Here is a 115,931-nt window from a genome sequence, read left to right as displayed (position 1 = left end):
CAAAAATTAAACTTTTTAGCTACGTTTTTACATTAGTTTCCGTTTCACTTTGTTGGTCGTTAATGGATATATTCGAGAATAACAATTATAAATTTAAGATACGAAGACCGGACCTCTGCACAAAACTCTAGATGCGGTTGAACATATATCTGATATAGATTTTTTCCAGAGGTAAGGACTCCGGCACCGAAATGATTTTTTTAGGACAACCAAGCATTCAATTGCCAGCTGTCTGCTGTTTCTACCTGCGCTTTGACTTTGAGGACTCGGATTTTAATATTTCTAAGAACGCGTTTAAAGCGCGTTGACTGTGTATTGTGACTTTGAGGACTCGAATTTTAATATTTCTAAGAACGCGTTTAATGCGTGGTGATTGTGTGTGCAGATTGGTGTAGATGTGTAATGATTTGTTATTGCGACGACCAACTTGCATTACTTTGCACTTCTCAACGAGTACATATGCCAGTTGTACAACCACAGCCTCCTCGATGTCTGTTTGAAGTTTTCATAACCAGAGGGAAAAAAACTGATATTAACAACTCTAATTGTCTTGTTTTCATCGGCGTACAATTTGGGATTGTTTTAATGCAGTGTTTAGTCATTGACAAAGAGCACAAATAGCACTCTTCCAAGAGGGACCTTGTGCGACGCTATTTGTTATCCTTTTCCATTTGACCTTTGTTCTTCAATGACTACTTGTTATTGTCCATTTGCTAGCCAAGCAGTGATCCGGTTTATCAGATGGTCCTGAATGCCATAAGTATGGCTATTAAGATGAAGCAAATTTATTATAAATCCATGTTGAGACTTTGAAATTAGATTGTATATTGCCCAGTTTTGTGCAATGTTTTCTTTGATTGTTCTCTCCATGACTTTGCGTGGTACAGAAGTGAGAGACACTGACCAATAATTATAAGATCTAAGTTTGTTTCCGTTTTTTAGCATAAACTTTGATTTGCACCAGAAATCTTGGGGACACCCCAAGTTTCGATAAAACGTCTAAAAATGAATGCAAGCGGTGATTCAAAAACTTTTACGCTGTTTTTCTATATACTTGAAACTAATCCGCCCAGTCTCATAGATTAAGTTTTATCGATGTAGAATAAGTCATTTTTGACCGTAGCAGTTGGAAATGGAATTTCAGCGACTCAACAAATCGATGTCATTCTTTCCTCAAATATTGGTACAGGTTCATCGACAAAAAATTAATGAAACTATTGTTAATCGTGGTGGTTTTAACTTTGCAGTCTATAGTGATGTTGCCATAGTTTCATGCAGGGTCGGACTGGGCAAGGAGGTTGAGAGGATTCCCCCTCCCCCCGGGCCCCTGTCATGCCTGAAGGTCGTAGGCCTCAATATAAATAAAAATGCACAAGCAAACACATAAAATACAAATTAATAATAACTATTTAATGTTTATATGCATCAATTTTGCAAAGACAATGCAATAAACACGGTTGTTATTTCTATAAATAAAATATGAAATGTTTAATAAAATATACAAAGACGTCGTAAAACAGCCTCATATTGTTATTTATTAGTGGTAGAGTAAATTATCTTGAGTAAGAGACTAAATTAGTTTATTACAAAAAAACATTAAAGAGGTATACCACCCATGGTGTTTACTTTTGCCCCTATTTTCACCACTCGTGTGTGCAACTTCTGTTAATGATTTACTGTTTAGAAGCACCTTATAAATAATAAAAACCAAAAAAATCTTGCACACACGAGGGGTAAAAGTAGATATTTCAATTTTGCTAAGTGTTATTTAAAATGGCTTCTTAGCTGTTTTTTTTAATGTTTCTAACTTGGAATTGATAAAAGGCTAATCTATGAAATAAAGGGCTAGTCTATGAAATAAAAAATACATTTTCAACTATATTTCAAAATAAAGACTTACAAATCGCTTGTTAAATTTTCTTTGCTCAGTTAAGCATTCATTTTATTTATTAAATATTATATTATCTAGTATTTTTAAGTATGTTTACATTCTGCACAGTTATTTTTAAATTAAAAAGTTCACAAAAAACTATTTAGCTTAATTCGGAACACACTATGTAGATAGATTCGATTCATGTTACTTTAATCTCTCGTTCACACTTAATAATAAACGCAAGTAGAAATATTTTTTTATTTTTTTTTTAGGTGCCCGAAGAAGTTCTTACGGTCTTGTCACAGAACACCGCGGAAGTGCATTTAACCAGGAAGTTCACGCCTCCTTCCTTACCGTGACGCGAAAATTTGTCCAGAGCTCGTTTCGAACCCGGATCTCCTGCTTATAAAGCAAGCGCTCTAACCACTGCGCCACGGCCGCACTAAAATATGATGATTAGGGATATCCAAATCATGTGTCTGTGGGCATAAATCATCCACTAAATAAAGTTTTGATTTTATATTTAAAATACTTCGAAAATGCTGTTTTTTGCAATAGGTAGTGCATATAAACTTGTACATTTTACCTTCGCCGAAAGATATTTCATTCGGTAGTTGATGGACATTTAACTTATCTCGAATATCCGACTCAATGAAAAGATAAGAAGGAACACCATTAAAATTATTTGAAATCGAAAGTTAATGTGCGCAATAAGAACACTTTTTTTTAAGAAAAAAGTTCAAGACTACGTCTTCACCTACTTTTTAGAAGTAGAGATCATTAATAGTTCTTCTTGAACTTCGCATGCACAATTGATTATTGCAAACTAATTGTGACTCAAAAGACTGAATTGGCTTAATGAAATTAATGAAATGCTCCATTTCAGTTCCGAATGTACAGATCGAGTGATTTCCATTTTCGTCTTGAGAAACACAAAGCTTGCAAACGTCTAAGAGCCAAATAATTTTTGCTTTATTCCAATCATTGGAATCAATAAACCCTATTATAGAAGCAATTTTTCTTTGATATCAGAGTTTTTCAAATTAATCAATATGTTTTTAGACAGCTTGCTTGAAGTCCAAAGCGCGAGAAAAAATAATCAATTGTACATGTGTTCAATAATTTAACTGGCTTTTTAAAATTTGATTTAATAAGCTTTTCTCCCCATTTAGGAATATTACTAAAAAACCACGAGTTTTCACTTTGTTTTTTGTTAACTTTCAATTTCTTTGGACAGACTACATCCTGCTTATTAAACAGCGAACGCTTTTTATTCTTGATCGATTTATCTTCATCTATGCTTGAATGATCATCAAATGACTCAGAAGAAGAAACTAAATAAATTTTAGGCTCCTTTTTCAAAAACTTTTTTAATTTTTTTGACTCATAAACTTCATCTTCCGATATTTCAATTTATGTCAACATTTAAGTTTCTGGTTTAGCGTTATTAGTAAAAAAGAATGTTAGTAATCCAGCAGGACTCGGAAGCATCTCTAAGTACTTTCCACATGCTAAATAATAAATTACGCTAGCGATATGCGCACAGCAGCCTACAGTTCTCATGCCGGTCTAACAAGTACAGTACTATCTTTCAATTCCAGTATTAGGTAAATATTGCACGTACACTTTATACTTTGAAGACCCAGAATGACGAGATCTGGTAATAAGAGAAAGAACTTTTGATTTCCCTATCGATTGAACAGTTTCACATATTGCCAATTCATATTTTCCTTTATTAAAATGTTCAGAAATGTAGCTTAAGCATTTGCAAGTTGATATGAGCCCAAAGTGATGTTGTTTTTTATTATTTCTTCAGGCAATTTAGGAAAACCAAGTACAAGTGTTGCTGCAATGTTTACAAACAAACTTTTTTTGTTTAGTTTTTCAGTTTTGACCATCTTTTCCAAACTGTTTTCTAAATGAAAATAGTTTGGAAAAGATTCTTTACTTTCATGTTATTAATAATTTTTTGTTTGTCATCCTGGTCTGAGTAAAGACGCTTGAAAAATCTATTAATAAAGCAAACATTTATTGGGCACTTTATCTAAGGCTCTGAAAGATGTTTTTAGAAATGAATTTGTGACTTCGATAACCCAACGACACTTGGTAATCATTCTAGATTGATTAGCTTGTAATGCTGTCAATTGTTTTTGACCTTTTTCTACACATGCAGGCATTTTTGGCTCTAAATTATAAGTATTTTTTAAGTTATCAAAACAGTCTCGAAAACCTCTGTCAAGTAATATAATGTCACCAGGATGAAGCAATTTTTTAAGGTTTGGTCGCCTTGAATTAAATCATTTATGATTGAAGCATCGTTTTTTGTTGCCTCGTCAAGTCCAAATACATCAACAATTTTTCCTTTTGATATAGAAAATAAAAAAGGTTTAACCAAATGAGTTTTTTTTTTGTACACTGAATGTTTTTCGTTGAAAATAGTTATTGCTTTTTTTGACAATAACAGTAAGTTCCGTCGACAACTAATAGCTGTTATTTGCTAACCATTCACTCCTTGTTAAGTGACCTACACCTATGTTATTAGGGATGAAATCTTTGACAAATCTCTTACTTGTTGCAAATATTGAGATACTTCAAAATTAGAGTCAATATCAAAAATAATCAGCGACAGTGTATTGATCAAGGCCAGTTTTTAACCAAAACAGAAAGATGGCTAGAACTTGAGATTTAGATCTACTACTGGTGTTTCTGAGTGAAATCAAATCTCCACTTAGTTCTCCAAATTGTTGTCCATTGAATCCGGCAATTCGCTGGCAAATAGAATCAGGCAGTTTTAAAGTATCAGAAAACTTTGAAAATAAACTGCTATACTGAGCGTAATATCGAAACATTTCTAGTAATGGTTTAACTTCTGATGCATTTAGTTTCACATTCTTTTTAACAACAATCAGCTGATTTAAAGCTTCATTGTTTAATAATCCAACTTCGTTCAAATACTCTCCGCAGCATTTTGATCCAGTAGGTATAAGAATTTTTTTTGGACATAAGCGACAATAATGCCTTGCCTTGAAAAGAATTTGAAATTTTTTAAAGAGTTATTAATGTAACATACGAAACAATAGCGATAGGAAGCAGTTGTTTGAGGCATATCCACCAAAATTGATGTATTTTTTTCGTTCATTCATTCGCCTTTTTTTTAGCTCAACTAATTCTTTTTTAAACTCAACTAGAAAACTTTTTGAAGACTTTAGAGTTATTTGTTCATTTTGTTCAATAATCGGTGGGCAAGCTGATATCTGATTTGTTTCAAGCGTTTCAGACAACTCAAGATTTGTTGTTTGAAAATCAAACGGCTGAATCTCTATAAATCTAATTAACGGTGAACTTATTTCCTCATTCTCCTTTCTCCGTGCTCTTTCATTACAGGCAGCACAGCAATGTGTTCCAAGCTCAATGGCATTTTTGTTTTTGTTGATTGTTTCTCGTATTTCATTTAGGAACCTCAACTTCGTTTCTAAAAAAACTCTAGATATTCCACGCTTATTTTTTACTTTATCCAATCTTTTGAAACAACATCCGCATCTATTTTCTCTTAAAGTTATTTCACTCATTTTTAGTTTTATTTTGAAAAAAATTAAAACTTATTTCAAACTGTTAATCTTTTCATTTTGGTACTTTTTAATTTTAAGCAAACAACTTATATATGCCCGTTGGGAATTCTCTTCCGTTGGGAATACAATTTAATAGCATTAAGAGGTTATTATAGTCAATTAAGTATTAGAAAATTGCGAGACTTTTTTTTAATTTTTTCTATTAAATAAGCGGTTAATTAATCGTAATAATTAATTAACTTCTATATATAACTAATTATAATTAATCGTAGGCATTATAGTTGAAATAATAGCGTTTTAGTGATTTAAGAAATTAATTTAAACATAAAGCAAAAGGGGCGAAAACTTGATAGTTAGACGCCTAACCTCTTTCGAGTTTTTAACTAGTCAAACGTATACATTTTATAAAAGCCCAGGGCTTGGAGAGGATAAAAATGCACTGGTACAAAATTATGTTTTGGACCCTTTTTACAAAGATTATTTTATAAAGACATTTAGAACGTAATAACAAGCAGCCGTAGCGCAGTGGTAGCGCACTTGCCTCAGAAACAAAGAATCCGTCGGTCAAACCCCACTTCTGGGCTAGTCTTGCAACATCGGTTAGGAAGGAGGCGTGAACTTCCTATTAAATGCTCATCCGCGGTCCTCTGTGATAAGACCGTAAGGACTTCTTGGGGCACCAAAATAAAATAAAAAACTAAAAAAAAAATAATTATTATAATAATAACATTAAGCACTGCCTTTTAAAAAGCTTCCCAACCTAAGAAGCCAGTGCTTCCCAACCAGAGAGGCTCAGAAGTATTTAATGAGGTTGGAGATTTTATAATTTAAAATATTACTATTTCTTAGTAAACATTATATTTCAGGTTTTTGTAATTATAAAAAATATATAGTAAAATACAATTGGTGTTCAGCTTAGGTTAAAATGAGTTTATCTAAAAAATTTCTCATTTTTCAAGCAAAAAAATTTTTTTTAAACTTTTTATATATAATTTAAAAAAAATTTATATTATAATAATATAAAAAATATTATATTATATAATAAAAGTAAATTTAAAATCTCTGATTTTTAATTTTGTGTTAATGGCTATGTTCTTTGAGCAATAAAACACAAATCTTATTACCTTACTGTAACTTAGCATCGAATTTGTATATGATATGATATCATCATTTTTTGTTTGTTTGTTTATTTTGCTGTTTAAAAACATCTAAAATTTAAAAGTCTATAAATAAAAACACTGGCGGGGCAAGTAGAAGACAATATTTTGTCTTGTCTCCGAGGCCCAATCGTACGTATTTACAATAACTGTACCATGTATGTATACTTTAAAAATTATTTTTAGAAAAATATAAATGTAAAATAAATAACAATTAGTTTTAAAAATATTTCAAGAACAACATTCATGTTAAGAGTAACAATCAAGTAAACAAGAAAAGTTGAAAAAATAAATAAATATTAATAATAAATAAATAAATAAATTAAACAGCACGTATTTACAAGAGCCGTAACATAAACGTATACTTTAAAACTCAATTAATGAAAAATATAAAAGTAAAATATATAACAGTTAGTGTTTGGTTAAGAAAACGTTTTAAAAACAATATTCATGTAAAATGTAAAATTGAAGTAAAGAACGAAAAATTAAAATTAAAAGAATACTTTTTTTACAAAAACCGTAATATATATGTATATCGTAATATATATGTATACCTTAATATATATGTATACCGTAATATATATGTATACCGTAATATATATGTATACCGCAATATATATGTATACCGTAATATATATGTATATCGTAATATATATGTATATCGTAGAACCAAATTGTATAAAAGTAAAATAAATAAAAATTATTGATAGTTAAAAAAAAATTATAAGAATTCAGATTAAATTTTAACATATTTTATTCAGATTTCAACAATAACATTCAAGATTAGATTTCAACAATAACATTCAAGATACACGATATTGAATTAAATATATACTTTGTTTTCAGTTATATATGGGGAAAAATGTAGTTATTATCTGAAAATTTCATCAAGTATTCATGAACTACTTTGTCAAAAGAGTACTGAAATATTTTAGGAGATAGTCCCATCTTTTTTTTATGCACGAACATTAAAACTTGGTGTAAGTTGGTTTTATAGACACTCAATGCATCAAGTATACGTAAATGAGGCTCGCATGGTTCTCATGAAAGCTAAATCATTTGCAAAATTGGCTAACAATATCATATCTAAAGCTAACAAAGATATCTTAAAACTTTTGAAATTGAGCTCCCATTAAAAACAGCTCCACAAAGAATGCAGATACCTGGTGATGATACGAGTGATGAAAGTAGGCAAGAATTTCAGGACCCAGTAGGTCGGTTTAATGTTAATGTATAATATGTTGTTGTGGATACTACAACAACAACAATAAAAGACCGTTTTGAAAGAAATGATGTTGATATCTTACGGAATATTGCTTGTCTGGACCCTTAAAACTATCCATCTTTGCATCTTGACCATATTGACAACTATATTTTTCATGATTTAGCCAATCTTGCTCGTATACAGAGGGAAACATTGTGCACAGAGATGAAATCATTTACAACTAAATTTCTATTTGTTAGTAAGGCTGATGAAACTGAATCAGAGAAATGCAACTTTGAAAAAAACAGCAATAGATGTTTGAGTTGCATTCTTCATTTTTCTCCATTGCTACAATTTACATTGTTCTGCACACTCTAATATGTATGCTGCATATAAAATGACATTATGCCTACTTGCACACAAGTCAAGTGTAAGCAAGCTATTACGAAGTTAAAGATTTTAAAAAATTGTCTTCGTATTCTGTTGGGTGAAGAATCATTTATTTTAATAAATGTTGAGAATGACACAAAAACTGATTACAATAAGTATAATCATTAAAAGTTTGGCAGAATCATTAAAACCTCCTACGAGTACTTGCTGTAGTATAATACTGTCGTAAATAGCAAACACATATCTTTTTTTAAATTTTGATTATTAATTTCTATATAAATATTTGAAAAACCTAACAACAAACTTGTATTTTTCCTAATATTGATAAATTTGTTGGAAAAATCCATTTTAGCATCGCAATAATGTGCAGAAAGTAAAGTGATGCAACGCTGCAATTTAGAAACACTATGTTTTTAAAACTTTGCATATAAACTTATTTTTTTAAATGTGCCAAATAAATTGATGGTTGAAGTGCATGGTCAAAGATATGAAAATCTGCATGCATATTGTTATAAATTTCCGATACACTTATTACAAAAACTTATGTGGTTATGGGTTTAATTTATATTTGCTACCATAAGGGCTCCATCAAGTTCTCCCCCCCCCCCCATGGGGTTCTCAATGTTAGTCCGACCCTTGTTCTATACATTCTAATAAAATTATTATTTTTTTGAGCTTGCTTTTCACGTGTGAGTAGAAATTTTTTGGAAAATCCTTGAAACTGCTAACAGGTTGTTGTTCAAAATAAAGGACGACTGCGTTTATCTCTTTAGTCACATGCTTGCATTGTCACACGTCACGTCTATAGTAACCTGCTGCTTAATGTTCATTGCGTATTTTTGAGGAAGGGTCTCTTTAGTAGCAGTCTATTTAGCCCATTTAGAACATTAATTTTATCCAAAACTTCTGATATGACCCAAAAACTTTGCTGAGATTGGGGTTGTTATTTATGGAATGTACAACTTTATAGTTTCGGTGTATATGTCAAATAACCAATTGTAGAAGTTTCTTACAGCGAGATTGGTTGGTGTTACTTTATGTTTGCTGAAATTACTATAAAAATTACCTTACTCCAGACAAACCAATGACAACTTTGATTTCTTTGTGGGTTCTTGTTAAAGTCTGTAGCAAAAAGACCAACTAAAAGACGGTAAACTTATCCCATTGTGTGTGGCTAAGAAAGCTTTTTTTTTTTATTGAAATTAAGCGATCATAGTTGTTGATGATAATGAGAGCAAGCATGCTGCTTGGCGTAGCAAAAATTTGTCAACATAATTTGAAATGTTACGTTAGGTAGCAGTCTTCACGACACTAGGAATTTTATGTCACTGGGAAGTGGGTCACTTACTTAGTAATTGTTGGTACACAACCTCCAACGTCACACAATTCATAACCGGTGTGGCTAAAAATAAATTTACCATTCATAAGCTTTGTTGAACATTTTAATTTTGGAATATTTGGTGTGCTTCTTTGAGAGAGACTAAATCAAAAGGTGAGACCATATCAGAATATGATATGGTCTCTATCAAATGATATGGTCTCTATGACAGACCATATCAGAATATGACTCTATTTTTGATAGAGTCATATTCTGTAATAGTTTGAATTGTTTTGGTAGATCTTTCATTGATGCTTTTCACAATTGATGCTTTGATTGATGCTTTGATTGATGCTTTTCACAATTCAGTAGAATTATTATCTGCTGCTGTTGAAAATAGTACCACAATTCTTGAGATAATAGCACATTGTTCACACTGGTTGTAGCTATTAGGTTGTACTGCATTTGGTGTCTTGAAAACCTATTACAATACTTGTTGTTGTGATTTAATTAATAATTGCTCTGTCAATGAGTTAAACTTTTCTATACTGCACACGCCTAATTCACAGAATTAACTTTACTCTATCCATCAAATATAAGAATCATGTTTTTATTCGTGCAAAAATGATACCATTAGTTCTCAATCTGAAATATCACTGAAAAAAACTGTTAAAAAACAAGCGGATTTTAATTCAAACTCAACTTTTATTTATTATGTTAATAAAACTGAAACTGCACGCATCGAAGTTACGAATGTAGATTTATGTCGACTAGAGAGTCTCACAGCAATAATGTAGATTTATGTCGACTAGAGAGACCCGCAGCAATAATGTAGATTTATGTCGACTAGATAGTTACACAGCAATAATGTATTTTTCATGTCGTATTGAAAACTTGTTGAACTTTTGTTCATGTTTTCAAAATGAACTTATACTTCTTACAATTTGAATTTTGTTTATAAATAGTTTCAAATAAAATAAAATGCAATCAAAAGTATTTCTTGAATTTATTTTTGCAATTTCTTAATTTAATGAAACTGTCATTCTCTATAGCAAATAAAAGTGTCGTTGATTCAAGTCAATTATGTGATAAAACAAGACCACTGAAAAGAAAATTTGACAATTATCACATTGTTCTCTTATACCCTAGGGTATGAGAAGTGAGAATGTTAAAACAAGTTGAAACAAAATAATTTAGTTTAGCACGCCCATTATTTTATGAATGAGAAATTTAATGCTAAACTAAAGTTTTTGGTTTTAACTTCATTAAGCTATGCAAGACAAGTTGCATGATCTGAGCAGGGGTGAACCCAGAAGTTTTTTTGTACCACAGGACCAGTATGGGCGCCAAAAAAAATTCCTGAAAATATTTTTTTCTTGTTTTTCTTTTTCTTTTTATATTAAAAATAGAAAAAAAAGTTCATTCAAATGTTTTTTGTATATTTTAGCTACTTTATTTAGCTAGCGATGTTTACAAATATGGTTTGCGGCAGGATTAGGGTTAGGGTTTTATAACTCGCCACATCAAAAGGGTATCTCAAAAATAAACTCTTGGTTCATCACTGCTAAGAAAGTATAAGGAAAAAGCAGAGGCTAAAAATAATTGATTTTTTAACTATTCAAATAATTATAATAATTAATTCAGACCCCAACCCCCTCCCCCAACCTTTATATGTGACATTTTAAACAATTCCTCCCCACCCTCTTCGTGACGTGACATTTTTAAACAATTATATCTTTGACTTTGTACTTTTTGCTAAAAGTTTACTACTCCGCTGTGATTAGAATTTAAATTTTAAAAATTTTGTCGTGTCACACTGTGGCTAACCAACTCCTCTCCCATATTATATTTGGTGAATCTTTTAACCCCCCCCCCCTCCCATCTATTGTTTTAAAGAAAATGATATCTTAAGAGTTGATAATGCCAAGACCAAGTCCTTATATAGCAAGTCATTATATAAATATAATTCTAACTTTGAACTATATTTATTTTTATTAATATAATATTAAAAAAATAAAAAACAATGTAATTTTGATCAAGGCTTGAAACATATTTTGTCTCTGGGGAAATAAAAACCAATTTAAAAATGTTAATTTTTTTTTTTAATTTTAAATAGGTGGTAAAAAATATGAACAATCATTTAAGTATATTTTGTATTGTAGGTGGTCTAACCAAAAGAGGTGTTTGGTTCTTTTGATAGTGGCGATAATTTAAGTTTACACTATCAAACACTTTCAAAAGATACCGTTCGAGACCGAACTTTTGCAAGTGTTGATATTTATAAAGCTTACTTTCAGTTTCAATATCATAACTTCGGTAGTGACTGGTTATTAATACCGACCAGAATATAATACCAAATTTTCTCACTACCGCAATCCCTTATTTAAAATATATTTTTAACACTAAATTTAATAAATTTAAATCATTTTTAGGCCTCCGAAAGTTACGGTTTTCCTCATTGTCGCATGATGAAAAAGGTATCATTGTAATATGTTAATTTAGCCATGAATTTATTTGCATAATCGGAATTAATTTGCGTGAAAATGGAGCTAACATGTTCAAATTGTTGTTAGTCAAATTTAATACTTTATAAAATATATAAATTCTAAGAAAATAACAAAAGAACTATTGCAATTTTCATGTAACGTAAGTTAGTAGTTTTTTTTAATTGAGTTAAAAAACTTTTTTTTAAATAATATATGCGAAAGAATATTAAATGTTATGTTATGGCATTTAAAGTTTTGAATAACGATGCTTAGTTAATTTAAAAATGTGCTTTAACTGTTAAGGCACATTTTTATTTTAAATTTGTGTAATGAAAGTTAAAACTACGCGCATTTACTAAAGTTCTTGCGCTTTTTTGTTAAACTTTTGTTTGCAAAATGAATTGCGTCATTAAGTAATTCGCTTTGGTATTACAAGATTCTAACTGAAATTTTTTTATATAAGGAGAACTAAAAAAAAAAAAAATTTCTTCAATGTTAATTAAAATTATTTATATTATTGCTTTAAATTGCATTTAAACGACTCAACTAAGTATTAATAAAGTTGTAATACTAAAATAATTTTTAAAATTTGCTCTTGGTCTTGCGTAATAACTGTTTATCCATTAAATAACTAGGCCTGTAAATCGAGCCGAACGAGCCAAGCTTGCCGTGGCTCGGCTTGGCTCGTTTACATATTAAGAGTGTTCAGACTCGGCTCGAGCTCGTTTCGAACATGAGATTCTTTGTTCGAGCTCGGCTCGTTAAGGATTAGTATTGTTTGGGCTCGGCTCGTTTTACATGTTGCTCGAGCTCGACTGGAAATAATTATTGTAACCTGTTAGTTTAAAGCTCGTTTAGTAAAAAAAAAAAAAAAAAAAAAAAAAAATATATATATATATATATATATATATATATAAAAATATATATATATATATATATATATATATATATACATATATATATATATATATATATATATATATATATATATATATATATATATATATATATATATATATATATATATATATATATATATATATATGCAAGAGCGGATCCAGGCTGAAATTTCTACTAGGAAATTACTACTATTATTCTCTGTGCAAGGTGCATGTTACAAAAATGTTATTGTATCAGGAAGTTGCTGTTTTTGGAAAACCAATTATATAAATTCTCTTTCGAAAATGATTATAATATAGATATAAATCAATGTAATAAACATCTTTTCATGTTATTGACACATTTCCGATAAAGATGGAAAGACTAGTATATAAAGAATCTGCACGAATATCATAAATCTTCCAAAGTTAAAAGCTCAGCTCTAATTAAAAATTACGATACCGTTTTATTCGACGATTCCCATAGGAATTGTCTGATAAAACTGTATCAAAGGAACTTTCTACTACTTTTTTTTTAATTTCTACTGGGAACTATTGTTCCCTTTGACAAGGTGTATGTTACAAAAAATTTATTGTATCAGGAAGTTGCTGTTTTGGGAAAACCGTTAATATAAATTCTATTTCGAAAAGTATTTTAGATGTTATGATAGCTTGTAATACAAGTTATATGTTTGATGGTCCTAAATTTCTTTTGAAAATGTTGTGAAAACCTGTAAACATATAAGTTCCTAATTTTCATGTGATTAAGTTCGTTTAACTTTAAAATCAGTAAGAAAGTCAAATAGCAAAGCAAAGGCAATTAAATGTGATAAAAATCTAACTTTAACATTTAATGAAAAACCTTGGTTTACTACAGATAGAACTCTTTTGCAGTTTGACTGTTGTCCACGTCATCAAAAACATACAAAATAATGGGCTCAAAAAGCAAAACCTTTTTTTTCTGATAATACTTACAATGTTCTTCTTAATCAACGTAAAACTTCTACTATCTCAAGCGTTAACAAGACTGGTGATTTTATTAAACTTGCTTTCACATAATGGAAAACTTTTAATCTAAAAAGTGTGGGCATTTATTTTAGGTTCAATAATGATCAAAAAGCTTCCTCAGAGATGTAAATAACAAACAAAGAAAGTTTGTTTCGGATTTTGACAATACAGCATTATGCATAAAAAAAATCAGAAAATAGGCGTAAAATATCAACACATGTCACAAGGCATTTTGCAAATTATTCACGTGAAGAAATAATCTAGCTGATTAAAACGCTATTAAGAGAAACACTTTTGTTACAAATATGCTACGTTAGGAAAATTTGTTACAGAACTACTTGAAACAGAATTTAGAAATTTAAGAAAAGTATCGTCAGACATATTTTTTAAGTGTTCTTCAAAACCAAAGAAGTCTCTTGTTTACATTAACATGTATTTTGAAATTATGATTTGCTTAACGAATATGAAATTTTGCCAGTATAATGTTTTATTTTTTTAAACTTTGATCAATATCTAAAATCATTTGAAATAGGTAGATTAAAATGTCCTTTTGACAATACTGTTCAATGGCTTTTCTTCAATTTGATTAAAGATAAAGTTTATTTGACTTCCATATACTTTTATGCTTTAATGCATTACTTAATTGAAATTGAGTGTTATCCTTTATTACATTATAAATAAGCATTTCGTTAAATTAAAATAAAAATATCAAAAGTATATTGTTACATCTTCAATTGTAAAAATGAGTTCTTTAAGCTTTCGTTGAAAAGAAAAGTAGTTACTTTGATGAATAAAATCCTTAGTAAAATTTTTATTCCGTAACTATTTTATTCCGTAAGAATGGTCCGCGATAATCAATACAAAATTTAAAAAGATTTGTTTGAAAAATGGGCTGCTTAATAAAATTATCATTCCGCAAAATGTATTTATTTTTATCTTTCGATGAATACAAATTATGGAAAGAAATAGGGGATGAATTGGTTTTACATTTAAACATAAAACAAAGAATATTAAAAATGTTAAGCTCATATATATTAAAAACTTTCATTTCAAATAATAGAGGCTTGGCATGAGTATAACGGTCTTTAAAATATATGAGACGTGCTACATGCTTCTGCTGACAATAAAGAGGTTTAAGTTTAATTTTCTTTGCACTACCCCAAGCAATGTTTGCATAGTTTATGTGACAATGAATAAATGAGTGATATAATTGTACTTAAGTACGTTTATTTAAAACATTTCTTGCTTTGTACAATATTCCTATACTTTTTGAAATTTTACTTGATAAGTTTTTAATGTGACTTTTCCATGTAAGATTTTCATCTATACAAACACCTAGAAAGTTGGTTACTGTTACTTGTTTAATTTGTATATTGTCAATAACAAGATGAGGCATGTTAATTGGCAGTTTATGTTTTTTGATAAGAGGATGGAAAAGAACCCATTTAGTTTTATCAATGTTAGAGATAATTTGTTAGTTTTAAACCAGTCAGATATTTTGATTAACTCGATGTTCAAGCAACTAAATAAAGTAGGAATGCTTTTGTGTGACATAAATAAATTGGTGTCATCAGCAAACATAATTGTTATTAAATCCGAGGCTTTGTATAAATCATTAATATAAATAAGGAAAAGAAGAGGTCCTAATATGGATCCTTGAGGAACTCCACATGTAATATTTAACAAATTTGATGATAATGTTTCATCGGCGTAAACAAATTGTTTGCGATTAGTTAAATACCTTTTTAACAATTTTAAAACATTGCCTGTTATACCACAACATTTTAATTTTTTAGCAAGAATTTTATGATTAATGGTATCAAACGCTTTCGCTAAATCAATAAATACTCCCAATGTGAATGTTGAATTATTAAATGAGTCTGATATACTTCTTGTAAGCTGAATAATTGCACGCTCTGTTGAATTATTTTTTTTAAATCCATATTGCATGTTATATAATAATTTGTTTGATAAAAGGTGATTGTATATTCTGTTATAGCCATAAGGTCAAAGTATATTGTGTATCCTCACAATATACTTTCCTATATTCATTTATAAAAAACTGAAAACTTTCTACACCCAAATCAAACAAAGAACTATGTTGTTTTAAACAAAGAACGACCATATTAAGTTTGGCTTGTTAAGTTGACATTTATTCATTGATTTTTTTGTTTTTATTATTTGCTGACATTTGTTGCTTGTATCGTTGTTAATTGTAATATGCCTGGAGTTTGCTATTTTGGGATTTTAAAAGCATTCCTTATTTATTTAAAACAATATATTTTTATTGAAACGTTTATTTACTATTTTTTATTTGGTTTGAAACCTGTTTCTTTTTTTCATTATTTGACAAGAAGTTTATTGAAATGAAGTAATGAAGTATATTATTAAAAATATGAAAATATTTATAAATTGTTTTTATAAATTTATATAAATCGTTGAAGTGTCTATTTTAATTTTCAGATATTTTGTAAGGTAAGCCATTAAATAAAGTATGTGTTTTAAAACAAATTTTAATTAAATTTGTCGTTTTCATTTTCAAATTTCAACCTCCAATTTTTTTGCAGACCAAAACATTTTAACAACCACAAATATTTTGTTAATTTAAATATATAGATAAATTTATGTTGTTTTATTTGGCATAAATACATTGACTGGCAATAGGAATACCAAGAACTAAATTTAAATACATCGACTGAGGATAAGGGTTCGTTTAGGGTTTTAGTCATGATTAAAAGTCATTTAACACAAGTAAACTACCATTTCGTTAAAAGTTATTCAGTTTAACTAAACAGTTTTAACGTCGCGTAAATCAGGTAACGTTCTTCCGCTCTAAACGGACGAAAGAAGAAAGCAGTGGTAGGGGACCTCATGTATCACTACAAGCCACTGCACATCCAAGGCTGACGCAAATGGTGTGTGACTCCCTCCCCCCACCCCCTATCAATGAATTTTAATTCATTATGTCTGCAAATTTAGCTCTTTTAAATCGGCATATGTAGATCACATAGTACAATCGGCAAACTTGGACTTTTCGTACTGTCGGCAAATGTGAAAAGCGAGGACCCTTTTTTTTTTTTTTAGACAAAAAATATTTATGGCATTTTTGCTACAGTCAATAAAAATCCTGGATCCGCCCCTGATATGTATGTATATAAAAATATAAAAATGTTAATATATAGTATATAATATTTAAAATAAACTTTTAAACTTTTTTTTTTGGGATAATGATATAAAATTAAACTTTTGATTATTTTTATTATAAAAATACTATTCTTATACATAATTTATATATAAATAATAACCTTTTATAAATAAATAATATATGAAAATTTTTATATACAAAAGGAATATCACCTAGAATAAAAAACCAATTGAACTTTAAAACCTGTAAAAAAAAAAATGTATTTGTGTTTTTATTGCCTTTTTTTACGATAAAGGTTTCATTATTTTTCTTCCCGAAACTGCGCATAAGCAAATTATAAGAAATTGAACTATGACAATTGACCCAAGAGTGACAGCAATTATTAATGCTGTTTCAGCGTTTTTAAATCTATGACTTTTAATACAAGCTTTCTTATCTGAATTTTGTTCGTTAAATTTAAATTGGTAAAACCTCTCTGCTTCTGTGTCATTAAGATGCGCTAAAATAAAAAATAACCAATTTTAAACTATATAAAATATTAGTTGTTTTAAATAAAATAATAAAATTAAATAAATAACAAACATGATAAACCATAAAAAGAAAAAAAATTTAAAGCGTAAAACGTATGAAAAGATAAAGTAATTCGGGTTATTAAATAGTTTTATTAAAGTTTAGCCTAAAAAACTAAAATTGCGTTTTGAAAATAAAACTGCTAAATATACTAATTAGTAGGGGTGCACGTATGCCTAATTTTGACCGATGCCGATTGGTACAGGTGGATACAGATGTACCAATCGGCATCGATGATACAGATGTACCAATCGGTATCGACAGTCGATACGCTGGTCGATGCATCGGTATCCGCCTGGCCTTTTGACTTCGGCCAAAAAACACACACGCACACAGATATATATATATATATATATATATATATATATATATATATATATATATATATATATATATATATATATATATATATATATATATAAATTTTTAATTATAATCTAGGAATTAAACTAAGAAATAAAATTAAATAAGAAATAAATCAACAATGAGCAAAGCAACGAAAAGTTTAATTTAAAAAAAACTATTTTGATGTAGATAAAAATGAAGGTATAAAGAAATTTGCAAATTTTACAAAATAAAAATAATAAAAAGAAGAACATTTAGTAGAAATTTTTTTTAACATTATACATTTACATTTTTTGATTTTAAACTTTAGATTGATAAGTTTAAAACCAAGACCTGTATAGTTTAGATTCATAAGTTATATAATTGCTTTTCTAAATTATAAAAAGACATTAAAAATGTAGATTTTTTTTTTTTAAATTTCAATTCACTTTCCCAAGGTCATGAAAAAAGTTGTAAAACCAGCCACGTCTAAAAAATAGCCTCCTCGACTGTAGTCGAGGAGGCTACTTTTTAGACGTGGTTACAATCCTTTGTAACCACATCTAAAAACGTCTTAAATGACTGAGAAAACGTCTTAAATGAAAGAGGATTGTAACCACGTCTTAAATGACTGTAGTCTTTTAAGACGTGGTTACAATCCTCTCTCAACTCTATAACTCCAAAACATGAACCTAGAAGAACAAGGCCGCTGCGCGGAGAAACAAGTTGAGCATGGCACTACCAGGGAAGTGGTGGGGATCGAACTCGAAACTTCATGCTTACGAGGCGAGCGCTCTATCTCTACACCATTACCGCTTATAAGCTTTAACAATAACTTAGGCTCATACATGTATTTTTTCTTATGGAATAGTTATATTTTTACCTACAATATAGAAACAAAAAAATAAAAAACTGATTTTTTTAAAACAATCGGCATCGGCGGATGGTTACCCAACCAAAAAGTTGGCAACCCGGTGGCAATGCCATGGTGCACCCATACTAATTAGAAACTAAATTATGCAACGATAAATAATTATCTGGTATTTATGCTAATCTGTTTATGTAGGAAAAAATATTTGATAATAAAAAATTTATTGATAGCTTTAATATTTAATATAAAAAAGCATCAATTTACTTCAGACGTAAACGTAATGACAAGTTAATGTATTTTAAAACGCATTCTGAACTTGCCATCTTTTCTAAGTTTAAAAATAATATAATTATTTTTTACCATGAATGTATTCAATATCTCTAGAAGGGTCATCATAAAAGTGGTTACATAATGGAAATCCTTTTGGACGCTGAATTGGTATTTCAGGCGCTTCATTTATAACCAAGCCCATTCCATCCAGGGCGTGAACTTCAATATGACAATGAAGAAACCATTTTCCTGGATTTGTACTTCGAAATCGTATAACCTATTTAAAATCTTAGAATCTTAGAAAAACCTAAGAATTGTATCAAACTCGTAAAACTCATAAATTATAATATATAATACATATATATACAAATAATACAATATATATATAATAATACAAAATACATATAATACAAATATATAATAAATACAAATTTCAGTTTGCCATGGCAAACTGAAATTCGACAAACAAAAAGTTGTATAAAGGCTTTAACTATTATGGCGTTCTTTTATTTGATTGATTAAAATGAAATAAATAATGTATTATTTTTGAGGTTTATGGTTATTAACGGGTGATGCGGAAGTTATCGGACAAATCCTAATTTCATTATTTGAGCATAATAATTAGTTTTTGTGATTTTATGCGTAGGCATAAACGTTCTATAAAATATAAACTTTATTATTTGAAACACAATTATTTAAAATGAGGTTAAATGCAGCTGAACGAGAATCTTATCGAAAGTGACTAAAAATGTTTTTTGTAAATAAACCTAATATAAAAAAAAAAAAATCGTAAATCATTTTGAAAAGGAAGGATTTGCTCGAAGTACAATATATGATAACCTAAAAAGAGTTGAAACTGTTCAATCCTTTTCAGATGGAAAGCACCCTGGTCATCCGACATCCTGGACTAGAGAAAAGAAAGCCGATTTAACGAGACTTGTCAACAATCGAAAAGGGGTCAGTCAGAGAAATATAGGTATTAAATTCGGTGTAAATCAATCCACAATTAATCGTCAGTTAAAAAAAATGAATATTAAATATAGAAAACGTGAAAAGACTCCCAAATACACTATAGAACAACAAATAAAGGCAAAGAAAAGAAGCAGGAAACTAGTTAACCAACTCTATAACACAAAATCGCTTCTAGTCATTGATGACAAAAAATACTTTTGTTTTGCAGGGGACAACATGCTTGGAAATTCTGGATACTACACAAACAACAAAAAGACATGCCCAGAAAGTGTTTGTTTTATAGGAAAAGAGAAATTTCTAAAAAAATTATTAATGTGGATAGCCATATCTGACCATGGTATGTCCGAGCCATTGTTTTGCACTTCCAAGGCTGTAGCGATCAATTCATTAATCTATATTAATGAATGTTTAGAAAAACGACTTCTTCCATTTATTCACAAGTATCAAGGAGACTTTAACTATTTATTTTGGCCAGATTTAGCAAGTTCTCATTATTCTAAAGATTCTCTAAATTGGATGGACCAATATGTCTATTACGTTGATAAAGAATCCAATCCCCCAACTGTGCCTCAAGCACGACCAATTGAAAATTTTTAGGGACATTTGGCACAGAAGGTTTACGAGGGAGATTGGCAAGCTTCAACAGAGCAAGTTTTGATTGATCGCATTAAACTAAAACTACAAGAAATTGATTTAAACTTTTTACAGTCGCATATAAAAGGCGTCAGAGCAAAATTGAGATCAATTGCAGATGGTGGTGTTTTTTCATATAAAAAATAATATATTTTTATTAAAAGATAAATGCTTTATTTAAAAAAAATATAATAGTAGTTTGTTTTTCTATTTATAAATAAGTTATTGACGTTTTTATATTTGATAACTTCCGCATCACTCGTTACTAAGTATTTTTAAATTATTTATTCAACCCTTTGATTTTATCACTGAAGTAGTAAGGGAAACTTTAAAGTTCTAATTTTTTTATTATTATTTAAAATTTATACTTACACAGGATTAACATTTCAGTAAAAACTGTTATTAACATGTGTCCTGATATCAAAAATTGTATAAAAATAAAAGTGTATGTGTATATAACATAAATATTAAAATGAAAGTTTAAAAACTAACTTAGAGAGAAAAAACATTTAAATTCTTTTTCAAATAGTTTATAGCTTTCTTTTTTCTTAATTTTTTTGGGTAGTTTATTATAAGTTTTTAATATATATATGTATATATATATATATATATATATATATATATATATATATATATATATATATATATATATATATATATATATATATATATATTTTTTTTTTTTTTACCAGTATAGATACCCAGTGCAATCAATGTAGTGTGAACACACAAAATACCAGTATAGTTACCCAGCGCAATCAATGTAGTGTGAACACATAAAAAATCAATAGTAAGATCACCGAAGAAAAATGACACAAAAAAGCTTTAAATCAAAGGTGCACAAAATCTGTCAAAACAAATGAAATAAGTCGTTTTACGAAAAAAATACAAACTATAGCCATAATTCATTTTTTTCTCCCAAAATAAATGCAAGTGTCCGATTAAAGCGCTTTTCCAATTAAGGCTATTCTCCCCTATGTAAAATGTGTTGTGCCGTTTGGGGGATGAAATAAAACAAGTATATAAAAGGCAATTAAAATTACAATTTTTTTGATGTTATAAAAACTTTATAAATTCTAAAGAAAAAATTGCTTATTACTTATTAGTTTATCGTCAGGGTCTTCTAATCATCGGCGGATGGCTTTTTATCATATTTTTTTTAATCATTATTTTATTAGTAAATGTATATCAACAATTATTCACATCAAATCTTCTTAATGTGATCTTAAATTTACAAAGAAACATAAAATAAAAATAAAAAAATGAATTAACGTACTGCATATCCACCTGTTGGAATTATAACTGTGTCTTTTAACGGTGGATTCTTTAAATTAAGTCCAGGAACATTTCCATTTTCCCAAGAAGCATCTTGCCACTGAGCGCTAAAAATAACATATGCAATTTAAATATTTTTTGACAGAAAAAAAAACCCTTATATTGTAACATAAAGTTTTACTAAATTAAAACTAAATTTTTTTTTCTGGATTCTAAGTTGCTTCAAAATAACATAACTATCTTGTCACAAAGCACCGCAATTAACAGAAAGTTTACAGCTTTAAATATTAAATAACTCAAAAAAAAAAAAAAAAAAAACTAATTTTTTTAAACACAAAATAATGAAAGAACTAAATAAAAAAAATTCAGTAAATTACCCTTAAACTTTATTTTTTTCCACAACTTCTTTTGCCATACAAAATTGTAGTAAATAAAAATTTCTTAGCATAACTTTATGCAACAATAAATTAGATATATTTAATTTTAACTTGTAAAAGAGACAAAAAGTTTGGGGTTTATTGTTAACTTTCTGCCAAAGTCAAGTTTAAAACATCAATTTGTAATATTCTATTTAATTTTTTAATAATTCATTTATGAGTTACAAACTGATAATTTCAAAACTTTTTTTATTTTTTATATATATATAATATATTTATATAATATACTTAAAAGTAAAACCTATTGCAAAAGTTTAGTCCACCATTACAATCAATATGAGGCGAAGGAGACAACAGCTTTCCGGTGACATTATCTGATATTGAATACTCCATTTTCATCACATGGAAACTATGACCATGTAAATGTATTGGATGAGCCCATCCAGCACCAATGCCCATGTTGAGCCATACCATTTGTATTGTCTTGTTGAAGGGCAACGTAATTTGAAAATGACAGTAGCAAATCTTGTCGTCTCCGCAGTCATGATTGGCACAATCATAATCTTTTATTTGACCTACCTGTAAACAATACACCTGTTAATAAGCAATAAACCTGTGTTTTAAAAATTTTTTTAAATATTGTACTTAAAAAAGTGAGTTTCTTTTTAATCTTTTCATGATTAAATGAAAACAAATTTTAAAAATTCTAATCTTAACCGTGTGTTAACTTTAAATTTACTTTTGTTGTAAATATTACAAAAAAAAGTGAAACATGTTAAACACCAATTCAAACTATCCCAACTAAAACTGTTACATATTTGATACGCAAATTAATTTTGATTTACTAATGAATTACTTTTGTTTTAAGTTTTTTATATATCTTATCTATATTAATTATTTATGAGCTAAATTTCAACTCAATTCTCCGCGCAGCGGCCTTGCTCGTCAAGGTTCGTGTTACGGAGTTATAGAGTTGAGAGAGGGTTATAACCACATGTAGCCTCCTCATCTGTAGTGGCCTTTTCAGCCTTGGGGAGGTGAATTTAAAATATATATATATATATATATATATATATATATATATATATATATATATATATATATATATATATATATATATATATTTATCTTTAGCTTAATATTAACAACCAAGTTATTATGTATTATTAAATCAAGAGTTTTTATTTTATTGAATAAATCAAGTTTCTTTATGCAGATAAACCAAAAAAAAAGGAAAAGAAACTTTTATATAGCATACCTTATTTCAGGGTTCCAATTGCAGTGAATTATAAAAAAAAAAAAAACTCTCACTTTATATGTGTGCAAAGATTTAAAGTTTTTCTATCAGACATTAAGTTCGAAATCCGATGTTGCTTTTATGGTTTCAGTTTTTCAGTTTGCAACCGTGAAATAAAGTAAATAGAGATTTTTTTTGGATTTTCTAGTACTACTGACTGACAGTTTTGTGATTTGATTTACTAAGTATCGCCACCTATTGACCACGCATGTGGAGTGAATTGAGACACTAACAGTTTTAGATGTATGTATCTATTCAGCTTTTGATAGAGTTTTAATAGAGACACTGATAAAGATTTAAAGTGCACTGGTAACAATTAACACTAACCAGGATGCACATTAAGACAATCGGACAAAACCTTCATTTACTATAAAATAACAAAATATTACTAAAGTTTTCATTACTTTTTTTATTAAAAGGTGCAGTTCTGAACTTCAAAATTACAGATTTTCTGTATAGTACAACTAAGTAAAACATAAATGAGGCACAGAGGCATATAATAAATGAGACACATAATTAACATAAATTAACAAGAAAAAATGTAAAAGTAAAAAAATAAGCATCATGTTACTTTTTAAAATGAAACAAAAATAAAAAATGCAGTATATTCTTAATACTAAAAAAATTTGGCACAGGTATCACTGCCTATCGAAATTGTTATCATTCCCTAGAGTCTAGTTAAGAAAAAACAAAATGAGGTTCAATAACATATTTTGCAGAATGCAGAAATGCTACAAAACATTCTTCATAGTACAAAAGTTAATCAATTTGACCAAGATACAATTTCCGCTTCTTTTCTAGGTTCTGGGCAAAATTGACAACAAACTACACTGTTCAAATTCGCCCCGATATTAAATACTTTTTCCTTCAAACTTGAAACCAAATAAATGATATCAGTTAAGGTTAGGTGTATGTTCTGTGATTTATCACAGTCTTATCAAATCGCAACAATTATGCAACAATTTAGTAAAGCTTCATATTTACAGTGTCTATGCAAAAAAAAATTTTGTTCATACTTATTTTTTCATGGATTTTTTTCTAACACAATTTATTGCAATAGGTAATGTCACCACAAAATCAAAATATTACTATGTGGGCTTGAGTCATACTTGATAGGAAAAAAGTTTCACTAGTTCATTAGCAACTTTTCTGGTTTCTGTCCCTACTTACCTCACTGTTCCTACTTACACCATTTTACAGTACATAAAAGTTACTGCAGAAAAAGACACAAAAATTTTTTCAGATCGCTTAAAACATATTAGTTAATTTTACTTTTAAAAGACTTGGCACTAAGCTACTCTAAGATAAGTTTTTTTCTGGCGTCTGCTAACTGTATATTATATTACTAGCATCTTACCAAATGTATGCACGACAAACAAAAATTCTAAAACTTATATACACAAAAAGTTATAATGGGGTTTCTAAATTAATAAACACTGTAAACCATTTTGAGTAAAGTTGTTAAAAATAAACTGTTAATAAGTTAAATAACTTATTAAAATAACTTATTTTATTATTATATATTATATTATTATTTTATATATATTATATTATTATTTTAGTATTTGTAAAGAGCAATTATTAATAAAGTTTCAAACTGTACAAAAATGATCCAGTTTGTTCTTAATGTTCTAGAAAAACATAATATGCTTTTTGTTTAAAGTACAGTTCATCATGAGACATTTTAAGGGTTAATTGAATTTGACAGAATTAAAAAGTACTTTATTTTTATTAATATTTTAACTTTTAAGAGAATAGTAGAAAGTGTGAGGTCAGCAGCTATTTAGAAAAATAAATAAATAGAATTAGGTTGCAAAACAATCAGTGTACCAAAGTTCTCTAGAAGAAAGATGCAGACAAAGTTTAGATCCTGCCAGTGACAAAGCAAAGGTTTATGCCGCCAGGAGTAGAATCTAATTTTTGATGCCCTCCATAAAAAGAACGGCAATTGCATTTATCAAAAAAGTTTTTTAGATATAAAATTATTTATAACTCTATAATTTGTAACTATAATTTTAAATTGCAAAAAATCAACTTTGTTGCAACATTTAAAAAAATTAATTTCTTGCTTTTCTGTTAACTAAGTCATTAATGAGGCTTTTAAAGTCGATACCATTACTCAGTTTCTGTGGTTGATAATAAGGGTTTCTTGAACACAGTTTACTCATTGTAAATAACTATTTATTAAATTTAGCTTTTTTTTTAAACTTTTCTCAGGACTAGCCACTTTAACAGAAATTGTAAGAAAATACTCGTAGCTGTATAACTATATTAGGAACTGAGTTTTCAAGAAATAAAATGAAAGAGCGAAAGTTTAAGATGACCACCATCCATGTTTTTGTTTTCTTTTGTGATGCAACAACAAAAATAAAACTTTTAAGTATTTTTCTTTCAAGGAAGAACTCTTCTTTATTAATGTCATCATAGTTATGATCCAGAAAATAAAATTCATATTTATCATTCCAAAGATTTGATGGAGTAATAATGGCATATTTTTCACCAAGAACATGAAGCTATTTAAATCTTGAAACAATTGCTTGGATTACTCTGCCAATTAACAAAAACATTTATCTTCTCAGCTCATTTTCATATGACAATCCAGCATTATGTGATTTCCTGCTACCAGTTTCCTTTCTTTTACGTTGACAATAAATGATTTTGCCCAGATTATCATATATTTTATTTGCTCAAACAAGTACTTTATTAACTAATTGATTCTTATTCTCTGTTAAGAATAATTTTAAAGCTTCTAGTTTGATATTGCATTGTTTTATGTTAAATCCATTTGTTTGGAGATCCGTTTATTGTTTATTTTCCAAGGGACAACTCCCACATTCTGAGAAAGTTCGAAAACAATGATCAAGGTTCATTTGATCGCAATGCTACCAAATGAACCCCATTACTCCAAAGCTTTTCTGCCTTTGCAATTAATCGTGTTTCCATTATGCGCTTGACACTTAGACCAAAGTGAGTTCAGGAAGCAAACAAATGTTTTTTTATTTTTTAAAGAGCTTAATATAATTTTTATTTATATACTCGTGTCTTATTTCCAGTGATGGATTAAGGAGGGTTGGGGTTAAGGGGGGCTATAGCCTTGAGCCCCACAATGTTAGGGGCCCCAAATAGTCAAAAAGACTTTTTTTTTAATCATTTTTATGCTGTGGCACATAAAAAGGCCTCCAAAATAAAAATAGCCCCCAGCCCCAAAAAGTCTAACAAGATTCTAATAAAACTAACGCTAGCTTTAGTTTTATTTAAGTTAAATTATTTTATAAATAAAAAATAAATTTTTTTAATAACTATTTTATGTTTCACGTAGTTTGAAAATTTTAACATATTTGAAACAATTCATGTTGAAATTTGAAAATTGAAACAATGATTAAGTTACTGTAGAAATTAAATTAACTAGATAGAAATCAACTAAAAAGGTTAAAAATACTTTATGAAGAGGAAGCAGAACTGCTTCACAATACTGCTGATGATGTTTAGTGAGTGGGCTTTTCAATTTTAATTAGTATTTAAAACAGAAAAAAGTAACTTTAAGTATAACAAATATATGCCAGAATGGCAACTTGAAGCGAAAATATTTAGAGTAATCCAATATCTAAGAACTTAAAAACTTTTCTTTATATCTAATAACTTTCTAAATATATATATGTATATGTTATATATATATATATATATATATATATATATATATATATATATATATATATATATATATATATATATATATATACACACACATATAAATATCTTTGTGTTCTGAAGGTCATCGCGGATGGCGGTTGTATTTTTTTAACCATTAAAAAGAATAAAAATAAAAAAGAATGAAAATCAAAAACTGATTTAATTATCAATTATTTCAAATAAAGAATTCAAAAATATCAAAAAAAAAAGAAGAGTAAAAAAAACATAATATAAAAAAAGAAACTTTTAGCAAATAAACACTCAAAATTAACATTTAAAAAAAACAAAGAAAAGAAAATTTGAACATTGATTTTAACTTAACAAAAAAAGAAAAAAGAAAAAAAATGGATAAAAAAAAAGAAGATAAGCTGACAAATTAATAAGGAGATAAGAAGAGAAGATCAGTTTATTAAAAGAGAAGACAATTTTTATAGTTTTTATTTTTCTTATTGTTGTATTTATTATTTTTTATCATATTTTAAAGACTACACTTTTTTTTTTTTTTAATATTACTACAATTTATTATTAGATTACTTATTTTGATATATAATATCAAATATTTATTTTTATTATTGTTATAAATTTTTGATTTACATTTCTCTTGATTTTGATTCGTTTTTTTACTTATTTAGTTTGATTTTATAACTTTCTTCAATATTTTTGTTTTTGTTATAGTTTGCTGTTTGGCTGTTGCATTATTGTTTAACTACCATTATTATTTATTATAACAGTTAGTTTTATCGATGTTGTATTTGGGAGTTCCTAATAATCTATTCATACGCATTATTTTATTTTAACAATTATTAATAACATAGCTATTTAATTCCTACTTATTTTTCCTTACATTCTCTCTAATATTGCGGTTCCACTATGGCTTTAAACTGTCATTTTTGTAAAAAATTAATTAGCCAAAGTTGCCACACATAAATAGATGATTTAATGATTTACACACCTAATTGTTTAGAATCCACATTTGTTGAAGTTATTTTTTTTAAAAAGTCTAATATTTATGTTGGTTACATTTATACCCTTGCATGGATATTAATATTTTTAATAATATCATGTGTGTCTTACTTCAAAAAGTATCTGCTGAAAATAAATCTATTTTCTTCCTTGGTGATTATAATATTGATCTGATGCAAGCAAATAATGAAATTGCGACATCTGATTTTATAAACTTATTTTCTTTTTATAATATTTAATTACTTTGCTGATTAGAATTACCTCTCTGCTACAATAATTGATAATATTTTTTCTAGTTTAATAGCTAATGAAATTGTTTCAGGAAATTTGACAACTTCTGTTTCTGACCACTTACCTTAATTTTGTATTTGTCCCAATTTCCAAAAATTTTTATACCACGCAGACCCAATTTATATAGCAGGAGTTTTAAAAACTTTAATAAAGAAAATTTTAAATCTGATTTATCAAAAATTGACTGGGATGATGTTATAAAGCCCAATGATACTAACACATGTTTCCAAGCGTTTATTACTGAAGCAACATTGATTTTAGATCGCTACGCCCCGCTTAAAAAAACAAGTATCAAAAACTTAAAACGTCAATTCAAACCATGGATTACAAAAGGAATTATAAATCTATTCAAGTGCACAATTTTTTCCAACAAAAAATGATAAGATCTAAAGATCTTATTATTAAAAAAAAGTTTGAAAGTATTTTTAAAAGATATAATAATAATAAGATATAATAATATATGATAATTACAATAATTAAATTTTTTCTCAGAAAATGTAAAAAATCTTTGCGAACTTTGAAAAGGCATTAACATTCTAATTAATGTAATAAATTTTAATAAATCATCTCCCAACTGTTTGCAAAAAAATGAAATATATATAACTGATCCAACTCTAATCTCTGAATCTTTTAACACTTTTTTACAAATGTTGCTCATAAACTCAAATCCAATATTCAATTGTCTTAGATTAACTATCAAAAGTATCTTAAACATCCAAATTTACGTTTATTATTATCTCCAACAAATATTCCAGAAATTTCATCTCTTATATCTAAATTGAATCCAAAAAATCATTAGGTCCAAACAGCACTCCCACAAATATTCTTATAGATTTTAACTTTGAATTTTAAAATATTCTTTCTAAACTATTTAATCCCTCGTTTATAAATAGAACATTTCCTGATATTTTGAAATTATCTCACATTATTCCAATATTTAAAAATGGCTCTAAACTTTCATACACTAACTACAGACCTATCTCTCTTTTATCTAACATTAGTAAGCTTCTTGAGAAACTTACGTATTCTAGAGTGTACTCTTTTTAAACTCATTTAATTGTTTAAATGATTTTCAATTTTGTTTTCGATCAAAATATTCTACTTTCCATGCATTAATAAGTATAACGAAAAAAAATTAGGAAAACTCTTGATACTGGTCATTTCATTTGTGGTGTTTTTATCAATTTACAAAAAGCTTTCGATACCGTTGACCAATTTGCAATTCTCGGAATTAGGAAAATTGAGGTTGGTAATATTTTGCCGACCTCAATCTTTTAGAGGTCGGCATCAGGTCGGCAAAAATTATTTGATACAAAGGTCTTACCATAAAACATAGAAACGAGGTCAGTAATTTTTTGCCAACCTCAAACATTTTCAGGTCGGCAGTCAGGTCGGCATTGCTGAATGCCTACCCTAATTCCGAGGGTTGAATTTGTAAGTATTAATGGTTTCAATTCTAGTAATAAATCAGTTTTGTGTGGTGTTCCTCAAGGTTCTGTTCTAGATCCTCTTTTATTTTTAATCTACGTTAATGACCTAATCAACTCCGTTCACTTCTCCTCAGTTCATCTGTTTACTGATGATACAAATCTCTTGCACATCAACAAACCGTATCATTCTTTATGTAAAAATGTTAATTCTAAAAGGTATAGTTCGCTGGTTATATGCTAACCTAATATGTCTCAACACCAAAAAAACTGAATTAAATTTTTTTCATCCTCAAGAAAAAACTATTTCTTTATAAAGATTGAAATCAAAATCAAAATTAATAATAAACGGCTATATCCTTCAGAGTTAATAAATATCTTGGTGTATTAACTGATTGCAATTTTTCATGGAATTTTCATATTAATGAACTAAGCAAGAAACTTGAGCTAACGATATGCTTTCGATAATTTGTCATTATGTCGATAAAGTTACACTAAAGAATACTTACTATGCATTATTCTTATCTCATCTTAGATATTGTTGTCAAGTTGGAAACTTGACAACAATATCTAAGATGAGATAAAAAATGGAAACGGAAATCTTCTTTTTGTTTTTGACTCCTTAAATAAAAACTTACTATTCTATCATAAACTTGTTCACAGAAAGTAGACTATTACATTCCTACTCTACTAGAAATATACACAATTGAAAACTAAATGTACCATCTTTTAAAACCCAGAATTATGGTAAAAATTCTGAATGAATCCAAAAAACTATATGCTAAAATACCTTTACTCCATCTTAAACAATATCAATTTAAAAAAATTCTGAAAAACTTTTTATTCTAACTTTTAGACATATCCTTACGATTAAAATGTTCTTTTAATTTTCTTTTCGTCATTATTACAATTATCATCAGCACATTTTGTTTATTTTTTCTTTTTTATTATTATTAAAACCTGCAAATTATGATTTCTACATGTTTGTTTTAATGTATGTTCTATAAGCTTAATCTATGTGTTTAAGGTCCATATGTTTCAATGCATGTCTTTGCTTATTATTACTTATATTACGTTTAAAAATTGATGTCACTCCTTTGATCAGATTTCTGTATGAGTGACACCATCCTAAATAAATCATTAACTTATTATTATAAATAATTTTATGCTCATAACTACCATTATAGTAATAGTTATTTTTTTTTTTTTCATTGTAATTATTGTGAACATACTTATTACTACTATTAGTATAAATTGTATTATTTTTTTTTTTATCTTATTTTATTATAATATAATTTATATTATTATTGCTATTATTATTATTATTATTATCAAAACTATTGTAAAAATGATTTATGGAAAACAAATAGCTTGTTGCTGTTGTTATTGTTGTTCTGTCGCGACCTCAGGTGAAAGGCTTGTTCATCTGCGAGTTAATTTGTATGCATGTTTGTGTTTAGTAATCAGAAACTTCTTGGATGTTTATTTCATAATTAGTTTTATTAATTTTGATGATTATAATTAATTTCATTGAAAACGCAATTATTGTTAAAAGTCTTTTTGTTTACAAAATAAATCGTAAAAATTGATTTAAAAGATTAAATTAGAATAAAAAACAGATACACAAAATTACATTTACATTAAAAATACATACTTTTTAGATAAAAAATAAGAATATACTAATAAAATCAATAATATATAATAAACTTTCAAAATTTTGACAATTTAAAAAGTATATATTTAAAACATTTATTTTTGTAAACAAATAATAATAGTTTGTGGATGTGGCTCCGAGATCCGAGCTCCGATTATTAAAGTAATAGTTAGTTTGATAGTGTATTCACAAGAATAGAATTAACAAAATTACTAGAAGTAAATAATATCTTATAGTGTATTTATTATTAAATTATCAGGAGTAGTATTTTCATCGCTGAACAATTGTAGATTATTTACGAGTTTATATTTGTTACGTATTTAGTCCAATAGTAAATAGCATTTTAGATAAAATCTTTTATAAACTTGAAAAAATGCAAAAATATGCATTAAAGGACTAGACTGAGTTGTCAATTCAAGCAATAGGAACAAAAATAATAATAATAAAATAAAACTAAAAAAATAAATAATAATCTGAATGTATCCCAGACTGATAGTTTTTGATATAATTTGTTGATTTTTAAGTTATAATATTAATTAGAAATAATATCTTATAGTGTATTATATACAAGAAATCTCAAAACTTAACATATTTCGAATAATACAATTTTTAAAACAATTCAACAGAAAACTCTAGAACTTTATTTCGCTTAGTCAAAATATTTTTTTAACCAATCGAATTAGTTTGTTTGTAGATTTGGCAAGTTTTTAGTGTTTACGAATATTCTTTTTATTCTTCCACACCAAGATGTTTTGAGAACATTCAAGTTTATGTATGTTTCCATGTATGTCCGCAAAGCGAAATTTTTTCGTTTTATGAACATACTAAACTTAAATGTTCTCAAAACTACTACAAAACCTGGCCAATTTTTTGCAACTAAATATTATTTTCGTGGTCAGTAAATACTTTATTGCCATGGTTTGTGACCAAGCCTGTTACAGCGCTCTAGTTTACAGTGCACCACAAGCAACTCAAATTTGCCTTTTATTCTTTTAATATTTAAAAAAAAAAAATCTACTGGAAATATAAATTTAGTGGAAACTAAATAAAAAAATAATAAAATAAATTTCATATATTTATACCTGATTATCTTGAAACAAGGAATTGATACCAGGAAACTCAAACTTTCTTCCGTTAACTGAACCCGGTGTGACCTTTTCTCCTGGAAATGCAAAATTCAAAAAGTATTCTTCGGAGTCGTCTTCCCAAGGAGGTGGTGGTTCCTTGAAATTCGTACTGATCATTTCAGAAATTCGATGACATATTATGTTTTCACTGGCAGGAAAGTAAAGAAATGGGCAATTTAAAACTTCGCACATGTCTGTTTTTGTACAAAGTTTTCTTTTTGTTACCGGTTCATCATCGCGTGACCCTTTGTAGTGTAGAATTGCTTCAAAAGCGTGGTCTTTAACTCCAATCTTAAAAGTGTGAATGTTGATAATAAAGAATTTTTTCAACCTTATTTTTGAATCAAATAAGCATTAAAATATTTTATAAGATATGAAACCATGTTATACATGAATCCACTGTCATGGATAGGATAACACTTGACTCAGTGTGTTGTTTACATATTGTGGATATATTATTTAGTTAATGCAACAAAATCATTTTTGAATTTTAAATTTTTTTGAAAATAAAAAACCAAAGTTTGGCATTTTTCACAGAGGAGTCATGTGTATACACTTAAAATCAAATTAGTTTAATTAATAAGTATTGCATATTAAGCGTACTATGTAATGTTATGGATTGTGCATCTGTTATGTATTAAATAACATTAACAGTTTGTATCATGATTTTAATTAGACGCTTTTATATATATATATATATTTATATATATATATATATATATATATATATATATATATATATATATATATATTATATATATATATATATATATATATATATATTTATATATATATATATATATATATATATATTATATATATATATATATATATATATATATATATATATATATATATATATATATATATATATATATATATATGGGCAATTCTGCGAGAAAGAGGAAAAAAAAAAAAAAGAAAAGTAAAAAATTTAAGAAATCAAATACGAAACTCTATAACTCTTTTTTTTAACCATCTAAAATTACCTTTAAGAAAAAAGTTAATTTAATGGCCACACTCTTCCTACCAGTTAAACAGATTAAGCTATTGTTAAACATTAAAATCACTATGGCTTCTAATACTAATTCTCAATTGAACGATTCTACAGTTTGTGCTCCAGACAAGATTTCCATCATAGTCATAAAAAAGTGTTTTCCAGAATACTCTTCAATTTTTGCTAAACTTTTAAAAAGTGCTAAATAAGTGGTTCCAATTTTTCAAAACTCTAGAAAACACTTTGACCTCTCCTATTCTACTATTAGTCTTCACTCTGTTATTAGTTTCTTTATATAAAGTTTTTGAGATTATTTAATTATTTCTTTCTAACTGCGGAATTAAAGCTATTCTTGAAGACCTACACTCCACTTTATTTCAAGTAACTTTAAGGGCACAAAGTTCTATCTTTGTAATGTTTCTCCTGTAATGTTTCTTATCTACAATAACAATCTTCATGAAAATTTTACATCTAAAGTACTTCTATTAGCTAAAGACTCAACTTTATACTCTTGTTTTGACAAAAAAACTTCACTTTTTGATTTCTAAGAACAAGCGCGGTTTTTAATCTGATCTATTCTGTAACAGTCTAAGGCTTGCAATGGTTTGTGGATTTAAAATTTTTAAGGCAACAAAACTCATTTATTTACTGCAAAAAAATATTGCAATATTGTTGGCATTTCTATATTGACGAATAACAACCCTTTACTCTCAGACAAAGTCTAAAAGCAAATTGTAAATGTAGTTAGACCTACTTTATCTGCCAAGCTTGAATCACTCTCCTATTGTTGCAAGGCTGCATTTCTTTCTTTTTTCTACCAATACTATCATGGTCAATGTTCAAACAAGCTATCATCACTATTACGATAAACCAAAACTCGTTCTTGCTTGGCTTCTTATTCAACAAGTTGCAACCTTTTACTGTATCTGTCCCTTCATGCTATAAAAACTTTTATTAATTCAGTTTTTGTCCTTGCACATCAAAAAAACCTTTCAACTCTTCCTCATCTTCGTGTTTGTATTTTTAATACATCCGGACTTTTAAAGTCTTCAGTTAACCATTTTCTAGTATTTTAACCTGTCCTCTATTTTAAAGTAACTCATAACTTAATAGTGGTTGCTTGCGATCTTGTTGAAAGTAAATTAGAGTTTAAAAATATATAAATATATGCCAGTATGTAATAAATAGTAAATGTAAATATAAAATTATAATACAAAAAGTGTTATAAATTTTTTTCTAGCCCCGGTTATCAAACCCTGCTAAATCTAATAATTTTGCCAGGGCCAGCTTCGCAAATGGTCTCATTTTTAGTTTTCAACTACATTTTCAACATTTGTATTTGACGCAAACCAGCAACATTAAAAAACCATCTTATATTTCATTCTAAAAAAATGAATTCAAATAGAAAAACATCAAGAATCCAAGAATCATTCAGTGCGAAAAATACTACAGAAGTTTACTGGATCCAACTTATGAAAAAATAAAATTTGCTCTCAAGGAAAAGTTGGTTCAATCAGAAGCTGAAAGTGTGTCACAGTCTGTCTTGATGCATGGCTATCATTTCATCATGGCTACCTGGGAAAGACGGTTCATTTTATTTCCAAAGATTGAAAATGTGTCAAATTCTGCATCTCTTGTTCCCAATTTTTTGTAAGGGATACAGCAAAAAACATTTTCAACAAGATCGAAACAACAACAGAGGAGTAGGAAATTTCTTCAAAAATTGAAGTTTGCTTAAGAGACAATGCAGCAAATGTAAAGGCAGCCTTTAATGAACCAAGCTGTAATTATGTGTCAACTGGATGTCTTAACCACTCCCTTCAATTTGTTATCAAAAAAGAATTATTTTCACATCCAATAGACAGACTAATTGCAATACAATAATTGCGGACTAATTGCGATGCAATAGACGGACTAACTGCAAAAAGTCGAAAACTCTGTTCTTACGCATCTCATTCTACTGCTTTCTACACTGAACTTTACAGACAGCAAGATATCCAAATTGATACAAAAGTCAGACTTGGCTTAAAAAGCGATGTTGCTACAAGATGGAACTCTACCTATTATATGCTTGAGCAAACTTTATAACTGAAGCCGGCCATTGCTGCTACCTTAATCAAAATTACTTCAGTGGAAATAGAATTTTCTGTCCAAGATTGGAGCCTCTGTGAAAAAGTGGTGAACATTTAAAGTGTTTTTGTGGAGGCAACGAAAATATTGTCAGGTATTGACTCAGTTCCTGAGTCAACACCTGACAAGTTGAGCATCAGTTCCTGTATTCCAATTGTGACAACAATAATTAAAGCTTTGGAAACAACCTCTAACGTTATCAGTATTCAGAAGTTGAAAATTGTTATGAAAAATGCAATGGAAAAATGATTTCCAGCAAATAAAAAAACAGAACATTATTCAGTTGGTACTCTACTCGATCCAAGTTACAAATGGCATTTTTTCAGATCTCAAGGTGCTTTGCAAAATGCTCAACACGTTGTCATGTCCCAAATGGACAATTTTGAACCCCTAGATGAATTGTTTCCTGCAACTCAAATTCTATCTGGCAACAATGAAAAACATCATTTGTTCATATAATGTCAAAAACTAATGCACAATCTCAAACTCAAATAGGACCAAATGCACGTTCATCTTCCAAAATGATAAAAAAGCGTTGAATGATTTTTTGGATATTCCAATGGCTTCTCAATGTCTTGAGTTTTGGAAAAGCTATAAAAAAAAATGCAAATTCCAAAATCAAGTTAGCGTTGACTAAGGTGGCTCAAACAAAAGAAACAGAATCCATCCAGAAAATTTGGAAAAACTTCTTTTTTGTCGAGGAAATCTTCCAGTTGTTAGATTCTGTTATTAGTTATTTTTATTAATTTAATATTTTGTTTAAATTGCAACTAACTTTAAAAAACAATATATATTATTGATTTTTGGTTTCTGGTTTTAATTCCTGTTCCAGTTTAGGTTTATTTTCTGTTCCCGTTTAGGTTATGAATAATAAAAAGAGATTTTTGGTTTGGTTCTGGTTCCGGCAAAATAGTTTTGGTTTAAACAAAATAGTTCTGGTCGATTATTAGTGATGAGTGAGAAAGCTTAAAAAACAAATATATTACAAAAATATATACCTAAACTTGTTTGTATGGAAAACGTTTTGAATACCTGGAAAAACTTAAAGTTAAGAAAAAATTCGGAATTCTAAAAACATCCAGAAAAAGATAATCCCTGTAATAACCATTTACACTTTTTTTCTTACGTCATTGAATGCATTGTTTTATTTGTTGTTTTTAAGGATCAGATTTTTCATTATAACTGTTATGACAGTTTCGTTATGACAGTAATGACTTAAATAACATAAAAAAACATAAAAATGCTTTAAATAAAAACTATGAAACTTATAACAACATCAATATGTGTTAAATACACACACCAAATAACTATTTTTTACCATGCCATTCACTGCAATAAATCTGACGAAGATGTTTTGTTCAGAAGTGGTAAAAAGTAAGTGTTACAACCCTCATGCTACAAAGATTTAATTTTTGAAAAAAGTTGAAAACTTTAATGCTGTAACTTTTACATACTAAATTATATGATAGTATTTCACATTTCCAAAAAATTTTAAGTCATTCCCATTTTCAGTTTATTTTTAATAGCTTAACTCCTTAACCGTTAATGAGTATATATACGCAAGATAAAACTTTCAAAAAACGGCGTTGACGTATACATACGCAAATATTTGTTTAAAGAAGTGTGACACTTATAATACTGAAAGATAAGCAGTGACACCAGTCATTTATTCTAGAAAAATCTTCTATAGAAATTTTAGGCTCATAATGGTAATTTTTCTAAAAGTGTAACTGATTTAATTTGAATTTTAGTAAACACTGTCTTAAAATTCAAAGTTGTAAAAAAAAAACTAGTGTTGTGAAATTAAACTCAACAGAAGATATTGATAATTTTATGCTTGAAAGTGTTGATAAAGTTTCAGATTTTAGTGATAGTGACTTCTATGATTTAATAGAGAGGGCAGATATCTCCACAGAAGAGGACAGCAATGATGTTATGAACAAATCAATTGCTGAAATCGATCAAAGTGTTGTTATACATCCTGTTTCTTTTGTTGTTTTGACTTGTTAAAGACAACAAATTACTAAAAAAACACAGAAGGTATGGATAATTTATGTTGGACAAAAAGTAAACCTGTACCAGGTATGTGTAAGCAAATCTTTCATGGTGAGCCAGGTGTCCATGTGTCTGTATCATCCCTTGGATATTTTTGAACTATTATTCACCAATGAACTTTTAGATATGATAGTAAAAATGACAAATAAATATGCAGATCAAAACAATACAGGTAAAGAGCACTCTAAAACACCCGTCTTTCTAAATGGGAAGATACAACATCTAGTGACATTTGAATGTACTTAGCTGTACTAATAATTGTGTAATAAATCGTGGCTTATTACACAAACCTAGACATGACTGGTATTATTTTAAAAATTTACAGATTGCAACACCTGGATTTAGACGTTTAATGTCTCAAAATAAACTCCTATTCATTCAAAAGTCTCCACTTTGCTTATAATCAGGATTTAGGAGAGGATTAAAAATAACTCTGCACAAATTCAACCAGTACTAGTTAGTCTCATTAAACGCTTCAAGCTGCTTTTAAACCTTAGCCGATTTTTTGATTAATGAATTTCTGCTCTTGTGGAAAGGTCGCCTAAGCTGGAAACAGTTTATCCGCACAAAAAAAGCATGCTTTGGACAAAAATCATTTGTTTTGTGTGATGCAGCAACTGGATATATATGGAATGTAATTATTTATACAGGAGCAGACATATTAGGAATAGACAGTCGCAATAAAGATTATCATGCATCTAAAATCATACTTTTTCTTCTTGATGGTTTGTTAGAATGCCATTGTATTTATATAGATAATTGGTACACCTCAATAGAAATCTGCAAAATTCTCAAATAGTGTTCTACTAACCTAATTGGTAATGTTCCGAAAGATTGTAAAGGTTTACCACCATCCGTAACGAAAGTTAAATTAACGGGTTGGAAAGAGTAGTAGAGTATGAAAACACATTAGGAATTGCTTTTTTACATTGAAAAAACAAAAGAGATGTATTTATGATGAGCATATGTATACCAGACACTGAAAAAATTGTAATTAGATGTGGGATTCCAGCATAAATATCAACTGTTATAAATGAATATAAACAGCTCATGGGTGGTGTAGCTCTGATCAAATGATGACATTGTACCTGACAGAGAGGAAGCGCATTAAAAAAGACTTTTAGTCATTTAGTAAACATGGCTTGTTTCAATGCACATATCATTAACAGCAAATAAAATGGTAAACTTTCAAAATGGTAGACATGATCCTCTTTAGTCTGCTTTTAAGCGACGTGGTGGACGTCCAACACTTGAAAGAAATCCTTTTCGACTTACAGAGTCTAATCATTACCCAAGTGTGATACCGGCTTTAGCTCACAAAGCTAATGCTACAAGAAGATGTGTAGTTTGTTATAACAAACCAAACAAAATACGAAAAGAATTACGTTTCTTTTGTGCAAAATGTGATGTTGGACTATGTGTTGCACCTTGCTTTGAAAAATATCATACTGTATTGAAATATTAACTTTATTTTGTAGTAAGGTCCATTTAGTTTATTATGTACTTTTTTAGTAAAGTCCATTTAGTTTATTTATACTTTTTATGTAATTTACGAATATTTCTGACTATTTTTGTTCACTTCATCTAATACTTGAAATTTTTAAAAATCAACCTGATCTGATATATATATATATATATATATTTATATATATATATATATATATATATATATATATATATATATATATATATATATATATATATATATATATATATATATATATATATATATATATATATATATATATATATATGAAGACCACACTGGAAAAATGATCAAGCTACATTTTTATTGTTTTGAGTAAATTAGATTTTAAACTTCAAAACACCATAGCTTACTTATTTGTTGAGCTTTTTTAATTTTCTCTTTTTTATTATTTACTTGAGCAAGGTCTTTAATAAAAATAAAAGTTTTACTGTCAACATTACTTAGCATGTTATTGTTTTACCGTTTTGGTGCTTGATCGTTTTTCCATTTTATACTTTTTTTTTTTCAAAAAATGTTTGTATAAAAGTAAATTACAATTTTAACTGGTGCAGAGTAGAGAGTATGTATTGTTTTGTCTAGAAGAATATAATAATTAATATGATAAATTAAGGAAAACTTAAACTTTATTAACTAGAAATAAGATGTGTTTTAGTAATGGTGATTGGGATTAGTTAAAAAATAAAAGGTGATTATTTTTAATCATCAGTGTCTGAGCTACTTCCTTCAGAACTGTCTGTGATATTTGTAGCTGAGGTTAAAAGGTTGTCAAAGAATGCATGGTTTTCAGGTCGATAAAAGCGCTTGAGAACCTGGAGATTTTTATACTTTTTTTTTGCTGATCGCCAGATCAGTAGGGTAGAGCTGCATCAGCTTTGGAAGATTTCTAAGAATTGATCCCTTCTTCTGGGGTTTTGCTAATACAGCAGTTTCCATTGATCCATTCCAATTATTTCAATATGACACCAATTTGGGATGCTGAGCCTCAAATCGGATTTCCTGCACTGGCCTTGTGAGAAAGGGACATGTTGTTTTAAAGTTTAGTTTCATGTGGTCAGTGAAGCTCAAAACCTGGTTGCGAGAAAATTGAATAACATTGTATGGTGTTGGTTTAGCTCTAGCTTCTTCTAGGACTCTACACCAGTCTTCTGGCAACTCCACATCAGCCTTTTGGTTTACCAGGCCCATGTCTCTGTCACACTCCGTGTAAGAGTGTCCTCTGATGGGGAAAGTCAGCTTGATAGTCTTGAAGCGGTTGTAGGTGTGGATCATTGTGTGGAAGAAACGAATGATGGTAAAATTTTTGTTCTGTCCAACATATCCATCACAAAAAGCCTCCAGGTCAGTGACATTACTCAAAAGATGATTCATAAAAAAATGATAAAACATTGACGCAACATCATCTGCACCCTTCTTTTTTTTGGTTTCATCATAGGTATATATGTATACATCATTTGTGACAGCACATGAATGTTGAAAGATACAAAAGTAAGTTGGCGATGGTAGTAGACGTCATTACACGTTTTGTTTGGTATAGCTAGATTTTTTTGATAATCAAATGATATTGTCTCAACCGCTTCAGTTGCTTGAGCACATCTGTGTGTCTCCGACTTTCTTGTGTAAAATGTATCAGCTTTGCGTTTGTGAAGTTCACGTTGTTTGGTCAATTTTTCTTTTTCCACACATAGGACATCTATGTCTCCTTCATTCTTTAAGATGCATCTTTCCACATATTTTTAAAACTTGTCACAAGTCACACAAGTGTCTTTCCTTGGTTATCCAAACCCTATATTGAAGTCCCTAATGAGCACTCTGGGATAAGTTTCACAAGTTATCTCTATGTCAGGATGTGTTTCTCGGAAAAGGGCGTGCATTTTGCTGACATTAAGCTCTGCTGAAAGATACAGCTTTCTAGTTTTGCCAAGCGCATAATGAGAATGTCTTCCATGAAAGCTTGATATGTGTGCACGGATAGCTGCTGTCACATGGTCAGGAAGCCTGTGTGGCCTATTCTTATGTCGTCCTCTAATATCTTTAGGAGGACACCCGATTGTAAAAAAAATCATTAATAAGTGTGAGTAATAAAGGCGGATTAGTTGATTGGGGGGGAGGGTATGGGGTGTGGGTGGTAGGTGTTGCACACTTTTGTTTAACTGTTGTCCTATTGTTACTAAATAAACAAATTTCTCGCGCATACAAGTTTTTTTTATCACAAATCAAAATTTGAATTTTTTCTTTTGTTAACAAAAGAATCTCTTCTATTGTCCTTCCTGTTTAATTAAGAATAGCCCACACTTACTCAAAAAAAGTAATAACATTACTAATCCTCCTAGTGGTAGTGCTAGTATAAGCTATAAATTAGTGAATATCTTTCCATAAACAGTCAACCGTTACAACTACAGTTAGTCTAAGTTAGTAATGCTAAATTAAAATTATTAGTGAAATTGAACTGTTATTAGTTTGGTTATTAGTTTATTAATTTAACTGTTATAAGTCAGCATTGCACTATCTGAATAATATAGGTTGCAAGACAGTGTGAAAAAAGGTGCGATATACAAACATCAACTCAAAAAAGAGGTTCCACTGGATGTTTAGCAATGGTACAAAAAAAATACAGTCAACTGGTACTACTACAGTGTACAGCTAATCTAAGTAATAACAATTTATGATATTTCTGTATTACAAAATTATAAGTGACTACATCTAGTAACATGAACTGATTGTGATTGCTCAATAATATTTTAATCTAGCAGTACCAAATCTAGTCATGATTAACTTTGTAATACAGAAATAGCTATATGTAAAGATGCCTTTTCAATAATTTATAATCATGATAATATAAATTATTATAATAGTATAAGAGCCTGTACCAAATGAACTAAATTTTTAGGACATGTTTTTTCAACAAGTTATTCACAGAATCCATAAATCATTTCTCTTTCATATAACTGTAATCTTATGGACAGATTTCTTATAACAGTTTCTGTAAATTTCCCTTTAAGTGTTAAGTTAGAAAAAAAACTAAGTTCATTATATGAAAAAAGGCGGAGGGAAAAAATGTTTATCATATGGGTAAAACCACAGATGTCCACTTTTTGAAAATTTCAAGTTTTATATATTTTTATGATATTTTAGTACTAAGCTATTTTAATTTAAAAATTCATTACAAAAAAACTATGTTTTAACGTTCTAGGGTCATTTAAAAAAAACAACAACTTTGAAACAACCGCTGTTGTCCAATGTTCTCTGCTGCATGATATTAAATTATTAATTATATCAAATATAAAGGATATCAAGTTGATTTACAATTTATGTGCTAGGCAAAATATAAAATGAAAAGCTTAGATTGATTTTATTATCTAGTATTATAAAACTGAAAAACCTGACAGCATTACTGTTTCATTACCATTTAGAACTTTGTCACATTCTGTATAGGTATGACACCTCTATAGAATGTGACAGAAACACGGCCATTTCAAACCAGATGTGCAGAAAAACTAGACTATCTCACAAAAACCATAACAATTCAATATTATATATAAACATGATAGAATAAAAATTTCTGAAACTTGCAGAGTTTCAAAGCCAAACTTCTTGGTTGCTTGTTCATTTAAAATATGTTTATCTGGAGAAATTAAAATATTAAAGGCTAGTTAAAATAATCATATGGAAAACCAGAAATATTGAATTTTGTGTGTGTTACATCCCATATGTTTAGATCAAAGATCGAAGTGCTTGATACTGAAACAAGCATACATAGCTACGTTGCCTTTTTTTTGTTAAAAATTTAAAGACTTATCGAAGCTAAACAATTTCTGAGTGGACAAAAATAAGACATTATTTGATATTATTTTGTCTTATTTTCGAAAAATTTATTTTATTTTTCTTTGAAATTAAAAAAAAACAACACTTTTATTAATGGCTTGTTCACAAGTGGTTTTTGTATGGTTTATACAAACTTGATATAAAGTGATAGAACACAGACAACATGGAATCACCTATGGTAAATAGATGAGGTTGGGGAATGTAATTCTATTTTGTATAAAGTTAAAAATAAGTGCTCTAAAAACTTACAGGCCAACATGGTTTATGAGTTGATGAATTTACAAAGGAAAAATCACAGATGTCCAAAATGAGTGTCTTGTTTTCAAAAGAACACTGTGAATAAATATTTCTTGTATTTAGGAAAATTTTTATAAGGAAAAAAGAAAAAGGTTCTCTATTGATAAATTTTAAAACGTATTTTTTGTTGTGACTTCTTTCAACAAAAACGTCACAAGAGAAAACCTAGTAAATATATTTCAAACTAACTTTCAAAAAGTGTTGGAACTGGTGTGTTGAAACTAGAGTGTTGACAAACTGAAGTGTTTAATAGGGCACAGTTTATCTAAATAAAACTTTAATCAAATCATCTTGACTGCCTATTTATAACTCAATAAATTATGAAAATATTGACAAGCAAACAAGCAGCGAACAAGTGACAAACAAGCAACAAACAAGTGACAAACAAGCAAACAGTCGATAAGCAAACAAACAACAACCAAGCCTAAGGAAGTAAGTATTTCCATTTTGACTTTGATCACCACCAGAAACTTATTTTATGATTATCAAGATTCTCTTTTCAAAATTGAATTTGCTAGCTCCAGAAAAAAGTTATGAGCGAAAAACCGAGATAAATTTCAAGGGATGAGTAAACATGCTACTTGCTAACATTTATGCATTAAGATAAGCGGCAAAATTATTTAATAATGATTGAATGTTTTTTTGGGGAAGAGTAAACATGGCTAAGTGCTTACAGTTATGCATTAAGATGACACCCTTTAAAATTGGTTGGCAACAACAATAATTAGATTACACAGTTGATAATTGTGTTAACATTATTGGTACCATTCTGCTATCATTTGTAATTTTACAAATCAATATCACATCTGTACAAAGACTGGTGTGTAGGGAGACTACCAAACACTGTATTTAAAACATTCAAGTTGGATTGGATAGAAGAGAAACAATTTATTCATTGGTTCACTAAAATATTCAACCCAGCAATTAAACTAATTCTAGGTAAATAGTTTTTAGGTTTTTAGACTTCAAAACTTTAGGCTTCAAATCTTTAATACTTTCAGACTTTAATACCTTAGGCTTTAAAATTTTAGACATTTAGACTACAGAGTTTAAGACTTTAAGACTTAAAAACTTTAGGCTTTAAGACTTTTTTTAATTTTAGACTTCAAGACTTCAAGTCTTTAGACATGAATAATATATATCAAAAGATTTTTGAAAATAGTAAATAGCTTTCAAAATTAAAAATTTTACTTTTATTTATATTTATAATGAGCATAGAACCTTGTGGGTTGTTCAATCCAGAGTTAGCAATGTCACCAATAACCTCTACGACGGCTATAATTTATTAAAGATCAAATGCTTTTTTGTGTAAACTAAATGATTACATTCTTGTTTGCTTGCCAATTTTTTTATTGGTCAGAAGAGTTTTGTAATTTGAATTAACACTCTTGAGACTTTATAGAAAAATGTTTTCGTTTCCTTTAATAAAAAAAAATCTTTTATACTTGTTAAACAAGAATACTTTTTTTTTTATTTATCTCTTTTTTTTTTCTCTTTAATTATTTCTTTAAACTTTTTACTTTGTAACTATATTTATTTTTACTTTTAATATAAATATTTAATTTACATTTATTTACTATTTATATTTTTAGTATTTAATTTATTTATTTACAATTTATATTTAGCCAGCATTTGTTTCATCAGCTCTGAATATTTTCAATAAACCAAAATTTTCTTTGAAGACTTCAAACAAATGATTCTAATTATATGAGGAAATGATGCTCCAGAAGATATCCATTAAAACAAGTAGAATCATTTAACTGTACAAAATAAAATCAGACAAAACAACTATATTCTTTTTAACATCTTACAGCAGATTTTGATGAAAAACTTTCTTTTTAAATTTTATGAGAGGCTAATGTAAGAAATTATCCTCAGATAAAATTGTTATTTTTCTTTGAGTTTTTAATTTAGCTAATATGGTTAACCTAATATGGTTATCTACAAAATTATATTAAATTGATATTATGAAAAAAGTCAGAAGTGTTTTGACTTTTGTGACAGTTTCAATCCAAAATTTCATTTTATTTTTGCACATTTTGCGACTTTTGGTTTTTGAGAAACTCTTTTAAAAGCAATATAAAGCATAAAAGTTTTTCACACTTTTAAAACGAAATATAGTTTTCACTTCAAATTTACTTACCAACAATGCCAGGGCTAGGGGATTGGAGGTCCACACCCCCAAATAAAATAAAAATCTGACAATAGGATCTCAAAATCTTAAAACATGATTTTTAAATGAATCTTAAAACGATAAGGTATTACTTAAAAAAAAGCTTCTTAAATTTGCAGCAAGACCCCCTAAATTCACTGCTACAACCTTTCTTTAAATTGGGGCATGTGGGGAGTCTAGCCACGCCACTGATTACCAAATTAAGTAAGCTGTTAACAAAAAATAAGTATCAAGTAGGTTTAATTTTAACTTAAACCTGTTCACTGCCAACTATGAATATACTCATAGTAAGTTGGCGTCATTTATTTGCCAACTACAAGTATATTTGTAGTTAGCAGAATTTTGATATTTGCCGGCTACGAGATACTCGTAGTAAGCCGGCGTCATGAATTTGCCAACTAAAAGTAAACTCGTAGTTATACTAACTTATTTCAACTAATATTTGTGCATGACTGGCTTTGTCTATTTATATATTTTTTTTCTTAGCTTCACATTTGATTTCAGAAAAGATTACATTTAAGTTTTCATTTTAAAAATCCCGGGAACCTAATTTAAATACGGATAAAGACAGAAATAGCTTAAAACAGATAAAGTAAAATATTGATATTTTTTTAATTTTACTTCATGAAAATTAAAGTGTAAACCTATTCTTTTGAATGATACATTCTGAAACATTTGCCAATACATAATGGAGATCTATTTTCACAAACAGCACATTCATACAATGATTTTTTATGTTTTATTTTAGAGCATACTCGACATAGCTTTATGAGGAAATTTTTTTTTTATTTGATGGTATTGAAGACAAGAGGTGGAAGCTATTGTTGGTGATTCAAGGCACAATTTCAACATTTCAATGGCACAGCTAATTCTATAAACTTAAGCAAGGAAATTGTTTTATCTACTCCATATTTTTTGCTAAGACAGTAAGCATTAAATTAAAAAATATCAAAGAGATGAAGTGCTACTTTTTTATACCATTTAATTGTCTTTCTTAGGCAATCATAATATGATACCATTTGATCTGCCCTATCTACTCTGGACATGCATTGGTTGTAACCTTTAATAATGTTGGATTTCATTTTTTTCTCTCCTCTCCTGTTTGTTACTTCAATCATTTGCAACGAATGCAAGTTTCTAATCATTAGAAACTTGCAGTCTCTTTTGCCTTTCCATTTAGCAACCACTACACCCTCTCTGCTACTGCTTATAATGTCTCCCTGTTTCAGTTTTGCTTCTATACATTCTTTTGGATTTGACTTTTGGTCAGTGCTTAAAGTACCACAAATGTATGTTTTTTGATTTATTATGTGCTTTGTTAATTCAAAGGAATCGTAAAAGTTATCCGTGTACAGGTAATAACCTTTCCTCAAAAATTTTTTCATTAAATTTAAAACAATAGCTCCCATTTGACCCAACAAATGTTTATCGAGAGATTCTCGCCTCGCCAGAGTAAAATTTTACTTTAAGTACGGTACCATATGATTCGCAAAGTTCATAGAACTTGATACTATATTTATGTCTTTTATTTTTCACATACTGCCTGAATACAAGATGTCGCTTCCAAAGCATCATTGATTCATTGATTGATATATTTTTATTAGGACAGTAGATGCTATCCATTGTATTATTTAAGTGATCAAGAAGTCTAATAATTTTACACAAGCTGTTCTTAGACCAGTAGTGTTCTAAAGATGGCATTTTGACATACCCCATATGAAGAAGAGCTCCAAGGAACTGCCGCATATCTTTTGAATTTATTGGTTTCCAATCTTTAAGACCTGAGCTTCTTCTGAGAAGACACTGCTTATTTATTTCTTGAATTGCGTAGCAATTTGTTTCAACTACCATAGTATTTATAAGCTCTTCTGTAACAAATAGTCTAAAGAAATCTAATGGTTTCTTGCTCTCCATGTTTATCTTCAAACCAGGATCGGCAGTAAATTGAATTTATTTTACAATATTCGGCTCATCTTTTCATTGGTTTGAATTTCTAGATGGATTTGTTTCAGAAATTGTTTTGTCAGGCAAAATATTACTTATAAGATCTACTTGTTAAGCTTTGATTTGATTTTATCTATAAGTAAGACCACCCGTTGTTCTAGCACTTTTCTGTTTTCTATTTTGTCTGTAAGCAAGATCAGTTGTTGTTCTAGCTCTTTTTTGCGGCATTGCAAAATCTTCAGCAAAATGGCTGCTAGATGTTAACTGTGAATGTTAACATCTAGCAGCCACAGCAGATATTAACATTCACAGTTAAAAATAACACAGACAGAAATGTCTGTTAACTGATCGTCATCACTTTCTTCAGTGTTATTATCTTCAGAACCTGATTCTGATACAGTCAAGCTTGAAGACGTAGTAGTATAAGCGGAAAATGAATCCGAATCTTCAATATCATCATCTTCACTATCCTCACAATCTTCCATAATCATATGTGCTGATTCAATTGTGGAATATCTGTGTTGAGCTAATGAGATAGATAATTTTATAAATTACCTATTTATGAAAAAGAAATTACTTATCTATAATACACATTAATTAGTATACTGTGTAAAAATCAAAGTGTACACTGAAATGCTTTTTATTATATTAAAAAACATTTTATTGTGTACTTTAAATTTTTTTTTGACATTATTAATAACATGCAGTAGAGCATAGTTATCAAATATACTTTAGCTTCTAGTCTAAAAAACACAACAATTTAGAATTAAGAAAACAAAATATAAATTACTTTTTTACTCATGACAACTGCCAATGTGCATGTGCAAAAAAATTGAATCACTATTTATAATAATAATGCATCAAATAAGCTACATTACTAGTCACCGCAATGAGTTATACTTATTACGGTGTTACAATTAAACTCATACTTCGGTAACGGGTGATGCGGAAGTTATCTGACAAATCCTAATTTCATTATTTGAACATAATAATTAGTTTTTGTGGTTTTATGCGTAGGCATAAACGTTCTATAAAATATAAACTTTATTATTTGAAACACAATTATTTAAAATGAGGTTAAATGCAGCTGAACGAGAATCTTTTCGAAAGGAACTAAAAATGTTTTTTGTAAATAAACCTAATGTGAAAAAAAAAAATTCATTTTGAAAAGGAAGGATTTGCTCAAAGTACAATATATGATAACCTAAAAAGAGTTGAGACTGTTCAATCATTTTCTGATAGAAAGCACCCTGGTCATCCGACATCCTGGACTAGAGAAAAGAAAGCCGAATTAACGAGACTTGTCAACAATCGAAAAGGGGTTAGTCAGAGAAAAATAGGTATTAAATTCGGCGTAAATCAATCGACAATTGGTCGTCAGTTAAAAAAAATGAATATTAAACATAGAAAACGTGAAAAGACTCCAAAATACACTATAGAACAACAAATAAAGGCAAAGAAAAGAAGCAGGAAACTAGTTAACCAACTCTATAACACAAAATCGCTTCCAGTCATCGATGACGAAAAATACTTTTGTTTTGCAGGGGACAACATGCTTGGAAATTCTGGATACTACACTGACAACAAAAAGACATGCCCAGAAAGTGTTCCTTTTATAGGAAAAGAGAAATTTCCAAAAAAATTATTAATGTGGATAGCCATATCTAACCGTGGTATGTCCGAGCCATTGTTTCGCACTTCCAAGGCTGTAGCGATCAATTCATCAATCTATATTAATGAATGTTTAGAAAAACGACTTCTTCCATTTATTCACAAGAATCAAGGAGATTTTAACTATTTATTTTGGCCAGATTTAGCAAGTTCTCATTATTCTAAAGATTCTCTAAATTGGATGGACCAATATGTCTATTACGTTGATAAAGAATCCAATCCCCCAACTGTGCCTCAAGCACGATCAATTGAAAATTTTTAGGGACATTTGGCACAGAAGGTTTACGAGGGAGATTGGCAAGCTTCAACAGATCAAGTTTTGATTGACCGCATTAAACTAAGACTACAAGAAATTGATTTAAACTTTTTACAGTCGCATATCTTCTAGGATTAACTCTTACTTCCAATCTTTCTTGGAAACCATATATCAAATCGGTTGCAAAATTAGCATCTGCTAAGGTTGCATCTCTTTATCGAGCTCGCCACTTTCTTACTCTGGATTCTATTCTCTACCTCTATAAATCTCAAATCCAGCCTTGTATGGAATACTGTTGCCATATCTGGGGCGGATCTTCTAATGATGCCCTTTCTCTTTTAGACAAGGTGCAAAAACGCATTGTAAACATAGTTGGACCTGCTCTTGCAGCCAACCTTCAACCATTATCACATCGTCGTAATGTTGCTTCTCTTTCTCTTTTCTACAAATACTATAATGGGCACTGCTCGAAAGAGCTAGCGTCTCTTGTGCCATCTACTAAAATTCATTCTCGTGTTACTCGTCATTCAATTAAGTGTCATCCTTTTTCTGTGACTGTTCCTAAGTGATCCAAAAACGCTTATTCGTCTAGTTTTTTTCCTCGAACATCAGCTCTTTGGAATTCGCTTCCTTCATCTTGCTTTCCTGATTCATACAATTTGCAATCTTTTAAATCGTCCGTCAATCGTTATCTTGCTCTACAATCTTCATCTTTTCTCTTACAGTAACTTCCAACTTTAATTAGTGGCTGCTTGCAGCCTTGTTGGAAGCGAAGATGTTTAAAAAAAAATATATATATGAAAGGCGTCAGAGCAAAATTGAGATCAATTGCAGATGGTGGTGTTTTTTCATATAAAAAATAATATATTTTCATTAAAAGATAAATGCTTTATTTAAAAAAAATATAATAGTAGTTTGTTTTTTTATTTATAAATAAGTTATTGACGTTTTTATTTTGTCCGATAACTTCCGCATCACCCGTTACTGGAGAAAAAAAATACTTCTCCATTGCCAAAGAAATAAAGCATAGTTTAAAATAGCTCAGCAGCGAACATGTTAAGTCTGGTTAGCAGTACCGTGGCTACTAGGTCAAGGCCCCCTCAACCCCCCACCAAAATAAAACATTTTCATAAGGGCCCCAAAATCTTAAAATTTTTCCATTAAGTATTACCAAAAGAAACAACCTCCTTGCATTTGCAAAAGACCACCTATATTTGCATATGAGCCCCCTAAATATGGGTGTGGGGGAGCCTAGCCATGACTCTGCCAGTTAGATTTGCCATTGGCGTATGTTGCAGAATTTTCATACAACTGTTTTATGCAGTTCTAAATATCAACAAAAAGCTTATCAGCAACTACTTTTTGTTTTGTGTTCAAATTTTGAAGGGTTAAAAGGTTTTTCTTATAATTTTGCTCTCAACGTTTTAAAATTGTTAAAACGTTGAGAGAAAAGATGGTAGAAAGGTTGATAGAAAAAATGGTAAAAAAGTAGATAGCAAAATTGAGAGAATTATCAGTTGAAAATTTAGTGCAAATATTTTTTAACTTTTGCCACAATAATTTATGTCATAGCTAAATAGTTACAACAAAAATGTAAACTATAATATATTATTGCGGTCACTATGTATGCATGTTTCTATATATATGTGTGTGTATATGTATATATACATATATATATATATATATATATATATATATATATATATATATATATATATATATATATATATATATATATATATAGATATATATATATATATATATATGTATATGTGTGTGGGTATATGTATATATATGTGTGTGTATATGTATATGTATATATATATATATATATATATATATATATATATATATATATAACGAGTAGATTAAAAAAAGTCATATGAAGTAAATAAACTACCTCTAAACTCACTGCCCGTATCCAATAGTTACCAACTGGTCGATTTGCTTCCAAAATAAAGTCGTATCGTTCTCCTGGGTTAATAATAAAAGATTCAACTGTAAAAGTTTGAAAATCGTACCCGTCAGAAGCAACCATTTCTAGTGAGTGATCATCAACTGAAATTCGTAGTGGATAAAGTGATCCAACTCCAATAACACGGAAACGATATTTTTTGTTTTTTGTTACGTTAAACCAACTTAATGGGGCCATAACTTTAGATCCTGAAAACGTATTGATTTTTTTTATTTATATATTTTAGTTTATATTTTTAAATGTTAATTTTTTTAAATAGGTAACTTTTTTTTAACTTATCCGAAGAAATTAAATATATTAATTGTTATGGTATAATTTTTCTGAACTTTTTTTAGAAATAATGTCAGAAAACTTTTGAGAATGAATTATATAGTTCTAAACTTTGAGGATATTAAGATATTATTATTATTAATATACTCTAAGATTTTTATATTTCTTTTCAATTCTCTTTTATCACTCCTGAATGTCTTTTTTAGACTTTCTAGATTTGTCTAAAAGTATTCTGTATTCTTTGAATGTTTTTTAAACTTTGATTGAATTTTCCTGTTAACCACTTAATGTTTTATTTGACTTTTGAGTTATTTTTTACTTATAAAAGTAAATTTTTATTAACACACTTTATTAACACATGATAATACCTGTTTTTGGATCAATATATCTTCCTTTTCCATTTATTAAACCTGAGACCCATGGAACGCCACTAAAATGACCACCATCTTGTGTTCCAGTAGCTTCATATTTATTTCGGCCAATAAAATTACCATAAACCATTTTCACATAAACCTTAAAGAATAAATTTAAATGATGAGATAAAATATTAAACTAATAAATACAACAAATAGATGAGACTTCGAACAAATAACTTTAAACTAACTTTAAATAACTTATTCAAATAAATATTTAAATAACAATTAATTGATTAATTGTTTTAATTAATTAATTAATTGTGACAATTAATTAATAGTCAAAATTGTAACAATAGTAATAATTTATAACACTTTAAAAGTTTAATAGCATCATTTCAAGATTTCATCTTGAAATCTGAAAATTGACAACTATTCAATATAGTATTGAAATAAAAAGCTCAACAAAACAAAATAAATTATGGCACAAAAAAACAAGACTTGGTTCTGAAACTTTTTAAACTTGTTAAAGACCTTTAGCAGTGTTCTAGTCACCTGCAACATTGATTTCTTAATTTTTTATTTTAATTTAGAATTTAATACATCATTTACTACAAATGCCTCAGATCAAAATAATTCATTCATACTGCAGAGCAACTTAATAGGAAAAAAAATATATATATGTATATATGTATATCTATATATATATATATCTATACATATATATATATATATATATATATATATATATATATATATATATATATATATATATATATATATATATATATATATATATATATATATATATATATATATATTTATATTTATATATACAAATACATATATATATACAGTATTGGACAAAATATTTGCAACCAACATCGAACAATGCTAAAATGTGTTCCTAATTTTACATGTCTTAAAAACGAAACGAACTATACTACCACAGCAAACAGTTCAGGAGTCTGGAGTCTTAGCATGCCATGACATGAGCAATCAGCTGACAGGTGACAGCACACAGGCAGAATTTCGTTGATAAGTGCTATTTTGCAGCGGACAAAACAAGTGCAACTTTTTTGGTTTGTTTCATTTTCTTAAGTCTGGTCCATGTCAACGTTACGGAAGTTTTTTAATATTTAAAGGAAGTATCCAGAAGTTTCCAGAAGCATGCTGAAGCTTCCAGAAGTTTCCAGAAGAAGCATCTGGAAGCATCCAGTAGCATCCAGAAATATCCAGAAACATTCAGAAGCATCCAGACGCATCAAGAAGCTTCCAGAAGCATCGAAAAGAAGCATCTAGAATCTTCCACAACAGGTTCACACAAGTTCATTTTACTATATAAGAGACATGTAAATCGACATGTAATTCAGTCAGTTTATGGAAGTCAATCAGTCAGTATTATCAAGACAGTTTATCGAAGTGAGTTTTATCAAAGTGTTTTATCGAAGAACATCAATACAAGAAGTGAAATACAACAAGTGTTTCATTACATCAATACAGTCCACATCCAACCAAGACGTTGTATTCCACAGAGCATTATTGTATCATCACAAGGTAAATGTAACACGGTAAGCCTTAAGAAGCGTGATTATTTATTTTTATTATTTTTATGACTTCAAGTGCAAAAATGGCTCCCGACAGTCTTGGATTGGAACTAAGAAAGAAAATTATTGGCAATTACATAAGTGGAATGTCACAAAAAAGTATTTGTGATAAATATCGCATGAAAAATGGACCGAATCAAGACTATGATCCAAATATCGTTCTACGGGGAAGTTGGCAGCAGATAACAAAAGTGGAAGACCGCGTTCCACCACTTCTAGAGAGGATTCTATGATCGTCAGATCCATCAAGAAGGATATCATCAGTCAAGATACAAAAGCAATTAGAGCTGCCTGTATCAGACCGAACAATCAGACGACGTGCTGTTGAAGCCGGGTTGTTTTCTCGACGCCCTGCAAAGAAACCACTGATTTCACTAAAAAACCAGAAGAAAAGACTTCTGTTTGCTACATCTCATATTGACTGGAATGTGCAAAAATGGCAAACTGTCCTGTTCAGTGATGAATCGAAGTTCAACATTTTTCAGCAAGACAATGATCCGAAACACACTGCAAAAGTAGTCAAGCAGTGGTTTCAAGACAACCACCTATCGGTGATGGATTGGCCGCCTCAATCTCCGGATCTCAACCCTATCGAGAACCTGTGGGAGATCGTCAATCGCAGAATTAATTGTGAAGGTGTTCGTAATAAGGATCAACTGTTTGAACAAATCCAAAAGGCCTGGGCAGCGATTCCACAAAGTTTCATTGATCACCTGATCGAATCTATGCCTCGGAGATGCAAGGCTGTGATCGAAAACAAAGGATTTGCCACGAAATATTGATAACGAAATACAGCTTGGTCAACATTTTGTTGAGTTGCACTTGTTTTGTCCAGAAGGAAATCAACTTTTTTTAATACTTTTGATTAATTTATTAATTTTCGTGTACAAATAATGAACTTTGTGATGAATAAAACTTGAAGAACTTTGTCTCTAAACAGTTACATAGTTATTTCTTTAAATTGAAAAAATGCAGCATTTTTATATAAAGAAACTAAATTAGCATTATTTGGTTGCATTCGTTTTGTCCGATACTGTATATATATATATATATATATATATATATATATATATATATATATATATATATATATATATATATATATATATATATAAATATATATATATATATATATATATATATATATTTATATAAACTAGTATAAAATTAGCATTTAGCATATAAATTAGTATTCCTTATGAACCTACTGGTGGTGAAACAAGTTGTTGAAGAAAAAAATTATATATACATATGTGTGTGTGTGTGTGTGTGTGTGTGAGTAAAACAAGGTTCTCAATGACACGACAATCTTTTTATACAGCCCAATATTTCGCCTTTAACAAGTGCAAAATAGCATTAAATTGTTATAAAACATCTTTAAAACGCTGTTAAAATATAAAGAAATAAAAGCCTAAATAAACATTAAACTAAGAAAAACAAAATAAAAACAAAATAGAAGCAATAAAATATGAGTAATTTTTTAAAATCATAATATTGACAAAGAATAAGCACAAAATTAAAACAAAATTTATTAAATTAGACATACCATTAAAAAATCATTACATTGACAATTAGATAAAAAGAATAAAAAACAGTTAATCGAACAAATTCTATTAAGCCGGTATATGGAAAAAACTTATTAAGAATGAAAGTTTTACTTCCAATAAGAATTATTAATAAAAATTATGAAATTAAGTATATTAATTTCATAATTTTTAATGGTAATTCTAAATAGATTTACATTTTATTTTTCATTATTTTATACAATTTATTTGTCATTATTTGTCAGACTTTTGAAGTTGTCTAGGTTGTTAAGATTTTTTTTTTTAACTTTAACAAAGATTTATTTAAAAAAAACTTGACTAACAAATCCACATTGTGTGGTCTTAAAAAAAGAAATTTAAAAAATCTTATAGCAAATGAATTCTACATGTATAAAGAACATTTCCTGAAAATTTTAACTTTGTTTTTTTAAACTAGAGATTTCATGTTTCAAACTTTTTAAAAACCAAAATCTTAAAATGGAAAAAATCAAATCAAAAATTAAAAATATCAATCAATATAAACTCCTAAAAAGCAACCAGAACTATAGGAATCTGTTTTTTTAGAATTTAAGAATGCCTTATGAGGAGATTTAAGTTTCTTTCTTTGTTTTTTTACAAATTAATGATGATTTACAATCATTGTTTAAAACTTGCTTTTGGTGTAACATAACCAATTTTAGAATAGTGAGTGATCCTGATTATTTAAAGTGATTTAAAACATTTTTCCATTTCCATCATCATTATAATGAATTATTTGAATTATTTCATTCAAGTTTTTGTCTTCTTCAAGTTTTTGTTCAATTTTCCAATGGGCTCCTAGAATTGCTAACTCCCCTCCCTCCTGGGAGGAGCCAAGCCACAACTCTAATTGTAGTAAGATCAAAATATAAAGTTTATTAGGACAACTACCATAAGAAAATGTGCATTTAAAATAACAGAAATACAGATAACAGAAAACACCTCAAATTTTCATTATATATGTAGGTAGTTCAACAAACGTCCGTTTGCTGCGGAAAACAAAGTCACAAAAATTGCTTCGATTTTCGTTCTACAAACTGAGGCAGAATTTTTTAGTATCTGTCGGTAGATGCTTTTTTCTAGTTATTTTCAAAGGAAACTGCCAATAAAAATGATGCCATTTTTAAAGTAGGATTCCTGCTGATTACAGTGATCTTTTCGTTTTAATTTTAACACAATCTTTTCTAAAGTTACATCTCTTCAATGAAATAAGGTGAGTTTAATCTTTAGAGAATTTTTTTTGTAGATTGGTAAACTCAAATATTATTGTACCTACTTCTAGCTTATTATATTACCTTTCTGAAAATGTATAATATTATAAAATATTTCATTGCCGGCCAATTTTAGAGTACACCTCTGTGAAGCTACTATATTCTGAAAAGTTTTATTTATTTTTCGCCAAAACCGGGGGCGTGATAAAACATTGTTTTTATAATAAAAACAATGTTTCGTCAAACCAAGTGATTTTAAACAATAAAATTCATTGTTTAAAATCACTTGGTTTCTAATCTTTCTCCATCTAGTATTAAAATTTAATAAATATGTATCCTCATCAACTATTAAACTAAATAAATATGTAATATACTGCCCATTTCATAATAAATTGTAAGTCACCTGACACTTGTCCATATCATAAATTATAATCATATGCCAGTCAACATATTTTCAATTACTTTTAACTTTGCAATCATGTCAGTCACTACAAAAAAAACTGCTTCTGATTTCAATGCTTATGTTGACTCCTTTAAAGTGGATAGTAATGCCAGAACAGTTTTCAGAAATGGTTTTGCAATCTACATCTACTTGTTAGAGAAAAAAAAGATAACTAAAGCTAGTGGGTACATGGGTATGAATGTAATATTGGAGCTGTTACAATAGCTTTACAGAGAATTTTTTTAGAAATTAAATATTTCAAAAAGAGGCTCAATGAACTATGGTGCAAATTATCAGACCTATTGGAATCACCATTTAAAGTCCCCAAAATGAAAGCCCAAATAGTTATGTCAATGGAAGTAGAGGAAGTATTGCAAACTGGAAATGTGGTGACAGTTAACATAGAGAATGCAAAGAAATTGAAAACAGACTGTTCGAAATGTCTTAATTTAAGAAAATCCCTAGTACTGCAAAAAGAAACAATGGGAAAACAGATCAAATACTTGAAGGCAAAAAGTTTGCTAAGTTCAGATAATGTACGCATAAAACGTTTAACCCAAGACCTTAAAAAGAAAAAAATATGTATCGACAAGCTCAGACAAGAGAAGAGAAAGTTGAAGCTAGAAAATTCTTTATTAAATGCACGTCTTGAAAGGTTGACATTAAAAAATTTTAAGAGGACTATTTTGAATGTAAAGAGAAAAAGTAAAAGAGCCGATAAACACATAGTCAAGCTAACACAAAAGCTGAAAGAAAAAAAAGAAGAACTCAAAGACATTGTCAATCGGGGCTTGGAATTGGATGATCTCAAAAGTCAATTGGACTACCCACAGAACAACTCACCAACACAAATTTTTACTACAAAGTCATATAACAAAAGACAACATAAAAAGCAAGTCAGATATACAACACATATCCGTAAGTGCATCTATATGTGCCTTCTAAACCAAGTACCGATAAAAAATGCTGGGCAAGTTATTCGTTTTGTTGTCGAAAGAGCTCACGTGTTTTGTATGTTCCCCGACCAACACAGACTGCACAGATGGCATATGAATTAGGTGTTATCTCAGATATACAAGTGGCAGAACACCTCTATTACTCTACATCTGCTATAGCAACACTCTCTTGGGATGCGACAACTAAAGCTGGGTTTCATGTCAACAAATGTCACATAGCTACTTCTGGACGACAGCTAACAATACAAATTGCTGAATTAGCAGGTGGCAAATCAGGGGACTATATGGTGCAGCTAGTAAATTCTTTTCAGGACATTGCATCAACTTATTCAAAATTTACACGTATACAACAGCATATTATACTTAACAAATTTTGCAACACCTTTGAGTCTACTCTTACTGCAATGTTCATCCTTTAGATGGTCTGGCAACCGAAGCTCATAAAATTCTACGCAAACTTGACACAAGCTACAATGTTACAAGCCAGGTGTATGGGAATGAGTGTCATGCTGCGAATATGCTTAATGCTGTGCCTAAGTTAAAGTAACTTTTTTTATATCCATATATTTTTAGTTTTAGGAATTAGTAATAAACATGATTATATGATAATTATGGATATATATATATATAAATAAAAGGTATTCTTTTTGAAATTTAGATACAAAATGAAATCTGGTGACCCAGCTGGTTTTAAGACATACTTAATCAGCAATGGTCTGAAACCTGGAGTTATTTTTCGGTATGTAGGGAATCGGCTGCATATTCTATTCCATATGGCAAGCACTGTTTACCAGCTGAAAGACAGTCTCATCACATATCTCAAAAAATACTGTAGCGCAGCTGCATTGAGACTTGCTCTCCTGGGTGATTTTAACAATCCGAAAATTATGACTCAATTGAGAGTTTTAGGTAGGTTGCATGTCTTTTTATCTAATAACTATCCATTATATAAGTTTAATCATTCTTAATTATTATATAAGCATTGTCAACAAGATATCTTTTTTTTAACAAATACATTTTTATCTTTTTTTCACAGGACTGTATGGCAAATGTTTGACACATGGATGACACAGTTTTATGAAAACAAAGAGAACAGAAGTCATTTAGAAATGGTACATATAACATAATTTACATTTAACACAGGTTAATAATACAGATTTAATTTTGGTTGATATCCACAGTAAAAAAACATATTTCAATTAATTTTACTTGATGCAAAAATTTTAAATGCATGTAATGAATAAAAAAAAAATCTAATAAGTTAACTTGTGTTGATTTAACAGGTTCCATTATTTAAATCATGTCTTTGTTGGCTTACAGAAATAAAGAATGACCCATTACTCCTGCTTTCATTGCCTGTGGATTGTTTCAGTTGTGAGCTGGTACAAACAGATGCTGTACTTGTTTTACTTAGAACTGCAGAGTCTGATAATTATTTTAAAGAAATTGCCAAGTCTCTTGCCGAAGGATTTATTATAGTTTTAAAGAGGCAACTAGCGCCATATCTCTCTGGTACCCTATCCAACCCCAGTAGAAATGTAATTAACAGTACACTAGAAGCACCAGTGCATAATATGCACAGCGAAAGAGCTCTGGGTATGTTTGATGCACTGAGTAAGAGAGCTCATAATGCTACCACTGGATTTCTAGATGGTAAAGTAAAATGCAAAATCAATAAGACCTTTAATTGGTTGATGCAGTTGAATCTGTCTAAACAAAAAGATATCATTACTTTTGCCATTAAACAAGCAGTAGCAAACAGAAAGCTGTTGCTTGTTAGGAAGTCTGAAATTGATGCTGCTGCCAAGTTACGTCAAGTAGAAACTGCTCAAAAACGGGACAAAACAGAGAGGAGAAAAATAGAAAGAGCAATAAAATTAGATTTAGACAAAAATGTGTAACCAAAAATATTTGCCAGTTTTTCTGATGAAACAAGAGACATTATCAGGCAGATATTGAACAGAGATCCTGGTTTGCTACAAAGTAGCATAATTCATATTTGGGATGTAGAGGGGAAAGATGTTATTTTTATGGGAAGTATTCATTCCTTTTCATCAAAAAAGAACAACAACTTAATCCATGTTGAATATTTGAACAATGAAAAAAAAATATTTTTAATAAGTAAATTTCTTGCTGATATTGCTTTGGGAGACATTAGCTTCCAATAGATACATAATCTTAAATTTTTTATGGTTTTCTACATTAGTAATTGTAATCCATTTCTTTAAAATAAGTTTTTTTTCATCTATACAAACAATATTTTCATGTACACTGTTTTTTTTATTGCTATAATAAAGTTAGGTGAGGTTTTTATTACAATATATTATATAAAGTCTTCATGTAACCCTTTTTTTACCTATTGAAAAAACAATGAAGTTTCCAGTTATGAATTTTCTATCCCTTATAACTTTTTTAAAGCTATTATTGGAATGGTAAATGTTTTTTATTTTGTTTTTATTGTACATTCTAATTTTAACGTTTAAAGTTTAAAAACTCAAAAAAAAAAAAAAAAGAACCGCCCCCGGGGGCGTGTGGCCCAAACGCCCCTGGGTAAACCTGCCACTGTTTTTTTTTACTTTTTTTGTAATATATTAATGCAGCAAGCAACCCTGAAAACTTGTAGTCAATATGTATATAAATAATTAAGTAACACTGATATTTCTCTAAAATTGTTACATTCACAATTTTTTGAAAGAATTTGAAGCACAAAATTTTTCACCTTTAAAAATTGATAACTTTTTAGCAAATTTAGTTAGAGAAAAAAGGATTGCAGTTTTGGAAATCGTTCATTGTGCTGTTTCCAATGATATATGTCATTTCAAAAAAAATGAGTTTGATTTTTTTGTTGAACTACCTAAATATGTATAAAAAAGAACCTTTACAAGATTTTGTTATTTTATTGTAATGTTTGAACCTTGAAGTAAAGTTTTTCTGAAAAGCAAATGAGTATATTTACATAACTTATCCATCCAGTTGGCGTGATGTCACTTCGTATTAAAAAGTATCGTTTTAAAATTAATCATCTTGAATTTGGGGAAAGCAAACTAAAAAATCAGTTGCAGTATGTTGAGTAATTTTTTAATTCTAAAAAGTTGTTGTGCAGTAGGTTGCACTAACAAAATAAAAACTTGAGTCTTTTTAAGACTTAACTTAAGTCTTTCTAAAGATGAAATACTAAAAGAAAGTGGTTGAATACAATAAATTGTGATAGTAGTGCATATGAAAATATATTGTCACAATTAGAGTCAATATACTTTCAAAACAGCAAATTATTTTTTTGGTTTCCTTAAATATTTACTCATAGTTTTGCCAAAACTATGACTACAAATTTCATGTTGTTAATGTCACTAAGAACATGAAAATACATTTCTATAGTGTACTTGTGTTTTACCTTAATTCAATATAGCTTTATTACATGTTTATTAGTACTTTTTACATATACTTATGCATAAATAATGTCTATAAAAAAATTCTGATAAGAAGTGTAAATAACATTTTTGATTTTAAATATAAGCTTAAATGAACTATTTAAGGTTAGAAAAATAGAACAAAAACATATATACAATCATGAGAAATTAGTTATTTATCATTAGAATCATTATTCTTACTATTTTTGAGCTTATCAATAATGTTTTCAACTCGAGAATGTGTCAATAGGAAGTCATAATGTAACTGGTTTTCAAAGTAAAAATATAGGCAAAGTTATAAATAAAACTATATATATAAATAAAATGTAAAGTTGTTATTTTTTCGGACTGTTGTGGACTGTGGTAGATTATTTCAGCCTACTGAATTATTTTTTGCGCAAAACGAGGATGCGTTTTTAAATTTTAACCGTTAGAAATGTTCCAAAAATAGTTGTTTTGACTTTTACGCATTAAGACGGAATATTTCAGGCGGATGCACAGTGGGCCAGAATGCACTTTTACTGGACAAAATTCATAACTAATTTAATATTAGAGCTATATTCACTAAAATTAGTATGAGTACTAATATGATGTCTGCGCTTTTTATGAAGGTAATATTTTTTTATTTCGTTGCTATGGATACCTTTATTTTGCTTAGCAACAACCTACTTTTGTTATCTGCAGATATTTTATAAGTGCTATATTCACTAAATTTGGCATGACTACCAATATGAGATCACACTTCTTACAAAAGTGATAATTTTTTAAATTTAGTTGTTATGGATACTTATATTGCTTAGTTACCGGATACTTTCCTTAGTTACAAAGTGGTAAATTGATATTTGAATATCTTATCGGATTTTTGACCCACCTATATTGAATAAAAATTGAGTATTTAGGTAAATAATGTTTTAGGAATAATTAAAGCAAAAAATAGTGCAAGAAAACGTTATCAATTTTAAATTACATCAAAAAATTATAAAACAATAATATCGTTTGAAGATTGTTTAAGTAATTGTAAAACATCTGAAGGAAATGCTTTATGATTTGTTTGGTGTGATGTTGATTTACGCAATGATGAAATAACAGGATCACTGGAAACTAGGAGTCTATTGATAAGATCAGTATTTGTTGCTTTTATGGATGTTTTTCGGCTGAAATTTTCGCGATAAGGTTTAAAGTCTTTATTTCTAGCCTCTTGAGCTTCCTCTGACATAAGTCCGATGGGTAATGTAAGGCTTTTAATTATGTCATGTCCATGTATCAATACTTTGTGAACTGATTGAGCCATGTAATACCATGGATAAAGGGACACATATAGTCTAAAAGTGTCAAAACAATAATCCTTGAACTTTAAGCAGTCTATTTCATATCCTGAAGAGAGCGTTACCAATGTAAAATCTGAATATAAGGTTTTGGTCAATACCCAGAATTTCAGCTGTTTGTTCATATGCTGCAAAAGCACGCCTGGAGGTATTGCCATCATTACTTGTTCCAGAACCACCACTTTTAGGGAAATCAACAACAAGTCCCATTTTGTTCATAAAATCAGTCTAAATCTTTTGTTTAGCTACAGATGCCTTTTCTTTGTGTTCTTTAGATCTTGCTTGCCACTTTCTTGTTTCTTTTTTATATGCAATGTGCAATAACATCGAAAAAAAATCGAATCCATGCATAAAGACTGGAAAGACCATATTTGAACTCTCTGTTAGTATAATCTATGTTAAGGATATCAAGACTATTCATATTTTTTGGAGAGACACCACACACTGAACAGCATTGGTATGAGTTATTTTTTTCAGATAATATTGTTTGAACCTTCCCATCAATCATTGTAAGTTCAATAATACAATTCACTTCAATAGAAGATCCGCAAACCTCTAATAAAATCATACCCAAGCTTTCTATCTCACTTTTAATGTACTGATCTTCTTCAATCACAGATTCCTTGGATTCCATTTTGTATGCAAATCTTATGGGTCTACAATAGGCTGTGGAGGACGGCTTTTGATTTCTCCAAATAGGCACTTTTTCATTGCTGTTGTTAAATCCAGTCAAATCCAATGGGACAAGACAAGTAATAAATAATGATTCTTCACGCTTTAAATCTCTGTTAATGTCGGGTTCTGATAAAACTTGTTTATAAATGCTTTGGCCAGTAGCACCATCAAAACCAGCCTTACACGTTAGTGTCATTGTTTTTATTGCTTTGTCGTTCAATATCAAGTGCCTTAGCACAGGTTCCTGAACTGCACAGATTCTTTGTAAAGTATGAGTCATTAAATCTTTTAAAGGAACTGAAGCTGAATAGTCCTCCACTGTTATGTTTGCAGGATAACATTTCAATTTTGCATTTCTGACATCATTGTAAGCGGGGTAGATGTTATATTCTTTCTCCAAGGCTCCGCTTCTAATCAATTGATAGGAAGCTTTTGTCAGACTTGCATCAATTATTAAAGCCAGTGCTTCGTCTGCTGAATATTTAGTTGCTTTATCTGTATTTGATATATTTAAAACATTCTTGGCAGCAATAACAACAGATTCATCTCTAAATTTTTTATTAGCAGCAAAAAATAATTCATTGGATGAATGAGATTCAATTAAACAAGATACACGCCGTTTTTTAGTTTTATTAGAACTATTATCAAATGCAACTGGTTTTCGACCACGTCTACTTGCAGTTGGTTCATTGTCTTTTTTTCTGACAATTAAATATTCATTAAGCCAGTTCACAAACTTCTTTTCAAAATTTTTCACAGTATAGTTTGCAGATTTCCACTTTTTTTTATACAAGTAAACAAATCGTTGAACAGCATGTCTAAAATCAACGTCTTTAAAATCAGCAAATTTTGGCTGAATAAATTTTAATATATCTTCAGTAATATTTTGTTTTGAAATACTAAGATTGTTTTTTTGGAGAAAATTATGAATGTCTAAGTTTAACAAAACCATATCTAAATAATTATTGTAACAAGTATTTTGTATTTAAAAGTAAAATGTTTTTATATATATGCCGCCTGGACTACTAATACTTGTTAGTAATTAAGTTACTACAAGTGTTAGTAATTAAAATTAAAAGTAATTAAATTACTGTCAGTGTTAGTAATTAAATTACTAACAACTACCGAAAATATGTTGTTGCTATGTTATGCAAAATAATGTATCCATAGTAACCAAAAAAAGTTAACCTCATAAGAATTCTGAATCTCATTTTAATACATACCCCCAATATTGTGTATTTAGCGCAAGTAAAATACTGTTAAAACAACGTTAATGTAAAAATGAGTTGTTGCTATGCAAAATTTAGTACCATAGCAACCAAGTTAAAACATAAAATCTGAACGGGGATTTAAGGGGACGAGCAATCAATTAAAACTCGATTGAAGCATCATATAGCTCAAATAAATATAAGACAACACATGGCAAATTGTGGTAATTATTAGTTATTGTGCGGCAAAAAATAAGTTTCTTAAGAAATTTTTTTTTTTAATCTGTGATTTTCAAAGTATAACTGAGATAACATGCTATGACAAATTTATTTCACACATTGGTTTTTCTTATCTCTAAATACTCTAGAATAACATGTACTAATTTTTTGTTTCAAAAACGTAGATGTAATTGAAATATAACACAACGTTGATGTCACCGTTAATTACTTATTTATAATTTTTATTTTTTTTTATTTTATCTCAATATTCAAATGCTTAGAGTCCTGGTAACTAAGGGATTTAATATAAATAAATTATCAATAGATTTCTCCTAATATATGTAGATACTAAAATTAAATAGGTTTTCAAGATTAGACAACTAAAATTTTTCCCATTTTGTCCACCTACTGGCCCACTGTGGGATGGAATAATCTACGATTATAGTAGATTATTCCATCCGTCTGAATTATTCAAATAATTTAAGTCCCAATGCGTAGCAAGTTGAATGTATTTTTAATTTAAGTTACATTTAATTTACAATATTCTCATAAACATGAACTAAATGCAAGTACATCAGAACATATACGGTTTTTAAATTACCACATCGTTTCTTTAATATTAAAAAATAATGAATAAATCGTATTACAGGTATTACTATATATGTGACCTTAAAAGTAATTTGTTTACTTTTATAAATAGTGTTAAGCTCAATCTAAAATCTTATAAATAGTGTTAAGCTAAATCTATAATTCATTTCGGACTCAGAAGGAACATTTCTAACTACTATAATTTAAAAAAGCATCCTCGTTTTGAGTTTTGCGCAAGAATTGGAATAATTCAGTAAGCTGGAATAATCTACCTCAAGTCACGTAAAGTTATAAAGCGATTTAAAAAAAACGTAAGTTATACTCAAAAGCGTCAATTTGAGTATTCAAAGCTTTGAAAAACATATTAGTTTCCAGTTAATAAAGTTCGTATTATTTAAAATCTGATACAAAATTTTTAATAAAAAAAAACAAATTATCTATTAAACTGATGTGAAACATGCAAACAAACTTGATATAATGAAATATAAAATATATGGTGTAAGCACATACTTATTTTTTCAATGATATGTTGTGTAAAACTGGTTTGAATAAAATATAGTATATACATAAATAAATTATTTTCATTTCATGTATTTTTCTGAAAATCTTTTCATGAGGATTTTTTCTGAGAATCTTTTTCTGAATAAGATAATTTTAATACAAAATAAATTTATTTTGAAAAGTTGTTAATGTTTTTGAGTTTTGGTTGAACTTATAATTACATTATCGCATTAAGTACCAACTGTTTGAAGCACCAAGGTACACCAGGAAATGATAGGTAGGTTTTTAAAGGTAAACCAGGGAGAGATTGGTACAATATTCTCATCAATCTGTGGTTTCAATCATTTACAGTACTTTATCACTCAGAGCTGCTTAATTTGTTTGTTGACACTGCAAAGCGAGACAACAAACAAATGTTTAACAAAAACTCTTCATATCATTTATGAAACCTTGAAGATGTTGGCTTCTCTGGTGATCAACAGAGTTCACAAGCGTGGCGCAAAATGGAAATTGAAATCAGACACAACCGGTACAGACAACGTAATATCCCCATCCGAATGAAGGAAGATAAACAACTCATTCAGTGGCTCATTCCAACTATAAAAAATTTTCTAGGTTAGATTTTGTTAGGTGAATAATAGCAAGATCTTTAAAAACGGAAGGTGGGGGTTTAGATTGTAATTTTTCACATATATTTAAAGCATAAATATTTAAAGCATTGAATTAATTTACACGTAAAATTCTCATTCGACAAATTGTTTGTTATCACGCCGATAAAGGTATAAAATTCTCATTCGACAAATTGTTTGTTATCACGCTGATAAAGGCGTGGTAACAAACTTTTTTTTACTACTTTTTTTGCAACATTAGTAGAATTGATGTAACTTATTAATAGGTTTGTTCTATTTTTAATTGGGATAAACAAATAAAAAATTTTGCGATGGAATCTTTTTTTATTTTAATTTTATCAATGAAGACTTATGGCAAGTTTGAGTGGAAAAAATATCATAACTTACAGGAACGGATCTAGGCTGTAGCAAGTGTAGCAATTGCTACAGTCAGCTCAGTTTTTTTTTCTCTTTTTGTTTTTTACATACATTTCTTTTTTCATGCAAAAGAGAAAAATAATTCAAATAAGATATGGCGGCTACAAGTAATCAAAATGCGTTGCTTCAAAAATTTATTCAAAATCGTAGCTGAGTTAAATTGACTATGCTACGGAAATATTTCATTCGGAAAAATGAAATTCTTTACTGAAAAACCCTTATACCATTGAAAACTTTTTTTAAATAGTTTTTAATGGTCTAAGGAAAAACCCATGTGTTTACTGATCTGTCTAACAAGCCCATAATTTTTTGAAAGAATGTCAAACATTTCGCAGCGTATCAACTTTAATTGAACTGGGAATTAAATAAAATGGCAAATCGACTGTAACAACTGTGGTATAAGTCAATTTATCATGTTTTGAAACAACTCTATACATACCCCCTATAATTTATTATATATTTAGGCTACTTAGTTGCTACCTTTTTATTTAAAAGGAAGTCTTACGTAGTGATTAAAAGTCATCAAGCGAGAACCTGTAGCAAAAACAGGATTTGTTTAGCAAAGACAGAAGTTCTGTTAAATATCCTCTCTCCGTTTATAATACTTTTATAATAAAGTGGATAGCAATCATTAAATGAAAAAGTTTTAATAATTATGAAGACTAAATTAAATAGCACCGTCTGTTGGTTTCTTTATTTAGTCTATTATGAAAATGCTGAAATTTGTTTATGCTTATAAAAAATGGTGAAATTTTTTATATTGAAAAAAAATGCTAAGCTATTTATAATTGATGAAGTCAAACGGTTAATAAACGTTTTAAAAATTTATAGATTTCGCAGAAACAAAGAGAAGAAAACACGTTGGATAAAATTTTCACCTAATTCAAATTTTAAAACGTCTAGAAACACTTTAAAATGTCTAATAAAACTTAGTATATGATCTGGTTAAGATCAAAATTTCAAAAAGGTTAAGCTAAAATAACAATTTGCACAATTTTCCTCTCATATTTGATTTCATTTTAAGATTTTAGCATAAAAATTGGTATATCACCACTAGTCTTTTTCTTATTGTTTATAGACCCTATAATATTTGCAATATCATCAGATGCTATTTGACGGTACTGGAAACTATGTGTACAGGTTTTAAAATTTTTCTTTATGTTTATTTTATTGGGATGATCCGTATACTTTTTGATAGTTGCATCAACAGGGTCTATATAGCAAGAAAATAAAGACGGATATATGAGGTCTGTGCTACCAGATTGCAATTCAATGTTTATGAAATAGTTATTAAAAATATTAGTTAATAAAGAGTTGTCAGAGATAATGATACCGTTTTCAACTAAAGTTACACGTTTGTTAGAGTTACTTGATTTATCTGAAAGGAAAGGTTTAGTTAACTTACAGAGAGATGTATCTTGAATCGAAAGAGTGTTAGTTTGCCCAAAGTAAATTTTCTTTAGTTTACAGTTCAAATTTACTACCCTATTTCTTTGTTTTTTGTACCTTTGCGCCGAAATATTAGATTTATCACTAAGGAGTTTTTTGTACAATGTAGAGCGAAGCATAATTGCTTTTCGTAAGTCTTTAGTTATAAAAGGTTTATTATTACCTTTGAGTATTTTCGACTTAGAAGGAGCGTACAAATCTAGAACTTTGCTAAATATTTAATCAAAAGTATGTAAATCATTACAAGAATTTAAGTTTTTATGGAGTGCTGTTGCAAATTTTTTGCTTGAAAAATTTTTAAACGATTTATATATTAGTTTTCTAGGTGGTAACTTACAAAATGTAGATTTAAGCATTGTGTATATTAGTTGATGGTGATCACTTACACCCGTACAAATCGGATTCGAATGTTGAAAGTACAACTTTCTATTAGTCAGTATAAGATCTATACAGGAAGTTTTATTAACCGGTTTAAAACAAGTTGTTTGTTTAAATAAATTAATGCATTGATAAAGCTGAAGGAATTGCAAAAGCGATAATTCGAATGTCATTTTTCTAGCAACACTAGTATATGATCTGGTTGCCATCAAAACTTCAAAAAAAACTATAAACTATAAAATAAACATTTTGCACAATTTTCCTCTCAGACTTGATTTCACTGTTAAGATTTTAACATAAAAGTTGGTACATCACCACTCCAAAAGGCTAAATAAAAAGAAAAATCCTTTTATTTTAACCTTTTAAAAGGAATATTATCATTGATGTACACAAGAATGTCTCCGCTATATTGAGAAATATTCAGGCGATTGGGGGTTTAATAACCTAAATATAAGAACTGATTAGTTGGAAATGAGTCATTAACTTTAGTTGCACCAATGATAAGAACATCAATATAATTATAATTATAAATAAAACTGTTGACGTTCTTATCATTGGTGAAACTTATCATTTATAAATATATAATTCGATCCGTAATAAATTTCAGATATTACTACCTTTATAAAGGTAGTAATATCTGAAAATTTATTACGGATTGAGTTTATTTATAAATGCTAGGCTGTCATTTTTTGGATATTTGGCTCTTAATTTATCCAAATCAGAATTAAGACTAAGATCTTCATTGATACTTGGTAAGTAAGTTTGGTGATTCAAAATCAAATAGGAATTTCTATCAAATAGACTTCAGATATGCAATAAAGTTCATGGCTAATCTATCAGATCCTTGCGTAATAAGGTGGAGACCACGTAGCCCGAGGGGTTCATTAGAAAAATTTGAGTTATCAATAGTATTATAATTACTCAGTTTTAATTTATCGGCTGAACGTATCGTCGTATCGTAGTAACGAACGTATCGTCGTAAGTTGAGCTTTTGCATTATCGAATCGACGATTTGTGTAGTGTAAAATTAATGAAAAACTTGGGTTCGATTTCAAAATGAAGGAAACAATATCTTTTAATTTTTCAACGGCAGTTTTGAACGAATCTTTTATACAATTATTCGTTCCAATATGCAGGATAATTTTAGCAGGTTCTTTTTTTAAGAAAAAAGTTAGATCATAATGCATGTCTTCTATTATAGCAACAAGAAAGACTCTAACTTTAGTTAGAGTCTTTGCAGTTTTTAAATGGTAATTAACAAATTCCAATTAAGACAGAGTCCCCACATATTAAGGTTGTTCCTGCTGGCCATTTATAATCGTCAGTTTGGTTATCGTAAGGATAATCTTTATCAGCATTGCATACTTGTTTTTTATTATTATCGTAAGGATAAACTTTTACAACATTGTCTACTTGTTTTTCATGAATTGTTTTATTTTTTACATTTTTTGTTCTTTTTTTTTGCAATAGCGAAAAGAACTTGTTGTGCATCTTGTTGTGCATCTTGTTGTGCATCTTGTTGTGCATCTTGTTATGCATCTTGTTGTGCATCTTGTTGTGGATCTTGTTGTGCATCTTGTTGTGGATCTTGTTGTGCATCTTGTTGTGCATCTTGTTGTGGATCTTGTTGTGCATCTTGTTATGCATCTTGTTGTGCATCTTGTTGTGCATCTTTTTGTGCACCTTGTTGTCCATCTTGTTGTGCATCTTGTTGTGCATCTTGTTATGCATCTTGTTTTCGCGCAAGATTTTTATAATTTAAAAAATTGGAACGCATTTTTTTCTGACCGAGAAAAGTTGGTTTTTAATATTTTTAAACTTCTGATTTGATTAAAAGTTTATTTCATTATTAATAGAAATTGTTGGTTCCGCTGGTTTACAAATATTAGAATTTATAAAATATAAATGTTTAACATTAGTAGTTTCGTCATCTCTTGAATAAATTGAATTTTGATTTAATGGGTCATTAAAACTAATATCAACTAAGAAGTTTAACTTATGAATTGATTTTAAATCAGACGCGGTTGATTTGACATCAAACTTATTAACTAAGACACCAATAATTTTCCTTAATTTTGATAACTCTTTCATTTAGAAACGAATTTTCTTCTTTTAAGATTGAAAGACTATATTCACTACTTCTCAAGTTTTAAATTCGTAGTTAAAAATTTTAAGCTCAGATTCTAATGTTTTGATTTTTTTATGATTGATAATACAAAGACCAGACGCAGATTTTTCTACTGGAGATATAAGAGCCTTACAAGACACCTTGCCGTTTTTAAAAGAGCAACTAAATGTATTTTTAGAGACCAGTATATTAAGAAAGTCACTTGTAATTTTTCTAGTCGGCTGTTGAAATGTTTCAAAACTTCGTCATAAATAGTTTCGGTATCTGCTCTTTTTTTCTTTTCATGAATAACATTTATAGCGTTTATAAAAATTGTTGCATGTTCCATTCTCAAGATTGCTTGAGGTTCCAAAAAATCTTGTAAAAAACTTTCAAAATCGCTAAGAAACTTACTAGACTCTATTTCATTGACTCAATATCATAAAAATATTTGTTTATTTGATTAATAATTATTAAATAATTTTTCCTCTGTAAATTTAGCTGCCATCTTTAACCACGCACTATTGAATGTGAAAAAAGAATCTTTTAAAAAGTGTAAATTAAATATTATGATAACTTGTTATAAAAGCTTTATGTTTGATAAAATTTTTTTTGAAAATGTTGTGAAAACCTGTAAACAAACAAATTTCTAATTTTTATGAGATTAAATTCATTCATGTCTAGAATCAGTAAGACAGTCAAATAACAAAGCAAAGGCAATTATATGTGATAAAAATCTAACTCAAACGTTTTATGAAAAACCTTGGTTAACTAATGATGAAACTCTTTTGTTGCTTGACTTTGGTCCACGTTATCAAAAACATACGAAATAATGGACTTAAAAAGTTTTTTTGAAATGCTCTTTTTAACCACCCTAAACCTTCTAACATCTTAATTGTTAACAAGACTGGTGATTTTGTTAAACTTGCTGTCACATAATGGAAAACTTTCAATACAAAAATTGTCGGCATGTGATGTATCATGTTAATGATAAACATAGAAGTTTTTGTTTTGGATTTCAACGATTCAGCATTATGCATAAAAAAATCAAAAAATAGGCATAAAATATGTCACAAGGCATTTCACAAATTATACATGTGAAGAAATAGTCTTGCTGATTAAAACGAATATTTTATGTTAGGAAAACTTGTTACAGAATTACTTGAAACAAAATTTAGAAATATAAGAAAAGTATTTGACATATTTTTTAAGCGTTCTTTAAAACCAAAGACTGTTTTGTCTTGTTTACATTAACATGTATTTTGAAATTATAATTTGCTTAACAATATGAAATTTTGACCAGTATAATATTTTATTTTTTAAACTTTGGTCAATTTCCAAAATCATTTGAAACAGGTGGATTAAAAAGTCCTTTTGACAATACTGCTCAATGGCTTTTCTTTAACTTCGTGAAAGATAAAGTTCGTATGACTTTCATATTCAATAATTTTCTGCTTTACTGCATTACTTTATTAAAATTGTGTGTTATCTTCACAATATAATTTCCTATATTATTTTATCAAAAACCACAGAAAACTTTCTAAACCAAAATCAAACCATAAATGTCATTTTAAACAAAGAACCATTATATTAAGTTTGTCTTGTTAGGTTGCATTTATACATTGATACTTTTGTTTTCATTGACACTTTTGTTTTTGCTGATATTTGTTAGTTGTATCGTTGTTAATTGTAATATAACTAAAGTTTGCTGTTTTAGGAATTTAAAAGCATTCCTTATTTATTTAAAGGAATACATTTTTTATTAAAAAGTTTAGTTAGTTTTGTTCTATTTTTTATTTGCTTTGAAACTTGTTTCTTATTTTTATTATTTGACAAAAAAATTATTGTATTGAAGTAATGAACTCTAATATTAAAAATATGAAAATATTTATAAATTGTTTTTGTAAATTTATATAAATCCGTTACAGTGTCTATTTTAATTTACAGATATTTTATTTAAGAAGCCATTAAATAAAGCAAATTGTGTTTTAAAACTAAATTAAATTTAAAATTTAATTTTAAATAAATTTAAATTTAATTTGTCATTTTTATTTCCAAATATCAACCCCCAATTTTTTTGCAGACTAATACATATTTTAACAGCCACAAATATTTTGTTGATTTAAATCTATAGATAAATTTATATGATTTTTTTTGTGTGCATTATTTGGCATAAATACATTGACTGGCAATAGGAATACCAATAATTAAATGTAAATACATTGACTGAGGATAAGGGTTCGGTAATGGTTTTAGTTATGATTAAAAGTTATAAAAGATTAAACTATTAAAAAGTAAACCATTATTTCGTTAAAATATGATCAGTTTAACTGGATGGTTTAAATGCCGTGTAAATTAATTAATGTTCTTCCGCTCTAAACGGACGACGGAAGAGAACAATGCTAGGGGACCCCCCTCCTATCAATGAATTTCAGTCCATGCGTCTGCAAATTTAGCTCTTTTAGACCAGCGAGTCGGCATAGGTAGACCTCATAGTACAGTCGACAAACTTGGACTTAGTATTGTCGGTAAATATGAAAAGCGAGGACTTTTTTTTTTTTTTAGATGGAAAAAATATTTATGGCATTTTTGCTACAGTCAATAAAAATCCTGGATCCGCCCCTGACTTATGTATATTTCTTTTCTTGTTAGGACTTAAAAAATTGTTTATTAGTTTAGTTCCACCGAAAAATGCTAATTTTCTTACAAAATCACATTGTAAGTACATATATTAAAGTACATGTAATGTACATAATGTATCATTTTTTTTGTCGGTGAACTACAGGGGTGTGTCTAGGGGATGTCTGCTAAGTCGTTAGACGTACCCAAAAAACTTAAAAGTTTTCAACTTGATTGTATTGTTAAAAAAAAAAGGTTTACTATATATAACTATTAAAACCAAACTACAGCAGTAATTTAACAAATTATGCATGGCGCCGTGCATTTAGCCGGCAATTATGTGAAACGGTTTAAAAAAATCAAAAACCGGAAAACATAATATTACTTTGGCTTCATAATTTTGCGATTATTAATTAAAAAAAAACATAATTACAATGCTTTGATGGAGGTTAAACTAACTTTTGAGTTGATTAACTTAATTAAAAACTTGAATTGACATGGGGTAACTTAATGTTATTTCGCCCATCACTCAATCTCGCCCACCATCTTTGATTGCTTATATGTCCGTTAACACACAGGATACACCATCACAAAGACATTTATTTAAAGCAGCAAGCCAACCTTTAACAGCATCATAACAACCAACCTCAGAGGAACCGTAAATAAAGAATTATCACTTATGGAAAATTTGTTGATTTTTGCTAAGTTTTTTGCTACTTAATTTGCCGATATCAAACCAGCTAATGCAACTCTACCGAGTTAATTAGTTATTATGCATTTTAGATTACAACTTTATTTTGTTCTCCACATTTTATTCTCTAATTGTAATAAAATTTACAATCGTTTGAAATAGTAGAATATGCATAAAGTTGTTTTCTGCTCAACCTCCCAAATTAACTTAATCTCGCCCACAGAATAAATATATCATCGCCCTTTGCATTCAACCTCACCCGGGTGGGCGAGAATAGATGCAGCATGTTACATTTAGAACATATTTATGAGATTTAACTCTTTCGCTACCAGCAATTTAAAAAAAAAAACCTTTCGCCGTGACTCCTATTATTTTTTGATTAAATTGGGATGACATATTTAAAAAATAATCGAAATTCAAAATCATAAAATTTTGTAAAGATATATATTATAGACATCATGTTTTAATTGCTTACAAAGAAGTATATTTTATATGTATTTTTATTCTATATACTATTGAGGAAACTATTTTATAAATTAATTACTCTTAATTCAACATTGGCATTATCGTAAAATTGAACCCCAAATTTACTTGACAATTGCTTTGACAAAAATTGATGATATCAACGTTAATGTATATTTGATTGCCTTCAAAACAATACGCTTACTCTGTGTATTGTTATTAAGGATACTAATTAAAAAATAAATTGCTAATTACAGTACTATAGCCCTGCGTTGAGTATTGAGTAATTGTATAAAAAGATAATGTTCGTCTAAACACAATAAATTAGCTAGAAGAATTGCAAAGAAAATAAACACTTTGCGACTAACTAAACATTGTCTGCTATCGCGTTTTCTTTTCCTGATAATTATTGGTAAGAAAGAATTTAGAATTGGTTTATATATTTTTATCTTTTTATGCCATGTTTTTTTTTTATAATAGTTAGTTTTTAGAAATAATGGATATTTCATTTATGCTTTTTATTTATTTTCAAATTTAGAACTAATTTAACATGGTTTTCACTGTGTGTTAATATTTGTAGCTCTAGTAAATTTTAAACACTTTATCAAATTAGTATGACATTCATACTACAATTAATCTACAATTTATCTAGGTCTCGTCTTGAAAAAAACCATGGTTAAAACAAGATATGTTTGTAGATCATCACCAAGATTTCCCAGGATGTTGGTTGGAACAGAGACTACAATATGTCATAATACAACTCATTTTTGTGATAGTGTAACTCTTTCAACATGTCGTGCTCTTGAAATTTGTCAAATGAAACAGCTTCCAATACTTGATGTTTCTTTAACTCGTGTTAATGGTTCCAATCATTCCATTGATCCGCCAGTCACTGTTAATAAACGGGGCAAATTCCTGAAATGGAGCGAGGAAAATATGATGAGTGCAATTAAGTATGTCAGATCAGAGCCATCATTTTCAGTTGGTAAGGCAGCAATATTGTACAATATGCCACGTACAACACTGAGAGACATGCTATCTGGAAAAGTTGTTATTGGAGCAAAACCAGGAAGAAAACCTACCCTACCATTTGCAATAAAAGAAAAACTTATAGACTATGCAATCAATAGAGCAAAGTTAGGGGAAGGTTTCGGAAAGTCACAGTTCCTGAATTATGCTGGGAAACTTGCCACAAAGCATAAGGTTAACTTCAAGAAGATACTTCCAAGCAACCAGTGGTGGACTTTGATTAAGCGCCAGCATGGGCATAAGTTTACTCTGCGACAACCTGAGGGTACAGCTTCAGTTCGACATCAGTGCATGGATAAAGGTAAAGTGTCAAAATACTTTAGTGTTTTGAATGGCGTTATAGTAAAGAGTGGTTTTTCATATGGAATATGGATAAAACTGGTCAACAACTTGATGTAAAACTAAGAAAAGTGGTTTCACGAAAAGACACAAAAAACCTCCATAGTCGAACTAGTGAAAATCGAGAGTCAATCACTGTTATTGCATGTGTAAATGCACAGGATAAGTTCGTTCCACCTCAGGTCTTTATTGGATTTTAACACAGAGTCTGCGCCACCGGGAACAAATTGGAGCTGGTCTGATTGTGGTTGGACTAAATAGGGGCTAGCAAAGCTATGGTTTACCAAGACATTTTTAGAAAACATTGGTCCACAACGTCCTCAGTTATTGATTCTGGATAGACACAATTCTCACAACTTCATTGATCTAATTGATATTGCACCAGGTATTGAAATGTTGATAACACTTCAATACCTGGTGCAGATAATGATCAAGGTGTTGAAAACGTTTTGCACAATGGTACCGGTGATTCATTGATTGGCATAAACGAGAATGAAAATCTGAATGTACATGAGAGTGCTGCAGATAGTGGACTTTTTATCAATGTTAATAATGTCATGACTCAGAATACATTACAATGCTTAAAAATAATAAAAACTGAAATGAATCCTGCTTAGTTGACAAGCGACAACTGTCTGTTTGAAAACGGCTTTGATTTTGCTTGCGACAACGAGTTTGTGACCTGGTCTGCACTGAAACGTTTAGTTCGCAACAAAATGTCAAAAAATATATCTGAACATAAAAATGAAGCATTAACAAAAGAAACAGAAGTTACTGAAATCAATTATTCTTCGGTTAGTATTAGACTATTTTATTTTTACTAATACTACTATGCAATAAAAATCATTATTTGATGCTCATATTTTATCTACAAATTGATAAAAATTCCGATTGAAGTTTAAAATTCACTAACTTGCATTTCAATAGTATTATTTATTGTTTTCTTAGGAATTTCAATCATCAATTGTTCAAGAAAATTATATTTCAGACTTCAATGCTTCTATGGACACATAGAAGCATTGAAGTCTGAAACTATAGTTTTAGTAACACTCTTACTAAGCTAAAAGAAAATGAAATCTTAGAACCACTTATAACACCAAAATTGAAATCTGCTACGGTTTCAGATTCTCCATTTGCAAAATCATCCTACCCAGGTAAGTCAATCATTGCACGAAGTGATCAATATTTTCATAGCAACAATGCAACTTTTAATAAATTTTTAATTAATTTAAAATCTTTAAAATTATTTAAATATTAGTACTTTTATTGAGTATATGTTTTTATATATGTGCAGGTGATGGAGATATTGATGTTTTGGCATATCGTAAGGCCACCGCATTGAAAAAGATAGCGAACAGACAAGGACAGCTAAAATACTTCGTTTTAGTTTCTTAAGAAGCATACTCAGCAAAGCTGAAATATCACCAGGACAAAATCGAACAGGAAAGAAAAAAATGCAAAAAAAAACAACTGCGACTTATCAATGCTGCTAAGTGACTCAAAGAAAAATAAGAAAAAAAAGTATTGGCTGAGAAAAGAAAATTAGAAAATCGTGCCAACAAGTCTACAGCAACAAAAAAAAAGAAGTTCAACTCACTATCAATTGCAACCATGGGTTGGTCCCGAGAACAATACTGACCAATGTGTACTAAATATTTTAAAACCTTTTTCATATAATAAAAAATGCATAGAATTTCTTATTATATATATAAACTTTTTCATTATTTTTATTTAAGAATACTCTAATGGTCTTATGTGCGTAAAGACCTAATGGTCTTATTAATTTTGTGATAAGACCTAATGATCTTATCACAAAGCACCGCCACTAGGGCATAAGCATTTAATGAGTTGGTTCCGCATTTCAAGCCTAACCGATAACATATAATTGCTTTGAACAGGATTCGAACTCGCAACCCTTGTGTTACGAGTCCCAATCTAGATCCAGGTCAGAATCTAGGGAGGGGTGAAAGTTCGCATTCTCAAAAACCCCATGGTTATTTACTTTTCTAATTAAAATAGTGCAATTGAGCATACAAATTAACTCACAAGATTTAACCTCACCAACCTGCATATAACGTCATCCTAGGCGAGTATAAGTTCTTTTTAAAAGGCACACAGTGGGCAACTTTAAATCAACACGGCGAGGTTGAGTTCAAGTGGGCGAGATTCAGTTTTTAATGGTAATGCTAAACACTTTTAAAAAGTCTACAATAGTCTGCATAGTTTTGTAGCTGAAAGACCAAGCTATCGAATGATGTATTGTGCAGCAGTGTAGGTCTATGAAATGCCTTTCAACTGTAATTTTAGTGTGGATGTGGGCGAGGTTTGATTAAGTTACCCTACCTTATTTTATTTAGTTATATAGAACTTTATTCTTTAAATATTTTTATCAATAAAAAAATCAAAATGATTGTTTTAGTTAAAAAAAATTTTGGACTTCCCTTTTTACATACACCGTGAGTGAAATTTTTATCAAGCATTATTTATTTATTATCAGGAGGCAAAATTAGTTAGTAACAATAAGTATACATTAAAATATGTCAATGGACATCCCCAGTTTTATTACACTAGACTGCGCATCATTTTATTAACTTAATTTTAAATGGTAGGGGGTTGTCCATAAATTACGTCAGAAAATCTTTGACCGTTTTTTACTCCACCTCCCTCCCCCCACCTCCTTGTCACAAAATCGTAAGACTTAAGTAGCAAGTTTTGTATGAGTCATAACAAAAGCACCAACCCCCCTTTCCCTAATAGCGTGACGTAATTTATGGACGACACCTAAATAGGGAGAGAAAAAGTTTCAAATATGGAAAATAAAATTTAGACTCCCCTTTTAACATACACCTTGTTTTATTAAATCAATTAAATTATTAAATTTTATTAAACATAAAACATGGCCGTTGATTAGTTCAAAATGTCGCTTAATTCGCAAGTATAGCATTTCAAAGAAAAAGTTAGTCCGTGGAAGAAAAATATAATTTTCTTTAAAGTTAGACAACCAAATATTATATTAATTGTGCAGAATTTTTGATATCACGTTATCCTTTGGATACAAGAAAGGAATGCTGAGAGTTATTCTAAGAAGCATCGATAATTGTATCGATAAAAATTAGTCTCTGTTCCTTGATTTTCTTTGATAATCAAACAATTGTGGCAAAATATTAGAATATATATATCCAGGTTTTTGACTTATTAAGTATAAATAATTATTTAGCCAAACTGTTTACAGGTTTTTGACTTATTTAGCCAAACTGTTCACAGGTTTTTGACTTATTTAGCAAAACTGTTCTTCATGAGAATTATGAAAATTCTTATGTTTTCAAATATATATTAAGTTATATAAGAAGAATTAAATTAATTTCTTTTTGTTTTCTACACAATCATTACGTTTATTTAGTACTAAAAATTCCGATATAGACAGAAAGAAAAATTTCATACAATATAGACAGAAAGAAAAACGTCATACAATATAGACAGAAAGAAAAACGTTTGGTTGTGTTTTACTAAACGCTATAGCTGATTTTTCTTTGGTTGTTATGAAATGTGAAATCGTGGCATGAAGACTTTACAAAAAGTTTTTTATTCCTTTGGTTTTCTGTCTCAAAGTATGTTTTTAAATATCAATAAAATATTTAATCGTGCAACCTCTGCTACTGCTTCTACTGAAGTTAATTACAAGTTTTGTGTTTGCTTTAGCACAGTGCATAACAAGACATGTTTTTGATATAACTCCTAATTACACGACTGTAAAAGCAAGTAATAATGATATTTTATATTTCTTTGTTGTAATCTTTAGTTTCTTCCAAAAATAATTTAGTGTTCTTGTTATACTAGTTGGAAAGTCCACTTCATATCTTTAATTGCCACTTATTTAACCAAAAGCTTTATTAAGCTTATTTATTATTGCCAAACCTAAAGCCTTATTACATGAGTTTGACCAATGGGAAATTTAGTTGAATTTCACTTAACTGGCTGAATTTCAAAAAATACTAAAATATTACAAGCAACAAACCTTTTCTTTACTGAGGCGCCTAAAAGTTTAAAAGAAAATAGTAAGAAAAAGTTGCAAAGCAAAATGGTAGATAAAGTCTAAATGGCTTAGTTTAGCTTTTGACACAGAGTTGTCTATAGATAGTAAACAAGTTTGTTATAAATATTTATGATTGGTGTTTTAAATAAAATTCAAATATAAAAGTGTAAATGTCTTGGCTACCTTTTGTTAAACAGCTGTTTTCATAGCTAGATTCATAGTTTTCATAGTTTTCATAGCATGTTTTCATAGACATCTTTGTAAAAACATTATTTAGCATTGTACAGTTATTACAATAAATTTTTTGACTCTTAGTAAGTATTTATAAAGTTTATTTATAATTAAAATTTATTAATAAAAAATTATATATAAAAATTTGCACAGCAAAATCTTGTATTTAAAAGATGATAACCTATATATATTATACATTACGTCAACTAAGACTATATTCAAAAAATTATTTTTTAGTTTGCAAAAATTATATTTTAATGTTATACGTGATTTAAAGAATTATTAAAACATTTTTATAAAAAGAGAAGAGGACTTTTAGATTCTGGTGGAGGGGTGCATACTCTATCCCCCCCCACCCCCCCACCCCCAATCCTTTGTTGACAGGGAGGAGGGCATAACTATTTTAAACTTACGCGAAAAAAGTTCCTGTAAACACCCTCGGTATACAAACGTATTTGTTTGAGTATCATTGTTAGACAAAATATTAAATAAAAAAAGACTAATTTCAATTATAAATATAAGAATATAAAACTTATTGTAACGATCAAAAATGAATATATAAATGTATGTTTTTTTTTTGTTGGTTAATATATATATGAAATTTTCTTAAGCTTTTTTTATTAAACATTTAATAAAATACATAAGTTGTTTAATTTGTAAAAGTTACGCAGAGGTTATTAATACTATTTGTCTTTTTTAAATGTGATATTTAGGATATTTATGTGATATTATTTAGGTACATAATTAAAAAAGATAGATGGGTACATAATTATAAAAACAAAAAAAACAAAAAAAACTAGAAGATAATCTTTTAATACAAAAACTATTCAGCTGTTTTAATGATTAGGAAACTAATTTAGAGTAATTTTGCCTTAAAAACTTAGAAGTTTTTTTTATGTAAAGTTAAAGAACGCTTCCTACCATTACCACAATAAATGGAGATTTATATCAAAGTTTTTTCTCCATGTTAAGTTGCTTTTACCACAAGTCTTGTCTACGTTAGACAAAATTTGTTACATTACACCCTTTTGTAAATAAATTCTATTAACTTGTTTTTAAGAGACTACACTTATTACTTGTAAATTTAGTAATTGTGCAGCAAATTTGTCGGTGCAACTAATCTAACCAAAAAATACTATATTATTGAATTTACACCTAGTTACTTGATGATGAAAAAATCTATTTATACGCGAAAGTAACTTAAAATTTTGTTTTATCAAATACGTTAACGTAGTAGATATTGCAGGTAATAAAAAAATTATGTTGTTGAAAAAAGTTTCAGTTCTTTGTTTTATTGTAAACTCATTTTGTAAAAGTAAAACCTGACGAGATCGTCTCACTTTACCTAAAAAATATTAAAAAATAAATGTAGTATTTAGTTTAAATAGTTTACTAAAAATCACCTCATCGCTGCTTTCATGATGCCAATCTCCAACAGTCATAATCATATCAGCCGGAGGAATAACTCCAGCAGAATGTCTTTCTTTAACGATAAAAGCACCGTATACACCGTTTGTTCTTTGGGATCCAATGTGTGAGTGGTACCAAAATGTTCCTTTTGGTTCTGCCTATAATATTTATTTAAACTAAAATATCTGTAACAAAGCAAAGAATTTAAAATACAGAATTTAACCTTTAAAAAACTTGCCAGACCTTAAATCTGTGGGTGAATGTTTGTCCAGCAGCAATTGGACATTGCGTGACGTACGGCATACCATCAAAATATGACGTATCTTTTTGATGAAGCCCATGAAAGTGAATTGTAGCTGAATTACTCAAAAGAGTATTTCTAATATGAACAATGACTGTTTGACCCTCGTATACAACAATAGGAGGCCCCGGAAGGGTGCCATTTACTGCTTCAATCATGCGATTGACACCATCTGCTGTGATTACTTCCTCAATCGGCACCTAAAAATTTAATACTCTTTTTACATAACATAATCACCTGTGATCAAAAAATTTAAACTCTTTAAAATTATTAAAAAATTTAAAAATTATTTATATAAATACAAACTTTGTATTTATATAAGTTGCATATGAATTAAATCTCATAATAAGAAACTGCACCTCTGTTGTGAAGTTGGACGGACTTTCATTATATAAGTATAGTTTTCCATTCTCGGCATAAACTAAATCTTTATGAAAAATCATTGTCAGCTTTTCTTGAATGACGAGCCAATATTCACATTTTTCTTGTACTGGTAGACATTCTTTATAGTCCCAACCGTCTTCATGCCGATACGAGATTACGTCCGAGATATAAAAAAGTTTAAATAGTAAGATTGTTATGGAATAAAACGCCATTTTGTTTGTATTTTGTGTTTGAATATAAAATTTGCTTCAAAATGAAATGAAATTTAAAAAAAAAAATTTTATTGCTATATTATTACGTTTATTGTATTATTCGCAAAAAATTATAAACGAAGTATTTACGTACGTTTATAATTTATTTTACGTACGTTATTACGTAATTACGTACGTTACGTATGTAAGTTTAAATGAGTTTAAAACTGTAGAAGATCAAACGAGCAAAGTTTCATTCAGACAAAAGTTTTAGAAAAGTTTTTGATTTATTGAGCTTTTGATAACTTTATTTTAAAAAAAGAATTTAAAAATTTGTAATTACAAAAAAATTTCATATAAAGTTTTTTTTTTAAAAACTTTTATTATAGTCTCACATTTTTCAAATCTAATGACCTAAATGACCCAAAAAAATGACCCAAATTAACAACAACACCTTAACATTCTGCCGAAAAATAAGCAGATTTATTTTTATTTATTGTATTTTTTATTTAAATTGGAAGAATATAGAGATATATTTCTCGGATTATTTTTTTTGTTCACGTTGTTGTATTGGTATTTATTTAGAGTTGTTGTTGTATTTGGTATTTATTTAGAGTTGTTTGCAACTATATTTTTATTTACTTCGTATATTTTGAACTTTATGTTTATGATATTTATATTTGTATATCTTTACCGCCAATCTGTGATTGGTTACTTGTAAATACTTTGTAGTTGTAAAGTAAACATGTATAAAAAAATTAAAAAAAAAAAAAATTGATGATGGCGTTTATGTTGTTGTTGGTGGTGGTAGTAATTGTGGTGGTAGTAGTGTTCTAGTTGTTGTCTTATTTATTAAGTTATAAGGAGGTCCTAACAGCCCTTTTAAATCCCGTTGCTGAAAAGCATTTAACGGGAAAGCTTAAATTGATTTTTGTATCGATCTTGCTCATATGCTCAGTGCAAACATCCTTCCTTTTGGTACTTGGTTAGGTGCTTTAAACTCTGGATGATAAGACCGTGTCTTCTGCCAGCTCCGGTCGAAACTTTTATGTTATACTTTTATGTTGTAAGAACATTGTAAAAGCTTATTTTATTTTTTTAATAACGAAATATATATATATAAATATATATATATATATATATAAATATATATATATATAAATATATATATATATAAATATATATATATATAAATATATATATATATATATATATATATATATATATATATATATATATATATATATATATATATATATATAAACTCAAAGTTTTTTTTTATTGCTAGATTTATTACTACTTTGTAAATGCTATTTATACACCATTTTATTTAATTAGATCTGTATAAACGTTAAAAATGAAGTGATACTGATTTAAGAATAGGGTAGTGCCGTACCCAGCGATAGTTTGGACGGTACTAGTAAAAGAAAAAAAAAAGGTCTTTCAGAATAAAAGCCGCGGGTTTCTTGCCAAATACTCGCCCCTCTTCCGGTGATTTTATGTTATTAATAAATAATTATAAAGCGTTATAAAGTATTTTACATACAAAATGACAATTTTACCTATAACCCTTAATCATTTATTTATTAATCATTTATTTATTAATCATTTTATTTAATAATCATTTATTTATTAATCATTTATTTGGATATAAATTATATATAGGAGCGAATTATATATAGGATTATATAGGAGCGGGATTTTGATGGGTTTATGTTTTTGTTTCCGTACGGGTCCCATATGGTATAATATATATAATATTATATATATATATATAAATAAATAAATAAATATATATATATATATATATATATATATATATATATATATATATATATATATATATATATATATATATATATATACATATATATATATATATATATATATATATATATATATATATATATATATATATATATATATATATATATATATATATATATATATATATATATATATATTTTTTTTTTTTTTTTTTAAAACATCTTCGCTTCCAACAAGGCTGCAAGCAGCCACTAATTGAAGTTGGAAGTTACTGAAAGAGAAAAGATGAAGATTGTAGAGCAAGATAACGATTGACAGACGACTTAAAAGATTGCAAATTATATGAGTCAGGAAAGCAAGATGAAGGAAGCGAATTCCAAAGAGCTGATGTTCGAGGAAAAAACTAGACGAATAAGCGTTTTTGGAGCACTTAGGAACAGTCACAGAAAAAGGATGACACTTAATTGAATGACGAGTAATACGAGAATGAATTATAGTAGATGGCACAAGAGACGCAAGCTCTTTAGAGCAGTGCCCATTATAGTATTTGTAGAAAAGAGAAAGAGAAGCAACATTACGACGATGAGATAATGGTTGGAGGTTGGCTGCAAGAGCAGGTACAACTATATTTACAACGCGTTTTTGAACCTTGTCTAAAAGAGAAAGGGCATCATTAGAAGATCCGCCCCAGATATGGCAACAATATTCCATACAAGGCCGGATTTGAGATTTATAGAGATAGAGAATAAAATCCGAAGTAAGAAAGTGACGAGCTCGATAAAGAGATGTAACCTTAGCAGATGCTAATTTTGCAACTGATTTGATATATGGTTTCCAAGAGAGATTGGAAGTAAGAGTTAATCGCAGAAGATGAAGAGTAGGTGACTCATCGAGTACATCACCGTTCATAAATATAGGAAGATCTAAATTATTGCGATAACGATTGGCTGAAAAAAATTGAGTTTCATCTGAATTAAAGTTCACCAGCCACTGTGAGCCTTATGCTGTAGCAGAAGTGAGATCCTTTTCAAGCTCAAATGCCCTCTCCAAGCAATCAGAGGGTGTTGGTTTTTTATCACGACAAGAATAAGTGGAAGTGTCATCAGCAAACAATGCCACTTTAGATGAGAGAATATCTGGAAGATCGTTAATGTAGATTAAAAAGAGTATAGGGCCAAGGATAGAACCTTGAGGAACCCCTGAAGTTACAGAATAAGAAGAAGAGTGTTGTCCATCGAGGACAACTTTTATGCTACGATTGGAAAGGAAGGATTCGATGATCTTAAAGATATTGCCGGATACACCATAAGAAGAAAGCTTATGGAGAAGACCAGCATGCCAAACTTTATCAAAAGCTTTAGAAATGTCGAGACCGATGGCCTTAACCTCTCCACCTTTATCTAATGCACGATAAAACCGGTCAGTTATTACTGTTAACAAATCAGCTGTAGAACGAGAAGATCGAAATCCATATTGATGGTCAGAAAGTAAGTGGTTAGATTCAAGATGAGAAATTAAGTGTTTGTTAATTAAAGATTCAAAAACCTTGCTTATGATAGGAAGAAGACTAATAGGACGGTAGTTAGACGAATCAGACGCTCTCCAGAATTTTTGAAGATAGGGATAACAGATGCCACTTTCCACCAGGCTGGAAAGCAAGACTCTGATAAGCACTTGTTTAATAGTTTTGAGAGTATAGACAACAGCTCCGGAAAACACTTCTGCAAGACAATAACAGGTATGTTGTCCGGGCCACAATCTGTAGAAGAGTCTAGGCAGGAAATCACTTTAGATACAGATGCTGGAGTGATATGAATGTCAAGCAATGGATCAACCTGTTTGTTGGCAATATCAGGTAGAAAGCAACTAGTGGAATCAAGAGATGATATTGATGAAAAGTTTTTAGAAAATAATTCAGCTTTGTCTTTAGGTGAGGTGACAAAGTCTGAAGCATACAAGAGAGGTGGAATTATAGATTTGCCCTTATTATTGATATTAACGGGTGATGCGGAAGTTATCGGACAAAATAAAAACGTCAATAACTTATTTATAAATAAAAAAACAAACTACTATTATATTTTTTTTAAATAAAGCATTTACCTTTTAATAAAAATATATTATTTTTTATATGAAAAAACACCACCATCTGCAATTGATCTCAATTTTGCTCTGACGCCTTTCATATGCGACTGTAAAAAGTTTAAATCAATTTCAGAATTTCCAGGCATGTTGTCCCCTGCAAAACAAAAGTATTTTTCGTCATTGATGACTAGAAGCGATTTTGTGTGATAGAGTTGGTTAACTAGTTCCTGCTTCTTTTCTTTGCCTTTATTTGTTGTTCTATAGTGTATTTTGGAGTCTTTTCACGTTTTCTATATTTAAAACATCATTTTTTTTAACTGACGACCAATTGTCGATTGATTTACACCGAATTTAATATCTATTTTTCTCTGACTGACCCCTTTTCGATTGTTGACAAGTCTCGTTAATTCGGCTTTCTTTTCTCTAGTCCAGGATGTCGGACGACCAGGTTGCTTTCTATCAGAAAACGATTGAACAGTTTCAAGTCTTTTTTGGTTATCATATATTGTACTTTGAGCAAATCCTTCCTTTTCAAAATAATTTACGATTTTTTTTTTTTTATATTAGGTTTATTTACAAAAAACATTTTTAGTCGCTTTCGAAAAGATTCTCGTTCAGCTGCATTTAACCTCATTTTAAATAATTGTGTTTCAAATAATAAAGTTTATATTTTATAGAACGTTTATGCCTACGCATAAAACCACAAAAACTAGTTATTATGCTCAAATAATGAAATTAGGATTTGTCTGATAACTTCCGCATCACCCGTTATTAAATTTTCTCCAGAAGTCACGAGAGCGTAATTTTTGAGATGAGATACGAGATTTCATGACCTGAGAATAGCGGGTTTTGGCGTTAGACAAAACCTTTTTACAATTGTTTCTAGCAGTAATAAACAGACGCCTGTTTCCTGGAGAATTGTTTTGCTGATAAATATGGAAGTAAAGGTTTCGATTGGCAATCGCAGCAGCACAGTGTGAAGAAAACCATGGAGGAGACTGAGGCTTGACCTGGAATCGTCGAGAGGGAATAAAAGATTCCATACCAGCTTGAATCCACGAAGTTATGTAAGAAGCACATTTGTTGACAGGAAGACGAAAGATTTCTACCCAAGGGCCATCACGAAGAAAATCACGAAAAGAGTCCAGTCAGCTTTACTGTAGTTGTAAGAGGTTCGATAATAGGGGGATTCAGGTGATGAAGAAGAATGAGATATTAGTTTTAGAGAGATCAAACTGTGATCAGAAGCACCTAAGGGTGAATGTGGAGAAACTCAGCACTGACTAGGATCAGAAACAAGACATAAGTCGAGTAGAGAAGGTAAATGGTTCGGGTTGTCTGGAAAGCGAGTTGGAAAGTTGACTATTTGAGTTAGGGATTGAGAAAGACAAAAGTTGTGGGCTTTAATGCCTGCCGAATCACTGACACTAGAGCCAAGCCATTCAGAGTGGTGAGCATTAAAGTCACCAACAACAACTATATTAGCTGTTGGATAAAGAGAGAGGGCTTGGTCAATATGATCAGAAATAACGTCAAAAAGTGTACAGTCTTGAGATGATGGAGAGCGATATAAAACAAAGAGAAAGGCAATAGAGTGAATTGTTGCTAAACGAAAGCACATAAAAGAATAGTCTGTGGATTCAAACCTAGTTTCACGACAAATGGGTGAATTCTTACGAATGTAAATGCCCAGGCCAAGCATGTGACTATTGGAGTCTTTACGAATTAGAGGAAGATAACCATCAACACTAAGATCACAAGATGAGACAGCCGAACTCATATTAGTCTCACAAAGAGCAAGTAGGTCTGGTGAACTTTGCAAGAGATGAGACTCAACAGAAGAAAAGTTACTTCGAAGACCACGAATATTAGTGAATGATAGGTTTAGAGAACTTGGTGATGATGATGGTTTTTTGTGTTTTATAGTTTTTGGTACTTTATTCATTTTTAACTTAGATTGAAAAACTTGACTCAAAGCATAGATAGTACTCAGAACACTGTTTAATACCCCAAGCAATTGTCTCATTACTACTAATAAACCCTAAGCCGTAACAAAGGGCCCCAAATGTGGCCTCCGCAATGCACACCAAAAGTACAAACAGGGACACCATCCATGCGCAACCTGGCACTGTTAATACTTTGCTATTTTTCAGCTGTTGATGGAGTCAACCTCTCTGAGAGCTACCACAGAGTTCGGAAACCTGACTACCAGCCGGCCTCAGAACCATAAAACTGAGTTTTAGACCTGTACGCTCATTAGGAGATAATAGAAATAGTTGCCTAGTCATAAAAACAGAGACACAAGCAAAACTCATGCATTGAGTCAAGAAGATCCAGCATTCAAAACCCTAAACTGGAAACAATGTATTAAAAATACATCTGCGCCAGCCTAATAGATGAAGAAGGGGTGCGAGGCTAGTCAACAGATAGAAAGTGTTCATCCCTTAAGTCTTTGCCTAGGAGGCCTTCTACAAGACAGTAGCTTGGTGCATTTAACATCTGCCCAAGATGAGTATATTTATCGAGACAATATCACTAGCCTTTACTCAACTAAGAGCCACAAGGCAGGGGGTGTTTTAAATTGGAGTTGGCATCTCCTAGCCTTTGCCTAAATAGGCGTATCCTACAAGGCAGCAGGACATGAAGCAGATTGTACTGGGTTACATGTTACCAGTAGCAGGATAACCTGATCTGACAACAAATGTATGATATACTGCATGTATGATATACTGCAACAATGTATTATATACTGAGATACTGCAACTTGTGAAATACTGAACTGATAATGTGATATACTGATAATGTGAAATACTGAACATGTGATATACTGATGTACTGCAATATGTGATACATGCAACATATATATATATATATATATATATATATATATATATATATATATATATATATATATATATATATATATATATATATATATATATATATATATATATATATATATATAACGCTAACTCTGTAGAAAAATCAATCAAATTCGTTCAATTAGGTTCTATCTTGTTTTTATCAGGGCCTAAGGATCTGGGGTTTTGATGGGTTTCCCATTAGATTACCAAAAGTTTCAAACTTATAATTGAAAAAATCAATACTAAACTTGCTCGATGGTGGTCATTTACAATTAGTATTTTGCGTAAAATAAATTTAAAAATTTGTTTTTTATGCATTATATTTTTTGTGTGCGTTAATTTTACATTATAATTAAAAAGAAATTATTTTTTCGCTGTGGAACTCAATTAAAAAGATGCTACTTAAGAATTTTCATTCATTATCATTATAAAAATAATATTTTTCTTTTATTCTTTCTTGAGTAAAAGTAATAAATTCACAAAGTTTAACATTATGTTTAACATATGTACCAGTATATATTGCATTGAAACACAATTTACATTTTAAAAATTATCAAAATTTAGAATTTTTTTATTTCTGCTCATAATGGTAACAGCTGTTATGATCAAAATTTTAGTTTAGAAATATTCAAGAAGAGTAAACAGGTGAATCTTGTGATGGATAGATTATGATTTTGTTTTTTGGAGTTTGAAGCTTTTTAATTGTTTTTGCAGACTCTCTTCTTTTATTTTGTCTATGAATGGAATTGACAAAGTTTAATCAACTTTGATTTAAGTATCAAGTGTTTACAAATATCATGCTAAGTTGTAAAAAGATGCTAAATATCATGCTGTTACTATGCTACATTGTTACTTACTTTTGCCATGCTAAATTTAATTTATTGTCATCAGCATGTTTAAATCAATGATATTTTTTGACTATGTGTAGAAACTTGCAAGCTCATAATATTCCCGGTAAGAAAAAGATAGCTAGATGACAAAAGACGTATTTGAAACGTCTAAATACATTACGTGTTACTACAAATTTTATACGTTTTAAACACGTCTTTATCCATAGGTAAGGGCTAACTAAAAATAAAAGCAACTCAGATGAAAGCAAATTAAGAGGAAAAATAAGGGGGATGGGGGGGGGGGGAAGATTCCGGACTTTTTCAGCAAACAATTTTTCGGATTTTTCAAATTTGACCTCGATGATCTATTATATATATGTATATTTTTTATTGAAATTGACCTATTTCTACAAAAAAAAAAGTCATTTAATTTTTGAAATTTTAAAACCATTCGGAATTCCGCGGTATACGCGATGCCATTGGGCTACCTAACCTGATATTGTATCAAAGTTTAAAGTATTTATAAAAATAATAACTTTTTGTTGTAGCTTAATGACCAATGGTTTACAATCAAAGTTCAACATGGCTGGCGGCAAGAAAAATTTGAAGGCACAAACATTTGTTAGGTTGTTGTTGGTAAGTCATGAGTTAATCTGAGTTAATAAGTTATCTGTTAATGAGTTAATAAGTTATCTGTTATTGAAAAACACAATTTGATGATTTGGTGCTACTTTAATTTCAAGTTCTTGCTGTACTTGTTGCAAATTACTCAGGCAACACCTTTTTTTATAGAGAGCGTCATGCTTAGTAAAGCGACTGCTACGGTTGCTGAAGTCAGAACAGATATCATGAGTTTGTTGAAATATGCACCCGACAGATCTAATGGTGGCGGTCGGTGCGTAAATGACGATTCGAATATGTTAATATAAAATGTATATATAAAATGTTAACATTCTATCTATTTCTTATATAAACTCCCTTAAAATAATTTTTTGAACATCCAATAGACTGCAAAATTTTTATCAAATGACCAAAATTTAACGTTGAAATTAGGTTGTTTGAACGTTGTTTTAACGTCTTATCGACAATATATCAACCATATATGCTTGATATATTGTCGATAAGACGTTAAAACAACGTAATTTCAACGTAGAACTTTTAATTTTCATTTTATCGAAGTTGAAATATGGATGATATGTAGTCGATAAGACGTTATAACAACGTTGAAACAACGTTTTCATCGACGTTGTTTCAACATCGTGGTTTTCAACGTCGGATTTTGTTTCCAATTCCACCAAATTTCAACGTTGTTTTAACATTGCATTTCGTCGGTTTGCGACGTTGTTTTAACGTTATTTCAATGTCATTTTGCCCACTGGGTATATATATATATATATATATATATATATATATATATATATATATATATATATATATATATATATATATATATATATATATATATATATATATATATATATATATATATATATATAAATATATATAATATATATATATATATAAATTTTTGTTTACTTTTAAGTTATATAAGGTAAAAAAAGATCTAATCTTCGAATAAAGTGAAATGTGTACTGTGGCTCAAAGAAACTAATAATTTAGTACGCATTTAATAGCTTTTATAAGTTATTATCCATATAAAAGTTCAACATTTGGGTCAAACTTCTATTGGATAGCATTTATCTTCAAATATACATTAGGAACAGCTTTCTCTCAAAAAAAGACTTCGGCTTTGAAAGTCATACAGGTTTTAGGGATCCAGTCAGAAAGGGCATATAGGGTTATGAAATTGTCATATCCCTAATATATATGTATATATATATATATATATATATATATATATATATATATATATATATATATATATATATATATATATATATATATATATATATATATATATAGATAGATAGATAGATAGATAGATAGATAGATAGATAGATATATTTATAATTTACATATTAAGTTTAATTTAATTTTTATTAGAAAAATAATGTCTGACAGACATAAATCTTTTCGCAATTATGAAAGTGGATTTTCAAAGCGTAAGTCAGCTCAAGAAAAAGAGAAAAAAGCACAGGAAGTTTTTTTTTTTAATTTTTTTTTTAAACATCTTCGCTTCCAACAAGGCTGCAGGCAGCCACTAATTAAAATTGGAGGTTACTGAAAGAAAAAAGATGAAGATTGTAGAGCAAGATAAGTATTGACGGACGACTTAAAGGATTGCAAATTATATGAATTAAGAAGGCAAGATGAAGGAACCGAATTTCAAAGAACTGATGTTCGAGGAAAAAAAATAGACTAAGAAGCACTTTTTGGAGCACTTAGGAACAGTCACAGAAAAAGGATGATACTTAATTGAATGACGAGTAACACGAGATTGAATTTTAGTAGATAGCACAAGAGACGCTAACTTTTTAGAGCAGTGCCCATTATAGTATTTGTAGAAAAGAGAAAGAGAAGCAATATTACGACAATATAATAATTGTTGGAGATTGGCTGCAAGAGCAGGTCCAACTATGCGTTTACAATATATTACAATGCATTTCTGCATCTTGTTTAAAAGAGAAAGGGCATAATTGGAAGATCCACCCCAGAAATTGCAACAGTATTCCAAACATGGACAGATTTGAAATTTATAAAGATAAAGAATAGAATGCAAAGTAACAAAGTGGCAAGCACGATAAAGAGATGTAACCTTAGCAGATGCTAATTTTGCAATGGATTTGATATATGGTTTCCAAGAAAGACCAGAAGTAAGAGTTAATTATAAAAGATGTAGCGTAGATGTCTCATCGAGTACATTACTGTTCATAAATATAGGAAGATCAAGATTGTTGCAATAACGATTAGCTAAAAAAATTGAATTTTATCTGAGTTAAAGTTCACTTAGTTCTTTAGAAACTTCAAGAGCGATTTTTTCTTCAATACATCTATTTAATGCATGATAAAACTTATCAGTTATTACCGTTAACAAATCAGCAGTTGAACGAGAAGATCAACAACCATATTGATGATTAGAAAGTAAGTTATTAGGATCAAAATGAGAGATTAAATGTTTGTTAATTGAAGACTCAAAAACCTTGCTTATGATAGAGTGATACAAAAGTCAGGCAAAGGACTAACCTGTTTATCTGTTTATGTCAGGGAGAATGCGACTAGTGAAATTAAGAAATGATAGTTTTTAACAAACAATTCAGCCTTGTTTTTAAGCGAGGTGAAAAAATCTGTACCATTCAAGAGAGGTGGAATAAGAGATTTGCTCTTATTATTGATACTGTTAAAGATTCTACAGAAGTCACGAGAGTCTAATTTTTGAGATGAAATACGAGGTTTTGTGAACTAAAAATTGCGGGCTTTGGCATTAGACCAAACCTTTTTACAATGGTTTCTAGTAAAAGTAAATAGATGTCTCTTTTCTGGATAATTATTTTAGTGATGGATACGAACGTAATAGTTATAATTGGAAATTGCAGCAGCACAGTGAGAGGAAAACCATGGAAAAGATTGAGGCTTGACTTGGAATCGTTGTGAGAAAATAAAAGATTCCATGCACGCCTGAATCCAAGAAGTTATGTAAAAAGCACATTGGTCAACAGGAAGACTTCTACCCAAGTTCCATCACGAAGAAATTCATGGAAAGAATCCCAGTCAGCTTTTAGGTAGATGTAAGAGGTACAATGATAAGGGGATTCTGATGATAAAGAAGAATGAGATAACAGTTTTAAAGAGACCAAACTGTGATCAGAAGCATCTAATAGTGAATGCGGAGAAACTGAGCACTGATTAGGATCCAGAAACAAGACTTAAGTCGATTAGAAAAGATCAGTGATTCAGATTGTCTGGAAAGCGAGTTGAAAAGTTGACTATTTGAGTTGAAGATTGAGAAAGGCAAAAGCTGTGGGTCTTTATGCCTTCAGAGTCACTGACAATATAGCCAAGCCATTCGTTGTGATGAGCATTAAAGTCACCAACAACAACGATAATGGCTGAAAGATAATTAGAAAGGGCTTGGTCAATTTGATCAGCCACATAACTTAGTTTTGATTATCTGTTTTTAATCCGTTTTTTAGGGATTAATAGTTGTTTTTTCAGTTTTGAAATATTAAGTATTTTCACTGTGATGTTTTAGCGGACAGGATTTTTTAAAATCAACTTAATGCGGGTTCCAGTTTCAATTTTTATATTAAAAAATGTTTTGGCATCTGGTATATTGTGACCACAAGCTAGATTTTAATCAACACGCTCAATGGCTCCTTAAATTTCAAAACAAATCAAGCTACTCGACTTAAAACCAAAATGATTTAATATCAAAAATCATCAAAAAGAGTGCAGTCTTGAGATAAATGAGAGCAATATAGATCAAAGAGAAAGGCGATAGAGTGAAGTGGTGCTAAACCTAAGCACATAAAAGAATAATCTATTGATTCAAACTTAGTTTCCCGACAAATCAGTGAATTCTTAAGAATATAAATGACCAGGCCAAGCATGTGACTACTGAAATCTTTACGAATTAAAGGAAGATAAACATCAACAGTAAGATTACAAGATAAAACAGCCGAACTCAAATTAGTCTCACAAAGAGCAAGTAGGTCTGCTGAATTTTGCATAAGATAAGACTCAACAGAAGAAAAGTTATTTTGAAGACCACAAGTATTAGTGAATGATAGATTAAAAGAAGTTGGTGATGATGATGGTTTTTTGTGTTTTATAGTTTTTGATACTTTAGTCATTTTTGAATTTGTTAAAGAACTTGGTTCAAAGCATAAATAGTACACAGTACACTATGTAACAGTCCCAGAAATTGCCTTATTACTATTAATAAACCCAAATCCCTGACAAAGGGCTCCAAATGTGGCCTTGACAATGCACACCAGAAGTAGGAACAGGGACACCATTCATGCGCAACATGGCACTGTTAGTACTCTGATATTTTACAGCTGTTGATGAAATCAGGTGCTCAAAGAAGTCTTTACGATTTTATCACAGTGCACCGCGGATGAGTATTTAATTGGAAGTTCACGCCTTCTTCCAAACCTTGTCGCGAAACTTTCCCATAGGTGGGGTTTGAACCACGGATCCTTTGTTTCTGAGGCAAGTGCGCTACCACTCCGCCAAGGCTGCTAAAAGCCAAAATACCACAACCTTATTTTCATTTAGCCAATGTGCTAGAATGACATCTTCAAATTGAGAGCCATCATTTTCCTAAATATTTATTTCTGCACACGCTACGTTTGAAAAGATATTGCATAACATAGCTAGAGATACAGAAAATAGGTTCTTTATTTTCATAAGCATAAAAGGTTAAAACATCAATAACTTGCATTACTGATCAAAAATGGTATATTTTACATCTATAAATAATAAAATTAAATATATAAATGCAATGTAAAGTTTTTTTGTTGACAAAAACACACCAGTAACGCAAGAATATGATAAAAATAACACTCATTAATAAGTGTTTCAAATTTTAACCGTTAAGCATGTAGCTATGTTAGGCAATTTTAGTTGGCCCAAGACAGGCTTTCAGTAAAAATCGCAAAAAAAAGCAATATTTTAACAATATCTCATTATAGTCCGTTTAATGTAAATATTTATTTAACAAGAAAAGGTTTTTTATATTTCAAGATGAAAGCTTTATTGGAAAAAAAAATACTATTATTTTAATTTTATCTCAGGTTATAAAAGATGGTTTTAGTGCTATTTAAGTTAGTGCTATTTAAGTTAGTGCTATTTAATGTCGTTCTTTCTAACATTTACTATTTTGAAAAATCGCAGATCTAGAAATTTTTTTGGAATGTTATACGCATGCTTTACTTTCATGTTACAGTTGATTGAAGACAAGTACAAAAACAACCCTGAGTAAAGGCAACTTTGTATGATAAAATTCGCCAATTAATGGGAGATTCCTAAAGAAGTTTATTAATTTTGATTTACTTGTTTACTTGTTTATGATTTATTTATTTATTAGTTTGTTACTTCTTGTTGCAATATTTTTAATTCTAATTGGTATCTAAACTCAGTTTACAAAATTAACAACTAATAAAATTTTTTAACTAGATAAAACTTATTTTTGTTTAAACGCAACTTTCATTCATTTTTATTCAAAATTATCCGATCAAAACATAACTTGCATAAATTTTAACATAAAGTTGCTTGACTTTACACGCTGCAAAGTTTTAATGTTTTTTAATTTTTTTTAAAATGCTAAGAGTTAAAGTTAGAAGATCAACCACAAAGAAAAGCAAAAACTGAAATGTTTAATGAATTTTTCTAAAAAAATTAGTTATGAATATTTGGTTAAACAAAAAATATAGAAGTTTGGACTCCTTCTTTGAACCATTTAAGTACAGATCTGTTGATTCGTATTACTAGGTAATACGAATCAACTTTCACCAGTTTAGTGAAATTTCATTGACAAAAAGCGTCAAACATTTTATCTTTGTTCTTATTCCAGGTTGAAAGAGTGTTTGGTGGAATATCACAAATTTTCGAAGCCGTTTCATTTGTTTTTTTTTTCTTCAATTCCATTGCAATTTTTTATTCCGCTTTAAATAGTTTTCTTTATGTCTCTCAGATCATCTTATGTTTTTTAAACAGTAGATGATAATTTACACTAACTGTTATTCAAAAACTCACAACATTCGAAATTTGAAAAAGGATTTTGACTTTTTAATGAGCTTTTTCGAATTATAGAGATATAATAATAATTTTTAATAAACGATTTTTAATGATGGCTAAAAAAAATTAAAATCCCCTAAAATTATGTAGTATTTCTTTGTTTTCAGCAGCCGTGGCGCAGTGGTAGATTGCTCGTCTCAGAAACAAGAAGGAGCGCGCCACCTCTCGTTTCTGAGGGACACGCCTCTCCTCCTCTTTTTTTGTGTGGACCAATGGCTTTTTTTTTGTTTTGTTCTTTATTACAATGTTTAAGATACAAATACAAATATACAAGAGAAAAATAGAAGTGAAGCTATTGTAAAAATAAATAAATAAAAAACAAATAAAGAACTCGGATCCTCAAAGAAGACCATTAGGTCTTGTCACAGAGAACCGATGATGAAGAAATTGAAATCTAAAATTTATACAAAGTATAAAAATTGTTATACAAAAAAATGAAATTGTTAAGATTAAAAAATCCTTTTACTACTAGAAAATGTAAATAAACAAAAAATATACAAGTATTTGATTTAATAAATAAAAAGAAAGCGGACACTTGCAGAAGACCATCAAGTCTTCATCAAGAACCGCTCGTAAATTGAAAAATCTCATAAAAATCAAATGTATACATACATGGTCAGGTGTATAAAGCACAAGAAAAATTTAAGTGCATTCATATACATATTCAGTTACATTACTGCATAAAAAATAAAAAAGTAAATTATTCAGTGTTTAAAATTACAAAAATATATCATCAATAGACAAAATTTCCTAAAGGTTTTTTTTGAATAGGCGGTAACTCCATTCCAAAGAAAAATCAAAATGCTTTAAAACTATTTTATTCCAAAGAGAAGCTCTACGAAATGAAATGCCTAATTTCCAAAATTAGTTTGAAAAAATGGTTGACAAATTCAATTATCATTTCTTAAGTTGTATTGATTTTTATCTTGTAAGGTATATAAATTATGGAAAAAAACTGGGTTGGAGTTAGTTTTACATTTGTACATAAAACAAAGAATATTAAAAACATTTGGCTGATATATATCAAGAATTTTCATTTCAAATAAGAGAGGCTTGGCATGAGTAAATCTATCTTTAAAATTAATAAGACAAGCAAAATACTTTTGTTGACGATAAAGAGGCGTAAGTTTAGATTTATTAGCACAACACCAAGCAATATTTGCATAATTTAAATGACAATAGATAAAGGAGTAACATAATTGAGTTAAATTACGTTTATTTAAAACACTTCAAATTTTATACAATATTTCTATACTTTTAGCAACTTTATTACACAAAAATTCTATGTAATTCTTCTATTAAGGTTTTTATTGATATAGATACCTAAAAAAGTTTGTATTAATTACTCTTTTTATTAGAATTTTGTCATTAAAAAGTAATGGTAAATTGCAAGGCAGAATTTTTTTTTTGAAAGCTAGATGAAAAAGAATCCAATTAGTTTTTTCAACATTAAGTGAAAGCTTGTTTATTTTAAACCAATCAGAAATTTTTGTTAATTCGATATTCATATATTGAAATAATGATGTAATATTGTTATCAGATAAAAAAAAGGTTAGTGTCATCTGCAAACATGAAAGCAATCAAGTTCGAAGCTTTATGTAAATCATTGATGTAAATGAGAAAGAAAAGGGGCCCAAGTATAGAACCCTGGGTCTAACCCTAACCCTAACCCTAACCCTGGGGAACATTTCATGTATAAAGCCGTTTGATATTACAAAAATTGGAAAACATCCTCCATAGTTGTATATAAATCAAAATTCTTATAGAAATTTATTTAAAAAACTTTTTTGGTTCATACTAAAATGCATGATACTAACCTTCGCATCCTTTAAAGCTTCTATGTAAAAACCATTCAAATTTTGATTACAAACATTAACCTGGTTTCCAGATTAATGTTTGTAATCAGAAGAATTGGAAATAAAAATCTCTCAAAATTCTTAATCTCACAACTATCCTTTAAAAAGTAAACTGATTTGAACATTTTATTTAATGTATAAAATCCTTTTTTTTAATTTTTTATGGTAAATCAGTCTTTTAATTAGTTTTTATTTAACTGATATTTGATCGTGACATCTTTAGGAAGAACATCTCTGACTTCTTTTGATCGTGACATCTCTAGGAACAACATCTCTGACTTCGTTTGATTGTGATATCTTTAGGAAGGACATCTCTGACTTCCTTTGATAATGACATCATATGATATATATATTACTATGTATAATATAGATTCGGGTAAAATGAACTTTTAGGTAAAACATCTGTGTGATTATTGAAGAAAACTCTCATGTATACCATAATCTAATTGAAGCTATTTAAGCTTAAATTTCAACAGTCCATAGAGAATAGTTCAAAATGATACAAAATAACTTTTAGTTGCGTTATTGTTGATTTCCAAGTACGTGATTGTAATTAAAAGAATTACGAAGAAAAATCTCATGACCTTCTTAATCTAACAACCTTTAATTTCACAACTATCATTTGCAAATGAAACTGAATTGAACGTTTTATTTAACGTTTAAGTTCCTTTTTAATTTTTTTTCTTTAGCACAGTCATTTTAATTGTTTTATTTTATATAGCAACATCTCTGCCTTCCTTTGATGATGACTTCATATGATGATATATATTACCTTGATAGTGTATAATATAGTTTCGAGTAAAATGAACATTCAGTTAATATAAGCATATGATATGAGCATACCAAAAGGTTTCTAAAATGTGAGTTTCTAGTTGTTTTGTATTTTTTGAATTAAATTTATGAGGTGATGACAGGAAGTACTATATTATGCATAAATTTTTACGCAGTAATAAGCGGCTCTCATCTAATTAAAACGCATTCAGATTTTTGTTTTGTTACAATATTATTATTATACATGAGAGAACCTGTAGACCGAATTTTGATGTTGAAGTACAGTTTTTTACTTTTTCCTAAAGAAAAATTTTTCGACTTCATTTAAAGATACTCTTTTCGTGTAATTTGAGCATGCTCAAATTGCCCGGTGTTTTTTAGTGAAATTACCAAAAGTCCTATACTTGCAGTGGTTATAATTGCTTTTTGTATAAAATTTTCTAAAAATTTTTAATATTATAATAGTACTAAATATTATTCTGCCATTTTCAACTTATTTTTTTTTTTTTTTTGTGCGTAAAAACAATAAAGTATTGATTTGTAGCTTAAGTTTGATCTTTTAATGAAAAGTTTTGTTAATAACGAATCTTATTTTTCAGGTATTTCTTTCATTAATGTTATTCTTTTAAACTAAATTAAATTGCTCATATTATTAAGTGGTCTCGGTAATATGGTAATATTTAATACTTTTCCAAAACCTTTGCGTTTTTAAGAAAAAATTTTAAATCCAAAAATATCTAAGTAGATCCTGAGTAGTGATCTCTAAAGATTGCTTATTCGCAAAATTTTTGGATCCACATAACTATTTTTTTAAATACTCCAATATTTGCCAAAGGTACTTAAATATATATTAATATAATATTACCCTAATCTACCATATTCCAATGATAATGTATATTTCTATGAAGATGAATTTTAATTTTCAGAACTTTAAAATAGAAAATTATTTGTCGAATGTTTTTATGAATCTCAACTATTGTTATACGATATTTCAAAATTACCATTGGATGTGATAAACAAATGGTACCAACACGGTGAAGATAATAGCAAAGAAATTATAGCAGAAAATTACTTTTCAAAAAAATATTCAAACTTAATTGAGCAAATAGAAAGTAACAACGTGAAAATATGGATTGCGGTATGCTTACATGATAAAAATCAATTCGATAACGCTGAACAAATATTTAGAAAAGTCGATATTATGCGAACAAACGTTTTAGGAGAAAAACACGAAAGTACACTAAATATTGGATTGCCAGATGCTTGTATAGTAAAAAGCAATATGATGAAGCAAAAAAGTTATTTATGGAGGTAGAAAATGTGCAGCGAGCAATATTAGGAAACAACAGTAAGAGAAACACTAAGTTCTAAATATTGGATTGCCATTTGCTCTTTTCAAAAAAAAAAGTTGAAGATTGAATTTTGAAATTTGAAAATTTTGAGTAGCCGTTGCGCAGTGCTTAGCGCGCTTGCCTGAAAAGCAAGAGATCCGTGGTCCAACGCCACTTCTGATATAGCAAGAGATCCGTGGTCCAACGGCACTTCTGATATAGCAAGAGATCCGTGGTTCAACGCCACTTCTGATATAGCAAGAGATCCGTGGTTCAACGCCACTTCTGATATAGCAAGAGATCCGTGGTTCAACGGCACTTCTGATATAGCAAGAGATCCGTGGTTCAACGGCACTTCTGATATAGCAAGAGATCCGTGGTTCAACGCCACTTCTGATATAGCAAGAGATCCGTGGTTCAACGGCACTTCTGATATAGCAAGAGATCCGTGGTTCAACGCCACTTCTGATATAGCAAGAGATCCGTGGTTCAACGGCACTTCTGATATAGCAAGAGATCCGTGGTTCAACGGCACTTCTGATATAGCAAGAGATCCGTGGTTCAACGCCACTTCTGATATAGCAAGAGATCCGTGGTTCAACGCCACTTCTGATATAGCAAGAGATCCGTGGTTCAACGCCACTTCTGATATAGCAAGAGATCAGTGGTTCAACGGCACTTCTGATATAGCAAGAGATCCGTGGTTCAACGCCACTTCTGATATAGCAAGAGATCCGTGGTTCAACGCCACTTCTGATATAGCAAGAGATCCGTGGTTCAACGGCACTTCTGATATAGCAAGAGATCCGTGGTTCAACGCCACTTCTGATATAGCAAGAGATCCGTGGTTCAACGCCACTTCTGATATAGCAAGAGATCCGTGGTTCAACGCCACTTCTGATATAGCAAGAGATCCGTGGTTCAACGGCACTTCTGATATAGCAAGAGATCCGTGGTTCAACGCCACTTCTGATATAGCAAGAGATCCGTGGTTCAACGGCACTTCTGATATAGCAAGAGATCCGTGGTTCAACGCCACTTCTGATATAGCAAGAGATCCGTGGTTCAACGCCACTTCTGATATAGCAAGAGATCCGTGGTTCAACGCCACTTCTGATATAGCAAGAGATCCGTGGTTCAACGGCACTTCTGATAAAGCAAGAGATCCGTGGTTCAACGCCACTTCTGATATAGCAAGAGATCCGTGGTTCAACGGCACTTCTGATAAAGCAAGAGATCCGTGGTTCAACGCCACTTCTGATATAGCAAGAGATCCTTGGTTCAACGCCACTTCTGATATAGCAAGAGATCCGTGGTTCAACGCCACTTCTGATATAGCAAGAGATCCGTGGTTCAACGGCACTTCTGATATAGCAAGAGATCCGTGGTTCAACGCCACTTCTGATATAGCAAGAGATCCGTGGATCAACGGCACTTCTGGGCAAGTTTTATAACATCGGTAAGGAAGGAGGCGTGAACTTTCTTTTAAATGCTATTCCGCGTTGCTCTGTGATTAGACTGTAAGGACTTCTAGGGAGACCTAAAATAAAAATTAAAAAAAAAAAAAAAAGATGCAGTCAAACTATTTTCAAACCTCTAAGAATTTCAAAAAGAAATTTTTGGTGAGAAACATCTGGGTGCAATAAATATTGGATTGCTAGTTGCCTATATAATATAAATCAATTTAAAGTTACATACACATTACTCACAGAAATAAAAAAATTACTATCTGAGGTTCTAGGCAAAATGCACCCGGATACTGTAAACACGAAATATTGGATAATAACTTGGCAGCAGTATGTAATAAAATGAATGAAATAATTTTATTATTAGAATAATACTTTTAATTAAACTTTGATTATACTAAGAAACAGTTTTATTTATTTAATAAGAAACATTTTAGAATAAATATATTTTTATTTTTTATAACGAAACAGTCTTTCAAAAAGAACATAACGAAGTATAAATAAAACTCGATATTGTGGGTTTAAAACTAAATATATTTATTTAAAAGAATTTTTCATAATTTTTGAAACCTTTTTAAATATTTTAACAATTTAGTCTTTTTTCGTCGTTTCAACGAAAATTGAAACAAGTTGAATAGGTATTAAGATCAGCATTATTTGAGTCTTTAATTTAATGATTTGTTTTGAGTCTTTAATTTAAATCTAATAACTTGTTGAGTCTTTAATTTAAACCAAATGATTTGTTTTGAGTCTTCAATTTAAATGAAATGATTTGTTTTGAGTCTTTAATTTAAACTAAATGATTTGTTTTGAGTCTTTAATTTAAATGAAATGATTTGTTTTGAGTCTTTAATTTAAAGCAAATGATTTGGTTTGAGTTCATTTTTCTGCTAGTCTACTTTTTTAAGAGCGTTTTTTTTTTTCTAAGAAACTTTTTTTCTTAGGAGCTTTTATATTAGAGAACATGTGCTTTCTTAAAGAAGTTTAAATAAATATTTTAGTACCTGAAGCTTTTTTAAAACTTTTTCGTTACCGTTAAAATAAACTAGTAAATAGTAGTAAATAGTAAGTAAAACAAGTAAATAGAAATATTAGATGATTTTTTGAACAAAACATTTAAAATAAAATTGTTTTCTTATTTTGCTCCATGTTCATGCCCTTATCAAACATAATTTCATTTCATCAATAACAACTATATAAAATAAAACAACTGATAGAGATGATTTAAAATACATAGAGATGAGTTAAAATAATAAACACGTAGTAATTAAATAAATATATAAGTTAAGTTAGTGTCAACAGGAATCTGGTGAATCCACAGAAGGTAAAACAAAATCAAATCAAATATATTTTGAATCAAGTTATAACATTTCAAGCAAATTTACAATAGTACAAGTACTAATATAGAGTAAATACCTGAATATACAACATAACGTTAAAGTCAATGATGAAAATAGTAATAATAACTGATATCAATAATACTAATTACAATAATAATAATAACAAAAATAATGATAATAATTATTATAAACGGAGAATTTCATAAATAAAGACAATAACAGCAGCAACAAAGATTTAGTGTCAAAAATATTAGTACTAATATTAGAATGAAAAATTTATCAAAAAAAAGTTTTTTAGAATGGCATAAAACCAGAGGAATTATATGTAGCAGATAAGTAAAAAATTTCAAAGTGTTAAAAATATCAAATTAAAAACTAAAGGATCACGAATTGATAGATATAATGAAGAATTTCAATGTTAATATGTAAAAATATTTAACTGTATTTTTTTTTAAAACAACTAAAAAGATTGATTTTGAATTTAGAGATTTTAGATCAGGAGGTAGTTTGTTCCATGAGCTAATACATTGCTATTACAGCTAATACATTGATATTTAATGGATTTATTTCCATATTTAGCAGAGTGGTGTTTTGGTATAACTAAGTTATACCAAAGTAAGCTACTGATGGAGGGAAGAGGATAGTGACAATTTGTACTTGTTAAGAAATTGTTGAATGATAGGGGAAGGTTTTCGTGATGATAATTACAGACAAACTGGCAGTTAAGGAATACCAAAAGGTTGCTCAATTTTAATATATTGGAGATTAGATATAGCACCTTAGATTTAAAGTTATTATACTGAAAATATATTATTTTCGAGGCTTTATTTTGGAGAGGGGAGAGATAGGACAACCTTAAAATGATTTGTTTATGGGATTGTCCCCATACTTGACATGCATATCTTAGATGGGACCCAAAAATAGCATGATATATAGTTAGCAGAGATTCTAGATTTACATAATGGCGGACTTTGACTAACGTTCCACTAGGTTTGCTGAGTTTCATTGCTAAGTTATTTAGATGGCCTTAAAAAGAAAGATTAGAATCAATTTTAATCCCAAAATATTTAATAGAGTCTAAAGGATAAATTTTTTATCCACTTAGTCTGAAATCTAAGTGCTTATTAATTGATGCCAGATTGGATTTAAAGATGATCAGCTTTGTTTTATTAGAATTGAGAGTTTATTACAACAAAGCCTCTGAACAAGATTTCCAAGATCATAAGTAATATATTTGTTGATTTTTTTAAGTGATTTGTCAACCAGTAGCATGTTAGTATCATCAGCAAAATGGTAACCACTTGCAAATTTAAAAGAAGTATCTAAGTCATTAATAAAAATAAGAAAAAAAAGTGGTCCTAAAACTGAACCTTGTTGTTCATGTTGTTATTAAAATAAGTTATCCAGTATAATTTTTAACTACTTTTTAATAAGTTGCTAATATAATTTCTTTAGATTTTAAATTTTGTGAAAAGTTCATTTTTAGTATTAATATTTTTGCATCTTTCAAATTTTTTAGAGTTTTTTTTTTTACAGAAATATATTTAAGTAAGCCTTTAGAGATCCAGATTTAAGTTTGATTTGATTTTTAGTCAAAGTTTTATAGGGGGCACATTGGTCTAAAACCCTATTAAACGATTTTGAAAGTAATTGATGGATTCATTAATATTGCCATTTTTTTTAATCATAAGCTCCCAGTTGATTTTAGAAATTTCTAGAAAAAATTTGTTAGGGTCAAATTTTTTTAGACATCATGGCATATTTTTAGATATACAGTTGAAACAATACGATTATGAAGAACCTTCAGTAAGAAGATTATAAGTGAGCAAATCTATTTGGTTGCACTTAGCATGAACCCAAGAACTGTAGCCGTCACAAAAGATGGCTTTGTGGTTATCTATTACAGTTTTAAAACAAAAGATGCAGAGTATTTTATTTTTCAGAACATGATAGGTAGAATGTTATTACAATGTTTTATTATTGATAAGCACAGAGGCTAATGAAACAACTTAAGAATGAATAAGGGTATAATGAATAAGATGAGATTTTAATGAGAGAGTAGTTATGAGGCAAAATGGATTTGCATAAGAGCAGTATATATAACACAGTGCAGATAAGTTATACAAAATTAGGTAGGTAGTGTTTACAAAAATAAGTAGATGTTGACAGCTAACAAAAACACTAACAAGCCAATATAATATGGAAACAATACACTTGGAAAGAATGTTAAAATGAAGAAAGAATAAATAAAAATAAATGTAAAAATAATAAATAAAGTTCAAAGGATAAAAAATGGTAGTTATGTTAATATATACAATAAATAACATAAATTGAATAATTAAATTATATAATACTTATATAATCACTAATATTATATTAATAATACAAGCTAAAGAGATAAATATATAGATAGTTATATAGGTATATAGCAATATATTTATATTTATAAACAAATTATATTATTATAGATATATTAGCTATATAGATATAATTATAAATTTATGAAGTAATGAGAATAAATAACCTACAAATATGAAATAGTTGTACAAAAAAATAACCAAAATTAAAAAAATGGCGAATATTAGAGTTTTTTAGTGTAATTTTTTGAACTTCAACAGCGAATTAGAGCACTTTTTGTTAATTTTTAGACCTATGTTTTTATACGGTTCTTAATCAGCATAAAATTTTCTATCATAATCAGCAATAAAAAATAAAAGTAGGGGGAAGGAACTGCAGTAGCGCCGATAAATGCTAGATTTTGTACACATAAATATATAATTAGGCATAAATAAAATTAATATTGATTTATATATTTTTTATATTGATTTTGTTATTGAAGTGTTATTATTACTTTGCATTAATACCGTTGAAAATAAGATTAACTCGTTTATCTTTTTGATTGATTTAATAATAGATCAATAAATATAAACTTCGACTCGATAAAATAATAAATGTACTAAACTAATACTTAAACTTATAATTTACACCGCCATTTTTCCCGGTTAATTAATCTCTCTCACAAAAGACTGTAGCTACAGTATGTTTATGAAAGAGATTATTAAGTCGGGAAAGATGGCGGTCTAAATTCTAAGTTAAAGTATTAGTTTAGTATATCTTTTATTTTATCAATCTATTATCAAGTTTATTTTTTTTTTTTTTTTTTTTTTTTTGCAGTTTAATAATATATACAGTTTCGAAGCATATAAATAAAAATAAATATTGGGGGGGCAAGAAGAAGACTTATATAATTTATCACCGAGCCCCATTCTCACGTACTTACAAAAATCGTAATATTTAAATATCTATACTTATCAAGCTATTTATTAAAAAAATATAAAAGTAAAATAGATAACAATTCGTTGTCTTTTATAGAAAAATTTAAAGAATCAAAGTTTAAGGAAAGAGTAAGTTCAAGTGAATAAGAAAAAATAAATAAGATATTATCATTTTTTTAAAACTTAAAAATTTAAACTAAGATTTAAAAATAAAAAGTAAATAAATTATTATACACCATAGAAATAACATAAATAAATTCGTATACTTCATAGAAATAAAGTAAACAAATTAGCAAACGCCATAGAGGTAATACCATTAATAAGGTAATGAAAAAAAAAGTTGATACACTCAGTGACATAATTTTTCTATTTATTATTTTTTGTATTTGAGTTTTAATTTAAAAAAACATTTTAAATTGAATATACTAAAACCCATTATGTAAGAATGCCTGTTTTGATTCATTTTTAAACTGCTCTATACTAGTTTTATGTGTATTTACAATCTTGGGAAACATTTTCCACAAGTAAGGTCCACGATAAAGAACTAAATATGAAGTTAGTTTTGAATTATTTTTTGGGACAACAAAGTTGTTATTTGAAAAATTTGTTGGATATTTATGAACTATTTTGTCAAAATAGGATTGAAATATTTTAGGAGATAATGCTATATTTGTTTTATACATAAACATTAAAACGTGGTGTAAGTTGATTTTATATATATTTAATGCTCCAAGTATACGCAGAAGAGGCTCACCAGGTAAAGTTCTATCAGCTCCAAAAATTGTTCTGCACGCGTGTTTTTGTTTACAGTAAAATTTTGAATGGTTCGTACTTGCCCATGCAATATTGCAATAAATTAAATAACAATGAATAAAAGAGAAATGTAAACTTTCTAAAGAATCATTGCTTAAAAATGGTTTAGTCCTATAAATCAATGATAAATTTTTTGATATTTTATTTTTAATACTTTTTATATGTAAACTCCAACGTAAATGTTCATCTAAGATTACGCCTAGAAAGTTTACTGAGTTTTCTCTTTTAATGTTAGTGTTATTGATTATTCGATTAGGCAATTTATGGGCAATAGTTTTTGATTTATTCACTTTGTGGAACAAAATAAATTTGGTTTTATCGACATTTAGAGAAAGTTTATTACTTATACCACTCATTAACTTTTATTTACTTTTATTACTTATTACGTTTATTACTTATACCACTCATTAACTTTCAATAATTGTTTGTTGTTTCAAAATAGTGTACTAATATCTCTGTGGGAATAAAAAAGATTGGAGTCATCTGCAAAAAGAATACATATTAATAGGTCTGTTGCTAAATTTAAATCATTAATGTACACTAGGAACAACAGTGGTCCTAAAATAGAACCCTGGGGAACCCCACAAGTTACGGCAGTCGGGAGTGTTTGTTTTTGTTCATACGCTATAAATTGTTTTATATCGGTCAAATAACTTTTGAACCAAAGTAAATTGTTATTTTTTGCTGCATAGTGTTCAAGTTTTTTATTAGTATATTATGATTAACGGTATCGAAATCTTTTGACAGATCAATGAAACCTCTAAGGTAAAATACTTACTACTGAATGCACTTGATATTTGATTGACTAGTTCAACCACTGCATGTTCCGTTAAACTTTTTTTTTGAAACCAAATTGTTTTGAATACAGCATGTCGTTTTCTGATGAGTGATTAAAAGCCTATTGTACATTTTTCTCTCAAGTAATTTTGAAAAACGATGTAAAATTGATATAGGCCTATAATTAGAGATATTTGAGTGATCTCCGGACTTAAATATCAGGGTGATTTGTGCAATTTTCAGCTTTTCATGGACATTACCTGTTTTAAATGAAAGATTAAATATATGAAATAACGAGGGTTCTATTATATTATATACTGATTTTTCAACATTAACGTTAATTTTGTCAAATCCAGCACTTTTGTTAGTTTTAAGGTAAAAAAAAGACGGTTTGCAATTCAATTAGTTTTAAATTAGGTTCATCCATAACTTTATCGTAATTTTTAAAATAAGATTCAAACGGTGTTGAATTCACAGGAATTTTTAATGCCAAATTCGGACCAGCATTAGCAAAGAAGCTGTTTAGTTTTTAAGCAATAATTGATTTATCATAAATTGTGTTTTTATCAATTGTTATTTTTTTGGCAGAATATTTCTCGCATAATTATCTTTTCCAATTATACTTTAATTACACTCCATGTATTTTTAGTGTTTCCGGTGGCTTTACTTAACAGTTTGGCATAATAAAGCTTTTTTGAGTTCATTTTTATTTTTTCAAATATATTTTTATAATTTTTATATGTCATTTCGTTTTTATAAGTTTTCTTCAAGTACTTATCATATAGACGGGTTGCTTTGTTTACATTCTAAAGCGCGTGCGCAAAAAACGACAGGCAAAACATTGGAGCTAAAGCAAAGTAAGCAAAAGTTATAGTGTGAAGTTTGTACAATTAAACTATGTGAATAGAAAAAGTCTCTCACTATAGTGGAACTAGCGCGTTAAAATGTGTCAAATTTTGTTAACCAGTATCAAAAAATACTTTTCCAATTTTTAAAAGTAAAATAAATTTATAATTAACAAGATATACTTCTAATAATTTATACTTCTATCAACCCAGGCTGGGTCCCAGCTAAGTTATAGAAAAAAGTTATAAAAAAAAGTTTACATAAATTAGCATTGAAAGCTGTTGTTTTTAAAATTATTAGTTGGTAAATTGATGAAACAGAGACTGTAATGAAACAGACGCTGCATATGAAAATGAGCTTTACTTTGCTTCTAAAGTTCAGGCTAAACCAATTACAGCTCATTATGAGCCATTGCTTATTAACGAAAGCCAAGATAAAATTACAGAAGAATCAAAAGTTTTATTCAAATTGTTTATGAAATCTCATCAAAATCAACTTAATACTAATTTTTTTTGAAAACTTAAAGGAAAAACACACTTGAAAAATCCACAGGGCTGGACTGCATCTGTTTATAAAATACTGAAACTGTTCATAAAATGGGGTACAATGCAAATATTGATAACCCCTCACAAGTCTTTATAAATCAAATAGTGTAATATTATGAAATTGTTTGCTATATTCCAACAGACTATAATCTTAAAATGGAAAGTAATTGCAAAATATAAATTTTTGAATGCGATGTCTCTACAACAAATAAATCTTTCCATTTCTGTCTCAGGTTTGTACATTGATGTTGATTATCCTAAGTGCAAATCCAGATGGAATTAAAAAATAAAATTGTTATGGAATGGGTATTTTTTAAATGAAATTCTCTATAAATATAGAAACAGCTTAGAGTTCTGGAAAGATGACCAAAATGATTCATTGACAAAATTTATTTCATAAAACACTTTATAAACCTAATAAATATCCAAAATTTTTAAAATATTGTAGATTATTTTTTCTGATCCATTAGTATATATATATATATATATATATATATATATATATATATATATATATATATATATATATATATATATATATATATATATATTTACGTATATTTATAATATATATATATATATTCACATATAAATAATATTTATTTGTGTATATACAAAATATATATATATAAATATATATATATATATATATATATTATATACTACTACATATTTATATATATATTATATACTACTGTATATTTATATACACATATAAACAATATTTATATGTGTATATAAATATACAGTACTGTATATTTATATTTACATATAAATATTGTTTATATGTGTATATAAATATACAGTAGTATATAATATATATATATATAAATATGTAGTAGTATATAATATATATATATTTTTATATATATATATATATTTTGTATATACACAAATAATTATTATTTAAATAAATATTATACTACTTAGTATATAATATATATATATATATATATATAATATATATATATATATATATAATATATATATATATATATATATATATATATATATATATTTATGTAAAATTTATTATCAGGCATGATTTGAAAAAGGGAACTTATATTTAGAGAAAGTAACTGCACTGTTCTGGAAATACGCAGGATTTCAAGTTAAATTTGAACATGTTTTGCCTGTCGTTTTTTGCGCACGCGCTTTAGAATGTAAACAAAGCAACCCGTCTATAACTTTTTTTTTCTTTTTGAAGATTTTAGTAACCCATTAAACATCTATGGAGTTAATACAGTTTTGGTTTTTATAAAAATTTTTTTTTTTAGGAAATGCTTGATCATATTGCTTGCAGAATTGATTTAAAAATCGATCATATGCGTTGTTAAAGTCATATGACTGCAATACCAGATTCCAATCAACGTTGTCTCTTAAAAGATTTTGAAATTTTTATACCAAGTTTTCATTGATCTGCCGCCTAAATATAATGAATTGAGAAGGAATACTGTTAAATAATATATTGCTAGTAACTAGAAATGTTGGGAAATGATCCGATAAGCCAGTTTTGATTATGCCTGTGTAAAGACGGTTATTAAGATGGTTATTAGTTATTATATTATCAAGAAGTGTAGAAGAGTTGTTAGTCACTCTCGTTAGCTTGTTTTTTGTCGGAATTAAATTATTTTGAAGAAGAGTGTTTATAAAATTGTTAACATTATTATTGGAAGCATGGTTTATTAGGTCAATGTTAAAATCTCCAACTAATAGGCACGACTTCGGGTTTTATGTATATTTGTTAAGAATGGTTTAAAATGAGTTTAAATTTTTTTTAAGCTACTAGATGGAGGTCTATATGTGGCATTTATAATAATTTTTTTAGTGGTTTTATTTATTAATTCAATGCATAATGACTCACAATCTATTTCATTTACACAGAGATCGTGACGCAAATTATAACTTACTGAGTTGTGAACAAAAATACATACGCCCCTACCAACACCAAAACCATGGTTGGTGAATTGATGAGTAATTAATTGGTATAAATTGGGCATTTGTTTCACCACACCTACACCAAGTTTCCGTAAGACAAATAATTTTAAAATCGTGCTTTAATTCATCCAACAAAAACCTAAGATTTTCAAAATTTTTATTTAAACTTCGAATTTTAATGTTTAAAATAGAAAAACTATTTTTATTCTTTCAAAGATATTTAAAACATTCAATGACTGTTTAGTATTGGCATTCAGACATTTTTTGATTAAAATTATTAGAGTTATCAACGTCACTGAGTACGACGTTTTCATCTAAAAATTTAATTATAAAGTTTTCCTCCATTTTAAAGTAAAGCATATACAAATAAACGCAAAATTGTTAATAAAATAGTTAGCAATATTTAAAAGAAAAGTAATAAACCCTAACTCTTACTGACACGGATTCGGAATTTCTTTCGTTTTCTTAGACATCCACTCGCGTACAATCAGCTTATCATATGATATGTATGCAAATTTTCCCAGCTGCCGCTCAATTTTTTTTTTTTTTTCTAAGATCTTTACTTATTAAGTTTGTTTCAAAGCAAAAATCTTCGTTTATGTAGATGTTTTCACCCTTTAATTTAGAAGAATTTTTTAAAATTTCTACCTTATCTTTGTAGCCTAACACCTTAATAATAATTGTGCGTGGTGTTTTTGCCTCTCAGCGTCCACTGCGATGCGCTCGTTTGATGCTCACATTTTCCACCCTTAGAGTCTCCTCAAAAAGTTTAATCACTTTTATTTCACTTTCAGGCCTCGTTTTATTTTCATTTTCTTTTTTTTTAAAGTCAATAAGCTCATCGTTTTTACGTGCTTCGGTTTTACAAAATCTTTTTTTTCAATAGACTAAATATTATTTTTGACCTTTTTTCGATGAGTTCCTCGTAAAAATTTAAACTTTCCTTCATATCAAATACATCCTTTTCCAATTGTTTAATTTTTTCCAAGCTGTCATTAATGTTTGTTTCAGCTTTTTGTTGTCGGTCGCCCGTTATTTTTGCGTTCGCACTGATGAGTTGAAGAATATTTTCTTCTTGTTGTTTTATTAGTAATACTATATCTTTTTTGTACTTTGCAAACATTTCCTTGAACTTTGTTCGAATTTCGCTAATGGTTACTGCCATATTTAATAATTGATAGCAACTTGTATTTTATACTTTAAAATTTGAATTATTAAAAAAAAAAATTTACTTCGATCAAAAAAAACACGTCTGTTCGCCGTAAAAGTAAATGCGGATTTATCGATCTATTATTTTGTGAGAGAGACCTCAAAAAATAATAGATCTCACAAATCTTAAATCACAAAATCACTTATCTCTCGCAAATCTTATCTCTCAAAAAAATGTCATCTCTCACACAAATCTCATCTACTGCGTTGAAATAGGTTAATATTTAGCCACGGCAATTGTTGAGTCGTTAAATCGTTACTCCTAAATTTATTCTTGCAATTTGTTGTATGAAATATTTTGTTTTAGACTATTTTTGAAGATTTTTTGTAGAGCGCTTCTTGAACTGACAAGTATAATCTGTATGTAAAACAAATGTAATGATCTGTTGGAATTAGCTTTCCGAAATTAATTACCATGAAAGCTTTATTTATATTAATTACCACGGAAGTTTAATTTGAGTCAAGTCCTAGTTTCATTGATGTTTTTTCTGATAAATGTTACTATTCGTGTACCTTTAACTTTCCAAAGATTTTTACTTCTAATTTTAGTTGTCACTAATTTTAAAGCTTTAGTAGTCTGGGTGCGGATTCACAACTTTTGCGTAACTCTTGCGTAGCTGAGCAAAAGTTACGAAAAACTTACGCAAACTTTACGCAAATTTTGGACTTACAAAAGTGTTGTGAATCCGCACCCAGCATTTTACATAATATTATAATATTGCAATATCATTTAAAAATTTATCAAACTTTACAAATTTACAAAATTTACCGATATCATTTTGCATGTTGTAGTTTTTTTTCTTTTGTTAGTTATTTTAGGTGCACCAATATAAAGCGCCGTAAAAAAAAACCACCAGGAAGTTCACGTCTCCTTTCCTACCAATGATGCTTATATGGCTAGAGCCGGCTTCAAACCATCGACCTTGGGGGTACCTAGGAGTGGTTAGAGTTCTGAAGCCAGAACTCTAACCACTACTCTACGGCTAATTTTAAACGACTACAGTTAAACTGTTAAAATTCTTTGCATTGTTATTAATTATATAACTAAGTAAAAAATAAGATACTCCTTAGATTTTACTTTTTTATTAGTAAAACCCGAGTAAACCAATTTGAAAATATTTGAAAACTTTTTATTTATTTGATAAGATAACGTAACTAATACTCTCAGTCAATGTATATGCACTTCCTGCATGTTCTCCCTATTTAAGTATGTCGATGTTTGTAAACTCCAATTCGATTATCTATAAATAAATTAGGGTTATGGTTTACTAGGGTAACCCGTGAATAAAAAAACAGAAAATCTGACCCAAGTTAAATATTTAATAAAATACCTGATAATTTTCTTTAAAATACTTTAAAAAGTTTTTTTTTTTTTTTTTTTGCGTTTTCGCTAACGGCTGGTCCACTGTGCCATATTGAGGAAATAGTTTATGAGCTTTTTAACATTCACTTCTTTATTATAAATAATTTTCTTATCAATAGAAAGCTTTTGTGGAATCATTTGCCCTCTTAATTTTACTTGATTTACCATATTTCACGTTTAATTTGTATTTACATGGATTTTTTGCACGTTGAATTTTTTTTTTGTTTTTGTGTGAGTTAGAACATGTTTTTTTTCTCGACTAAAAATGCCAAATTATAGTGTTTTTAAAAATAGTTTGTATGAGTTATTAAATTTTTTCCAATTTAATATAAAAATTTGTTTAATATAAAAGTCTCTTTTAGTAAATAATTTTGAAAATATATTAACAAGTTTTCATTGATCTGTGCATTAAGATTGCAGATTTTTATTTATCTGAGCCTCAGATAAATGAAAATGCAACCTTAATGCCTCAGATTCTGAGGCATTAAGATTGCAGATTTTCATTAATCTGTAGCATTAAGATTGCAGATTTTGAGGCAGAGGTTATGTTATCAGAATTAAAGAAAATTTAGATCTAATAAACTTAATACTTGTTTGATTAAAATTAAAATTGTTTAAATTGATTATAACACCTCCTCAGCAGATAGCCATTTATAGCTGTTCAGTGAGCATTGGTTATTGGCCCCAAAATGGAGGACATTTACCAATGGCGCCTATGAATGTTAAATTTCTACGAAAAGAGTGCTCATTGTTCTTAAAGCACAGAACAATAATAAGTTAGTAAATAATTTTGTTCCATCAGCCTGGAATAGTTGTTAAGAAAGTTTCACAGTTTTCTTTGCCTAGTTCATTTTATGAAGCATAACGTAATACAACATTTTATATATATATTGGCGAAAGAGGGTTAAATAGTACCCCCTAAGTAAAAAAATTAATAAAAACAAAACTAAATGTAGGAAAAAGTTTATTTTTAGATAAAAACAAGCATTGATGAAACTAAAACAAACAATTATGATTTCAAGATGTAAATATTAAAGTAAAGAGCACACTAAAATAAAAACTAAAAATAAACAAGGTGGTACTAATTACCCACAAGAAGGTTCAAATAGTACCACTAGTGAGGCTAATAAGTACCAAAGGGTATGAAGAAAAAAAAGCTCAGCACTAATAATAAGTAATAAATAAAACAATAACTGGTTCATTCTACACTTGTAAAATATATTTATTGACATAATTCACATATATAACTATCATGTGACCCATTTTGAGACTCAGATGATGAGCATGCAACATGCACCCATGCTCCTCAAATTAAACACTGGATCATATCCTCCTCAATTTCCTCATCACACATGAAGCAGTACCAACGCTGCCCTTTGTTATCTTTAGAGGTTGGGGTAATTAGTACCACAGGTACGATTTACCCCACCATCACAGGTACGATTTACCCGACTATGACTAAACATAGTTTTCTACTTCAATGTTTTAATGGGCAAAGTGAATCGGAAAAAAACTTATTTATTAATGAAGAAAATTGGATGGGCTAACACCATAAAAAAATATAAATAAGTTACGTATATCCACGCT

The 115,931-nt window shown here is 28.9% G+C and overlaps 2 protein-coding genes across 3 annotated transcripts; one reads left to right on the top strand and one right to left on the bottom strand.

Moving 5' to 3' along the window:
• Positions 1-17,121: 17,121 nt before the first annotated feature.
• On the bottom strand, positions 17,122-82,690 carry LOC105843944 (uncharacterized). Of its 2 annotated transcripts, none has more exons than XM_065817615.1 (10): positions 82,357-82,690; positions 81,940-82,197; positions 81,690-81,854; positions 52,214-52,361; positions 51,504-51,763; positions 32,725-33,060; positions 22,622-22,899; positions 21,945-22,050; positions 19,154-19,340; positions 17,122-17,527 (listed from the first exon to the last, which is right to left on the bottom strand). In XM_065817615.1, the coding sequence occupies exons 1-10, from the start codon at positions 82,591-82,593 to the stop codon at positions 17,313-17,315; spliced, it is 2,190 nt and encodes a 729-aa protein (XP_065673687.1). In that variant the 5' UTR covers positions 82,594-82,690; the 3' UTR covers positions 17,122-17,312. The 2 variants fall into 2 exon arrangements, with proteins under 2 accessions (XP_065673687.1, XP_065673686.1); XM_065817614.1 differs by having other exon boundaries at positions 51,504-51,766; positions 52,217-52,361; positions 82,357-82,689.
• Positions 82,691-100,642: 17,952 nt separating this feature from the next.
• LOC136090825 (uncharacterized) lies at positions 100,643-111,171 on the top strand. The gene is made up of 4 exons (XM_065817801.1): positions 100,643-100,706; positions 100,959-102,213; positions 109,610-109,745; positions 111,112-111,171. The coding sequence occupies exons 1-4, from the start codon at positions 100,643-100,645 to the stop codon at positions 111,169-111,171; spliced, it is 1,515 nt and encodes a 504-aa protein (XP_065673873.1).
• Positions 111,172-115,931: the final 4,760 nt, after the last annotated feature.

The sequence above is a fragment of the Hydra vulgaris genome, chromosome 14 (genome assembly GCF_038396675.1).
Source record: "Hydra vulgaris chromosome 14, alternate assembly HydraT2T_AEP".
Classification (NCBI taxonomy): Eukaryota; Metazoa; Cnidaria; class Hydrozoa; order Anthoathecata; family Hydridae; genus Hydra; species Hydra vulgaris.
This window is presented reverse-complemented; position numbering and strand designations above follow the sequence as displayed.

Excerpts from the sequence above, each read along its gene's own strand:
- LOC105843944 (XM_065817615.1), bottom strand. The coding sequence starts at position 82,593 with ATGGCGTTTTATTCCATAACAATCTTACTATTTAAACTTTTTTATATC. Across the intron at positions 22,900-32,724 it reads CCTTGTTTCAAGATAATCAG|GTAGGTCAAATAAAAGATTA; the intron begins GTATAAATATAT and ends TATTGTTTACAG. Across the intron at positions 19,341-21,944 it reads TTCCAACAGGTGGATATGCA|GTTATACGATTTCGAAGTAC; the intron begins GTACGTTAATTC and ends GATTTTAAATAG.
- LOC136090825 (XM_065817801.1), top strand. The coding sequence starts at position 100,643 with ATGCGAACAAACGTTTTAGGAGAAAAACACGAAAGTACACTAAATATT. Across the intron at positions 102,214-109,609 it reads TGGATCAACGGCACTTCTGG|AGACTGTAATGAAACAGACG; the intron begins GCAAGTTTTATA and ends TTGATGAAACAG. Across the intron at positions 109,746-111,111 it reads AAATTACAGAAGAATCAAAA|GAAATGCTTGATCATATTGC; the intron begins GTTTTATTCAAA and ends TTTTTTTTTTAG.